General features: G+C 30.9%; 3 protein-coding genes across 4 annotated transcripts; 2 read left to right on the plus strand and 1 right to left on the minus strand.

Moving 5' to 3' along the window:
• Positions 1 to 32302: 32302 nt before the first annotated feature.
• On the minus strand, positions 32303 to 95004 carry LOC119610485 (cryptochrome-2). Of its 2 annotated transcripts, XR_005231994.1 has the most exons (5): positions 94243 to 95004; positions 93229 to 94185; positions 73284 to 73316; positions 35030 to 35085; positions 32303 to 32358 (listed from the first exon to the last, which is right to left on the minus strand). XR_005231994.1 is itself a non-coding variant. In XM_037965722.1 (2 exons), the coding sequence occupies exons 1-2, from the start codon at positions 94901 to 94903 to the stop codon at positions 93230 to 93232; spliced, it is 1617 nt and encodes a 538-aa protein (XP_037821650.1). In that variant the 5' UTR covers positions 94904 to 95004; the 3' UTR covers positions 92844 to 93229. The 2 variants fall into 2 exon arrangements, 1 of the variants encoding a protein (XP_037821650.1); XM_037965722.1 differs by lacking the exons at positions 32303 to 32358; positions 35030 to 35085; positions 73284 to 73316 and having other exon boundaries at positions 92844 to 94185.
• Positions 89172 to 91902, plus strand: LOC119610484. Its single transcript, XM_037965720.1, has 2 exons — positions 89172 to 91155; positions 91743 to 91902. The coding sequence occupies exons 1-2, from the start codon at positions 89500 to 89502 to the stop codon at positions 91782 to 91784; spliced, it is 1698 nt and encodes a 565-aa protein (XP_037821648.1). The 5' UTR covers positions 89172 to 89499; the 3' UTR covers positions 91785 to 91902.
• A 365-nt stretch (positions 95005 to 95369) lies between the features above and the next one.
• LOC119610486 (TNF receptor-associated factor family protein DDB_G0272098-like) lies at positions 95370 to 97545 on the plus strand. Its single transcript, XM_037965723.1, has 3 exons — positions 95370 to 95847; positions 96666 to 97346; positions 97413 to 97545. Exons 1-3 carry the CDS (start codon positions 95789 to 95791, stop codon positions 97528 to 97530), a joined length of 858 nt encoding a protein of 285 aa, XP_037821651.1. The 5' UTR covers positions 95370 to 95788; the 3' UTR covers positions 97531 to 97545.
• The last annotated feature ends 28488 nt before the right edge of the window (positions 97546 to 126033 follow it).

Genomic DNA, 126033 nt, shown 5'->3' on the forward strand with positions numbered 1-126033 from the left:
AAAACTTGTCTCTTATTGAGACACATTTTCTATAGAAAACTTGTCTCTTGTTGAGACACATTTTCTATAGAAAACTTGTCTCTTATAGAGATACATTTTCTATAGAAAACTTGTCTCTTATAGAGACACATTTTCTATAGAAAACTTGTCTCTTGTTTAGACACATTTTCTATAGAAAACTTGTTTCTTGTTGAGACACATTTTCTATAGAAAAATTGTCTCTTATTGAGACACATTTTCTATAGAAAACTTGTCTCTTATTGAGACAAATTTTCTATAGAAAACTTGTCTCTTATAGAGACACATTTTCTATAGCAAACTTGTCTCTTATAGAGACACATTTTCTATAGAAAACTTGTCTCTTATAGAGACACATTTTCTATAGAAAACTTGTCTCTTGTTGAGACACATTATCTACAGAAAACTTGTCTCTTGTTGAGACACATTATCTATAGAAAAATCGTCTCTTATTGAGATACATTTTCAATAGAAAACTTGACTCTTGTTGAGACACATTTTCTATAGAAAATTTGTCTCTTATTGAGACACATTTTTTTACAGAAAACTTGTCTCTTTTTGCAACACACTTTACATAGAAATATTATCTCTTATGGAAACAAAAGAGATAATATTTCTATGTAAAATAGAAAAATTATATTTTATAGAGATACACATTCTATAGAAAAATTGTATCTTATAGAGATTGAATTCTACTCTTTTAAATCCACTGTTGACTCAACTAAATCTAAAATGTATATAACAAACCAAACAATACACACCACTCATCTAATTGTCATTTAAAACAACAACTCAAATAAATAAATGACAATAGTTGCATACATGTATTTAACGTCATACATGAATGAGTGAATGGTTTATGTCACACCAACTAAATATTTGTCACAAGCAATCTACTGTAAAGATGAAAAAATTCTTTCTTTTTATCAAATAACAAATACCTTTTGTTTTTTTTTTTCACTTTAATTCCGGAAACTAAGAAAAAACAATAAAGTAAGAACAAAAGCGAAAAAACGATGTAAAGAATGTTAAAAATCACAACCTTCACTATAATGACATTTATTCGGAACATGAAGAAGCTTTCTTTCTTCCTGGTTTCATTATTGCTGTCGTTGTTGTTGTTGCAACAACATACAACTAACACGTTTATCAAAAAATATTTCTATATAATTCAGTTCTTTTAAAACAAAAAGAAAACGCCAAAAAAAGAGATAAAAAATAAACCAAAGTAGCACAACATCCTCCTAAAACTAAAGTAATAAATGTGTGTTGTTGCCACTTTGAACACAGTAGTTTTAATGCTCTATTACATTTTAAATGATACAAAAACAGCAAGAACAATAAAGTTTGTTGCAAGTAGTAGAAAAAAACACAAGAAAACGAAAAACTTTCGCGCACATGTTGAGTTGGAAGGTCAAAATGAGCAGAAGGTGTTTAAATATTAAATTTTTAATTTAGTGCAAACAATAGTTTGACACAGATACTATGTAATAAAAGACAGTTTAGTAACTGAAATAAATTACGACTTTAGCAAAAAAGGCTTTAAATTGAAATTACTGTTCACACAAAAAATTTATAATTTTAACTTGAAACTCGAAACAATAGGAAAAATGTCTCTTATAGAGACACGTTTTATATAGGAAAATAGTCTTTTATATTCCACAATATTGAGAGAAATTTTCTATAGAAAACTAGTATCTTATTGAGAGAAATTTTCTACAGAAAACTAGTCTCTAATTGAGAGAACTTTTCTATAGAAAATTTTTATAGAAAACTAGTCTCTTATTGAGAGAAATTTTCTATAGAAAACTAGTATCCTAATGAGACAAAACTTCTATAGAAAACTAGTCTCCCAATGAGACAAAACTTCTATAGAAAACGAGTCTCCTAATGAGACAAAACTTCTATAGAAAACGAGTCTCCTAATGAGACAAAACTTCTATAGAAAACGAGTCTCCTAATGAGACAAAACTTCTATAGAAAACGAGTCTCCTAATGAGACAAAACTTCTATAGAAAACGAGTCTCCTAATGAGACAAAACTTCTATAGAAAACGAGTCTCCTAATGAGACAAAACTTCTATAGAAAACGAATCTCCTAATGAGACAAAACTTCTATAGAAAACGAGTCTCCTAATGAGACAAAACTTCTATAGAAACGAGTCTCCTAATGAGACAAATTTTCTATAGAAAACGAGTCTTCTAATGAGACAAATTTTCTATAGAAAACGAGTCTTCTAATGAGACAAATTTTCTATAGAAAACGAGTCTTCTAATGAGACAAATTTTCTATAGAAAACGAGTCTTCTAATGAGACAAATTTTCTATAGAAAACGAGTCTCCTAATGAGACAAATTTTCTATAGAAAACTGGTCTCCTAATGAGACAAATTTTCTATAGAAAACTGGTCTCCTAATGAGACAAATTTTCTATAGAAAACTGGTCTCCTAATGAGACAAATTTTCTATAGAAAACTGGTCTCCTAATGAGACAAATTTTCTATAGAAAACTAGTCTCCTAATGAGACAAATTTTCTATAGAAAACTAGTCTCATATTGAAACAAATTTTCTATAGAAAACTAGTCTCATATTGAAACAAATTTTCTATAGAAAACTAGTCTCATATTGAAACAAATTTTCTATAGAAAACTAGTCTCATATTGAAACAAATTTTCTATAGAAAACTAGTCTCATATTGAAACAAATTTTCTATAGAAAACTAGTCTCATATTGAAACAAATTTTCTATAGAAAACTAGTCTCATATTGAAACAAATTTTCTATAGAAAACTAGTCTCATATTGAAACAAATTTTCTATAGAAAACTAGTCTGATATTGAGACAAATTTTCTATAGAAAACTAGTCTCATATTGAGACAAATTTTCTATAGAAAACTAGTCTCATATTGAGACAAATTTTCTATAGAAAACTAGTCTCATATTGAGACAAATTTTCTATAGAAAACTAGTCTCATATTGAGACAAATTTTCTATAGAAAACTAGTCTCCTAGTGAGACAAATTTTCTATAGAAAACTAGTCTCCTAGTGAGACAAATTTTCTATAGAAAACTAGTCTCCTAATGAGACAAATTTTCTATAGAAAACTAGTCTCCTAATGAGACAAATTTTCTATAGAAAACTAGTCTCCTAATGAGACAAACTTTCTATAGAAAACTAGTCTTCTAATGAGACAAATTTTCTATAGAAAACTAGTCTCCTAATGAGTCAAATTTTCTATAGAAAACTAGTCTCCTAATGAGTCAAATTTTCTATAGAAAACTAGTCTCCTAATGAGACAATTTTCTATAGAAAACTAGTCTCCTAATGAGACAAATTTTCTATAGAAAACTAGTCTCCTAATGAGACAAATTTTCTATAGAAAACTAGTCTCCTAATGAGACAAATTTTCTATAGAAAACTAGTCTCCTAATGAGACAAATTTTCTATAGAAAACTAGTCTCCTAATGAGACAAATTTTCTATAGAAAACTAGTCTCCTAATGAGACAAATTTTCTATAGAAAACTAGTCTCCTAATGAGACAAATTTTCTATAGAAAACTAGTCTCCTAATGAGACAAATTTTCTATAGAAAACTAGTCTCCTAATGAGACAAATTTTCTATAGAAAACTAGTCTCCTAATGAGACAAATTTTCTATAGAAAACTAGTCTCCTAATGAGACAAATTTTCTATAGAAAACTAGTCTCCTAATGAGACAAATTTTCTATAGAAAACTAGTCTCCTAATGAGACAAATTTTCTATAGAAAACTAGTCTCCTAATGAGACAAATTTTCTATAGAAAACTAGTCTCCTAATGAGACAAATTTTCTATAGAAAACTAGTCTCCTACTGAGAGAAATTTTCTATAGAAAACTAGTCTCCTAATGAGACAAATTTTCTGTAGAAAACTAGTCTCCTAATGAGACAAATTTTCTATAGAAAACGAGTCTCCTTATGAGACAAATTTTCTATAGAAAACGAGTCTCCTAATGAGACAAATTTTCTATAGAAAACTAGTCTCCTAATGAGACAAATTTTCTATAGAAAACGAGTCTCCTAATGAGACAAATTTTCTATAGAAAACTAATCTCCTAATGAGACAAATTTTCTATAGAAAACTAGTCTCCTAATGAGACAAATTTTCTATAGAAAATTAGTCTCCTAATGAGACAAATTTTCTATAGAAAACTAGTCTCCTAATGAGACAAATTTTCTATAGAAAACTAGTCTCCTAATGAGACAAATTTTCTATAGAAAACTAGTCTCCTAATGAGACAAATTTTCTATAGAAATCTAGTCTCGTAATGAGACAAATTTTCTATAGAAATCTGTTCTCGTAATGAGACAAATTTTCTATAGAAAACTAGTCTCCTAATGAGACAAATTTTCTATAGAAAACTAGTCTCCTAATAAGACAAATTTTCTATAGAAAACTAGTCTCCTAATAAGACAAATTTTCTATTGAAAACTAGTTTCCTAATGAGACAAATTTTCTATAGAAAACTAGTCTCCTAAAAAGACAAATTTTATATAGAAAACTAGTCTCCTAATGAGACAAATTTTCTATAGAAAACTAGTCTCCTAAAAAGACAAATTTTATATAGAAAACTAGTCTCCTAATGAGAAAAATTTTCTAAAGAAAACTAGTATGTTATTGATATACATTTTGTATAATATTTTTCTCCTTTATACATAAATAAGTTCTAATATACCACGGTTAATACTCATTTTAAGTAAATGAATTTGTGATGAATCCTTACTGAATGGAGGAATAAATGACAATCAGCTACTACGTATCATAATATGTATTACAATGACAACAAATGACTAACACTTCTGGATGGTTGAAAAAATCGCTGACTGGCTGGCTGGAAGTGTCTGGCTGGATGGCAGTATGACTGGATGAATGGGTGGCTGAATGAATATGACTATTATAAAATGTAAATCATTATAACAGGGATTCATGTCACACTTCGCGCTCTTTTGAGACAGACAAGGCAGAGACAAACATTTGTAGTAGGAAGAAATGTAAATGATGTGTGTTCCTTTTTGGCACAAGGAAAAGGGGGGAGGACGAGTAAAATGTCAACACATTTTTATCCATCTTGTTACGAGAAAAAAACCTAAGAAATAAGAGCAATAAAATGAACAGAGGAAGTAAACTTATATTGTTGGTGAAACATTCGGTTTCAAACGAAAATGAGGGAATGTGAGACAGAGAGAAAAATGTATTACTACGGTAGTAATGAATTTATGCATGCATGTAAAAGCATTAAGGTGGTTTTATATGTTACTGAATCGATATCTCTATTATCATGACAAATTTTCTTTAAGAACATTTTCCCCAATCGAGAATAATGTTCTACAAGCAACTCGTTTTTAAACAAAATAAATTTTCTAGAAGAAAATTTAGATCAGAAATGATGCGCTATCGTTGAATCTTCGTCGGGGCTAGTGGAAACAGCCCTTATAATGGACACCTTTCCAATTTTGAATGATACAGCTAATCCGCCTTCTTGGGAGTTAGTTATTTTGAAATTTTCTATAGAGAAATACTCTCTTATTGAGACAAATTTTCTATAGAAAACTGGCCTCCTAATGAGACAAATTTTCTATAGAAAACTAGTCTCCTAATGAGACAAATTTTCTATAGAAAACTAGTCTCCTAATGAGACAAATTTTCTATAGAAAACTAGTTTCATATTGAGACAAATTTTCTATAGAAAAGTAGTCTCATATTGAGACAAATTTTCTACAGAAAACTAGTCTGTTATTGAGACAAATTTTCTACAGAAAACTAGTCTCTTATTGAGACAAATTTTCTACAGAAAACTAGTCTCTTATTGAGACAAATTTTCTACAGAAAACTAGTCTCTTATTGAGACAAATTTTCTACAGAAAACTAGTCTCTTATTGAGACAAATTTTCTACAGAAAACTAGTCTCTTATTGAGACAAATTTTCTATAGAAAACTAGTCTCTTATTGAGACAAATTTTCTACCGAAAACTAGTCTCATATTGAGACAAATTTTCTATAGAAAACTAGTCTCATATTGAGACAAATTTTCTATAGAAAACTAGTCTCATATTGAGACAAATTTTCTATAGAAAACTAGTCTCATATTGAGACAAATTTTCTATAGAAAACTAGTCTCATATTGAGACAAATTTTCTATAGAAAATTAGTCTCATATTGAGACAAATTTTCTATAGAAAACTAGTCTCATATTGAGACAAATTTTCTATAGAAAACTAGTCTCATATTGAGACAAATTTTCTATAGAAAACTAGTCTCATATTGAGACAAATTTTCTATAGAAAACTAGTCTCATATTGAGACAAATTTTCTATAGAAAACTAGTCTCATATTGAGACAAATTTTCTATAGAAAACTAGTCTCATATTGAGACAAATTTTCTATAGAAAACTAGTCTCATATTGAGACAAATTTTCTATAGAAAACTAGTCTCATATTGAGACAAATTTTCTATAGAAAACTAGTCTCATATTGAGACAAATTTTCTATAGAAAACTAGTCTCATATTGAGACAAATTTTCTATAGAAAACTAGTCTCATATTGAGACAAATTTTCTATAGAAAACTAGCCTCATATTGAGACAAATTTTCTATAGAAAACTAGTCTCATATTGAGACAAATTTTCTATAGAAAACTAGCCTCATATTGAGACAAATTTTCTATAGAAAACTAGTCTCATATTGAGACAAATTTTCTATAGAAAACTAGTCTCATATTGAGACAAATTTTCTATAGAAAGCTAGTCTCATGTTGAGACAAATTTTCTATAGAAAACTAGTCTCATATTGAGAAAAATTTTCTATAGAAAACTAGTCTCATATTGAGACAAATTTTCTATAGAAAACTAGTCTCATATTGAGACAAATTTTCTATAGAAAACTAGTCTCATATTGAGACAAATTTTCTATAGAAAACTAGTCTCATATTGAAACAAATTTTCTATAGAAAACTAGTCTCATATTGAAACAAATTTTCTATAGAAAACTAGTCTCATATTGAAACAAATTTTTTATAGAAAACTAGTCTCATATTGAAACAAATTTTCTATAGAAAACTAGTCTCATATTGAAACAAATTTTCTATAGAAAACTAGTCTTATATTGAAACAAATTTTCTATAGAAAACAGTCTCTTATTGAGACAAATTTTCTATAGAAAACTAGTCTCTTATTGAGACAAATTTTCTATAGAAAACTAGTCTCTTATTGAGACAAATTTTCTATAGAAAACTAGTCTCTTATTGAGACAAATTTTCTATAGAAAACTAGTCTCTTATTGGGACAAATTTTCTATAGAAAACTAGTCTCTTATTGAGATAAATTTTCTATAGAAAACTAGTCTCTTATTGAGACAAATTTTCTATAGAAAACTAGTCTCTTATTGAGACAAATTTTCTATAGAAAAATAGTCTCTTATTGAGACAAATTTTCTATAGAAAACTAGTCTCTTATTGAGACAAATTTTCTATAGAAAACTGGTCTCTTATTGAGACAAATTTTCTATAGAAAACTAGTCTCTTATTGAGACAAATTTTCTATAGAAAACTGGTCTCTTATTGAGACAAATTTTCTATAGAAAACTGGTCTCTTATTGAGACAAATTTTCTATAGAAAACTAGTCTCTTATTGAGACAAATTTTCTATAGAAAACTAGTCTCTTATTGAGACAAATTTTCTATAGAAAACTAGTCTCTTATTGAGACAAATTTTCTATAGAAAACTAGTCTCTTATTGAGACAAATTTTCTATAGAAAACTAGTCTCTTATTGAGACAAATTTTTTATAGAAAAATAGTCTTTTATTGAGACACGTTTTCCATAGGAAAGTTGTCTCTTATTGAGACAATTTTTCTATAGGAAAATTGTCTCTAAAGAATGCAAATGTTCTATACAAAAATAGTTTCTAAATTGTTTTTAATCGAAATAAGTTTTCTATAGGAAAGTTGTCTCTTAAAAGCCCACCCTATTGTATATGTGTGTTACTATATACAATATGTCACTGTGTGTGTACATTTCCTTTATTTCACCGTTTATATTTTAACAATGTATATACATATGTGTGCACTTTTGTATATGTATTAGTTACCCTGTCATTTGCTTTAGTTGTACAGGGATTTTCTTATATGATTTACGAGTATCTGTGCATAAATCAATTTCATTTCACTTCTTTTTTTCCACTTTATTTCATTTTACTTTTTTCTTTGATACTTTTTCTTATTTGCTGCAATCTTTGTATGTTACTGCTATTATTTTCTTTTTTCATAATTTTTATTCAATTTAACTTTTTTTGCCATACATATATTAACAAATGACAAATATTTGTAAATTAGCATTGAAAATGTTCAGTAGTTAGATTTATTTTGTATATTTTCCTTTTACGTTAACAATTTTTTTGTGGTGGGGACGGGGTATCAGTTTGCTGCACATTAGTATTGTGTTCGAATTAAATTTTTACATGAAATCAATATTTTTCATATTTATTATAAGTTTTAAATGGTAGTAATATTTATTTCACAGAAAATAGGATTATTTGTCTAGTGGAGGAAAAAATTTGCTAAATGCGCTTAAAAAAGGGTCTTAATATAAATGGTTACATTTTCGTAGAGTTTTCTTTGTAATCGACGGTCATAAATAATTTTTCAGTAACAATAATGATGATGATGATAAAGTAAATATATCAAAATTAAGCTTTAATAGGGCAAATATAACCTTGGACTAAATAAAGTAAAAATTAATAAAAAAAATAGTACTTTTTTGCACATTACGCATTCCCTCCGATTACTTTCATTTATGGTACTCTACACAAAAACAAATTATATGTCAACTAAATCGGAGTTCTATTAGTTTGAAAAAACACAAAGATAACAAAATCAATGTTAAAAAGTTGTTGTATAAAATCTAAACTGATTGTTTTTCATCACGTTTCCATTTAAAATTATTACTCCAGTGAGAATTTGCATGATTTACAAATTGATTGACAAAGTAATTATGCCCTCGGGTACTACACGTAATATACTTATCAACTTATAGCTTATAAATACAGTTAACTTGTTAGAAATTCTCAAATATGAAGCTGATGGAAGTACTTAATGTTGAACCTTTTTATTCAATATTATTTCTTATTTTAAACATAAGTTTACTAAGACTTTAAATTTGTATAGGATCAAAACCTACGGCTTTTTCGACATTAACTTCAACTTACACCTCACTAGCGCCCTTTACACTGCAATCATAACAGAAGAATTAGAACTAGTAAAAAACTATAGTCGGGCATGGCGGACATAGCTAAATCGAATCAAAAGGTGATTCTATAGTTTAAGTTGGGTGTAGGAACACTTGCACAAGATTTACATGGACGAACAGACAGATAGACAGACAGACAGACAGACAGACAGACAGACAGACAGACAGATAGACAGACAGACAGACAGACAGACAGACAGACAGACACACAGACAGACAGATATGTAGATAGACAAACAGACAGACAGACAGACAGAAAGACAGACATAGCTTAATCGACTCAGAGAGTGATTCTGAGCCGATTGGTGGCTGTAGGAACAATATTTTTGGTGTTACAAACATCAGCACCAACGCATAATACCCTCGCCACTATAGTGGAGTGTAGGGTATAAAAATCTGCAGTTTGAAGACCTGTGATTAAAGCGATTTGGCAGTTTCATAGCTTTTTCAAATCCTGCAATATAGAACTCTTTCTCTCTATTTAGATGTTTGACTCCAATACCTTGAAGTTGCTTAGGCATCACACTCAGAGATATTTACTTTCAATATACCGCAAGTTGCTCACCAGCCAACATTTTCAACAAGAGAAGCTTTTTTTTAAACGTAAAAAAAGGTCGGTCCATCGTAAGTATTTCTCCCAATTTTTACAACCTTCCAGTCTTAAACATGTCACCAATATCAATAGGGTGTGAGTCTGGACAGAGCGAACATCATCAGTAAATCTACTTTAAAGGTTTACCAAGTCAATGTCCAGATTGTATTTAACCTTCGTACTCCCAAACATTATACATAGTTGCCGAAAAAAAGTAAAAAACTTAAAAATAAAATGGTGGATAGAGCAACTTTTTTAATTTTTTAAACTAAATGATGCTTATAAATCCCGCATATTTCGGCATTACGAGGGTTAAGCAAATCTCTAATAATTTCCATTTTGACTTTAAAATTCCAATAATTTTCATTGGTTTAACATGTTATAAAAAAATTATCGATATAACCATTTTAGGTTTTACACATTTATAAATATATTTAAAAAATTTTTAAATTTATAAATACTAACATTACAAGTTTTCTATTGAAAAGCATTTATTGAGTTCTAAATGTTGGTGTGTTGTACAGGATGTATGATTGAAAATATTTCAAAGTTTGTTCATTATTATATTCTTTATCGAAGGTTTAGTTACATACAGATGGAAATTTTCATAAATATTAAATAATATGATGAATTAGAAATCAATTGGAAAACTATAATCCGTTTAAAGGTAATGGATGTGAACAGTAAATGGAAGGGACAGTTGTAGTTGTTATAGATATTAGGCTGAATTAAAAAAATATAATAAATTTTGATTAGAATTGTTGCAACAATTACTATTAAAGTTTTTGATATGAGAAATAGTCCATAAGTGTGCTAATGGTTATCCCTTTATACTAGGAGGTCTCTAAGTTTAGGGGTTGCAGGTTCAAATCTTGTTGTAGGCTATTATGTGTAATTGTAGTTTTAGAAAGTCTCAGTAATTATATCAAAGATAAAAGATGTTTCTATCACAATTTGTTAAAAGTTATAAACATTTCAATTAAAGAAAGTGAATAACGAAACTACCCCAGTGGTCCATGGTCCCCCTTACAGACATATCTGCATCTAATACTAACAATTTCTTATGACAAAGAATAGCTATTCAATGACCTCAACATACCGTAAAAATTAATTTGCATTTATCATTTACAATAGCGCATTGTCTTAGAAAAAATCCATTCTCCATTCTTTATTTGTCTAACAACAAAATTCCATTTAAAGAAAATTTTGCAGGCAATACAAGTAATAAATTGAAATTACCTTTTTAAATTTCAGACAGATTTGATGAATGTTTATTTTCTCATTTCCTCGCTGTAACAACACGTACAAAGTATTAGCATTATAATTTATTAAATATTTTCCACCATGAATTCATCAGCATCAACTGAAAATATTCTATACAAAGAAAATATTTTTTTTTTAACATAAAAATATTTTTGAAGCCTTAATTAAATTACAGCAGATAGAAAAGCATACGATTTATATTATAATATTTACGCAGCCAGTAATGAATAGTGTAGTGTAGGACAACAAAATACTTTCTAAATAATTAATTTGTCAAACAGGCTAATTTTCCTTTAACACTTGTAGAGAATTCAAGGTTTTTAATAAATAAATGTGAACATTTTAACAAAAGTACACAAAGAACGAATACACTTCTCACATCCTCCTGCACACATTCTAGTCTTTTTGTGTCCTTTGGTTGCTTGGTGGTTTATACGTTTTAAATCACAATGTAGTATTTTTTGCTTTTTTATGTGTTTGTGGGTATTAAATTTTTGTCTGACATTAAGTGATCACAAAAAAATTACCACACACACTTTTACTCACTTCTGTTAAGATGCACTACACATAGCATACAAGGTCCTTTTGTATAAGACAAATTTTCAAGCACTTTAAGAGAACAAGTTTACACTAAGGTATAGTGGGAAACTGAGAAAATTGAGAAAATGGTTAGTTAGATAGATACTTTCGAAGGTGCAACACAAAAAAGGTCCCCTCCTTAGATTACTTAGGTCCAACAAAGTAACTTGCATTAGAAAAAGTACACTCTTGTCAAGTGATCCCCAGAAATAATTGTTTCTTATAATTATAAATATTCACAAAATACTATCTAAATAGGATACACTAACGCCCTGCAAAACTACTGGGATATACACCGCAACAACCACACTACTCAATTCAACTCAATAATCTGACGTATCCTTGACTTTACTTTTGTGTTAATGATTTTCACCACAAATTGTATGAACAACGTAAAACACACAGGCGACAATTTTTTTGTATCATTTTTTCAATGTAATACATTGAAAGAATGAAAAATTCACTGAAAAAAATGATACTGTGAAAAGTAGTAGTAATAGAAATAACAACAACAACAAAATGTGTGAAAAAATAAAGCTTAAAAAGAAATTGCAAGCACAACGTTGCCAGGAAACATACCGCAAATATAAAATGTTACCAAAAAATTATTGGATACAAAACTGTTGTCATACAATCAACCGAGCAAATACAAAAATCGTACGGCTTACTTACACTTTTAATACAAGTCGTAGTATGCCCCAAAAGAATGTAAAAATTCCAGGATTTTTTTATTTTTTAAGTTCAAGTGAAATCAAATGATTGTTCGAAGAATTTTCTCTTCCATTTACGTAGAAGAGTACAATAAAAGACAGCTGATAAAGTACCCTACAAAAGGCATAAAACTAACTAACTAACTAACTAACTAACTAACTAACTAACTAACTAACTAACTAACTAACTAACTAACTAACTAACTAACTAACTAACTAACTAACTAACTAACTAACTAACTAACTAACTAACTAACTAACTAACTACTAACTAACTAACTAACTAACTAACTAACTAACTAACTAACTAACTAACTAACTAACTAACTAACTAACTAACTAACTAACTAACTAACTAACTAACTAACTAACTAACTAACTACTAACTAACTAACTACTAACTAACTAACTAACTAACTACTAACTAACTAACTAACTAACTAAAGAAATTGCAAGCACAACGTTGCCAGGAAACATACCGCAAATATAAAATGTTACCAAAAAATTATTGGATACAAAACTGTTGTCATACAATCAACCGAGCAAATACAAAAATCGTACGGCTTACTTACACTTTTAATACAAGTCGTAGTATGCCCCAAAAGAATGTAAAAATTCCAGGATTTTTTTATTTTTTAAGTTCAAGTGAAATCAAATGATTGTTCGAAGAATTTTCTCTTCCATTTACGTAGAAGAGTACAATAAAAGACAGCTGATAAAGTACCCTACAAAAGGCATAAACTAACTAACTAACTAACTAACTAACTAACTAACTAACTAACTAACTAACTAATACTACTAACTAACGAACTAACTAACTACTAACTAACTAACTAACTAACTAACTACTAACTAACTAACTAACTAACTAACTAACTAACTAACTAACTAACTAACTAACTAACTAACTAACTAACTACGAACTAACTAACTAACTAACTAACTACTAACTAACTAACTAACTAACTAACTAACTACTAACTACGAACCTAACTAACTAACTAACTAACTAACTAACTAACTAACCTAACTAACTAACTAACTAACTAACTAACTAACTAACTAACTACTAACAACTAACTAACTAACTAACTAACTAACTAACTAACTAACTAACTACTAACTAACTAACTAACTAACTAACTAACTAACTACTAACTAACTAACTAACTAACTAACTAACTAACTAACTAACTAACTAACTAACTAACTACTAACTACTAACTAACTAACTAACTAACTAACTAACTAACTAACTAACTAACTACTAACTAACTACTAACTAACTAACTAACTAACTAACTAACTAACTAACTACTAACAACTACTAACTAACCTAACTAACTAACTAACTAACTAACTACACTAACTAACTAACTAACTAACTAACTAACTAACTAACTAACTAACTAACTAACTAACTAACTAACTAACTAACTAACTACTAACTAACTAACTAACTAACTACTAACTAACTAACTACAACTAACTAACTAGCTAGCTAACTAACTAACTACTAACTAACTAGCTACTAACTACTACTACTAACTATTACCTAACTAAATAAATAACTAACTAACTATTGACACAGACATTTTAGTTGCCATAAAACTTTATTATATCGAATATCGCTACTATACTGGTATTTTGCAGCGAGTAATGAACGTTAAAGTCATTTTCTGATAAACACTTTATATGGGGTATTCTGATCCTCACAAAATGTTATGAAATATTTTGGTAGTTATAAAACCTGTTTTTTCTCGAATTTTATCGCTATACTGGTATTCAGGTTCAATTACGGACCGATCCTCAAAAATATTAACAAACTCATTTTGGCTCCTATAAAACTTTGTTATGTCAAATTTCATCCTTATTATGTTATGAGCGTAGAAGTAATTTTCTTAAGTGCACCTTGTATGGGGACCAGGTGAAATCGTAGACCGATATTTCCAATTATCAATACCAAACATACTGCGTCAATAAAAAACATTTAGGCAAAATCGCAGTTCTCTAGTTCCTTTCTTGTGTTTTCAGCAGACAGACAGACATGACAAGATCGTCATAGAATCTAAAAACGACCCAGAAAATTTACATATATTTATTATTTTATGTGTCTTAGACGGATATTTTAATGTGTTACAAACGTAATGACAAAATCAATATACCACCCATCTTTTGTGATAGTGGGTATAAAAATACTCTTACTTTTTTAGGCTAATATAAAGGAAAGAGAGAAAGGAGGGTAAGAAAAAAACAAAATTTTAAATGTATACACTTAACAAAAATAATTTTAAGCTATAAATCACCATGAAGTTCGTAAAATAAAAGATTATAAATAAAGAAAAAATAAGTGTGATATATTATCGACTGTAACGAATCTTATTGACCCTACCTTCACCTAACTATGTATGTATATATTGATCAATTCATCATCGTTAAGGAAATTAGAAATTGGAAATACCTTTCAGTTGATGTGGATAATGTCAACATAAAGAACTTAATATTTGTGATATTGCAACATATTTTTAAAAATTGTACTTTAAATCGGCTCATTTAACATATCTGATACAAAAACTGAAATGATGATGGATCTTACAAAATCTAATAAAAAAAATTCAGAACATATATATATTTTAAGAGGAAAACTAATTGTTAAAATTGCAAATGGAATAAGAAACTACCTATAACCTTATCACTATATAGCAGACTCAGCAACAGCAGTGTCAGTGGCTGCGATTGTATAAACACAAAATCAAGGTCATTTTAGTCATCAAATTTTTCGAAAAATAAAAGCCAAATAAACAGCACCAAACAGTCAGCAATAGCAACAATATCAAGATGAAATCAAACAGCAACAAGAAATAGCAGCAAAGTAACAACATCATCACTCAAAAACACACACACACTCAATGTTATGGAGAGCACTATGGGGGTGAAATTGTGAATGCCATAGATATGGAAAATTAAACAACTAACGATACTTATTATGAAAACAGACTATATAGTCAGAACCCAATTCCAGAATTACCTTTTTTAGGACTAAACAGTTCGTTCCTGATAACAGCGAATCTTGCAAAAATTTACTTCAAAATATTTGTCTAATTCTCCATAAAATAAGGATCCAGATAATAAGTTCCAGATTTACTTCCTTCACGGGTTAGTAGTGAATGTAAACACTTTAATTTTTCCCTCTTCACAGGCCATTGTGCAATATATGTAGCAAATAATCGACAAAAAAAAGCTTTTACAGGCAGTCAGCAGAAAACACACACATCCATTCACAACACATCAAATGCAGAAAGCCAAAAATAATACAAATACAGTAGCAGTGGCAGTAATATGAAAATAATATCCTTTTAAAACTTAAAGAATTTTAATTTCCAGCTATATGATGTAAGTTGTTGTAAGCAGCTCATGCTGTTGGTTGGCAATGTCTGTGCAAGAATCTGCAACAGAAACTGAAGTACTGAAGTCAAGTTTGTATGATTATTACGTTTTGTTTTTTTTTTTTTAATAATTTTTTATGCCAACATTTTATGGTTTGTTAATTTAAGCGAAATAAATTACTATTTGTTGTTATACAACAAGGAGTATGTCAGTGGGTTGCTTTATAAGACTTTTATGTTTTATTTTCATTTCATTTTTATAATCATTTTTGTAATAATTTTTTGCGCTGCATTAGTTAGTGTAATTTTACTTATGAAATTTTTCTTTTCATTTCAATGTTTTGCTTAATGGGTTTGACTGTTTAAGGACTTTTCGTTTCTTCTTTGTTTTTCGTTGTAGAAAAATTGGCTATAATTGTAGAAACATATTTCAATTTCATTTCAATTTGTGCTTTTTTCAACAATTATTTCATTTTTCTATTTATTTTATTCCTTGTTGCAATGGCTTAAATAAATGAGCCATGAAAATAAAGGTTTTGTATTTTTTTCTTCTTGCGGTGAAGTTTAAAAATATAGCAAACTTGAGAAACAATTTTTGCTGCTTTAGGAAATAATGTTCTTTTTTTCTTTTAGATTTTAAACTGATAGGAATTAAATTCTTTTGATAGGAGCCACAACCACCCTGGTAAAAGGGAAAAATTTATGATTTTTATAAGATCTGTTTAAATTTACCACCTGGATAACAATCTTGTAGTAGAATAGTGATGGCTTTGACTCAATGTCATTTGTCAGACAGTGAAGCACAGACTCTGCAGGCTCACTCAGAGATCTGTTGTGCTGTTCAGAAGTCACTTGCAGTAATGGAACGATGGATAGGAACGAGAGCAGGATGAGAACTGAACTAGAAACTGAACTAGAACTGAACTAGAATGACTGAACTGAACTAGAACTGAACTAGAACTGAACTAGAACTGAACTAGAACTGAACTAGAACTGAACTAGAACTGAACTAGAACTGAACTAGAACTGAACTAGAACTGAACTAGAACTGAACTAGAACTGAACTAGAACTGAACTAGAACTGAACTAGAACTGAACTAGAACTGAACTAGAACTGAACTAGAAACGAACTAGAACTGAACTAGAACTGAACTAGAACTGAACTAGAACTGAACTAGAACTGAACTAGAACTGAACTAGAACTGAACTAGAACTGAACTAGAACTGAACTAGAACTGAACTAGAACTGAACTAGAACTGAACTAGAACTGAACTAGAACTGAACTAGAACTGAACTAGAACTGAACTAGAAACTGAACTAGAACTGAACTAGAACTGAACTAGAACTGAACTAGAACTGAACTAGAACTGAACTAGAACTGAACTAGAACTGAACTAGAACTGAACTAGAACTGAACTAGAATGAACTAGAACTGAACTAGAACTGAACTAGAACTGAACTAGAACTGACTAGACTGAACTAGAACTGAACTAGAACTGAACTAGAAACTGAACTAGAACTGAACTAGAACTGAACTAGAACTGAACTAGAACTGAACTAGAACTGAACTAGAACTGAACTAGAAACTGAACTAGAACTGAACTAGAACTGAACTAGAACTGAACTAGAACTGAACTAGAACTGAACTAGAAACTGAACTAGAACTGAACTAGAACTGAACTAGAACTGAACTAGAACTGAACTAGAAACTGACACTAGAACTGAACTAGAACTGAACTAGAACTGAACTAGAACTGAACTAGAACTGAACTAGAACTGAACTAGAACTGAACTAGAACTGAACTAGAACTGAACTAGAATGAACTAGAACTGAACTAGAACTGAACTAGAACTGAACTAGAAACTGAGCTAGAACTGAACTAGAACTGAACTAGAACTGAAACTAGAACTGAACTAGAACGGAACTAGAACTGAACTAGAACTGAACTGAACTGAACTAGAACTGAACTAGAACTGAACTAGAACTGAACTAGAAACTGAACTAGAACTGAACTAGAACTGAACTAGAACTGAACTAGAACTGAACTAGAAACTGAACTAGAACTGAACTAGAACTGAACTAGAACTGAACTAGAACTGAACTAGAACTGAACTAGAACTGAACTAGAACTGAACTAGAACTGAACTAGAACTGAACTAGAACTGAACTAGAACTGAACTAGAACTGAACTAGAACTCCTTAGAATGAATAAGATCGAGGTTTAAATGATGGTGCGTTTTCTTAGTGGACATACAGGTTTAGGGGTACAACTGTGAATGTCTCTGTCATTGCCAGGATTTGATTGGAAAATTCCAAAAAAAATACATCCATTAAACTACAGTTACAGGTTTTTCTACCAACTTTTTCCATGAAAAGAAGAATAAAGAATACAATAATAAAATGCAAAAATGTATCTTTAGTTTACCAATATTTATGTCAATCTAATATTTATTAAATTCCCAATTTAAAACTTTTCCTTCTCCCCCATAAACCAATCAATTAACACAGATTTTCCAAACAACAAAACCAAAACCCCACAGAAAAACGATACTTCCTCTACAGAAAAACGACAGATATTACCACAAACTATATAACCACAATATCATTTACCTTTATAACTACAATCTTAAAGGCTTCAGCAAAAAAAAAAGAACAAATAAACATAACATATTTCCATAAACATTCTTTTAACTACACAACCAAAGTATGTAAAATGTAACTTTTTAACTTCAACAAAAAGTCCGTAAAGACATAGTCAATTTTAAGTAATTTTAACTTTTCTTAAAGCGTAAAGTAGATTTTTAACTCATTTACCGCTGTTTTAATAAGCTTCTTAAAAATTAAAGGATATACAGAGGAGGTAAACAGGAACAAGAGTAATAAACACTCTTTTGTAGAAGTAGTAGTGGTAGTAGTGGCAGTGACGGAACACTTGTATGTTTGTATATTATGCATAAATTAGCGTCAAAAACATTGTTGACACAAAAAGTATTTAAATTATTTTCATTACAATAATTAAAAAAGAAAAAAATGTAAAACAAAAAATGACAACAGCAAGAAGAACGAAAGAAATCACATAAACAGGCACACATGTTGAAAAACTTTTTGACTCCACATGAGAATATACACGCTCGCATGAGGAAGTATATACATAAATTGTTGGGTGAGGTAAAAAGTTAATTCGTTTTGTATACTTATACAGTAAAACACGAAAAAATATAACCACATACGGACACTACTACGTGATAAAAGTCCATAATAAAAAGTATACCTCCTAGTTTTACCCAAATTCATGCTCTTTTTTTACGGACCTCTAAAGATTTTGGGCCTCGGTGTAATTTTTGCAAAAAAAAAAGGTGATCATTTTCACAGGCTCATACCTTGCAAACCGTTCGGAATTTTTATTTGCTCCCTCAGGTAAATTTGTAGCTCTTGTCATAAAGAACAACAATTATATTAAAATAAAATCAAAAAAGTTTATTATCAAGTTTGTAATCGCAAAAATCTAAAAAGTATAGATTTTTTACTTCAAGTGCTTCTCTAAGTTAAGCGTATACTTAATATTTATAATATCAATAAATCATTAACACGTATACGTACAGGTCCCTTAATAAAAGCTGTGCAATTTCACAATGTCAAATATTCCACTTGAGTTAGGTACATAGTTAGTTAGTTAGTTAGTTAGTTAGTTAGTTAGTTAGTTAGTTAGTTAGTTAGTTAGTTAGTTAGTTAGTTAGTTAGTTAGTTAGTTAGTTAGTTAGTTAGTTAGTTAGTTAGTTAGTTAGTTAGTTAGTTAGTTAGTTAGTTAGTTAGTTAGTTAGTTAGTTAGTTAGTTAGTTCGTTAGTTAGTTAGTTAGTTAGTTAGTTAGTAGTTAGTTAGTAGTTAGTTAGTTTAGGTTAGTTAGTTAGTTAGTTAGTAGTTAGTTAGTTAGTAGTAGTTAGTTGTTAGTAGTTAGTTAGTTAGTTAGTTACTTAGTTAGTTAGTTAGTTAGTTAGTTAGTTAGTTAGTTAGTTAGTTAGAGTTAGTTAGTTAGTATTAGTTAGTTAGTTAGTTAGTTAGTTAGTTAGTTAGTTAGTTAGTTAGTTAGTTAGTTAGTTAGTTAGTTAGTTAGTTAGTTAGTTAGTTAGTTAGTTAGTTAGTAGTTAGTTAGTAGTTAGTAGTTAGTTAGTTCGTAGTTAGTTAGGTTAGTTAGTTAGTTAGTTAGTTAGTTAGTTAGTTAGTTAGTTAGTTAGTTAGTTAGTTAGTTAGTTAGTTAGTTAGTTAGTTAGTTAGTTAGTTAGTGTTAGTTAGTTAGTTAGTTAGTTAGTTAGTTAGTTAGTTAGTTAGTTAGTTAGTTAGTTAGTAGTTAGTTAGTAGTTAGTTAGTTAGTTAGTTAGTTAGTAGTAGTTAGTTAGTTAGTTAGTTAGTTAGTTCGTTAGTTAGTTAGTTAGTTAGTTAGTTAGTTAGTTAGTTAGTTAGTTAGTTGTTAGTAGTAGTTAGTTAGTAGTAGTTAGTTAGTTAGTTAGTTAGTTAGGTAGTTAGTTAGTTAGTAGTAGTTAGTTAGAGTTAGTTAGTTAGTTAGTTAGTAGTTAGTTAGTTAGTTAGTAGTTAGTTAGTTAGTTAGTTAGTAGTTAGTTAGTTAGTTAGTTAGTTAGTTAGTTAGTTAGTTAGTTAGTAGTTAGTTAGTAGTTAGTTAGTTAGTTAGTTAGTTAGTAGTTAGTTAGTAGGTAGTTAGTTAGTTAGTAGTTAGTTTAGTTAGTAGTTAGTTAGTTAGTTAGTTAGTTAGTTAGTTAGTAGTAGTTAGTAGTTAGTTAGTTAGTTAGTTAGTTAGTAGTTAGTTAGTTAGTTAGTTAGTTAGTTAGTTAGTTAGTTAGTTAGTTAGTTAGTAGTAGTTAGTTGTTAGTTAGTTAGTTAGTTAGTAGTAGTTAGTAGTTAGTAGTAGTTAGTTAGTTAGTTAGTTTGACATTTTAGTTATTTAGTTAGACATTTAAACGTTTAGTTTCACGAAAAAAAAATCGGTTTTTAAAAAACAGTACCTGTATCTAATCTAACGGCCACCAAATATAAATACTTTTTCTTTGGTAAGTTATCACAAGAGTTTGCAAATCCCATATATTGTTCTTCACTTTTATGTGATGATCACCCCTGTGACAATATGATTTTCCTAGCTCAAAACTGCGGGCGAGACTTTGGCTTTTACCCCTACCCAACATCATGCAGAAGTTTCTTAGTTACATACATTCACAGAAACCTCAACAATCTCTAAAGAATATATTTTTGTGTTGATGACAAAAATTTCCGGTAAATTACAAGAAAAATAGAAAAAACTAAACATGACAACAAGAACAAAAATAAATAAATAAATTTATATGATAATAAAGCAGTGTGTGTATATAAAATATACAATATTATATTACCAACACACACATGCTCAAACATTTAGACTTCTTTAGCGTTACCTAAGTATAACCTGTATCCTTTTTCATCTACCATCAAGGTGGGTGTTTTACTCACTTTAAAGTAAGTTCTATTTCAGTAAGAAGATGTGTGAGGTTGTGTACTCATACGTACATTTTCATATGTGTATAAAAGCCGCATCAAAATGAGAAAACAAAAAACTGTGTATATAAAGAGAACAACAGTAAAGCCTTAAGGGAATATAAAGGATACTCACGTTACGACTACTCGAAATTATAATAACAAAAATAACAGAAGCAACAATATCTTGAAAATATTTCCAGAGAGTATAACACTATATGTAGAAACAACTAAAAACATCAGTTATATGTCTTGGTTAAAAAATATAAAAAAATAATAAAATGCCTTCTAGGATTATACTACAAATTGTAGCTATTTAGCTGCATATAGACATGTACTTGTACTACTTCTATTTATCCATCTGTCCTTTCATCGAAGCCAACGTCTGTTTACCTGTCTGGGGTTAAAAAGGTGTTATGGTGTTAAACTCGTAGTGAGTGTGTGTGTTCTACTTTCTTCCTGTTACAATTCATTGTGAAAATATTTACAAAAATTCATTAAGTCCTTAGAGATTTTACATTTTATTATTTTTTTTCATATGGAACAAGTACAATAACTATGGCAACAAAAACAACAAACAACAAGTAGGAACAAAAACTTTTAAAGTGGTATTATATAGATGGAATGTCATCATATGGTATTTAAACAACTGACATTAAAATTATACCACACTTACGTTCGGGACAGTTGGGGATGGAAATATAGTACAAGGTGGGGAAATGAACACGAATTTGATTTCGGAAAACTTATTTTAATAAGTCCCACACAATCAGTTAACATTAAAAATTTACAATACATTAAATTCAACTGATAATTATACAGGTCGACAATATTTGAAGAAAGTCAAGTTGGTATAAGTTATACTTTTCTAAAGAATTGAGCCTCCAAATCAGACGGATGGTCAGACACCGTTACATGGACTCAGATAATGATTTTGAGTCGATTTTAATATATTCTGGTAGGTGTGGATCCAATGTTTATGCTCATTATAAAAATCTTCATTTTATAATTTCAAGTGGAAAGTTTTACATTATGGAATTGCACTGCTTTTATTAACGACACCTGTACGTATACGTGTTAATGATTTATTGATATTACAAATATTAAGTATACGCCTAATTTAGAGCAACACAGATGCCTTCATAAAAAAGTGCATGACTTTGGGAAAAACCTGAACACACGGTACTTTTTTGGACTTTTATCTGTGTTATTAAAATTAGCTGAAATCTCCTAGAGAAGATATCAAAGGTCTCATTTTCTCTGGAGCTACCTTAAGCACAAGTGTCTGGATATTTACCCCAAGTTTGGTAATCATCACACTTTACTGTGTCTTTGGTTCAGTAAGCTGAAATCTCCTAGAGATGATATTAAAGTTCTCATTTTTCTGGAGCTACAGAAAGCATGAGTGTCTAGACATTTCCCCATGTTTGGTAATCATCACACTATTACTGTTGGCAAATTGACAAAACAATTCAGCTCACATTCATCCGATGACTCCTACTGCCATTTTCGTAAACCGTTAAGAAAACTACAGACAGTTTTGTAGGTATTTGAATTACAGAGACAGACCATAACATACAAAAGCTGAACACGATTTCTTCAATTTTTGTAGAAAAATATAGCGATTTCCAGATATTTCTTATAACTAAAATAAATAAGTGATTATTTTGTTGTTATACCTTCTCTTTTAATATTTCACTTAATTTAAAACTTTTTTTTTTCTCTTTATCAAATTTGTTTTTGGGCATAATAACTTTTTACCCCCTACTGTCAATATGAATAATTTTAATATATGTAGATGAAAAAGATTTACTGCCAGTACGTGTCTGTTGTACATAAACATCAATCTATTCTCAAAACTAAGTCTAATACAATGAAATGATGACGAAGACAACAACGACAGCGTCATCATCATCATTATCAACAGAAGCATCGTTATAATGAAGATTTTCCATTTAAGTAAAAATAAATGCCAACATAGGTGATTTTGCCTTATTTTCCCAGGCCATTTCTTTTTTTATTTTAATTTTAATATTTTCCATACATGCACAATAAACATAATTGTATGTCAGACATGTGTGCAAATATTTATCGAAATTATTTGGTATTTTGGTACAACTTTTCTACTTTTCCTACACATATTCTTACAACCAATATTTTTGGAAAATAATTTGCCTCCCAAAAGTAATTTGTTAGAAATTTTCCTGGTTCTTTTCTCTTTTCTTAGTATCATCGTGTCTGATAATGATTATTAGAGAAACTCAACAAAATAAGTAAAAAAAGATTTTTTATTGAGAAGAATAAATGTAAAAATATAAAAAGAAAGTAAAGTTGTCAAGAGACTAAAATTGAAATTGATGAATTTTCTTCCTTACTACTTAAGAATTTCATTCATTTTTTTCTTTTCAATTTCAAATAAATACTTTTATTTTTGTTTGATTTCAAGGTAACAATGGGGGTGGGAACTGACGGTTTTAGCAAGCGTTTCATGTAGAGTTAAAAATGTTAAATACTTAAAAAAAGTATTTATGGCAAATATTTAATTTATTTGGTAATTTGACTCTTGAAGAAAAGAATAAAAACTGTTGTTGAAAATCAAGAAATTTAACGAAATTAATCTGTTCTATTTTTGGTAGCAGCTTAGAATTTATTTTGTTGAATGTCAAAAAGCTCTTGGCTTAAATTGGTGTTTTTCCATAAAATTGTAAAGGGAAATTCATTATATTTAAAAAAGGGGAAATGAAGGATATTATGCACATTTAACCAACCAAACAACCAAACAACCAACAACCATCAACTAACTAACTAACTAACTAACTAACTAACTAACTAACTACTAACTAACTAACTAACTAACTAACTAACTAACTAACTAACTAACTAACTAACTAACTAACTAACTAACTAACTACTAACTACTAACTAACTAACTAACTAACTAACTAAACTAACTAACTAACTAACTAACTAACTAACTAACTAACTACTAACTAACTAACTAACTAACTAACTAACTAACTAACTAACTAACTAACTAACTAACTAACTACTAACTAACTAACTAACTAACTACTAACTAACTAACTAACTAACTAACTAACTAACTAACTAACTAACTAACTAACTAACTAACTAACTAACTAACTAACTAACTAACTAACTAACTAACTAACTAACTAACTAACTAACTAACTAACTAACTAACTAACTAACTAACTAACTAACTAACTACTAACTAACTAACTAACTAACTAACTAACTAACTAACTAACTAACTAACTACTACTAACTAACTAACTAACTAACTAACTAACTACTAACTACTAACTAACTAACTAACTAACTAACTAACTAACTAACTAACTAACTAACTAACTAACTAACTAACTAACTACTAACTAACTAACTAACTAACTAACTAACTACTAACTAACTAACTAACTACTACTAACTAACTAACTAACTAACTAACTAACTAACTAACTAACTAACTAACTAACTAACTAACTAACTAACTAACTAACTAACTAACTAACTAACTAACTAACTAACTAACTAACTAACTAACTAACTACTAACTAACTACTAACTAACTAACTAACTAACTAACTAACTAACTAACTAACTAACTAACGAACTAACTAACTAACTAACTAACTAACTAACTAACTAATAACTAACTAACTAACTAACTAACTAACTAACTAACTAACTAACTAACCTAACTAACTAACTAACTAACTAACTACTAACTAACTAACTAACTAACTAACTAACTAACTAACTAACTAACTAACTAACTAATACAACTAACTAACTAACTAACTAACTAACTAACTAACTAACTAACTAACTACTAACTAACTAACTAACTAACTAACTAACTAACTAACTACTAACTAACTAACTACTAACTAACTAACTAACTAACTAACTAACTAACTAACTACTACTAACTAACTAACTACTAACTAACTAACTAACTAACTAACTAACTAACTAACTAACTACTAACTAACTAACTAACTAACTAACTAACTAACTAACTAACTAACTAACTAACTAACTAACTAACTAACTAACTAACTAACTAACTACTAACTAACTAACTAACTAACTAACTAACTAACTAACTAACTAACTAACTACTAACTAACTAACTAACTAACTAACTAACTAACTAACTACTAACTAACTAACTAACTAACTAACTAACTAACTAACTAACTAACTAACTAACTAACTAACTAACTAACTAACTAACTAACTAACTAACTACTAACTAACTAACTAACTAACTAACTAACTAACTAACTAACTAACTAACTAACTAACTAACTAACTAACTAACTAACTAACTAACTAACTAACTAACTAACTAACTAACTACTAACTAACTAACTACTAACTAACTAACTAACTAACTAACTAACTAACTAACTAACTAACTAACTACTAACTACTAACTAACTAACTAACTAACTAACTAACTAACTAACTAACTGAACTAACTAACTAACTAACTAACGAACTAACTAACTAACTAACTATAACTAACTAACTAACATAACGAACTACTAACTAAACTCTAACTAACTAACTAACTACTAATACTAACTAACTAACTAACTAACTAACGAAACTAACTACTAACTCTAACTAACACAACTAAACCAACTAACTAACTAACTAACTAACTAACTACACTAACAACTAACTAACTAACTAACTAACTAACTAACCTACTAACTAACTAACTAACCAACTAACTAACTAACTAACTAACTAACGAACTACTAAAACTAACTAACTACTAACTAACTAACTAACTAACTAACTAACTAACTAACTAACTAACTAGAGCTAGATAGTTGCTAGAATTGTGTGAAAAAAAATGCTAGAAAAAGTGTTAACAAAAATAAGGTGTTTTTAATTTTAAAATATTAAAAATTTAAATTTTAAAATAAACTACATAAATACTTTTAGCTTAGTACGCAAATGGACCAACTCCACTTATTATAGGTTGATGTTTATAATAACTAGTTTTAGAGTTTGTCTATTCTTACTTTACCCCAAAAAGAGGATTTTTTATATGGCTCAATAATTATTCAATAATTTTTTTTTTTTTTTTTTTTTTTTTTTTGAATTTTTTAGATCGAAAGTAAACAACCAGATTCTGGAACTGCGACATTGCAACTAATAATATCGCCATTAATTCTCGAAACAGTTCTGTCGAAAAATGCTGTGATTAAAAAGTTCCGATGAAATCATTTCTTTCAATACTACCATTGTTACAAATATTTACATTGGGTTACTAGTCCACATTTTAAAAACAACTACTTCAAACCAGTAGAAAAGTATCTCGAATTTATTATAAGAAATTTTAGTTATAATTGACGGTTTCCAAAAATGTATCTCAATCTCAACAATCGCTGGAAAAATATCTAGTTCTAAAGAAGGTGTATATGTTCTTTAAAGCTTCTCTAGAACTATATCTGAGGATAGCAAACTCGAACTTAAATCATTAATTAAAGAAGTAGTTCCAGAAACGTTCCATTCAAATTGAGTTTACAATTATAATGATATTTTTAATTAAAAGTCTAAAGGGAAGACAAAAATAAAATCCTTTTTAAAGTAATTTTCTATGGGGGGTAGTGTGAGTTACCGACATATTCCACATGAAATTCGGTTGGAAGATTTACGTTCCTATAAAAGTTTCTTATGTCGAATTTAATAACTGTACAAGTTCTTTTTTAAGCCAGGAGGGTAGGGTCAATTACGGACCGATCATCATAAAATTTGGTTGAAGATTTTGACTCAAGTCGAATTTCATGAGTATACTCGTACTTTTAAAACAGGTATACCCATTAAATCTGTTTTTCGTTGTTCGTTTCTCAATAAAATTTCACTCACTAGCTCTTTCCGTTTGGATTCTATCGAGCTTTCATCAGACAAAAATATTCGATACCATTTATCGAAAAAATGGCGGGTGATATATACAAACAGATATCAGATACGGTAGCTAAAATACATTAAAATCAGTCGAATTAGTTTCAAAAGTTTTCACAAACATTTATTTCGTTGGCATGTGTATACCTTTTCACTCAAAATTTATCGGAAACTCTATGGACAACAAATATACCTAATTAATAAACAACTCAGGTGTTATTGCAAAATATGTTAATTAGCAATGACATCATATCATTATAAAGTTTTTTCACTCAGTACAATTAAAATTAACACACCACATGTAAAATTAACCTATTCAAATTAAAATTTCCACTGTATAATTTCGAAAGTTTATGAGAACGCATATAATTATTTACAAGCAAATTAATAATTAAATATTATAAATGCATTTTCACATCAACATTTCAATCATCAATATAAATGTTGAATTAGAAACGCAACAAAACATTCACAGCAGCTAAAACATTCACAGTTATTAAATCAATATTCCCTCGAGTCAATCATCAACTACAAAAACAATCGAATCTCTGCATGAGAAAACACCAACAACAACAATAATATGTTTAAATAATAAGTGTTTTTATTACGCACATTTTGGCTCAATAAAGTTATTATTAATTCATAAATTGTTGAGAAAATTAAAACATATTGTGTTGTTTGAAACACTACAAACAACAAAAATGTTGTTGATGAACAAATGAAATTTCAAATTATACTCTCAACAAGAGTGTCGAGGGAAAGAGTGGAACAGGAAATGAAAATCATATAGAAAATAACATCAAGTTGTTGCTGTTGCTTAATGATTCGAAATGGACAGTTAAATTAATGGTGTGAATGCAATAGACACATACATACACAAAAACTCACGGGCACAATTTATAAACTCAACAACAAAACCAAATCAAATACACAGTACTTATTTCGTATGAAGGTATATTTGGGGCCATTGCCCAATTTTTGGTCTAGTCTATAGTCCTAGCTCCTTAGATCTAGTCTATAGTCTAGTCTATAGTCTAGTCTATAGTCTAGTCTAGTCTAGTATAGTCTAGTCTATAGTCTAGTCTAGTCTATAGTCTAGTCTATAGTCTAGTCTATAGTCTAGTCTATAGTCTAGTCTATAGTCTAGTCTATAGTCTAGTCTATAGTCTAGTCTATAGTCTAGTCTAGTCTAGTCTATAGTCTAGTCTATAGTCTAGTCTATAGTCTAGTCTATAGTCTAGTCTATAGTCTAGTCTATAGTCTAGTCTATAGTCTAGTCTATAGTCTAGTCTATAGTCTAGTCTATAGTCTAGTCTATAGTCTAGTCTATAGTCTAGTCTATAGTCTAGTCTATAGTCTAGTCTATAGTCTAGTCTATAGTCTAGTCTATAGTCTAGTCTATAGTCTAGTCTATAGTCTAGTCTATAGCCTAGTCTATAGTCTAGTCTATAGTCTAGTCTATAGTCTAGTCTATAGTCTAGTCTATAGTCTAGTCTATAGCTAGTCTATAGTCTAGTCTATAGTCTAGTCTATAGTCTAGTCTATAGTCTAGTCTATAGTCTAGTCTATAGTCTAGTCTATAGTCTAGTCTATAGTCTAGTCTATAGTCTAGTCTATAGTCTAGTCTATAGTCTAGTCTATAGTCTAGTCTATTCAGTCTATAGTCTAGTCTATAGTCTAGTCTATAGTCTAGTCTATAGTCTAGTCTATAGTCTAGTCTATAGTCTAGTCTATAGTCTAGTCTATAGTCTAGTCTATAGTCTAGTCTATAGTCTAGTCTATAGTCTAGTCTATAGTCTAGTCTATAGTCTAGTCTATAGTCTAGTCTATAGTCTAGTCTATAGTCTAGTCTATAGTCTAGTCTATAGTCTAGTCTATAGTCTAGTCTATAGTCTAGTCTATAGTCTAGTCTATAGTCTAGTCTATAGTCTAGTCTATAGTCTAGTCTATAGTCTAGTCTATAGTCTAGTCTATAGTCTAGTCTATAGTCTAGTCTATAGTCTAGTCTATAGTCTAGTCTATAGTCTAGTCTATAGTCTAGTCTATAGTCTAATCTATAGTCTAGTCTATAGTCTAGTCTATAGTCTAGTCTATAGTCTATAGTCTAGTCTATAGTCTAGTCTATAGTCTAGTCTATAGTCTAGTCTATAGTCTAGTCTATAGTCTAGTCTATAGTCTAGTCTATAGTCTAGTCTATAGTCTAGTCTATAGTCTAGTCTATAGTCGTCTATAGTCTAGTCTATAGTCTAGTCTATAGTCTAGTCTATAGTCTAGTCTATAGTCTAGTCTATAGTCTAGTCTATAGTCTAGTCTATAGTCTAGTCTATAGTCTAGTCTATAGTCTAGTCTATAGTCTAGTCTATAGTCTAGTCTATAGTCTAGTCTATAGTCTAGTCTATAGTCTAGTCTAGTCTAGTCTATAGTCTAGTCTATAGTCTAGTCTATAGTCTAGTCTAGTCTATAGTCTAGTCTATAGTCTAGTCTATAGTCTAGTCTATAGTCTAGTCTATAGTCTAGTCTATAGTCTAGTCTATAGTCTAGTCTATAGTCTAGTCTATAGTCTAGTCTATAGTCTAGTCTATAGTCTAGTCTATAGTCTAGTCTATAGTCTAGTCTATAGTCTAGTCTATAGTCTAGTCTATAGTCTAGTCTATAGTCTAGTCTATAGTCTAGTCTATAGTCTAGTCTATAGTCTAGTCTATAGTCTAGTCTATAGTCTAGTCTATAGTCTAGTCTTAGTCTAGTCTATAGTCTAGTCATAGTCTAGTCTATAGTCTAGTCTATAGTCTAGTCTATAGTCTAGTCTATAGTCTAGTCTATAGTCTAGTCTATAGTCTAGTCTATAGTCTAGTCTATAGTCTAGTCTATAGTCTAGTCTATAGTCTAGTCTATAGTCTAGTCTATAGTCTAGTCTATAGTCTAGTCTATAGTCTAGTCTATAGTCTAGTCTATAGTCTAGTCTATAGTCTAGTCTATAGTCTAGTCTATAGTCTAGTCTATAGTCTAGTCTATAGTCTAGTCTATAGTCTAGTCTATAGTCTAGTCTATAGTCTAGTCTATAGTCTAGTCTATAGTCTAGTCTATAGTCTAGTCTATAGTCGTCTATAGTCTAGTCTATAGTCTAGTCTATAGTCTAGTCTATAGTCTAGTCTATAGTCTAGTCTATAGTCTAGTCTATAGTCTAGTCTATAGTCTAGTCTATAGTCTAGTCTATAGTCTAGTCTATAGTCTAGTCTATAGTCTAGTCTATAGTCTAGTCTATAGTCTAGTCTATAGTCTAGTCTATAGTCTAGTCTATAGTCTAGTCTATAGTCTAGTCTATAGTCTAGTCTATAGTCTAGTCTATAGTCTAGTCTATAGTCTAGTCTATAGTCTAGTCTATAGTCTAGTCTATGTCTAGTCTATAGTCTAGTCTATAGTCTAGTCTATAGTCTAGTCTATAGTCTAGTCTATAGTCTAGTCTATAGTCTAGTCTATAGTCTAGTCTATAGTCTAGTCTATAGTCTAGTCTATAGTCTAGTCTATAGTCTAGTCTATAGTCTAGTCTATAGTCTAGTCTATAGTCTAGTCTATAGTCTATCTATAGTCTAGTCTATAGTCTAGTCTATAGTCTAGTCTATAGTCTAGTCTATAGTCTATAGTCTATCTATAGTCTAGTCTATAGTCTAGTCTATAGTCTAGTCTATAGTCTAGTCTATAGTCTAGTCTATAGTCTAGTCTATAGTCTAGTCTATAGTCTAGTCTATAGTCTAGTCTATAGTCTAGTCTATAGTCTAGTCTATAGTCTAGTCTATAGTCTAGTCTATAGTCTAGTCTATAGTCTAGTCTATAGTCTAGTCTATAGTCTAGTCTATAGTCTAGTCTATAGTCTAGTCTATAGTCTAGTCTATAGTCTAGTCTATAGTCTAGTCTATAGTCTAGTCTATAGTCTAGTCTATAGTCTAGTCTATAGTCTAGTCTATAGTCTAGTCTATAGTCTAGTCTTTAGTCTAGTCTATAGCTTACTCTATGATCAGAATGGTACAGTTAATAACACATCAGTTCGGTAACGATATATTTTAAATGAATTACGCTATAATTCAATTTCAAGATGGCAATTTACTTTTTGGAGCCTCCCTATTACTCCTATTTTAATATATGTATGCGTGCGAATGACTGAACATTGAGCAATTATAGATATTATTGTAATTATTGTTGTTGCTGCTATAGTAGTTATTGTTTTAGTTGTTGTTCAATTAAAGGTTATCAATTACACTGCTTGGACAAGAACAATTGAAATGTGTAAAATAGTTATAAACGTTTTTCAGAGTGTATATATGTGAGTACAGTGTGTGGTCACATTAAGTGTGATGAAAAAAATACTATTTAATTAGTTTAAACTAGAAATGCTCTATAAACTAGTGAGAAGTGAAGGGGAATTGAAAGTTGTTGATACTAAAGGTTCCACAGAGATTTGTTGCAGATAATTCTTAGGCCATTTTTTTATCCAAATTGAAATGTGGACATCAGTCAGATCAGTAGTATACCTCTAGCGTAGGTATCACTAAGACCACCTGATTGGACTCAACTGTAGTCTTTCTAAAATGCTATCTAAATCAACATAATCTAGTCAATCTCATAATTTCATTCTTAATCAAATTTCAGCCTTAATCAAAAAAATTTCCTTGGCCATATACTTTATGCTTTTAACGTGTATTGTATTTAATTTAAACAAATATTAGATCAATCAATTGAATTTTAAGTGTGACACGTCGTACAGTAATTAATTATTAAAAGATAATAATAATGGACAAGTTCTGTTTTGTTTCGATTCACTTCTTATCCTGTTTAAACACATACACACACACACACTCACATACAAATAAAACCATTCAGGGAATTGTAAGGATTTCAATTCAATTGCCAGGCATTTGTTATTATAAGAATATTAAATAATAATTTACTTAAAATAGTTTAGAACGCGATATATTGGAAGATTAATTAAGTATTAATTTAATTAACGTGTTACCTTTAAGAAGGAATCCTTGAGGGTTAAATGAAGAATTAGTGGATTTGTTAGTTTATCTGAAAATAAGAAAATTTGTATGAGTTAAGTTTTTTTGCTTAATTATTGGAATAATTTAGAATTTCAGTAACTATTTTAACAAATAAATTGAAAAAGTACAAATAATGGAAAAACGGGAAATTTAGTTTGATTCAAAGTCATTTAAAACGAAAACGAAAACAACGAAATTTATTTACAGTTATCTTTCTCTCCAATATTACAGTAATATTTTTGCAAAATAAAAACCAATTTAAACCAATTTCCTTTTCCCATCGACCTAAACTAAACTCAAAAATTTAATCTCCTATAAATCTCCCAACATTTCTCCATTTACAAATGATAATCATTTGTCACCTGAACTAATTAAATATGGTAGCTAAAGCTTAACCCCTTTTACACTTTCGACATTAATTGCAGTCGACACTGTAGACACAATTTAATTAGAAAAAATAATTTTTAATCAAATAAACTTGATTTATGAAACACAGGCAAATTATAAAGTCATTTCAACAGTTAAGCTATGCTTTACATTTACAGTCAAATTTTTAAGTTTAAGAGGGGACTAAAAATAACATTATGACAAAATACAATTTACAGTTCATTTAATTTGAAAAATAAGCAGATTAGTTAATACAAATGACAAAATAGTTAAACATAGACAAACAAACAAGCACACAAACGGTCGTAAAATAATAAATTGTAACGCGTTTATAACGTTGGGGCATAACAAGCGCTTATAAGCATTAATACTCAAACCAATTATATCTAATAGATAACTATATAAATATATGTATATGCACAGTGGTATAATTTAGGGGAAAAAGTATTGAAGTATTTTAAGTGATTACTCTTCCTGCACTCACTTGAATAATTCTCGATTATACATATATTAAAATAGGAGTAACATATATTAAAATAGGAGTAATAGGGAGGCTCCAAAAAGTAAATTGCCATCTTGAAATTGAATTATAGCGTAATTCATTTAAAATATATCGTTACCGAACTGATGTGTTATTAACTGTACCATTCTGATCATAGAGTAAGCTATAGACTAGACTAAAGACTAGACTATAGACTAGACTATAGACTAGACTATAGACTAGACTATAGACTAGACTATAGACTAGACTATAGACTAGACTATAGACTAGACTATAGACTAGACTATAGACTAGACTATAGACTAGTCTATAGTCTAGTCTATAGTCTAGTCTATAGTCTAGTCTATAGTCTAGTCTATAGTCTAGTCTATAGTCTAGTCTATAGTCTAGTCTATAGTCTAGTCTATAGTCTAGTCTATAGTCTAGTCTATAGTCTAGTCTATAGTCTAGTCTATAGTCTAGTCTATAGTCTAGTCTATAGTCTAGTCCTATAGTCTAGTCTATAGTCTAGTCTATAGTCTAGTCTATAGTCTAGTCTATAGTCTAGTCTATAGTCTAGTCTATAGTCTAGTCTATAGTCTAGTCTATAGTCTAGTCTATAGTCTAGTCTATAGTCTAGTCTATAGTCTAGTCTATAGTCTAGTCTATAGTCTAGTCTATAGTCTAGTCTATAGTCTAGTCTATAGTCTAGTCTTAGTCTAGTCTATAGTCTAGTCTATAGTCTAGTCTATAGTCTAGTCTAGTCTATAGTCCTAGTCTATAGTCTAGTCTATAGTCTAGTCCTTTAGTCTAGTCTATAGCTTACTCTATGATCAGAATGGTACAGTTAATAACACATCAGTTCGGTAACGATATATTTTAAATGAATTACGCTATAATTCAATTTCAAGATGGCAATTTACTTTTTGGAGCCTCCCTATTACTCCTATTTTAATATATGTATGCGTGCGAATGACTGAACATTGAGCAATTATAGATATTATTGTAATTATTGTTGTTGCTGCTATAGTAGTTATTGTTTTAGTTTGTTGTTCAATTAAAGGTTATCAATTACACTGCTTGGACAAGAACAATTGAAATGTGTAAAATAGTTATAAACGTTTTTCAGAGTGTATATATGTGAGTACAGTGTGTGGTCACATTAAGTGTGATGAAAAAAATACTATTTAATTAGTTTAAACTAGAAAATGCTCTATAAACTAGTGAGAAGTGAAGGGGAATTGAAAGTTGTTGATACTAAAGGTTCCACAGAGATTTGTTGCAGATAATTCTTAGGCCATTTTTTTATCCAAATTGAAATGTGGACATCAGTCAGATCAGTAGTATACCTCTAGCGTAGGTATCACTAAGACCACCTGATTGGACTCAACTGTAGTCTTTCTAAAATGCTATCTAAATCAACATAATCTAGTCAATCTCATAATTTCATTCTTAATCAAATTTCAGCCTTAATCAAAAAAATTTCCTTGGCCATATACTTTATGCTTTTAACGTGTATTGTATTTAATTTAAACAAATATTAGATCAATCAATTGAATTTTAAGTGTGACACGTCGTACAGTAATTAATTATTAAAAGATAATAATAATGGACAAGTTCTGTTTTGTTTCGATTCACTTCTTATCCTGTTTAAACACATACACACACACACACTCACATACAAATAAAACCATTCAGGGAATTGTAAGGATTTCAATTCAATTGCCAGGCATTTGTTATTATAAGAATAATAAATAATAATTTACTTAAAATAGTTTAGAACGCGATATATTGGAAGATTAATTAAGTATTAATTTAATTAACGTGTTACCTTTAAGAAGGAATCCTTGAGGGTTAAATGAAGAATTAGTGGATTTGTTAGTTTATCTGAAAATAAGAAAATTTGTATGAGTTAAGTTTTTTTGCTTAATTATTGGAATAATTTAGAATTTCAGTAACTATTTTAACAAATAAATTGAAAAAGTACAAATAATGGAAAAACGGGAAATTTAGTTTGATTCAAAGTCATTTAAAACGAAAACGAAAACAACGAAATTTATTTACAGTTATCTTTCTCTCCAATATTACAGTAATATTTTTGCAAAATAAAAACCAATTTAAACCAATTTCCTTTTCCCATCGACCTAAACTAAACTCAAAAATTTAATCTCCTATAAATCTCCCAACATTTCTCCATTTACAAATGATAATCATTTGTCACCTGAACTAATTAAATATGGTAGCTAAAGCTTAACCCCTTTTACACTTTCGACATTAATTGCAGTCGACACTGTAGACACAATTTAATTAGAAAAAATAATTTTTAATCAAATAAACTTGATTTATGAAACACAGGCAAATTATAAAGTCATTTCAACAGTTAAGCTATGCTTTACATTTACAGTCAAATTTTTAAGTTTAAGAGGGGACTAAAAATAACATTATGACAAAATACAATTTACAGTTCATTTAATTTGAAAAATAAGCAGATTAGTTAATACAAATGACAAAATAGTTAAACATAGACAAACAAACAAGCACACAAACGGTCGTAAAATAATAAATTGTAACGCGTTTATAACGTTGGGGCATAACAAGCGCTTATAAGCATTAATACTCAAACCAATTATATCTAATAGATAACTATATAAATATATGTATATGCACAGTGGTATAATTTAGGGGAAAAAGTATTGAAGTATTTTAAGTGATTACTCTTCCTGCACTCACTTGAATAATTCTCGATTATTATTAATATTTATAAATACTGAAAATGCTTTATTATTTCCCAGGAATCGTACAGTAAGTCCATATTTTTGAACCGCCACTTTCGTTAGGCAAAGATCGAGCATTGATCCTATTTTCTATTCTTGTCATATATTGAAGTTCTAAACTATGGTCAATACGATTAAGTTGGAGTGCCCCATTGATTCTTAAGTTATATCGAATTTAAAAGGGCTGATTTTGGAAGTTATGCCTTTAAATGTACATATTTTGATTTCCATGCTAAACACGAAACAGTCTGCGTGGGTCTTCACTTTGGGGAGGTTTTTCGGATGTTATGTTTATGTATATATCCTACTTTCAAACTAACTAACTAACTACTAACTAACTAACTAACTAACTAACTACTACTAACTAACTAACTAACTAACTAACTAACTAACTAACTAACTAACTAACTAACTAACTAACTAACTAACTAACTAACTAACTAACTAACTAACTAACTAACTAACTAACTAACTAAACTAACTAACTAACTAACTAACTAACTAACTAACTAACTAACTAACTAACTAACTAACTAACTAACTACTAACTAACTAACTACTAACTAACTAACTACAACTAACTAACTAACTACTAACTAACTAACTAACTAACTAACTAACTAACTAACTAACTAACTAACTAACTAACTAACTAACTAACTAACTAACTAACTAACTAACTAACTAACTAACTAACTAACTAACTAACTAACTAACTAACTAACTAACTAACTACTAACTAACTAACTAACTAACTAACTAACTAACTAACTACTAACTAACTAACTAACTAACTAACTAACTAACTAACTAACTAACTAACTAACTAACCACTAACTACTAACTAACTAACTAACTAACTAACTAACTAACTAACTAACTAACTAACTAACTAACTAACTAACTAACTAACTAACTAACTACTAACTAACTAACTAACTAACTACTAACTAACTAACTAACTAACTAACTAACTAACTAACTAACTAACTAACTAACTAACTAACAACTAACTAACTAACTAACTAACTAACTACTAACTAACTAACTAACTAACTAACTAACTAAACTAACTAACTAACTAACTAACTAACTAACTCTACTAACTAAACTAACTAACTAACTAACTACTACTACTAACTACTAACTAACTAACTAACTACTACTAACTAACTAACTAACTAACTAACTAACTAACTAACTACTAACTAACTAACTAACTAACTAACTAACTAACTAACTAACTAACTAACTAACTACTAACTAACTAACTAACTAACTAACTACTAACTAACTAACTAACTAACTAACTAACTAACTAACTAACTAACTAACTAACTAACGAACACTAACTAACTAACTAACTAACTAACTAACTACTACTACTAACTAACTAACTAACTAACTAACTAACTAACTAACTTACTAACTAACAGGTGACAAGCTGTTGTCAACAGGTGCCTTAGACGTATTCTAAGAAGTTTTTTGGGACTGTCTCAAATCTGCATCTTTGGAAATGTACTGATCAAGCTCACACGATGGCGAAATTTGTTTGGTTAGGTCTGTCCCGACAAATTCAAATTCAATAGCTAAGCCTCTTGAAGGCCTGGAAGACCTGCAAATACTTGGAGACGTCAGATATAAAACGATTTTTAGAAGTTTGGAGTTTTATGAAGTGAGATTAAAATAATGTGTTGTGATATACGCATAGTATATGGTCATATACTAATATTGTGCTCCTTTACTGATATATATAGCATAGTAAAATTACTTTTATGCCATCAACTTTTCCAAAACCATACCACCGTGAAGCCACGCAAATATAACGATAAACAAGTAATACTCTCAAATACTTTTATTTATGTACTACAAGCTAACCATAACCTTACACTTATTCATAGGCTTCCCCCCAAACCAAAACCTATAAAATGATAAAAGAGATAAATGTTGGCTGACAGCAAGTTACAAGGACAAAAATTTCGAATATTTCACTACTTTCTCACATTGTTAAAGATGGCGAAAATAAAATCAAATCAAGCAAATTGATGACAATGCGATAAGGCAACAAAATACATATAAATAAATCCGCTTAAATATTATGCGTACAAAAGTATGCATGTAAGAAGTGTGTGTGTGTGTTTGGGTTTAAGTATATCTTTAGGATACAACATATATTTGTATAACAGCTTGTTTGTAATAACACAGAATGAGAGATTGTGTGCTTGTACTTTTTTGTTTAAGGATTAAATAGTTACTTTATTATCTCACATACCGAGTGGCCAAAGCCTCAAGGAACGAGTATTGTGTGGTCTAGTTTTAACTTAAGGTGATTTTCTACTTCTGGCCATAACATAATATAAAACCAATAAAAACAATTTCAATCTATTTCCCCAAACCACTTTCTATACCTTATTGCTCCACAGCTTCCCTTGCCACAATTCAAAATTAACTAATCTGCTGTTATTAGTGAATTTGTTTGTATGTAAGAATAAATGTGTATGAGAATTAATCTGTTCCTATTATCGTTTCATGATTGTTGTCAGCATTAAATTTATGGGTATTGGCTTGTTAATGTCAAGCGCAACATAAAGAAAACATCTTGAGGCTAGTTTCCCCAACCATCCTTTGAATAGTCATTAGCTCTACCTAATACTTACTTCGATTGTACAATATAGAAAGAAAAAATCAAGAAGAGATAGAAAGAACAAAGCAAGGGAAACGGAAACAGCTACAAAATTGTTTTGCTCTCTAAAACAAATCGCTTTTAATTTGAATGTCGTTATTGTGTTGTTCCCTTCCTGTTTTGTTTTGTTTGTAAGTCCCTTTTAAGAAAAGCTTTGCAAGTATTTTTCGAATACACACAGAATATGATATGAATGTTAAAGATATTTTATAATTTAAATATTCAATGAAAATAATTTAAACGGGATTTTGGCAGCAGAGTGTTAATAATAACTTATATCTAGATGATGGTCCTAAATTTAGTAAATAGCGAATGGTTTGGCCGGAGAGGACAAGGCCACTACTTTCCAAATAGTTTTTAACTTGAAACATACGGCTGAAATTGGCCATATGGAATACTACGTATTCATGTCTGGGCATTTTTCGGCCAATGCCTATTAGAATTGAATAAATTATATTGGGTACAGGTCTCCTGTAATCTTCTGGTCCACTTTCGTCAGATCACAATAGATGAGAATCTTCAAGCAAGATATCTAATCCTTCCAGTTGTAAGGGAAAAATTATTTAATGGCAAACAATTGATTACTGCTTCAGTGAATCCAAATGACTTTCTTCTTTAGTTTGTCAACAATATTCACGGAGTTATCCCTCCACTCCATTACCTTCCAACTTTCTTTGATAGACTAAAGCGGTCTCTGTCTGCGTTTCAAAATCATAACCTCTTGAATTATATGAATCATATTAATGATATGAAATGAAGTTTTAGCCAAACTGAAACACCAACACGATTCAGTTTGAGTAAAAAGTCCGTGAGATCGGCTTGGTAGTGGTCAGTATTACCAGATGTACATATATCTGGCAGTAGGCTTAAAATAAATTATATCATGATCACGATCTGAGTAACCTGTAAATGGCTTTATAATCGCCGGAAACCCAAGTGCTCTAGCGTTGGAATCAGGCTGCTACTGAAACCTCGACTAGTAGGAAAGAAGCGTCAGGCTCCTATAGTCGATTAGCCTCTAGTGCGCAAAAACCCAAACCGATCAAGCTGATAGACGATTGGAAACCGAACTTGGTACAACGTGGTTCTTCGAAACCAAAAACCTTAAAGGCTCCGCAGGACCTTACAAGATCAACTCATATAGAAGCCCTTGCTGTAGGTTTTGGTAAGGTGTTACAGATTCTGTCTATTACCAAAACTGTCTCTTCCGTGTCGACTATTATGCAAAAGGAGCATACGAAGAAAGATTCGGTGCCCATAGAACCATCTCCCAGGGAATCATAAGTTCAAAAGGGTATTTATCAGCAGGCCTTCCGCCTCATCGAGGGTCATGAATAATATAATAATAATATATTACCATTTGATGTAGCGCCTAAATGGAAAAAAACTTGCCTCCACTGCTCTTAACTAGATCATTCAAATAAGTGGCAAAATACCATATCATATGGGCGATAGTCAACAGTAACAAGGGCGATAGCGAGACATTCATCCGTGACCCTTACATGGGTTCCACGATACGGTGACACAAAAGGTAACAACCGTGCTGACGCACTAGCGAAAAACAGAAATACAGAACAAGTCAACGAGTTTGATATTAACATCAACCTTATGGAAAAGGAAAACAGCTACCTGAAGATGGGAATATGAACCCAGTTGCATGGATAGTATGCATAGTACGGACGAATTATAAACCTATCTGAATTCTATCTCAGAAGCCTTATTGCAATCATAGCAAAACACTGGTTATGCTCAGTGCTTTCACAGAAATCGTTATAAGAAAGTTGTAGACTCTGCCAATGGGTACCTACATTGGCAGAGTCTACAACTTTCTTATAACGATTTCTCTGAAAGCACTGAGCATATTCTATGTCATTGCCCCGCTTTTGCTGACTTAAGACAGGAATAGTTTATGAACGAACAATCGTGGACAAAAGCTGAAATAACATGTTGAAATAAGGTTGTATTAACATGTGAAACAACATGGTAACACAACGGGTCCAACTTGGACCCAAGTGAGCATTGGTTCAGGCTTCTGTCAATTCAATACCGATAGTATTCCCGTTTCATTTTATTGCTGCTTTTGATATGTTGAAATTCATGTAACTGGAAATGCAGGCATAACATGTCCAGTTGAAATTTTCCTCAATAATTTAACCAAAATATTCTTGCAATGTAAAAGAGAAGAAATTCGTATAGACAAACATCTTATCAGATTTATTTCTAAATCGATAAAAGGCATTTGAAAATGAAGAATAGTTGAATAAATTGAACTATGTAAATAGAGGCTTATAGACTAAAACAGTTGCAAACATAATAAGAGCAGTTTAAATTGATAAAATTATTGATTAAAATCGTAAAAAAAAAAACTCTTATTCTTGTTACTCCTCCAGTATAGCACAACCTTCTCAACAAATCAAATTTTCACTGTTCTGATTAAAATTCCATTTACATGTATTTAGTATAACTACTACTATATACTTCTCTACAACTACATATTTACTTATCGTAAAAAGAAATTGTAATTCATTTACTGAACATTGTGTAACAAACATAGAAGAAGATTGGCAGTAAAAATTATTACTCAAGTTTGTTTATGCACTCCAATCCGCCCCAAAGATTAAAAACAAAACATCAATAAAAACATTTTTACCTCGGTCACTACTAACTAACCAACAACCATCCATCTAACCAAACTTTAAGCCAAGCAAACCAAATCTAAAATACAAATACTAACCACCCATCTCGCCAACCGATAAACCTCACAGCTATTCAACCCACTAACCAAATCCAAGGTAAACAACAATAAATACAATTCCACTCGCAAAACCATATTCTGCAGTTCATAGGAATTTTATCATCTCATTCTCCTTCGTTTAAGGTCTTTGGGTGAAATTTGTCTTTTTTTTTTTTTTTTTTTTTTTTTGCTAAATTAAGTTCTGTTGTTCAACAATTGAAACGAATAAGCACGTTCATAATTCCTATTCCATCATTTTTGTCATCATAGTTATCGTCATCATCATGAACAGTATCATTTATGCGAAGTGAAGTAGAACCCTTTCTAGGAAATACACAGCAATAACAACAATAATAATTTCACCATTTCTCCCATCCTCATAATCATCCTGTTCATAAGCATCTTTATTTCTTTTCCTTAGTAGATTCATTCATACATTGATTTCTTTAGTTTCTTTTTTCTCTTTTCTAGTTTTCCGTAGAATTCTAATCTTCAATATTTTTACTTGTTCCATTGAAACTGCTGCTCCATTAAACGAACAGCCACTCCCCCCCAAAAAGGAATTATTAAAATTGATACTGAACATGTTTGAAATAGTACAATTGATTGAAGTACAAATTCATAATCGTAATAAAAATACGTACAATAAGTGGGTGGAGTGTCGGTTTATGACAATGACAGAAGGTTTGCGACAATTTATGTATGTCTTTGCGCCCTATAGAAAGGTCAAGTTTTCTAGAATATTTTATGGGTACTTGAATAGTTTATGTTAAGAAAATATTTGTCTATAATTTAAATAATAAGTGACCAAATGAATAAATAAGGAAAGGAAAGGATAATAATTGATCTCCCTTCAATATTGGAGGTTTAGTTAACCTTACGATTGATACCCTTCGAAGTTCTTCGAGAATTTGCTTGGAAGTAGCTTAGAAGTTCAGTTTCCTGGAAGTAGTTCATAGAACTTTAGAACTTTTCAATCAGTGTTCGTGAGGGATAAAATGTCAGGAATAACATCGTTGCCAAGATATATGCATCTAATTTCGATGAAATTACAGAGAAATTATCTGAATCCAGTCGTTCAATTTTTGTACAGTTGTGTCCGTAAACATGTGTGTACATCATACCAACTTCGGTCTTATTCATTCCAAAGAGAATTCTCATCTTCCTCTCTCTGAGGTTACCTATTATTATTTCAAGTAGTCATGTCGTTCGGAATTCTTCTGCTCTCGTTGCGTTGAACGGTTTCAAATTCATCAAGTTAACTTTCTCTACTTCCAACTTATTATCCCCAAATGGCCTGGTACTCATATGATGGAAATCTTACCACTAATCGCTTAAACTTGTCTTCTTACTGTCGGACAATATATTAAACTCTGTTGGTTCCATATTCTAGCCAATCCCTTTTTATACATTTTGTAATAGCAGGAAATACTGACTTGAAGCTAGAGTTGAGTGATTAGGAAGAGGTGTTGTGGTTAGAATTCGGATTCCAGGAAGTATAGATTGTGATAGACAACCCTCTATTATATCTCTACTATTCCGAAATCAGCTTAACTATAAATATGAAATTGAGGGCTGAATGTTTCTCTGAGTAGTTCCAAGTTTTAATTAAAAGGATTTTTAGAACTGGATAAACAAACACAAATTTTACATCTAGAGATAGACTTCTGACCAATTCTATTATGTATACTGATTACAAAAAATGCTAATAGTGACACGATGATATTACCAACGGTTCGATTTGGCTGCGCGACTATACCTGGGAATGTATCGAATCAGAAGGTTTATCGCATTGTCCAATATTTAGTTTACCTTTTCAGATGTCAGCTTAAAACTTGGGAGTTGTCTGCTGTACATGATATATCTAAGTACAAGTAGATGGAGCTGATATAACTTGATAAAGTTCGGCAAAATCCCTTCGATGATGTCCCAGTCGAGGAATATTAATACTGATTGATTATTGCCGACTATGGTTGAGTTTGGGCATACCTCTTCCTGTTATTGGATTGGGCCTAAAAGAGAAATCCTGAATAATATAAGCACATATTTCTGTCTCCAAAATAGTTTTCTAGTTGCTATTGCCGAATCAACAGAGCCATTTCTGTAGTATAGTTATGAGGACTTTGATAGGATGAGAAATGCATTTAAGTGGATCACTAGACTTGCACATGACAACGTTGAACTTGGTGGTCCATCTCTGCGGTTAGGCTGAGACATAGTGGCGAACCACGTGCGATTGTTGTGTTTTGAGAGAACCCCTCTCCATTGACTCAACTGGGTGATTGTATCCCCATTTACGGGGTATTAATTGGGATTTACTCTTAACGGCTGTCACTCCACAATAGGATACCTAAAACTAGAGATAAGATAGCTCGACTCCTTGAGCAAAGTGCTTGACCGACGTCAACCATGTACGGAAATTATCACCTGAGTTTTCTTCTTGAATTGGTGGACCGTCTCTAATCCACCCAGTGAGCAACATGAACATTTTCTGCATATGCCTATAGAACATACTGCCATAATATTGTCTATGGAGTACTAACTGACTATTGTAGTACACAGTACTTTTCTTTTAAAGTTAAAAGTTTCACCATTTGCGACATTGACTGACGATTTGTCCCGAAATATTGCTTATCGTGGTAGAAGTGGTATGTTCTATTGAAACAGACTCGATCGTGATGTCTACGACTCCATACTTTCCTTTACATTCTTAGTCTTCGAAGAGGATGAGATCTCGGCCATAAAAATAGCGGCAAACTGGATAAGGTACTATGGGACATACAGATACAAATCTGCTATTAAATCTGTATCTGCAGAAGTTGTAACAAAGGGTATGAGGGGAAACAGTCCAACAATAGACAGTCCTTTCTCTGTCTCTCGTTTCGATCGACAAATAAAATATACCCTTTAACCGAAATAGAGTGGCAGTGTTACACAACAAAGATCTATTAAATACCGATATATTTATGTATGCATAAGTATTTTCCTGTGTATGTGTATAATGAATATGTATTTCTTTATTTATATGTAGTATGTTTATCCTTTTGACGAGTAATTCTTATAAATTGTATTCCTTTCTTTTCCTCATTTGACTTTATATTTTTTTTGGTACTTCAATGAATGATTCCTCCTTGTAAACCCCTCATTCTCATTGCTGCAATTCAAGTTATAATTGGCAATTTTCATGATTAACTTGACTTCAAATGTTCAATGTTTTTTTCGTTTATTCGTACATTCATTTGTTCAACCATCCATCCATTTGTCCGTTTATTGAATGTTTGTGTAATAGTAGTAAGTGTTTGTAAATCTAAATGTAACGGAGTGTGTGTTTCTATATTTTCTTTTGATTTCGTCTGGTATGTGTGTTTCCGACTCAATGATTTTTACTCGATGTCGTTCGTTCTTTCAAGTATTGAATTGAAAGAATTTTTAGGGTTTTTTGTTCACAAATTCGGGAAAACAGTTTTATTTATTTTTACTTGCACGATTGTTGAGTGTATTGATTGATAAGATAGAATTTTTTTATATATTTTTGGATATTTATTTGTTTGTTTTTTATTTATTCGTAAAGTTATGTTTTTATCAACATTTTCCTCTTTTTCTTTTCATTATTAAAGATAAAATTACATTTATATGTTTGCTTGTTTGTTTGTTTTCTTTAAGGTAAACTATGATAAAAATAGAAATGTGCACTATGGGTTTAATGCAATATATTAAAATTATTAAAAAAAAATACAAATCAATTAATCTTTTAATTAAATGACAATCGAATCAATTTCTCTCACAATTTCGCTTCTATTTCATTCATATCCAACTTTTAAAATTTTTCATCATTATATCTCTTACTATTTTCCAAACAATACACACCATTGTATTTATTACAAATCCTGACAATGCCTCCACTTCTTTTTCTTAAAAACATCTTCTTTTTCTCTTTACTTTCTGTCGGTTAGTATATTTTTAAATCACTGGAAATTTAACCTCAATTGTTGACGACTATCAAACAATACAACTAAAATTAATTTTCTTTGTATCTTTTATGCAGGATTAAATAAAATATTTCACATTCATTTAATTGTTAACTATGTCATAAATATAAATATTTTTGTATAGAAAGTCAATGATATATAATAGAATGGAAGAAAAATTAGCTTATGTTTATTTTAAAATTAAATAATTCAATTACTGGTATTTAATTTGTCAAGCAAATATTTAAGAAATGTTTATTAATAAAATGAAAGTAATGTCGATTTAAAATATTATATATTTTAGGAACTGTAATAAAATATGCACGACTACTTATATGATATACCCTGTAGTGCCCTCAACAGATTTTGAACATACGAAAGTTATTAGTGTTAAATTTTTATCTCAGTATGTTAGTTCAGTTCTAGTTCAGTTCTAGTTCAGTTCTAGTTCAGTTCTAGTTCAGTTCTAGTTCAGTTCTAGTTCAGTTCTAGTTCAGTTCTAGTTCATTTCTAGTTCAGTTCTAGTTCAGTTCTAGTTCGTTCTAGTTCAGTTCTAGTTCAGTTCTAGTTCAGTTCTAGTTCAGTTCTAGTTCAGTTCTAGTTCAGTTCTAGTTCAGTTCTAGTTCAGTTCTAGTTCAGTTCTAGTTCAGTTCAGTTCTAGTTCAGTTCTAGTTCAGTTCTAGTTCAGTTCTAGTTCAGTTCTAGTTCAGTTCTAGTTCAGTTCTAGTTCAGTTCTAGTTCAGTTCTAGTTCAGTTCTAGTTCAGTTCTAGTTCAGTTCTAGTTCAGTTCTAGTTCAGTTCTAGTTCAGTTCTAGTTCAGTTCTAGTTCAGTTCTAGTTCAGTCTAGTTCAGTTCTAGTTCAGTTCTAGTTCAGTTCTAGTTCAGTTCTAGTTCAGTTCTAGTTCAGTTCTAGTTCAGTTCTAGTTCAGTTCTAGTTCAGTTCTAGTTCAGTTCTAGTTCAGTTCTAGTTCAGTTCTAGTTCAGTTCTAGTTCAGTTCTAGTTCAGTTCTAGTTCAGTTCTAGTTCAGTTTCTAGTTCAGTTCTATTCAGTTCTGTTCAGTTCTAGTTCAGTTCTAGTTCAGTTCTAGTTCAGTTCTAGTTTTTTTCAGTTCTAGTTCAGTTCTAGTTCAGTTCTAGTTCAGTTCTAGTTCAGTTCTAGTTCAGTTCTAGTTCAGTTCTAGTTCAGTTCAGTTCTAGTTCAGTTCAGTTCTAGTTCAGTTCAGTTCAGTTCAGTTCTAGTTCAGTTCAGTTCTAGTTCAGTTCAGTTCTAGTTCAGTTCAGTTCTAGTTCAGTTCTAGTTCAGTTCTAGTTCAGTTCTAGTTCAGTTCTAGTTCAGTTCTAGTTCAGTTCTAGTTCAGTTCTAGTTCAGTTCTAGTTCAGTTCTAGTTCAGTTCTAGTTCAGTTCTAGTTCAGTTCTAGTTCAGTTCTAGTTCAGTTCTAGTTCAGTTCTAGTTCAGTTCTAGTTCAGTTCTAGTTCAGTTCTAGTTCAGTTCTAGTTCAGTTCTAGTTCAGTTCTAGTTCAGTTCTAGTTCAGTTTTAGTTCAGTTCTAGTTCAGTTCTAGTTCAGTTCTAGTTCAGTTCTAGTTCAGTTCTAGTTCAGTTCTAGTTCAGTTCTAGTTCAGTTCTAGTTCAGTTCTAGTTCAGTTCTAGTTCAGTTCTAGTTCAGTTCTAGTTCAGTTCTAGTTCAGTTCTAGTTCATTTCTAGTTCAGTTCTAGTTCAGTTCTAGTTCAGTTCTAGTTCAGTTCTAGTTCAGTTCTAGTTCAGTTCTAGTTCAGTTCTAGTTCAGTTCTAGTTCAGTTCTAGTTCAGTTCTAGTTCAGTTCTAGTTCAGTTCTAGTTCAGTTCTAGTTCAGTTCTAGTTCAGTTCTAGTTCAGTTCTAGTTCAGTTCTAGTTCAGTTCTAGTTCAGTTCTAGTTCAGTTCTAGTTCAGTTCTAGTTCAGTTCTAGTTCAGTTCTAGTTCAGTTCTAGTTCAGTTCTAGTTCAGTTCTAGTTCAGTTCTAGTTCAGTTCTAGTTCAGTTCTAGTTCAGTTCTAGTTCAGTTCTAGTTCAGTTCTAGTTCAGTTCTAGTTCAGTTCTAGTTCAGTTCTAGTTCAGTTCTAGTTCAGTTCTAGTTCAGTTCTAGTTCAGTTCTAGTTCAGTTCTAGTTCAGTTCTAGTTCAGTTCTCGTTCAGTCTAGTTCAGTTCATAGTTCAGTTCTAGTTCAGTTCTAGTTCAGTTCTAGTTAGTTCTAGTTCAGTTCTAGTTCAGTTCTAGTTCAGTTCTAGTTCAGTTCTAGTTCAGTTCTAGTTCAGTTCTAGTTCAGTTCTAGTTCAGTTCTAGTCAGTTCTAGTTCAGTTCTAGTTCAGTTCTAGTTCAGTTCTAGTCAGTTCTAGTTCAGTTCTAGTTCAGTTCTAGTCAGTTCTGTTCAGTTCTAGTCAGTTCTAGTTCAGTTCTAGTTCGTTCTAGTTCAGTTCTAGTTTCAGTTCTAGTTCAGTTCTAGTTCAGTTCTAGTTCAGTTCTAGTTCAGTTCTAGTTCAGTTCTAGTTCAGTTCTAGTTCAGTTCTAGTTCAGTTCTAGTTCAGTTCTAGTTCAGTTCTAGTTCAGTTCTCGTTCAGTTCTAGTTCAGTTCTAGTTCAGTTCTAGTTCAGTTCTAGTTCAGTTCTAGTTCAGTTAGTTCAGTTCTAGTTCAGTTCTAGTTCAGTTCTAGTTCAGTTCTAGTTCAGTTCTAGTTCAGTTCTAGTTCAGTTCTAGTTCAGTTCTAGTTCAGTTCTAGTTCAGTAGTCAGTTCTAGTTCAGTTCTAGTTCAGTTCTAGTTCAGTTCTAGTTCAGTTCTAGTTCAGTTCTAGTTCAGTTCTAGTTCAGTTCTAGTTCAGTTCTAGTTCAGTTCTAGTTCAGTTCTAATTGAGTTCTAGTAATAATATACATGGATTTTTATATATTTATATTTTATTATAAATAGATTTTCCTTTAAATCCCACTGTACTTGCTTTAATAATAACGAATTTGTAACAACACAAAAAATTAAAACAAATTGCAAGTATTTCATACATATGTGAGTGTTTTATTATTTAACACGCCATTTTTTCCCACTACTGGCTTAATTTCAATTTCGTTTTTTCGGGTTAATCCTTTGCTATTTTTTCTTTGCTTTACTTTTGCAAACATGGGAAGCTCTTAAATGGTAACTAAACTCTAAGGTGTTTTTATTGTTGATTATTCACTGAGAAGTACTTGAAAATAAAGTGGGAGTTTAGAGAGGTATATGCACAATTTAATTTTTTCTCTGTTCACAGTGCTTTCATATTTTGCTGATACGTACTTAAGTTCACTGTTCACACAATAATCACAAGCTGTTTCATCGAAAGAAACTTCTGTTTACCAGGTGTAAGTATGAGAAGAACGTTTTTATGTATGAAGTTTTATTGAGGTGATTCTGTATGTCTAAATGTAAGTTTTAAGTACATTTGATTTCTTGTACATTTTAACACTTATTTTCATTCTCACAAAAAAGAACAAGTTTGTGCAAAAATTGTTTTGCTGGCTGGTTATTTGCTTGATGTCCTTACATAAAAAAACTCTATGCACAAGACAACACAAAAAGTTTAAAGTGTTTTCTTGATTTTTCTTGGTTCGAAAAAAGCTGAACTAAAACTGAAATTGAAAATGAAAAAGTTTTAGAAGAGCTAAATGTTAAACTTAAGCTAACTTGTCAGTTGAAGTTGAAAACTAAACTGAAAATGAAATTTTCTTATGTATTATATTCTCATATGTATGTGCATATGTATGCATATGGCATGTGTATTAAATTGTCATTAGAGTTTGGAAAGAAAGTCAAACAATTGTCATTTAGCATAATAATTTGTTGACGGTTTATGTAAATGACTAAAGAAATTTTTAAGAAAATTGTTTAAGAACTTCATATTTAAAAGTAAGAATATTTGCAAATAAACCGTCAAATAATATACAATGTTTCTTTCTTTACATTTTGAAGAACAAAATGGGGATAATTTGTCTATATGTATAATAAACATAAGTTAATCTTCATCATAAACTGAACTAGAACTGAACTAGAACTGAACTAGAACTGAACTAGAACTGAACTAGAACTGAACTAGAACTGAACTAGAACTGAACTAGAACTGAACTAGAACTGAACTAGAACTGAACTAGAACTGAACTAGAACTGAACTAGAACTGAACTAGAACTGAACTAGAACTGAACTAGAACTGAACTAGAACTGAACTAGAACTGAACTAGAACTGAACTAGAACTGAACTAGAATTGAACAAGAGCTGAACTAGAACTGAACTAGAACTGAACTAGAACTGAACTAGAACTGAACTAGAACTGAACTAGAAACTGAACTAGAACTGAACTAGAACTGAACTAGAACTGAACTAGAACTGAACTAGAACTGAACTAGAACTGAACTAGAACTAGAACTGAACAAGAACTGAACTAGAACTGAACTAGAACTGAACTAGAACTGAACTAGAACTGAACTAGAACTGAACTAGAACTGAACTAGAACTGAACTAGAACTGAACTAGAACTGAACTAGAACTGAACTAGAACTGACTGAACTAGAACTGAACTAGAACTGAACTAGAACTGAACTAGAACTGAACTAGAACTGAACTAGAACTGAACTAGAACTGAACTAGAACTGAACTAGAACTGAACTAGAACTGAACTAGAACTGAACTAGAACTGAACTAGAACTGAACTAGAACTGAACTAGAACTGACTAGAACTGAACTAGAACTGAACTAGAACTGAACTAAACTAGAACTGAACTAGAACTAAGAACTGAACTAGAACTGAACTAGAACTAAACTAGAACTGAACTAGAACTGAATTAAATCTGAACTAGAACTGAACTAGAACTGAACTAGAACTGAACTAGAACTGAACTAGAACTGAACTAGAACTGAACTAGTACTGAACTAGAACTGAACTAGGACTGAACTAGAACTGAACTAGAACTGAACTAGAACTAGAACTTTACCCCACTGTTGTTATTGTTGATTGCTGATGTCATTAAATAAGCGGAAATAAAGATGTTCTCGTCATCGTCTCTCATCATTCTTAAATTTTCTTCTGCTTTTGTTTTCAACAAATCGTCATAAAAATCGCAATATATACAAAGTAGCTTAAAGAGGAGAAAATTCAAAACAATGTTAGAGCGTAGGAGTTTTTTTTATACAATTTAAGCAGGAACTTTCACTTCCCCCTTTCGTTAAATAAATGGTCTTAATCGTATGCATACACTGAGCCGTAACACACACATATAATCCGTCGTACATATACGCAGGATGTGGCATAAAATTCTACACATTATGCTTAACTAATGGAGTGATAAAAGTAATATAAATAAAATAAAAAAAAAAAATATCTCAAAAACCAAAGAGCAACTGATTGAACACAGAGCCAAATCATAAAAGTAACGATAATGACGAAATTTGTTCTTTTTTCCTTTTCTCCATCATCATCATGTATTTATAGACAATTTAAAGATTATTTGCGGTAACAAACATAACAATTCTTTTGATGTCTTGCCCTGGCAGGCAATAGAGTAAACGTTCAGTATGCATATTTAAAGTTTATTATTGCCTTTCTGGCTCTTCTTATTATTGTTAGTGAATCTCGAATTTTTTTTTTTATTTTATGGAAATTGTTTTGCATATAAAAGGATTTCTGTTTCTTGTTTTGGATATTTGGTACTTTTTAAGGTAATTTTTATATAAAATTTTTTCTAACTACAATTTTTTTTCAGTTGCTATAACAAAGTGGTGTGTGGCTAGCAGCAGAAGAATGTTTGCAATTTGAAAGTTAGTTATTTGTTTGTGCTATGAATATGCTGTTTCAGCACCAGCAACAGTAGCACATCACTTCGAACAAAGTCTTTTCATACTAGAGCTATGTATGAACTACGTACACATGTGATGTGTGCACATTTGTTTACCTTTCTTCTAAACAAACTCTCTTCTCTATTCAGCACAATATTAGTTATTTAGATTTTTGTTTGTTCTGAAGTTGTGTAAATTTTTTTTATTGTTAAAAAAATTATTAAATTGCAACTAAAGCAAAAGAAACAGGAAACTTTTAAAGGAAATTTAATCATAAAATGGGTAATTGGAGGTTGAAAGAAACTCATGTTAGGAAATTTGAAGAATTTTGAGAAAAGGTTGTGAAATAAAAAACTGTGTAGATCGATACACAGTTTGGAACAAAATTCTAAAATTGGAAATTACTTTAGAAGAACAGCCCTGTTAATTCTATCGAACAAACACTGCACATTAAGGAATATGTAAAGACATCTTAGTAGAGGTTCTGAGAGATTGAGTGGACACTTTAAACATCGGAGGTGTCCGATCTCATATTAACGACAGAATTTGTAGGAAATTTAAGACTGTGATCACAGATGACTCTAAACTGGGAGTCAAAATGGACCTGAGGGTTTACATTAAAAGGTCAGAAACTGATATATACCATCATTTATCTACTCTGCACTCCTGCATGTGGATTCCAAGCCATTTGGAAATAATCACGAAATGATGGGTAGAAACACAAAGATTCTATGGAGTGATACAAACAAGAGGAGGATTGGAAGGATCACTCCCATGATATTTGGATCTAATTTTTACAAAAAACCTGACAATGTCAAACAAAGTGCTCCAGAGTTTCAAGGTCCTCTCTACATATTCTACATTCGTTTGAATCCACATATCCAATTTTGTATAGCTGTGCCCGTAATACTGTATGCCCACTCAGAATACGTAAAATCATACTAACCTCGACCTCAAACCAGTCACAAAACCAGCCGTAAAAATACCATTCGGTCCTGCAGTGTTATAGGCTGCAAAACTCTTGATTTCCTTCTTAGGAAATCAACCATGTCGGTTGTAATACCTGTCTCTGTGTTAGCCTCAACTTCCACCAATATCGGTTCGTCTATGGTACCCGATATTAGGTGAAGGGAGGTGGAAAATGAGAGTCCATTGATTATAAATTCCGATTCCCCTTAAATAATTTGCCAAGAGTCTTCTCTCTTGCAGAGGACAGCTGTCATCGAACGATTCAACCAAAGCCCTTGATATGTATGTATGTGTTCACGCCATTGATTATCACCACATTGATCTTCAGTCCCACTCTTTCGGACATTTCCTCGACTATTCTAATGTTGTCATGCATATCAGAGTATATGCAAGAAGAACAAGCATTTTATGGTTAAAACTTCAATAATCACACATCATTTTTTCAATTTCCATTGAACTTCAATTGCTTGTAAACAAATTACAATACAAATTTTTCAACAAAAAAAAAGCACTGACCACGTTAATGGGTTAAAAGGAAAATCATGTGTGAAATTTTTCAATTTAGTTTTCTTTTCGTTAACCATGCGTTTTCAAACAGTTGGTATAGACGCTAGTTTATGTTTGCAACACACAGAAAAGCCAAAAAGAGATCAAAGATGATAGTCAACGGTAATCAAACAGACACAGAAAGCTGATTTTTGGGAGAGGAAATACAATTTAGTAGGTTAGTTTAACACACAAACGACAAGTAGGCAACCACGATTTAAAATTTAACAAATGTGTGCATAGATAGATATAAAATATAGAAAACTGAGGTTTTTACATAAAAAATATTTTTTAATTTATTTTATTTCCTCTTATTTTTTCCATTTTTAAGCCAATTAACTTGATTTTTTTTACAACAGACAACACTTAAGCATTCATCAAACGGAAATAAGACGTATGCTCTAAAACACAAATACAATAAATGTAACAAATAATAAACAAACTCTCAGTCACACATCTATAAATTTTCACTTTTTTTTACAAAATGTTATTATTTTTAATAATAAAACACCTTTAACAATAGAATCTATGTTGAAAAAAAAAGATTCATCGAGGAACAAAAAAATAAACAAACTACACACTTTGAAGTCCTTATGTTGACAGTTTTCATTTTGTTACTCACACTCTACACTGTCGCTTGTAACAATCCCCAAGCGAGCACTCATACGATACTTGAACAGCGAAAAAAACATTAGACAAATATAGACATTTTTCACCAAAACTCATGACAGAACTAGTAACACACTTAACAGTTACAGTAAGTGAGTGAATGTGTGTGTGTATTTGCACCTTCACCCATACAAAAGTATCCCTGAAGTTTTCTATGACCATTTCACACAATTTCGGAAACGGGTATAGAATTATATACGTGATAAACACGGAAGTTTTTTTAAAGTACCGATGGTATGAAAATACCGAAACAAGAAAGAACAAAAACTATGAATATATAAAACAAAATAAAATCATCTTCAAGATTAAAATCTATGAAAACTTCGATTTTTTCGAGTTAGGCGTATACTTAATATTTGTAAAATCAATAAATCATTAACACGTATACGTACTGGTGTCGTTAATAAAGCAGTGCAATTTTACAATGTAAATAAAACTTTACACTTGAAATGACTACAACTGAACTAGAAGTGAACTAGAACTGAACTAGAACTGAACTAGAACTGAACTAGAAATGAACTAGAAATGAACTAGAACTGAACTAGAACTGAACTAGAACTAGAACTAAACTAGAACTGAACTGAACTGAACTGAACTAGAACTAGAACTAGAACTAGAATTAGAATTAGAATTAGAATTAGAATTAGAATTAGAATTAGAATTAGAATTAGAATTAGAATTAGAATTAGAATTAGAATTAGAATTAGAATTAGAATTAGAACTAGAACTAGAACTGAACTAGAACTGAACTAGAACTGAACTAGAACTGAACTAGAACTGAACTAGAACTGAACTAGAACTGAACTAGAACTGAACTAGAACTGAACTAGAACTGAACTAGAACTGAACTAGAACTGAACTAGAACTGAACTAGAACTGAACTAGAACTGAACTAGAACTGAACTAGAACTGAACTAGAACTGAACTAGAACTGAACTAGAACTGAACTAGAACTGAACTAGAACTGAACTAGAACTGAACTAGAACTGAACTAGAACTGAACTAGAACTGAACTAGAACTGAACTAGAAATGAACTAGAACTGAACTAGAACTGACTAGAACTAGAACTAGAACTAGAACTAGAACTGAACTGAACTGAACTGAACTGAACTAGAACTAGAACTGAACTGAACTGAACTGAACTGAACTAGAACTAGAACTAGAACTAGAACTAGAATTAGAATTAGAATTAGAATTAGAATTAGAATTAGAATTAGAATTAGAATTAGAATTAGAATTAGAATTAGAATTAGAATTAGAATTAGAATGATGAGAATTAGAATTAGAACTAGAATTGAACTAGAACTAGAACTGAACTAGAACTGAACTAGAACTGAACTAGAACTGAACTAGAACTGAACTAGAACTGAACTAGAACTGAACTAGAACTGAACTAGAACTGAACTAGAACTGAACTAGAACTGAACTAGAACTGAACTAGAACTGAACTAGAACTGAACTAGAACTGAACTAGAACTGAACTAGAACTGAACTAGAACTGAACTAGAACTGAACTAGAACTGAACTAGAACTGAACTAGAACTGAACTAGAACTGAACTAGAACTGAACTAGAACTGAACTAGAACTGAACTAGAACTGAACTAGAACTGAACTAGAACTGAACTAGAACTGAACTAGAACTGAACTAGAACTGAACTAGAACTGAACTAGAACTGAACTAGAACTGAACTAGAACTGAACTAGAACTGAACTAGAACTGAACTAGAACTGAACTAGAACTGAACTAGAACTGAACTAGAACTGAACTAGAACTGAACTAGAACTGAACTAGAACTGAACTAGAACTGAACTAGAACTGAACTAGAACTGAACTAGAACTGAACTAGAACTGAACTAGAACTGAACTAGAACTGAACTAGAACTGAACTAGAACTGAACTAGAACTGAACTAGAACTGAACTAGAACTGAAACTAGAACTGAACTAGAACTGAACTAGAACTGAACTAGAACTGAACTAGAACTGAACTAGAAACTGAACTAGAACTGAACTAGAACTGAACTAGAACTGAACTAGAACTGAACTAGAACTGAACTAGAACTGAACTAGAACTGAACTAGAACTGAACTAGAACTGAACTAGAACTGAACTAGAACTGAACTAGAACTGAACTAGAACTGAACTAGAACTGAACTAGACTGAACTGAACTAGAACTGAAACTAAACTGAACTAGAACTGAACTAGAACTGAACTAGAACTGAACTAGACTGAACTAGAACTGAATAGAACTGAACTAGAACTGAACTAGAACTGAACTAGAACTGAACTAGAACTGAACTAGAACTGAACTGAACTAGAACTGAACTAGAACTGAACTAGAACTGAACTAGAACTGAACTAGAACTGAACTAGAACTGAACTAGAACTGAACTAGAACTGAACTAGAACGAACTAGAACTGAACTAGACTGACTGAACTGAACTAGAACTGAACTAGAACTGAACTAGAACTGAACTAGAACTGACTAGAACTAGAACTGAACTAGAACTGAACTAGAACTGTACTAGAACTGAACTAGAAAGTATAATATGGCTATATTTCCATGACTTAAAAAATTGCACACAGTGTTATCAATAAATATGTATATTTTCGAAGTGGGGTTTTTATCGTCATTGATTATCTCCAATAGGCCTTCCGTTTTTGCCAAAATTATAGATACATATACAACCATTTCAAAAACTAAAGGGTAATTTGTACCCATATGGGATAAAATAATAAAAACGAAACAATGTATGTAGCTGTTAACGCAATTTATACAATAGATTTTTTAACTTAGCTACAATATTTTTTACCTCTAAAAGGTGTAACAACCACAAACTTAGAGACTGGCACTTATAGATATGTATGTATTGTCAATTTATTTTTTGATAGAGTGGCCAGTTTAAAGCAACTTTAAGCAAATTCAAAAAATTCCCACAATACCCAAATTTTGCAAAAATATTTAACTAATGATTTTTTGATAATTATTTTCAAACTTTAGACTTATTATGTCTTATTCATTCCAACAACTTTTTTAGGCTGGCAACTTAAATTGTCACTCAACTAAAGTATCAGTTTTTTTTTATGTTTTTGGTGTGGCTCCTCCAACTTTTTTGCTGTCGTATGTGAGTGTTTTTGTTTAGGTTGTTGGGAACAGTTACATATCACAGACACCTGTAGTTGTGTGCCCAACCATCCATTCATGTAGAATTTTTTCATTCATTCAAACACCTTTACACACACACACATATGTCATCTAAAATTCCAATTAAGTTACAATTTGTTGTCGTTGCAAAACATACTCAACATGATTTTTGCGTTTGAATGTTCGTTCAACTTTTTCATTTTTTATATATCTTTTGCAGTTCAGTCCAAATGTTATAAAACAATTTCATCTTCATGAAATACTATTATACACTTTAAACAATTAAATAATGTAGGTACAACTATAAAGACTAAAACTGAATTTCATTTAAACCAACTAAAAAATATCGTATTCCAAACAATTTCTATTCAAAATTATTTGCCAACATTCCCAAAGGGATTAAGTAGATGGGAAATTTATTGAGTAGAATTAGTAGAACAGCAGTGAAATGTTGAAGTTTTGGAGTGGAATTTTTGATATACAAGTGAACACGATGATAATCCCTTTATATGTACAATATTATAGGCTACAAAATACTTTCAGAAGTATTTTGAATTTAATTGTTCTATGCTTTCAATTAATTTGGCAAATATTTCCTATGACATTTATACAAGTCAAGCGAAACAAATAAATTCCAGATATTTTACACATATGATTAAATAACGCTGATATGCAGTGAAATCCTCCTTTAAGAAAAAATAGTATTAAAGATATAAATATATGTACAATTAATTGAATATATTAATGCACACGATCTATAAATGGTATATTGGTATTTCGCTTGTAAGACATCGGTATTTGTCGTAGATCTACAAAGTAAATATGTATGCATATTCTGGGTCCTTATTAAATTCTAAGGCAATCTAGCCATGCCCGTTCGTCTGTTTGTTGAAATCACAATCACAAATCAACTATTCTCAAGCGATTAGGTACCGAAAATGAATAGTAGTAGTAGTTAGTTATTAGTTAGTAGTTCGTTAGTTAGTTAGTAGTTAGTTAGTCGTTAGTAGTTAGTTAGTTAGTTAGTTCGTTAGTATAGTTTAGTTTAGTTAGTTAGTTAGTTAGTTAGTTAGTTAGTAGTTAGTTAGTTGTTAGTTAGTTAGTTTAGTTAGTTAGTTAGTTAGTAGTTAGTTTTTTTTAGTTTTTTAGTTAGTTAGTTAGTTGTAGTTAGTCGTTAGTTAGTAGTTAGTTAGTTAGTTAGTTAGTTAGATTCGTTAGGTTAGTTAGTTAGTTAGTTAGTTAGTTAGTTAGTTAGTTAGTTAGTTAGTTAGTTAGTTAGTTAGTTAGTTAGTTAGTTAGTTAGTTAGTTAGTTAGTAGTTAGTTAGTAGTTAGTTAGTTAGTTAGTATTTAGTTAGTAGTTAGTTAGTAGTTAGTTAGTTGTTAGTTAGTTCGTTAGTTAGTTAGTTAGTTAGTTAGTTAGTTAGTTAGTTAGTTAGTTAGTTAGTTAGTTAGTTAGTTAGTTAGTTAGTTAGTTAGTAGTTAGTTAGTTAGTTAGTTAGTTAGTTAGTTAGTAGTTAGTTAGTTAGTTAGTTAGTTAGTTAGTTAGTTAGTTAGTTAGTTAGTAGTTAGTTAGTTCGTTAGTTAGTTAGTCGTTAGTTAGTTAGTTTAGTTAGTAGTTAGTTAGTTAGTTGTTAGTTAGTTAGTAGTTTAGTTAGTTAGTAGTTAGTTAGTTATGTTAGTAGTTAGTTAGTAGTTAGTAGTATTGTTAGTAGTAGTTAGTTAGTTAGTTAGTTAGTTAGTTAGTTAGTAGTTAGTTAGTTAGTTAGTTAGTTAGTTAGTTAGTTAGTTAGTTAGTTAGTTAGTTAGTTAGTTAGTTAGTTAGTTAGTTAGTAGTTAGTTAGTTAGTTAGTTAGTTAGTTAGTTAGTTAGTTAGTTAGTTAGTTAGTTAGTAGTTAGTTAGTTAGTTAGTTAGTTAGTTAGTAGTTAGTTAGTTAGTTAGTTAGTTAGTTAGTTAGTTAGTTAGTTAGTTCGTAGTTAGTTAGTAGTTAGTTTAGTTAGTTAGTTAGTTAGTTAGTTAGTATTTAGTAGTTAGTTAGTTAGTAGTTAGTTAGTTAGTTAGTTAGTTAGTTAGTTAGGTTAGTTTAGGTAGTTAGTTAGTAGTAGTTAGTTAGTTAGTTAGTTAGTAGTTAGTTAGTAGTTAGTTAGTTAGTTAGTTAGTTAGTTAGTTAGTTAGTTAGTTAGTTAGTTAGTTAGTTAGTTAGTTAGTTAGTTAGTAGTTAGTTAGTTAGTTAGTTAGTTAGTTAGTTAGTTAGTTAGTTAGTTAGTAGTTAGTTAGTTAGTTAGTTAGTTAGTTAGTTAGTTAGTTAGTTAGTTAGTTAGTTAGTAGTTAGTTAGTTAGTAGTTAGTTAGTTAGTTAGTTAGTTAGTTAGTTAGTTAGTTAGTTAGTAGTTAGTTAGTTAGTTAGTTAGTTAGTTAGTTAGTAGTTAGTTAGTTAGTTTAGTTAGTTCGTTAGTTAGTTAGTTAGTTAGTTAGTTAGTTAGTTAGTTAGTAGTTAGTTAGTAGTTAGTTAGTTAGTTAGTTAGTTAGTTAGTTAGTTAGTTAGTTAGTTAGTAGTAGTTAGTTAGTTAGTTAGTTAGTAGTTAGTTAGTTAGTTAGTAGTAGTTAGTTAGTTAGTAGTAGTTAGTTAGTAGTTAGTTAGTTAGTTAGTTAGTTAGTTAGTTAGTTAGTTAGTTAGTTAGTTAGTTAGTTAGTTAGTAGTTAGTTAGTTAGTTAGTTAGTTAGTTAGTTAGTTAGTTAGTTAGTAGTAGTTAGTTAGTTAGTTAGTTAGTTAGTTAGTTAGTTAGTTAGTTAGTTAGTTAGTAGTTAGTTAGTTAGTTAGTTAGTTAGTTAGTTAGTTAGTAGTTAGTTAGTTAGTTAGTTAGTTAGTTAGTTAGTTAGTTAGTTAGTTAGTTAGTTAGTTAGTTAGTTAGTTAGTTAGTTAGTTAGTTAGTTAGTTAGTTAGTTAGTTAGTTAGTAGTTAGTTAGTTAGTTAGTTAGTTAGTTAGTTAGTTAGTTAGTTAGTTAGTTAGTTAGTTAGTTAGTTAGTTAGTTAGTAGTAGTTAGTTAGTTAGTTAGTTAGTAGTTAGTTAGTTAGTTAGTTAGTTAGTAGTTAGTTAGTTAGTTAGTTAGTTAGTTAGTTAGTTAGTTAGTTAGTTAGTTAGTAGTTAGTTAGTTAGTTAGTTAGTTAGTAGTTAGTTAGTTAGTTAGTTAGTTAGTTAGTTAGCTAGTTAGTTAGTTAGTTAGTTAGTTAGTTACTTAGTTGGTCGTGAATTATTATAATTAAAAACATATTTTCAAACTATTTCCTCCCTGGCCACAAACTTCCTTGTACATAAAAAATCAATACCTTTGAAAAATATTAAAGACCGAAGAGATTATGAAAGACGCCAATATCAACAACTTAAATAGAACTACTACTGAGATTTTATAGACAAAATAAAACCAGAGTAACATAAAAATACAAATATCTCACCCGCAAATATTCCCTTTGAAATTCAGGTAATTTTAAATGGAATTTGAAGTTAAACGTCAATAATTGTTTTCCGAGCAAACAAACAAGCACAATCTAAGATAGAGTACATTGTAAAAGAAAGGTAATAAATACTCCAAAACTAAAGAGGAATAGATAAAATATGAAGTACATATACCGTTTAGGAAGTTCTAGTTGATACTTTAAGTTGTTGTTCACTATATATTATACTTGAAATGTTCAAGAATTTTGTAGAAATTAAGCCATTAAGTACTTTGTACTAAACATAGTTAACTTGTTAAGAACTTCATAATATATATTATGTAGAATTTAGTTATAGTTATAGTTCTGTACTAGTTCTGTTCGAGTTCTGTTCTTGTTCTGTTCTAGTTCTGTTCTAGTTCTGTTCTAGTTCTGTTCTAGTTCTGTTCTAGTTCTGTTCTAGTTCTGTTCTAGTTCTGTTCTAGTTCTGTTCTAGTTCTGTTCTAGTTCTGTTCTAGTTCTGTTCTAGTTCTGTTCTAGTTCTGTTCTAGTTCTGTTCTAGTTCTGTTCTAGTTCTGTTCTAGTTCTGTTCTAGTTCTGTTCTAGTTCTGTTCTAGTTCTGTTCTAGTTCTGTTCTAGTTCTGTTCTAGTTCTGTTCTAGTTCTGTTCTAGTTCTGTTCTAGTTCTGTTCTAGTTCTGTTCTAGTTCTGTTCTAGTTCTGTTCTAGTTCCTGTTCTAGTTCTGTTCTAGTTCTGTTCTAGTTCTGTTCTAGTTCTGTTCTAGTTCTGTTCTAGTTCTGTTCTAGTTTTGTTCTAGTTCTGTTCTAGTTCCTTCTAGTTATGTTCTAGTTATGTTCTAGTTCTGTTCTAGTTCTGTTCTAGTTCTGTTCTAGTTCTGTTCTAGTTCTGTTCTAGTTCTGTTCTAGTTCTTGTTCTAGTTCTGTTTCTAGTTCGGTTCTAGTCTGTTCTAGTTCTGTTCTAGTTCTGGTTCTAGTTCTGTTCTAGTTCTGTTCTAGTTTCTGTTCTAGTTCTCTTCTAGTTCTGTTCTAGTTCTGTTTTAGTTCTGTTTTAGTTCTGTTCTAGTTCTGTTCTAGTTCTGTTCTAGTTCTGTTCTAGTTCTGTTCTAGTTCTGTTCTAGTTCTAGTTCTGTTCAAGTTCTGTTTTCTGAGTTCTGTTCTAGTTCTGTTCTAGTTCTGTTCTAGTTCTGTTCTAGTTTCTGTTCTAGTTCTGTTCTAGTTCTGTTCTAGTTTCTGTTCTAGTTCTGTTCTAGTTTCTAGTTCTGTTCTAGTTCTGTTCTAGTTCTGTTCTAGTTCTGTTCTAGTTCTGTTTAGTTCTCTTCTAGTTCTGTTCTAGTTCTGTTTTAGTTCTGTTTTAGTTCTGTTCTAGTTCTGTTCTAGTTCTGTTCTAGTTCTGTTCTAGTTCTGTTCTAGTTCTAGTTCTGTTCAAGTTCTGTTCTAGTTCTGTTCTAGTTCTGTTCTAGTTCTGTTCTAGTTCTGTTCTAGTTCTGTTCTGTTCTAGTTCTGTTCTAGTTCTGTTCTAGTTCTGTTCTAGTTCTGTTCTAGTTCTGTTCTAGTTCTGTTCTAGTTTTGTTCTAGTTTTGTTCTAGTTCTGTTCTAGTTCCGTTCTAGTTATGTTCTAGTTCTATTCTAGTTGTATTTCAAGTTCTGTTGTAGTTCTGTTTTAGTTCTGTTCTAAGTAGTTAGATTAGTAAACTGTAGGGTATATTCAATTGGCTTCTAAAGATATATATTGATTGCTATTGTTGTTGTACTGCAATTGATTTTGATATCTAGAGTTTTAAAATAGAAAAATATATTTTACTTTCTTTCTTTATATTTTGGCCTTTATATTGGGTATTCTTATTGCTTTTTAACTCATACGCAATCAATGCGGAATTTTTGCTCTCTATAAAAAAAGTTAGGAACAATAAATTGCACAATATTTCCTAGTTTCTTGAATTAAATTCAAAAGGCAAAAAATGAGTTGAAAACATTTTTCAGGTTTGTAATATTTTTTTAGATTTTGTTTTATTTTTTTGCTTACATAGTCTACAGACTGAACTTTAGTGTTTATGGCGTTAGTAGTTTTTAAAAAAATTGCGAAATATTTTAGAAAGGAAAAAATATTCAACCTTGAAACATCTTTGGCAGTTTTAGTCAGAGAGGTTGGTAATAGAGTCTATTGTAGTCATTATTATATTAAAAATATTATGAATATTTTTTTGACAAAAATCTAACAATAGATAAACTTATTTTTTAAATACTTGTCAACTAAAAAAAAGCATGAAAAAATTGCTTGCAAACAGAGAAGAAAAAACTGCAAATATTTAGTTTTTCTTGATAGCGATAGTAATAAGTTTTAGGTTGTTGGTATTCATGATGAAACTTTAACAGGATGACAATCATAACTTGAGGTTTCATTTTAAATTGTGCAAATATGACAATAACAAAAACTTTATTTAGAAAAATGTGACAATGACATTCATTGTTATGGTGTCAGGTAGCGAAGTTTAGGCAATAAACTTTATTGAAAACAGAAAGTAAACATTGTATATTTGAAAAAAACTGCTGCATAAAATTATTAGATCATGACACTATTATTAAAGGAGTATTGAAATGGTTGAATATATTTATAACTTTCTAAACATATTCAAAGTTTTAATGTAATTACGATAAATATCTTAATTAAAGGAAAATAAGTGTTTATTATTCAAAAACAGTAAACTCCATGTGTTATCTTTACACACTCCTTAGGGCGGAGAAAACATGATATTATGCTTTGTTTCTGAATTCTTAAAATCACAATTTCTATTTAATATTAACGCCTGAAAACACTAATTTACTAACGGACATAATGGACAATAATATACGTGTATTAATGTATGTTAATATTGGTATAAGAATGTACCTACTAATGTATTTGACTTTTGTTAGATGTGTTGAATAGAAATTGCTTAATTTAGCAAATAATTTGCAACAAATTGTTTTTTCTTCGATTTTCTAAAAAAAACTGAACGTAAATAAGATATAGAAAACCACAGGCTGAAAGTAAAACAGACTTATTGAACAATAGAAAACAGGGACAAACAATAAACGACAATGACCAAATTTGAGATATACAAAGTGAAATGCAAACAGTATTGGAATTATAATAAAGTTCGCCTCTCATTTAAATTCATTATATTTGGAAAAACTTAAAAATGCTAATAACTACTTAATATTCTAGTTTTAACAAAAATAATAACCCAACATTTCTCCACATTTCAAAACATCAAACATCTTGCACTTCTTGCCTTCACCACCACTGTCATCATATCAAACATCAGTAAATGGCTAAAAACTCGTCTATACCAACCTTTCAAAAACACACATGCTTAAACACTTGCCGAGAATGTAATTAACTGTCTTGATTGTTCTGTACATTTCAAACAAAACTCTTTCACAAAAGACAAGTATGCTTCCACTTTAGTGGTACTAGAACATATCTATACAAGAAAAGTGTTTCAGGGAGAAAATAGAAAAATAACAATTCCCTTTAGGACAATGTGGACGATAATGTAGTCATAATGTCTAATAGTTAGTGTGAAGTATATGCAAAATCCTGTGTGTCACAAAATTCAATTTTCTTTTGAAGTGACACAAAAGGCTAAACAATTTCCTATTTTACATTTTTTTTAGGTTGATTGCTGATTTTTAAAGTGAACAATTTTGTGGTTGTTTTGTATTATGTCAGACAGCAGCAAACTTAAAATGTTTTCATTTCAAACTAAATATGGACTATAACTAAAGGTCAGAACTAAAACATAACTAGGACAGAACTAGAGCCAAGCTAGTACTTAACTGGGACATAATTAGAATAGAACTAGATCAGAACTAAAATATATATAGAACAAAACTAACACAACTAGAACAGGACTATAGCAGCACCAGAACTAGAACGGTACTTAAACGGAACTAGAACAGATCTAGAACAGAACTAGAACAGAACTAGAACAGAACTAGAACAGAACTAGAACAGAACTAGAACAGAACTAGAACAGAACTAGAACAGAACTAGAACAGAACTAGAACAGAACTAGAACAGAACTAGAACAGAACTAGAACAGAACTAGAACTAGAACAGAACTAGAACAGAACTAGAACAGAACTAGAACAGAACTAGAACAGACTAAACAGAACTAGAACAGAACTAGAACAGAACTAGAACAGAACTAGAACAGAACTAGAACAGACTAGAACAGAACTAGAACAGAACTAGAACAGAACTAGAACAGAACTAGAACAGAACTAGAACAGAACTAGAACAGAACTAGAACAGAACTAGAACAGAACTAGAACAGAACTAGAACAGAACTAGAACAGAACTAGAACAGAACTAGAACAGAACTAGAACAGAACTAGAACAGAACTAGAACAGAACTAGAACAGAACTAGAATAGAACTAGAACAGAACTAGAAAGAACTAGAACAGAACTAGAACAGAACTAGAACAGAACTAGAACAGAACTAGAACAGAACTAGAACAGAACTAGAACAGAACTAGAACAGAACTAGAACAGAACTAGAACAGAACTAGAACAGAACTAGAACAGAACTAGAACAGAACTAGAACAGACTAGAACAGAACTAGAACAGAACTAGAACAGAACTAGAACAGAACTAGAACAGAACTAGAACAGAACTAGAACAGAACTAGAACAGAACTAGAACAGAACTAGAACAGAACTAGAACAGAACTAGAACAGAACTAGAACAGAACTAGAACAGAACTAGAACAGAACTAGAACAGAACTAGAACAGAACTAGAACAGAACTAGAACAGAACTAGAACAGAACTAGAACAGAACTAGAACAGAACTAGAACAGAACTAGAACAGACTAGAATAGAACGAACGGAACGAAAATAGAACTGTCTTAATTTTGTAACTTTTAAGCTTGACCGCATATACCCTTTACTACCAGATAACATTTTATATTTTAATTTTCTTTTTTCACTCACTTTCTACTTAGTACTCTCGGTAGCCTGTCTGTGTCTTGTATCGTTTCATTTTGTCTTTATTGGCCAACAAAATTGTAATACTACTTTAAGCCTTTTGTTAATGGGGCTTAAATACTTGTCATTGTTGCTGATGCTGCTCTTTTTTTCAGACTTTTTTATCGATCTGATTGAGACTACACAGTTTACACTTGTATGTATTATGTTGAAGTGTAAGTATTGTATTGTAACAGTATTTGCAGTTGTATACAAAGTACTTTAAGATACTTATTTGTAATGACATTGTCGGTGGGTTTAATCCAACTATGCAGTGAGAATTGAAAATAAATATGTACTATGCACATTTTTCAGCTGTTCTACTTAAGTAAATCGATATGTATGGAAATAGTATTAAGAGAAAATAGGTAAATGGAAACAATTAGAGCTCAGTGAGAGAAATGTACAAAAACAGATTTGAATCATTAATTTGTATTCGAATGTTTGACTTACTTCAGCTAAAAGATTTAGTTTACATTGTTTTTCAACCAATAGATCCTTAAATATTTCTTATATCAATGCTGTTGCAATTTACTACTTTTTGGCTTTTGTGAAACAAAATACAAAGGAATATATTGAAATGTATATTTATAAAAAGCGCATAACTACCACACATTTATACCTTTGTTGAAATAAATTCGAGTTCCCTAGAGGTAAATTTACATGAAGAGTTGTTCTCATTTACATACGATTGTTATAGGATTTTTTTAACATAAATTTTTTTAAAGATATCCAAAGAAACTGCAGCGGAAAGAATTAAAAGCAACCTTTTATGTTTGCCTCGAAGTATCCTCAAATGATATATTATAAAATGTTTCTGAAAAAAAATAAATTTTTAAATTTTCATATTATTTTTAAAAGTTGAAATTCGCGACTATAGATTTTTTATTCTCAAACACCTGCCGACAGGATATTGAATTTCAATTGCTGTATTTGTTGTTTGTTTAAACTATTCCTTTAGTGTTTCGGAAGGATAAGTTAAATGTTTTAAACTTGTATGGCAAAACTACATTAGGAGAGTTTTATAGAAAATAGTTCCAGAATAATATACATACATATATCCCTGCATTTCAAATCTAAAGAAAGATATCCTGTTCAGTTCTAGTTCAGTTCTAGTTCAGTTCTAGTTCAGTTCTAGTTCAGTTCTAGTTCTAGTTCAGTTCTAGTTCAGTTCTAGTTCAGTTCTAGTTCAGTTCTAGTTCAGTTCTAGTTCAGTTCTAGTTCAGTTCTAGTTCAGTTCTAGTTCAGTTCTAGTTCTAGTTCAGTTCTAGTTCAGTTCTAGTTCAGTTCTAGTTCAGTTCTAGTTCAGTTCTAGTTCAGTTCTAGTTCAGTTCTAGTTCAGTTCTAGTTCAGTTCTAGTTCAGTTCTAGTTCAGTTCTAGTTCAGTTCTAGTTCAGTTCTAGTTCAGTTCTAGTTCAGTTCTAGTCAGTTTCTAGTTCAGTTAGTTCAGTTCTAGTTCAGTTCTAGTTCAGTTCTAGTTCAGTTCTAGTTCAGTTCTAGTTCAGTTCTAGTTCAGTTCTAGTTCAGTTCTAGTTCAGTTCTAGTTCAGTTCTAGTTCAGTTCTAGTTCAGTTCTAGTTCAGTTCTAGTTCAGTCAGTTCAGTTCTAGTTCAGTTCTAGTTCAGTTCTAGTTCAGTTCTAGTTCAGTTCTAGTTCAGTTCTAGTTCAGTTCTAGTTCAGTTCTAGTCAGACCTGGGCGATTTCCATTAATTTTGCATTAACATTAAATAAAAAAAAATTAATTTAATGTAAAAAATATTGCATTAACATTAAATTTGTAAAATTTAATGCATTAAATTTCCATTAACATTAAATATTTTTGAATTTAATGCATTAATTTTACATTAACATTAAATATTTTTGAAATTAATGCATTAATTTTGCATTAACATTAAATATATCTGAATTTAGTACATTAATTTTACATTAACATTAAATAAGCAATAAAATTAATGCATTAATATTCCATTAACATTAATATATATAAAAATTGATAAACATAAATAAAAATACAAATAAATACAACTAAAATTAGATAGGTTAAAATCCTTTCTAATAACTCCTATATTCCATTCAAACTTGTGTGTTTTAAATATGATATTTATATAAGATTCCACAGACAAAATAAACTAAAAAAGGAATATCTGGGAAGTGATACTATTCTTCTAATATGTATTATCGAGTATAGGACTTATTAGAAAGGACTTTAACAAAATAAACTAAAAATGGAATATCAGGGAAGTTATACTATTCTTCTAATATGTATTATCGAGTATAGGTCTTATTAGAAAGGACTTTAACACATTCAATTTTACTTGAATTTAGTTAGACCGAGGTCTTTAGCGCTGTATTCTTATTTTTATAAATTATTTTATACATTAATGTTAATTGAAAATTAATGCATTAATTATTTATTTATTATTAATTATTTATTAATGGTAAATTAATGCATTAAATTCAAAAATATTTAATGTTAATGCAAAATTAATGCATTAATTTCACAAATATTTAATGTTAATGTATAATTAATGCATTAAATTTAAAAATATTTAATGTTAATGCAAATTTAATGCATTAAATGTACCCATGTTAATGTTAATGCAATAAACTTGCATTAACATTAATTTTTTTAATGTAGATAAAATTGTTAATGCATTAACACATTTAATGCATTTATCCCAGGTCTGGTTCTAGTTCAGTTCTAGTTCAGTTCTAGTTCAGTTCTAGTTCAGTTCTAGTTCAGTTCTAGTTCAGTTCTAGTTCGGTTCTAGTTCAGTTCTAGTTCAGTAATAGTTCAGTTCTAGTTCAGTAATAGTTCAGTTCTAGTTCTAGTACAGCACATACTAGCATCTACCTGGCGTATGAGTGATATTTAATGCGAATATCTGCTAAATCAGCGTGTTTTTTGTTTGTACGCAAATATAACGTAGGAGGTAATAAGCTCACTATCATATTTCTTAAAATAGCTAGCGTATGATTAATATTTAATTATATATGTATATTAGGTAATATTACTTATCCGTTGGTAAATAATCTAAAATTTTTGAAAATTATTTCAAATATGTATCAAGAAATTTTAATTTTTGCTACTATTACTTTTTCTGCTCATTAACTGATATAGATAATTGCGTATGAGTAATATTAAATTTAAATGCTAATAAATATTTCTTATCCGTTATATAAAACCCACAAACTAAACATGTTAAATATGAAACACCCCCTACATATCACATAAAAATGCAGCAACAAAAACAGCAACAGACTCATTTTTAAATAGACACATGCTGCACCACCAAGAGATAGAACAAAAAATTACGCTCATACATGCATACATGTGAAATGATTTTCAATTTCGATAAAAATGCAAAGAAATCGAAATTAATAGAGAAAAGAATCTTAAGAGAAAATGAAGTAAATCGAAGAACTTTACCGAAATGAAAAGAAAAAACTTTGCAAATAATAAAAAGAAAACAAATCGTTGCATTATTTTCAATACTTTTACTTCCTACATGAACAGTTTCGTTTCCTATTTTCTTTTTTTTTTTCTTAAGAACAAAATGAAAACAGCCAGACCACCAGTTAAGAAAAACGGTAAAAAACGATTTTGAGTGTTTGAATTGCTGCAGATGATATAGGAATAATCACACATACAACCAAATAAAAAAATATTATTTGTTTTTCTAAGTTCATTTTTTCATTTTATAAAAACAAGAAAAACAACTAATAAAAATGTCTGTGTATGAGAGTTTAGCAAGTTTGATTTTGACTGAGTGTGTGTGTAAATGAAATGAGTTTGCCAAATGTGTTTGTCAATATTTCAATTTTCAATTGTTATCAATTTGTATGCGATTTTTAAGCAATATAGTGAAGGTGGGTATAATACACTTGTTCTGAAGTTTCTACCGCATATAACTACTAGTATAGTCTAGTCTATAGTCTAGTCTATAGTCTAGTCTATAGTCTAGTCTATAGTCTAGTCTATAGTCTAGTCTATAGTCTAGTCTATAGTCTAGTCTATAGTCTAGTCTATAGTCTAGTCTATAGACTAGTCTATAGTCTAGTCTATAGTCTAGTCTAGTCTAGTCTATAGTCTAGTCTATAGTCTAGTCTATAGTCTAGTCTATAGTCTAGTCTATAGTCCAGTCTATAGTCTAGTCTATAGTCTAGTCTATAGTCTAGTCTATAGTCTAGTATAGTCTAGTCTATAGTCTAGTCTATAGTCTAGTCTATAGACTAGTCTATAGTCTAGTCTATAGTCTAGTCTATAGTCTAGTCTATAGTCTAGTCTATAGTCTAGTCTATAGTCTAGTCTATAGTCTAGTCTATAGTCTAGTCTATAGTCTAGTCTATAGTCTAGTCTATAGTCTAGTCTATAGTCTAGTCTATAGTCTAGTCTATAGTCTAGTCTATAGTCTAGTCTATAGTCTAGTCTATAGTCTAGTCTATAGTCTAGTCTATAGTCTAGTCTATAGTCTAGTCTATAGTCTAGTCTATAGTCTAGTCTATAGTCTAGTCTATAGTCTAGTCTATAGTCTAGTCTATAGTCTAGTCTATAGTCTAGTCTATAGTCTAGTCTATAGTCCTAGTCTATAGTCTAGTCTATAGTCTAGTCTATAGTCTAGTCTATAGTCTAGTCTATAGTCTAGTCTATAGTCTAGTCTATAGTCTAGTCTATAGTCTAGTCTATAGTCTAGTCTATAGTCTAGTCTATAGTCTAGTCTATAGTCTAGTCTATAGTCTAGTCTATAGTCTAGTCTATAGTCTAGTCTATAGTCTAGTCTATAGTCTAGTCTATAGTCTAGTCTATAGTCTAGTCTATAGTCTAGTCTATAGTCTAGTCTATAGTCTAGTCTATAGTCTAGTCTATAGTCTAGTCTATAGTCTATAGTCTAGTCTATAGTCTAGTCTATAGTCTAGTCTATAGTCTAGTCTATAGTCTAGTCTATAGTCTAGTCTATAGTCTAGTCTATAGTCTAGTCTATAGTCTAGTCTATAGTCTAGTCTATAGTCTAGTCTATAGTCTAGTCTATAGTCTAGTCTATAGTCTAGTCTATAGTCTAGTCTATAGTCTGTCTATAGTCTAGTCTATAGTCTAGTCTATAGTCTAGTCTATAGTCTAGTCTATAGTCTAGTCTATAGTCTAGTCTATAGTCTAGTCTATAGTCTAGTCTATAGTCTAGTCTATAGTCTAGTCTATAGTCTAGTCTATAGTCTAGTCTATAGTCTAGTCTATAGTCTAGTCTAGTCTAGTCTATAGTCTAGTCTAGTCTAGTCTATAGTCTAGTCTATAGTCTAGTCTATAGTCTAGTCTATAGTCTAGTCTATAGTCTAGTCTATAGTCTAGTCTATAGTCTAGTCTATAGTCTAGTCTATAGTCTAGTCTATAGTCTAGTCTATATTGACGCATATAAAGGTCCTCTTCAGAAAATTACTCATACGCTCACGGTTTAAAAATTTAAATAAAATATTTGGTTTTTAAAATTAATATTTTGTTAGTTCAAAAGAGCTCGGTCCATAATTGACTTAAGCCATATTCCAAATATCACCCCGATGTTTATAGGGGAGCATTCCTTTTACGGCATACGGTTTGATGGTGGGTATATGAGATTCGACACAGCCGAATATAACACTCTTACTTGTTTTTATTTTCAATTTATTTTTTCCTCCCTTTTCTTTATAGTTGTTTTTCATAAACATTTTTATCATCTTCTATTATTATAGAGGTGGTCTTTTATTTCAATTTAACGAGTTGGAGGCAAAGAACTTTATGAATTGTATGTATTTTTTCAGTTTTTCTAAACTTAAAAAATTCTTTGTGGCATTTAGTTGCAATTTGCCTGATAAATTGTATTGGAATAATTGAATGCCAATAAAATTGAAAAATGGAACTTATGATTTAACACTTTGCGATGTATTCGTACATTGGAAATGTTAAAATTGAAATGATTTTTATACCGTCCACCACCATCAGTGGTGATAGAGAGTATATATAACTTTGTCATTCCGTGTGTAACACCAAGAAATATTCATCTGAGATCCAACAAAGTATATATATTCTGGGTCCTTATCAAATTCTGAGTCGATTTAGCTTTGTCTGTCTGTCTGTGTAAAACACGCTCGCGATAAAACGAAGCAATAGAATTTAACCAAATTCACCCAAAATGTTCTTCATTTTCCTAAGTTGTTTGGTATTGAAAATCGGTTCACACCGGGAAAAGTTATGAATCAAAATTTAAAACAACCTTGAAAAAAATAAGCATTTTTTACACATTCTGATGTAATTTTCTCGAAATTATGCAAGATAATTCCATGAAAATCACCATACATTTGTTTCTGCACAAGATCTTGATCCCTGCTGAAAATTACTACAATCGGTCCACAATTTCATGTACCTCCCATACAAAAGTACATATTCCCGGAAAATGGGTTTTTTGTTCATAACTTCCGCCACAATGTCGATATCTTCACAAAATTTTGCAAATTAAAGTCTTATGTCAATAGAATTCTCCCATACAAGGTCCCCTCCTTCACTTAAACGCGCATAACTCATTACCAATTTCAGATATCCATATAAAATTTGGTACGAGTATTGTCCATATGCATAGAAATATTACTGCGAAAGTTTTTTCCGATCGGTCCATAATTGGTCATAGCTCCCATACAACGTCTCCTCCCGAAAATCACTTAAACTCGCATAACTCATTACTAAATTAAGATATCAATATCAAATTTGGTACAAGTATTACTTATATGCATAGAAATATTACTGTGAAATTTTTTTTTTGATCGGTCTATAATTGGTCATAGCTCCCATACAAGGTCCCCTCCCGAAAATCACTTAAACGCGCATAACTCATTACCAAATTAAAATAACCATATAAAATTTGGTACAAGTATTGCTCATATGCATAGATATATTACCGTGAACATTTTTTATAATCGGTCCATAATTGGTCAAGGTCCCATCCCGAAAATCACTTAAAAGCACATAACTCATTACAAAATTAAGAAATCCATATAAAAATTGGTACAAGTATTGCTCATATACACAAAAATATTACTGTGAAATTTTTTTCCGATCGGTTCATAATTGGTCATAGCTCCCATACAAGGTCCCCTCCCAAAAATCACTTAAAAGCGCATAACTCATTACCAAATTAAGATAACCATATAAAATTTGGTACAAGTATTGCTCATATGCATAGAAATATTACTGTGAATATTTTTTACGATCGGTCCATAATTGGTCATAGCTCCCATACAAGGTCTCCTCCCGAAGATCACTTAAACTCATTACTAAATTAGGATATCCATATAAAATTTGATGCAAGTATTGCTTATATGCACTTAAATATTACTGAGAAATATGCACAGAAATATCACTATAAAATGGTTTCACGATCGGTCCATAACTGGTCATAGCTCCCATACAAGGTCCTCTCCCGAAAATCACTTAAACGCACATAACTTTATATACATAATTGGTCATAGCTCCCATACAAGGTCCTTTTACACAAATCTCTTAAACGCACATTACTCATTACCAAGTAAAGCTATTGATACAAAATTTGGCACAAATATTAGTTTTGTGTACAAAAATTCTATTTCAAGATTTTTTTCACGATCGGTTCATAACATACGCTCGGTCCCATACAAGGTTCCCTTCAGAAAATCACTTAAACACACATTACTTATTACTAAATTACGATATACATATATACAAAATTTTTTTACAGAATTTTTTACGATCGGTCTACTTGGTCATATCTCCCATACTATGTCCTTCCCCTAAAAGCGCTTTAACCGTATTTAACTAGTTGCATTATCAATTTGTGTAGAACACAATTTTGAAGATGCTTAAATCTTTCACACACATGCATACATGCAAATTACTAAATATTACTAAGCCCTATAAAAATATAAAGAAAATGGCGTTTGTAATGTTCAATATATCTTGGAATTGTAATAGATGTAAGTTGTTTAGATCTTGGGATTTTTCTATTTAAGACATGAGAAAATTTATTTTTACAAATATTTAATGAATTAGAAAAGTATTAATATAAAAGTAGCTGGTGGAGGGTATTTAAGATTCGGCTCAGCCGAATATAGCACTCTAACTTGTTTTTAGATATTTTTACATTAGGAGACTAAACTATTTGTTAGTTTTAGTAGAGTGATAAATAAGAAATAGTTTAAAAATATTGACTTTAATGTGAAATATCATTTAAAAAATTGTTGATTAAAAAATTATGTATTCAGGTTTCAAGATTTCTCTAAATATATAATTATTATTATGTATACTTACCTTGAATTAGATTAATTATCCTATTGACATCACCTGCAAAATTAATATTAATTAATATTAAATTTGTTTTTTTAATTCATTAAATTAATTTTTAAGCTGAAACTAAACAATAATGTATGTTTAAGTATATATGGCGTATGAGTAATTCTTAATTCAAAAGCTTATTAAATATCGCTTATCCGTTAATTTCACTTTACGATTTTGGATAATATCCAAAATTGTCAACATTGTTTCGTTTGAATATAATTTATAATGAGTAATATAAGATAAAAGATGACGTTTCGAATAAAACAGGAAAACTTACAACTCAACAGTCATATATTTACACTCTTCTATATCACTCGATTCCTTGGCAACTTGAGTTTTATTAATTTTTTTCGTGCCTTTTTCCTTAAATATTTTTAAAATTTATAAATTTTCTTAATACTTGATTAGTTGCCAATAAAAAAAATTATTTTTTGTTTACATTAGTATAATATTAGATTATTTCTTTTACAAGTGTTCTATTGTTAAAAGTTTTTCTTCGAAAACTTCACTAGATTTTTAAAACCTTATTATGTTTTTCTTTACAATAACATCAAAAATAGTTTATATCATTTATCATTTCCTAAAAAAAGAACACTACACTAAAAACATATTTACTTTCAATGAAGGTAATAAAATCATAAAATTTTAGTCTTTTCAAAAACTAAACAGAAAAGAACCAATAGTCTTAAGTACTCCAACAAGTCATTATTTACTCAATATTTAGACATCATTTGTCATGGTTGTAAAGTAAATACAGTGGGGTATAAAAGCCAACTAACATAAACAAACTTTTTTTTTAATATTTGGAATAATTGATCCAAAGTAATGAATTATACATTGCAAATAAATGGAATCACTTAAAATACCTGGCAAGACTGATTTCGAAATCAAAGATACTTTTTTACTGCACTATATACGTTCAAGGTATAACAACTCAACAGAACATAAGATGAACAAGACAAATATGAAGAAAGAAAGCACAACTCCTTTTTGCAGAAAATCCTTTCACTCTAGAGAAAAATTATTTTATGGTACATATTATATACACAATCTAACAGATCGAGTCTCTACTCTGTATTTAAGTACATTAAGGAAATGAAACAATTTAAAAAAAATATTGCCAGGGGAGTTTACAAAGAAAAAAAGTTATTAGATATAGAAGGAAACTAAGTTCTTAAGAAAAGATAAAATAAGTAGAAAGAAAAATAAAACACAAAAGCCAAAGAAAATCAGTTGATTTATAACCTTATGAACAGACGATAATCATCTCACTGACAAGCGAAACGTACAAAAAGAAAAACCTTGTAAAAACAAGCTAAATAAAATTTTGGGGAAATGCAATAAATTGTAGTAAATTTATTTGTGTAAAAAGAAACGATTATAGTACAATTTTGTAATACTTACCTACATACATATGTATATATGTATGTATGTAAGTGTGTGGGTACTTGTACATTTAAATTTAAAATGTTTGAAGAGAATTTGTCATAACGATTGCTTAAAGTGGGTCAATTATAAAAAAAGGAAACCTACTTCTAAAATTTAAAAAAATCTTAAAGATGTAATTATTTTATTGGCTTGGTTTTTCTTCACAACCCAGCAAATAATTTGTTTCAATTAGTTAGTTAGTTAGTTAGTTAGTTAGTTAGTTAGTTTAGTTAGTTAGTTAGTTAGTAGTAGTAGTTAGTTAGTTAGTTAGTTAGTTAGTTAGTTAGTTAGTTAGTTAGTTAGTTAGTTAGTTAGTTAGTTAGTTAGTTAGTTAGTTAGTTAGTTAGTTAGTTAGTTAGTAGTTAGGTTAGTTAGTTAGTTAGTTAGTTAGTTAGTTAGTTAGTAGTTAGTTAGTTAGTTAGTTAGTAGTTAGTTAGTTAGTTAGTTAGTTAGTAGTTAGTTAGTTAGTTCTTTAGTTAGTTAGTTAGTTAGTTAGTTAGTTAGTTAGTTAGTTAGTTAGTTAGTTAGTTAGTTAGTTAGTTAGTTAGTTAGTTAGTTAGTTAGTAGTTAGTTAGTTAGTTAGTTAGTAGTTAGTTAGTTAGTTAGTTAGTTAGTTAGTTAGTTAGTAGTTAGTTAGTTAGTTAGTTAGTTAGTAGTTAGTAGTTAGTTATTAGTTAGTTAGTTAGTTAGTTAGTTAGTTAGTAGTTAGTTAGTTAGTTAGTTAGTTAGTTAGTTAGTTAGTTAGTTAGTAGTAGTTAGTTAGTTAGTAGTTAGTTAGTTAGTTAGTGTTAGTTAGTTAGTTAGTTAGTTAGTTAGTTAGTAGTAGTTAGTTAGTTAGTTAGTAGTTAGTTAGTTAGTTAGTTAGTTAGTTAGTTAGGTAGTTAGTTAGTTAGTTAGTTAGTTAGTTAGTTAGTAGTTAGTTAGTTAGTTAGTTAGTTAGTTAGTTAGTTAGTTAGTTAGTTAGTTAGTTAGTTAGTTAGTTAGTTAGTAGTTAGTAGTTAGTTAGTTAGTAGTTAGTTAGTTAGTTAGTTAGTTAGTTAGTTAGTAGTTAGTTAGTTAGTTAGTTAGTTAGTTAGTTAGTTAGTTAGTTAGTTAGTTAGTTAGTTAGTTAGTTAGTTAGTTAGTTAGTTAGTTAGTTAGTTAGTTAGTTAGTTAGTAGTTAGTTAGTTAGTAGTTAGTTAGTTAGTAGTTAGTTAGTTAGTTAGTTAGTTGTTAGTTAGTTAGTTAGTTAGTTAGTTAGTTAGTTAGTTAGTTAGTTAGTTAGTTAGTTAGTTAGTTAGTTAGTTAGTTAGTTAGTTAGTTAGTTAGTTAAATACAGGTACAGCTTACTTGACAAGAGACAAAGAGACTGGCTAAAGACTACACGTATACACCACCTGAACTTTTTTACGGTAACAGTTTATATCTTATACATACTTTCAACAATAATACACTAACGAAGTTCATTTGACTAAACTTACAGGATAACCAACACAGTTTACCTTTTGGACGTCAAATTTGGTACACTTACATATAAGTTATGTAAATACCAAGCATCTTTCACAATAGTTTTTAAAAAGAATACAATTTCATTTAGTTTAAAATAAATATTTATAACAACTTATTATATCGATTTATTTCTTTTAATTATATTTAATATACGTAATTGTGTCATTGTATACAAATATTAAGTGTATTTATTTATTTATTATTGTTTAAATACCGTAATATGTAAATTACTTATTTTTAAATAATAAAATGCATTGCTTAAATATTCTTAAATACATATTTATGTATGTATGTACGTATGTATGTATGTATGTATGTATAATCATGTGATTGCTTTTCAACACTGCCTCAATCAATCGTTTATTTTAATTAATCCAATGTTATTCTGCTAATATTTATACCCAAGTGACCAAAACTTTGGAAATATTCATATGTGTGATTTAGCAAAAACGAGGCTTTAGTTTCCAAGAAATTGTGCATTTTAGGAATGTGTGAGATGTTGATCTTCCAACTCATTTACTTTTCCTTTTAAATAATTTTGTTTTCTCCAATATTTGGTTATACGGGAATTATTAATAGAAATATATTCTAAAGTCAATTCTCTGTTAGCATGTTCCATGTATTTAGTATAGTAAGAATACACTTTACGAGTAGTACAGGATGCAGGTTGTCATGTTTTAGTACATATTTGGTTATATTTTTAACAAAATACCAAGTAACTTGTACGTGGATAAGTTATTGGCATTCTGTGTGTGTGTTGGTAAATCCTTTTGGTTATTTACTTGCTTACATACACCCTGACTGTGGCATAAACAGGGCATTGGGTAATTATAATATTAATACACTTAAATAAATTGTAGAAATGATCATTCCAGCACTAACTAACTAACTAACTAACTACTAACTAACTAACTAACTAACTAACTACTAACTAACTAACTACTACTAACTAACTAACTAACTAACTAACTAACTACTAACTAACTAACTACTAACTAACTAACTAACTAACTAACTAACTACTAACTAACTAACTAACTAACTAACTAACTAACTAACTAACTAACTAACTAACTAACTAACTAACTAACTAACTAACTAACTAACTAACTAACTAACTAACTAACTAACTAACTAACTAACTAACTAACTAACTACTAACTAACTACTAACTAACTAACTAACTACTAACTAACTAACTAACTACTACTAACTAACTAACTAACTAACTAACTAACTAACTACTAACTAACTAACTAACTAACTACTAACTAACTAACTAACTAACTACTAACTAACTAACTAACTAACTAACTAACTAACTAACTACTAACTAACTAACTAACTAACTACTAACTAACTAACTACTAACTACTAACTAACTAACTAACTAACTAACTACTAACTAACTAACTAACTAACTAACTAACTAACTAACTAACTAACTAACTAACTAACTAACTAACTAACTAACTAACTAACTAACTAACTAACTAACTAACTAACTAACTAACTAACTAACTAACTAACTAACTAACTAACTAACTAACTAACTACTAACTAACTAACTAACTAACTAACTAACTAACTAACTAACTAACTAACTAACTACTAACTTAACTAACTAACTAACTAACTAACTAACTAACTAACTAACTAACGAACTAACTAACTAACTAACTAACTAACTAACTAACTAACTAACTACTAACTAACTAACTAACTAACTAACTAACTACTAACTAACTAACTAACTAACTAACTAACTAACTAACTAACTAACTAACTAACTAACTAACTAACTAACTACTAAACTAACTAACTAACTACACTAACTAACTAACTAACTAACTAACTAACTAACTAACTACTAACTAACTAACTAACTAACTAACTAACGAACTAACTAACTAACTAACTAACTAACTAACTACTAACTAACTAACTAACTAACTAACTAACTACTAACTAACTAACTAACTACTAACTACTAACTAACTAACTAACTAACTAACTAACTAACTAACTAACTAACTAACTAACTAACTAACTACTAACTAACTAACTAACTAACTAACTAACTAACTAACTAACTACTAACTAACTAACTAACTAACTAACTAACTAACTAACTAACTAACTAACTAACTAACTAACTAACTAACTAACTACTAACTAACTAACTAACTACTAACTAACTAACTAACTAACTAACTAACTAACTAACTAACTAACTAACTAACTAACTAACTAACTAACTAACTAACTAACTACTAACTAACTAACTAACTAACTAACTAACTAACTAACTAACTAACTAACTAACTAACTACTAACTACTAACTAACTAACTAACTAACTAACTAACTAACTAACTAACTAACTAACTAACTAACTAACTAACTAACTAACTAACTAACTAACTAACTAACTAACTAACTAACTAACTAACTAACTAACTAACTACTAACTAACTAACTAACTAACTAACTAACTAACTAACTAACTACTAACTAACTACTAACTACTAACTAACTAACTAACTAACTAACTAACTACTAACTAACTAACTAACTAACTAACTAACTAACTAACTAACTAACTAACTAACTAACTAACTAACTAACTAACTAACTAACTAACTAACTAACTAACTAACTACTAACTAACTAACTAACTAACTAACTAACTAACTAACTAACTAACTAACTAACTAACTAACTAACTAACTACTACTAACTAACTAACTAACTAACTAACTAACTAACTAACTACTAACTAACTAACTAACTAACTAACTAACTAACTAACTAACTAACTACTAACTAACTAACTAACTAACTAACTAACTAACTAACTAACTAACTAACTAACTAACTAACTACTAACTAACTAACTAACTACTAACTAACTAACTAACTAACTAACTAACTAACTAACTAACTAACTAACTAACTAACTAACTAACTAACTAACTAACTAATAACTAACTAACTAACTAACTACTAACTAACTAACTAACTAACTAACTAACTAACTACTAACTAACTACTAACTAACTAACTAACTAACTAACTAACTAACTAACTAACTAACTAACTAACTAACTAACTAACTAACTAACTAACTAACTAACTAACTAACTCTAACTAACTAACTACTAACTAATAACTAACTAACTAACTACTAACTAACTAACTAACTAACTAACTAACTACAACAACTAACTAACTACAACTACTACTAACTAAAACTAACTATACTAACACCTAACTAACTACAACTAACTACAACTAACTAACAACTAACTAACTAACTAACTACCTAACTAACTAACTAACTAACTAACCTAACTACTAACTAATAACTACCTTAACTAACTAACTACGTGGAATAATTTTGTTGTTGAACCATCGATCGTATTAATTGAATATGTAATACGTGCATATAAAAATCTGATAACCATAGAACAATCATATTTGTTACACATATTTATATAATTTAAATATTAAAAATATTCCAATTTATTTCATTAAAATAAAACTGCAGATACTGATGAAACTTTAAAATATTTTCTTACAGTTCATTTCCTTCATGAATGAATTTGCAAATCAACACTGTAAAATTTTCCTTACATATTCATATACATACATACATATGTATATGAATATGTATTTTGTTGCCCCAAATAAAAATATTTAATATTAATATAAAGCAAATTTACTAAAGCATTTAGTTCAAAAGTGTTCCTTATGTTTGTTCATGTTGCAAGACTATGAAATATAGCTTGCAGATGCATAGATGGACATCCATATACAATACGATTACATAAGGATAACTGTTTGTATTTACGCATATGTGTGTTTGTATGTGCAAATATTCTACAGCATATGATTTCCATCATCACATATAAAGTAAAATAAAGATGTAAATCTTCCAAGAAACATACTGCACGAGAGTAGTAAAGTAAACCAATCTATACTACCACTAACTAGTAAGCCAAAACTATTACAACTACTGTAATGTGTGTGTGTTTAGTTAGTACATGTGTGAGAATTTGTAGCAGACCTAACCGATGCAATAGATAATGTGGCGTTTTAACAACAGAGTTGCATGCCACATAAAACTGTTGTAAGAGTATTCAGAATATCATAAATAGGATGAACTTGTAGGCGAAGGAATTACTAAGAATTGCATAAGATAGATAATAACAATTATTTGGGGAAGAGAGTTTACGGTCAAGTAGAATTAAAGAAATACTATATGAAGACACAGGACGCAGGACTAAGTATAGGGTTGCAAGTTATATCGTAAAGCCCAACATAAGAGAAGCTTCATTTAAAAGTGTTTTAATAAACAATTGTAGTTTTCTTAGTTGTTTTTGGAGTTAAGATTTTAGTTATACCCAAAGTCTAGAAAAATGGTAGAGACCCCGAATCTTAAACCAGGCAATAACATTACTGAAGGAAAGTAACTTCAACTAGAAGAGATTCTGGAATAGTCACAGCATCATCACAACATTAACTGTAATTGCTACGCAATTCTCACAGAACTTATGCAGTAGACGTTTTGTGAAAAGAACCCATTTGTCCTGGACTTGTCGAAAATTTTCGATTCTGTCTGCCATACCACTCTCCTTCATAATACCGAAAAAGATGGAAGTTAAACTACATGTAAGGACGTTAATCGTTTAAAGTTTAGAGACAAATGATCAAACACTTCGTAGGCTTATGCCAGATGTCCATTAGAACGCTGATCCGTCCATCTAGACTTTCCGCTCCCCTTCAAAGATTGGAATTGATTCCTTATTCGGTCTTGAGAAATCGGAATCTCAGCGATTTATATTGTAATTTTCAATTTTGACCGCTCCCCCTCAGAGTGGAATTGATTCCTTAATCGATCTTGCAAATCGTAATCTCAGCGATTCATAACATAATTCGCAATTTTAACCTGCACGAAGGAGACAAATCTTATTTTGATAAAGAGCCCTAGAAGTATTAGACAAAACACTGCGATATACAGGGAAACGAGATCGCAGAGGAATTGGGCAGGAATTGGGTTTATATGTGGACCTTAATAGTAGAGGGCGGTAAAACCTCTGTTACTACTATTGATCAATCTCCGAAAAATTCAAAGAATCAATCAACCGTTCCTAGCACATTAAGTTTTCCTCTATTTTATTTGTCCTTTATTTAAGAGAATCATAATGAACCCTTTGGACCTCATGGTATTCTAATACATTACATCAGTGCAAATAGTTTAAAGCCTGACCTGACATCTAAGAGATAACGTCAATGCTGCGCGAGTTGCTCTTAATGTTAGGCCTGAATAGCGAAAGCTTTAAACTGGTTATTCGACGATAACATGTAACTGTTCATGAAACTCAAATCACGAATGAAGAATGTAAGTTAAATACCTGATATATGGACTTGTGGCATATATTCGGCTAACAAATATGTCTCTAGAAGATGGTCCCAAATCAAGAAGGAACGGTTAGGATAGTTCTGTTTTGGTTTCAGTTTGGAATCTTTTACTTCATATTAAATCCGATTTATTATTTAGTAAGTTTCTAGATCGTTTACTTTCAGACTTTAACAAACTGAACAAAATAATAAATTTAACTTTATACTCCAGTGTAGCGGTATGATTTCCCTATAAAAAGGAAATCTGAAAACACATAATCTTACATTGTATAGCAAATATAAAAGAACACACACTTCAAGAATGATGCACATACGAATGGATGAATAACTAGATATCTACATACACATATGTATGTATATGTAGAAAATGTTGCATAAATGTTTATTAGTTCCTAAATATAAACTCATACAACTTGCATACATTAATTCAAACACATGACTCCAATTCCTCTCTATGGTTTGTTTTCCTTGTCCTTGTCCAGTGGCAGTCAGAAATGATAGATTTTGTACTGTATGTTAAACATGTCTTTCCTCTTTACCTTAAATAAATACAGGAATTTTGTGCATTTTAAGTTATGTCATAGACATTCTTCCAAAAATATCCTTAAGATATTTATAATCTATTTTAAGGTATTTTATAGGCTTAACTTATTTAGATAGCAACCAGAGTAAATACTGCTGGTATTTAGGATTAACTGATTTTATGTGGATCAACTTATAAAATGTTAATTGGGTTTTTTTTTTTTGTTTTTGCTTGATTATGTATTGTTAAAGATGATTTAAATACGTCCAATACTAAGACTGACCAAAGGAATTGTTATGTGTTAAGGACAATTTTTTGATGAGTAACTAAGTTGGTAGGTGCTGAGCAACATGTGGTATGATTAGTTGGTATTTAAAGTCATGTTGAAGAAATTATAAAATCTAAATTGATAGATTACTTGAAATTAAGGATTTTCGTTTAATAAAAGAACATTACTTTTACATTCACATTATGATTGATGGAAATAATAAAAAAGCTTTCTGTAAGCGATTTTGACACGGAAGTCAAAGATCGCCTAAGCCAACCAAAAAAAGGTTTTAATACCAAAAATTCTAGGCAATACTTCATGAAGATTATTGTCAAACTTCTAAAATCATTAAGAACTGCTGAAGCTATGATTTTAAAACGTTTGCGAGCAGTATCATTCACTCGATAGCAGGGAAATTTGATACCATACGAATCGAAGCAGAGAGACCTTAAAAGCCCAGCTAACCAGCCAAACTGACACCAAAGTCTAATATCAATGATGCTAAGGTACTGCTCTGTATTTGGTGGGACTCATTCCGTTATAGTTTTCCAGATCAACACAGGGAAGTGAGCATCGCCCGAAAAACGCCAAGACTGAAGCGGTCAGAACAACTTAAACTATTTAGACTGAAGTAAATGGGAAGTTTTGCCTTTTGTTTCATGAAAATTGATATCTAGTAAATAGATAAAGAGATCATTATGAATCTGTCAAATTCTGGATTATTGTAAAGTTTTCAAAAAGTAAAAAGTAAAAATCCTAATTCAAAATTGAAGTACTACTCAAGCTTATGTTAGTTACGTTATGGATTCTCTTCCTAAATTAGATATTAATTGAGATTTGATTTAAATTAAAAAGGGGAAATTTTTCAAATACATTAATTAAACAAATGGGATACTAAATGTGGACTATTATAGCTATTTGCCTATTATATGGACAGCCAACGGGACGGATAGGCATGTCTTAATCGATTCAAAAACTGATTCTGTGTCGGTCGATATATATGTATATAGTTGGTCGCCCTATAATGAACACACGCAAACATGCATTATTTTCTGGGAGAGTAAATAAAGTTGTTGCGTTATTAAAAGGATCCCAAAGATCCACTCCTACTGAGGCAATATGTACTATTCTGGGAATAGATCTACTTCACCTACACAATAGGGAATACGCCTTAAGAACTCAAAGCATACTTGACCTGAATGGACAGCTATGAATTAATAATACAGGACAATCTACAATTGTCAAGCATAAACCAGTATGGTATTGAGATGTATACAGATGGTTCTAGGAGGGAAAATGGAACAGGTAGTGGTAGTTTTTGTGAAAAATTACGTGGTCATGAAGTCTTCGCTGTGACCGAACCAGGAAGGCTTATATCTACGATCAATATGATCAATATTTATTAACGATTACAAGAGTAGATCTAAGGTACTTAGACGTTTTCGCAGAGAGCTACAAGTTCCCAACGAACAACACGCTGTGAAGCTGTACTGGGTACCGGGTCAATAAAAATACTGAAGTATATTACAAAACTGCAAGAAGGGTAAACTACGGATCTGTCTAGAAACTAATGAATCTATACGATACACATACTTGTGTAGTTCTCCATTGAACCTAACCTAAAATTACCTAAACTAGTCTCATGGTCACCCTTAAATCATTAAATTAACATAAAGATTTTCCTAATATTATCTCTTAACTTTCAAATGTTTAATTAAGCAAATAATTTGAATTAAATCAATCAAAGAATAAAACAATAAATTTGTAAATATTTTATAATATTTAAACATTCTTTTAAATACATCTTAAAAGAAAACACAACTCAACAAAAGCCAAATGACAAAATTAAAACATTTACAAAATTTGTCAAAAATATTTGTGTTATAAAAATATTTGTTGTGGTTGTTCTACTGACAAAATATTATTGTTGAATATAAATTTAAATTAAATTAAAAGAAAGCAAAAACAAATGTTGACCCATTTGCATTATTTAGTAAAATCTCTGCAACCTCTAAATCAAACCATAAAATATGCAATACTCCCTAATCAAATAACTAGTCGTTCACATAGCAATAAAACTTCATCATCTAATGATTTTGAAATTGTAGATGTTAATGCGGATAAAATGATGAGTGAAGATGATGAATTTGCCTCGAATTACAATTATGAACCAGCAGAAACACAAGCAATAATATCTGGTGAGAAAACTGTTCTAGCTCCATTGGATATTGATCCTTGGTCAGATGAGGAATTGCAAAAGGGTGGTACTGTTGATATGGAATATGTAGAGAAATTGAGGGAAGAAATACATTATCCTGAACCTCCAAAAGAACGTTCAGGTTATTATGAATTTGAGGGTATTAAGATATGGTTACCCAAGAAAATGTTAACTCCCGCTACTTATCGTTATCGTTTGGAGGAGGGTGAGGAGGAAACCTTAGCTGATGATATACGTATTTGTAAATTTGAAAAATTTAAACCATCATCTTAATTATTGTTTTGGGAACATAATATTTCAAGTAGCTGAAGAGATTTTTGGAATTTTAGATTTTTACTATAAAAACTGTTAATTCGTGTTAATTGTAAATAAACTTCACATTTGATTGGAAACAGTTTTTGAACAGTAATCACTTATATCCAGTTTTTACAAGATCATGGAAAATCCGGCTATTACGATACAAATGGCATAGAAAACTTATCATAGATAATAAATACGTGATAAGTGAAAACTGTATTCAGTAGTTCTTATAAGGATATGGGAACACATATGTACGTAATTGAGTAGAATTGATCGAAGAACAAGGACCCATGATATTGTTTATTTTTTTTTATGTAGTTTAGCTAATTGTTATAATTTGCGATCGCGATTAAGAACTGACGAATTCTTCTGACGTCCTGTTGTCTATCCGAACGTTTTGTATTTCAGTCTAGAATACTTCTTGACTTCGGGCAGTCTAGCCGATTCGTACATTCGTATTCTTAGTAGAGATCCCGAATTCTTTATGATTTCGTATAATATTTCTGATTACTATATATTTGTCGAGATTAAGTGTGCCGAATTTGTCTAAACTTTGTTTTATATAGTTTTGCATTCGTATTTAAGTGGCGATCAAGAGCTCCCGAATTCTTCTTGAATTCTTGTAGTCTAACCTATGTATTAAATTTGTACTCAAGTCAAGAATACTTCTTGACTTCCTCGTAGTTAATTATATTACATTTGTATTCTTGTGTCTTTCAAACGATTAAATTATATTTAGTATATTCTACCTCTCGAATCCTTCCTGACTTCATTAGCCGATTCAGAAGTCACAGTTTTATGAAAAGCTGATATTGGCGCTCGATCAGCATAATAACGAAGTTACGGTCGAATATAATTCAATACCTGTTCTGTAGATTGCCGACTGTACGAAACCTTGAATACTTCTTAGTCGAAATAAGTTACTTCCGAGTTCTTGTTGACTTCTTACATATATTTCATAATGAATACGAATGAAATTTTCATTCGTATTCTTAGTCGAAATCAAGAACTTTCGAATTCTTCTTGACATCGTGTAGTAACCCCATTATTTAATTCGTATTCTTATTAGAAATCAAGAAACACTTCCATTTCAAACGTTGTAGTGTTCGGTTGTGTTTTTACATTAATAACTTTATAAATCTGTTGCTAAGCGTAAAAATTGTATGGAATTTTTCCATGTGAAATACCGTTAATTTTTATAGAATATAAAGTTATAGAAAATTAAAGTAATTGAAAATCTTGCCTTTTGAATAATTGTATAGAGTTTCTACTTAATTTTTTGCTTTGAAAATGGGTGATAAAGCACACTCGTCGTCTGATGATCTGAGATCAACATTTGACGAATTTGTAAAGGCGAATAAGCTGGAATCAACCCTTCAGCCTTCCTCATTAAAGAGGAAGAGTGATGACGTGAGTGAGGATACGAATATTAAGAAGGCATCTTCGGCTTGTGATCTTCTGGATTCAGGTGAGTCCTCTCAGGAATCTATGTCTTCTGAGGATGAAGATTCATCCTTGACTATTGTTGGTGATCTTGGTATGGAGGGTAGGACGGTTTCGCTGCCCAACATTTCAAGCGAGACTATTACGTCGGGTAATCCACCTGCAGTTGAGTCCTCTTCGGAACTCCCTGGTACTTCTGTAGCGTCGTCTGACAAAGCTCCACCAATGTTATATTCTGATGGTCATTTTGGTGAGTTTCTTGTCTTATGTGACACGTCGGGGTCCAAAGGCAAGAAGGATAATTTGCGTAACTCACTTTTCTTCTATGAGAGTATAAAGGATTTGAAATTTGAGGGCATTTCCTTAATATCTCATATTGGGAAAACTCTGTTTAGAGTTAAGTTTGACTCGGCTGCTGCAGCCAACTTTTTTGTTTTATATGATTTTTCGTCCATTGGATATAGGGCATTTATTCCTAACTCCTTTGTTTATTCATATGGGGTTATAAGGGGCATTCCCTTTTTTTACACTGATGAATTTATGAAGGAGAATATTATTTCTTCAGTTCCTATTATATCTGTTGAACGTTTTCGTGGTAGAGATCCCTCTGGAGGAGGATCTGGTTTACCGATGTTTTCGGTGAAGGTTGATTTCAATTCCAGTGAGATTCCTACTAGTGTAATTTTGGACCATGCTTTTGTTGAGGTTTCTGTTTACTATCCTCCGCTGCGCCAATGCAGGAAATGTGGTAGACTTGGGCACACCGAAAGGGGCTGTCATTCCAAGCAACGTTGTCTTAAATGTGGTAGAACAGGACCATGTGATGGACCATGTTCTGACCCAAAGTGCATTTTATGTGGTGCTAGGGATCATACTTCTGGTGAGAAATCTAAATGTCCAAAATGGACTCAGGAAATAGATATTCTGAAGGTGATGACGCTTAAGAGACTATCGAGAAAGGAGGTTCTAAATTCCTTTCCGGTGAATGGATATGATGTTTTTAAGGAATATGAAGAAAATTTCCCACCTTTGGCTAGTAACAATGTTACGAAACCCTTGGTTGGAAATATTTTGGATAGGGATGGTGAGGTGAATAGGATAATGTCGAGAAGAAAATTCAATCGTGGTGTTAAGATTAGGCCTCCTCCTAAACTGAATAAACCCATTCCACAACTACAACCGGTCAACACGGATCCGACTATACCGGTAATTAACCGGAAGTTGGATAAAGTTTCCCAGTTTGAAAGGCTGATTTCTAAAATGACGAGAGTCATGAAGGTTTATTTTTCTGAGAAATGCGAGAGTTCGTATGTTAGAGTTTTGGATGATTTTATGGTGAAGGTAGATAGTGCACTTTTGGATATTGATCGGGATCTCAATGCTCGATCTCAGACTACGTTGACCAGTTTAACGCAATGAAATTATTGCAGTACAATGTGCAAAGTTTAGTTTCTAACAAAAACTCAATTGAGTTTTACATTAATAATAATTCTATTGATATATGCTTTTTCTCTGAAATTTTTAATTTTGATGATACCAGCTCCTCGGGAAGACTTTTGAATTTTGATACTTTTTGTAAACTCAGGGATGATGGTTATGGTGGATGTGCTATAGCTGTCAGAAAAGGTATACGAGTTTCTAGGGTATCCTTTAGGACTAACCTGGATATTTTGATACTGAGAACCTTGAATCTTAGAACCAATCTGGTATTGGTATCTGTCTATCTCCCCCCAAATCGTTCCAACAGTCTTCCTCTGAATGTCTGTTTTACAGAACTTCAGAGACTACTTGATTTTGTTGGCTTATTTTCGAATGTCATCATTGCTGGTGACTTCAATGCACGCTCCACTCATTGGGGAGATTACTCCGATTCTCCTAGAGGTAACCTTGTTCATAGGTTAATTTCTGACTCTGTTTTCACGTGTCTAAATGATGGTTCATCTACATTTCTTCGTCAGCTTGATAATCCAAATGGAACGGTCCTAGATTTGAGCTTTTCAAATTGTGAATTTGATATTTCCTGGAAAACCACCCCAATGTGGCTGAATGGCAGTCATCATTTTCCTATTATAATGGAAATTGACATGTCTAGCTCTAACTCTACTTCCTTTCTGTCAAAGCGCAAATTATTGTCGGACTTATCTGGGATTGATCTTTCTTCTGATTTTGATGTGATTGAGGAGACTTTTTCGTCCAGTATTGCTTCTGCTACTCATAGGGTTTCCGGTAATCATACTCCTAAGTACTGGTGGAATGCGGAATTATCTACTCTTTTTCGGTTGCAAGTAGCGGCTAGAAAGAAGGCATCTAAATACCCCACACCGGAGACCCTGGATATAGCCTCTACGGCTTTCCGGAATTGGAAGGATGCAGTGAGGAAGGCTAAATCGGACTCCTTTCATCGTAGGTTGGATGAGCTGAACTCTCAGCCGAATACACGTGGTGCTTGGAGATTTGTAAATAGTGTCAAGAATGCGACAAATTCTCGACGGTATTTATGGGATGAAGGTGATAACTTACCATATCTTGAGCATCTGAGGGCACAGGTTCCGGATAACACACTGGTTGAGTTTTCTAGGATGCAGATTGGTCCCTCTTCTCCTCTAACTAGATTCGAATTGGATAATGTTTTGGACAGCAGAAGGTCAAGATCGGCTGGCGGATGTGATCGTGTTACTTATGATATCTTGAAATCGCTATCGACACAATCCAGAGATGCCCTGGTGCATGCTTTTAATGCCTATTTTTGCAATTGTGAGATCAGGTCCTCATGGAGGAGTATAAAGATTGTACCTATTCCTAAAAAGAATAGGGACTTGGAGAACTGTGTAAATTTTCGCCCGATTGCCTTAATATCAGTCTTTCTTAAGACAATTAATCTGATAGTTAAAAATCGTCTTACATCTTTTATAGAAGAAAATGGTTTGCTCCCGATTAGATCTTTCGCTTATAGGAAAAATTTATCTGCACCCATCTGTATTAATGAGCTGCTCTTCAGAGTTACTCTTTTGAAATCCCAGGGTTTCAAGGTTGTTGCCTGTGTGGTAGATGTAACGAGTGCTTACGATTGTGTTAATGTTGGCACCCTATGTGGTATCATGGTGGCGAATGGTATTCCACTTGATATTGTTGACTGGGTTGTTAATTTCTTATCGGACAGAAATCTTTGCTTGGGTAAAAGTTCTATTAGAGTATTTAATGGGCTTCCACAGGGTAGTTGTTTGTCTCCTATTCTATTCAATCTTTATTCTGCCTCACTCCATCGAATTGAGGATGACAATACCCTAGTATTTCAGTTTGCTGGCGACTTTATGATACTGTCTTTTGACCGTGACTTTGAAATCGCGGTTGAGAACTTGTCTAGGAAGATTTTGGAATTTGGGAATGATTGTCACTCTCTCAATCTATCTTTTAATATTCGTAAGACAAAGGTAGCATACTTTGCAAAAGGAGGTCGCCGCTCGGTGCAGATCTCTGTCAATGGATGTACAATTGAACAAGTGTCTTCTTTGACTTTTTTAGGAAGGAAGATAAAGAATAGTTTATCAGTTAAAGAGCATTATGATTTTGCCTTGGGGAATTGTAACTCTGCTGTGAATCTGCTTAAATGTCTGACAAGTATTAAGGGTGGTCTTATGCCTGAAGTGTCATTGAAATTTTACAGGAGTTTTATTAGGAGCAAAATTGAATATGCCAGGACTACCACGGCTCATTCTCCAACTTATATTGATAATAGGATTCGATCTTTTCAGAATTCGACTCTTAGAAGATGTCTTGGTCTTACACCATCAACACCGGTTCATATAATCTATGCTATGGCATGTGAACTCCCTCCGGACTTGAGGGCTATATATTTAACGGCCAAGGAGCTGTTTCGAGTTTTCGTATACAATCCGCCCCTTTTTAGATTGATTGCGACGAACCGTGGTCTGAATAACAGTTATTCATTTGTCTTCTCTAAATTTAGTCATATTTTTGACAGGCTAGGTAAATGTGTTAGATCCAGTATATCTGTAAAGGTTACTTTTAAGCTTGACAACCCTTTTGGTTGTAAGCACAATGCTCCTAGGGAATGCACTAGGGCGTATTATGGTCATCTTCTTAGGGAGTACAAGGAGAATGGCTTTAGGATTATGGCCACGGATGGCTCCCTCTCTGATTCGTCAGTAGGATGTGCTATTGTTCTGGAACACAGTGATCGTTTTTTCTTGTTTAGGTGTAATATGAGGTTGTCGTCTCTGACTGCTGAACTGATTGCAATTCGTGAGGCTTTAGTTGCTGCGGCTACAGATGGGTTTGAACGGGTTGCTATTTTAACGGACAGTAGGAATGCGATTATTTCTCTAAGGGATAGTAAATGGGAGGACTATATTGTTTCGGAGATTATACAGATTATTGCGGATTCTAGTATGAGGGCTATTCATTTTATTTGGGTGCCGAGTCATATGGGTATTCCCATTAACGAAAGGGCTGATGAACTAGCGAGGATGGCTCTTGATTGTGGGGCTCCTCTTCAGGTGGATTACTCGGTGAAGTGGGCATTGAAATTGATTCGTGATGAATTGCAGGATGAGTGGAATCACTCTTATTCTGAAATTTCTCAGAGCAAGGGTAATTTTTACTTTTCCTTTAACCGGACAATCTCCTTGAAGCCATGGTATAGAGGATTTGCATTGGATCCTGGTGAAGTTAAGATTATTAATCGTCTTCTAACTGGTCATGCGTATGACAAGAAATTTTTGAATCTTATAAGGGTAAGTGACTCCAGCTTATGCGGCACATGTAACGTTGTCGAGAATGCTAATCATCTCATTTTCTACTGCGCAAGATTTTATGACATTCGTAGAAAGCATAAGGTTTTTGACAAGTATATATGTCTTTCTGATTTGCTCAAAAATTATCAAAAGGAGGATTTTCATGATTTAATTAATTTTATTAAAGAGTGTAACATTGATACACTACTTTAATTTAGATTGTAGTTTTGTGTTTGAATTAAATTGAATTTGATCTTAATTTTGTTTCTACTTTTGTTTTTTTTTTTTTATTTTTATTACTTTATTTTGATATTAATTTTTGATTTAAATTTTGATTTTAATTTTGATTTTAATTTTGATTTTAATTTTGATTCTTATTTTGAACTTTGAATTTTTATTTTAAATAAAAGAAAAAATCTTTCTTTTTTTTGTTTGTTTTCAATTTTGATTTTAAATCAGATTACATTCTTGTTTTTTACATTTTTGTAGTCGTAAACCTCATAGTTTTTTAATTTTAAGTTAGATTTAAGTACGCTTAAGTTTAATCATATAATGAAATTATCATAAATTCTTTCCAAATTATTTAGAACACAACCCCTCACTTTTGCAGAAGTACTCTGTGGAAGTAGGTGTTTATTAACACCCAACGGTTTCTACAAAATCTCATAAATTTCTGGGATTGTTAATTTCGCGTTTTTGAACTACGCTAGTGGGATAACCTGGCAAATTGTGTGTTGTGTACACCGCCATATAATCTTCTAGTCAAAAAAAAAAAAAAAAAGAAATCAAGAAATCAAGAAATAACCAGGTAACCGGGAGCGACTTTCATTCGGTATCCTGCGACCGCGTAATAGTAGTAATTTCTATGAATACTGTTCGAATCTGCTGTATTCGAGGACTGATCTATGGGATCCTGCACAGAACTATGTTTTCCTTTCCGATGTGTGATGATAAAGTTGCGATAGCTCTTCCGGTGACATACCAGTAGAAACTGTTTAGTCAACATGTTATGTTTCTTGACTATCCTTAGGAAAGTGTTTTGGCGGCTTTGAATGTTTCTCCACTGAATATTACTGAGCGAAGATTACCACCTTGGAGCATTATAATTAATCACTGACCGGCGAATAGTTTTATGTGTAGCCAACACGGTTTCTCCATCTTTATTCAAATTGCTGCCGGCTAGGGACCCAATTGCTGCTTTGAGGACCTTACTTCGCAATTTGTGGCTTTAGCTGAGGATATAAATAGACTCTCAAATCTGATCCAAAGATTTTTCCTTCGTCCAGGTGGTAATGTTGTTGACGACTTCGCTGGTATTAGTTGCAGGTTTTGCACAGTCTAGAATTGATGTATTTCCTTGAGATTACCATTCACGCATAGTTCATCAACGTTGTGGTCGTACGAATATATTCCTAGAACAACTTTCAAGTATAACATTATGAACAAAAACCATTGGTTTCAGCGTCAAATCCATGTGTCTTAAAATCACTTGTGGAAATAAAACAACTTTTCTTAGGTTTATATACATATTTTTATTGATAACAAAAATGAATTGATGTTTTAAAATATGTGGATGCTGGATGAACTAAACAGCTCAATAGTATTTCTTTTTCACTAAAAACACTTTAAAATTTAAACATAAAAAATCGAGTTTTAATAAAACTCTATAAAAATTAAAAACAATTAAAATAAATGGTCTGCATTGCAAGTTTTTATAATAAGTCGTTCCCGTACTAAAATATCAATGTTTTGCAGGTGTTAGTAATCAAAATAACACCAAAATGCATTGAAATTTTAGTTCGGGAACGACTTATTGTAAAAACTTGCAACACGGACGAGCACGGGAATAAAATAACGTATAATTAAATATTTGATGTGAAATTTTAACATCTTTAAAAATACTAGCGTCTCGAAATTATTATTATTCAATTAATAATATAAATATAAAAAATACTCAAAAAGAACAAGAAAAATACTTTAAAAAATTTGAAAAAAAACGTTGTTAACTATATATGACCCATTAGCCCTGATATATAAAAAAAATATGTAATATTCGAAATATAAAATATTTACCTTAATTTTTCTTTCTTTTCTTAGCCGCCGATGAACTTGAGCTTGTTTTATTAGATTTTCTTTTACCCACTAGCTCCTCACTATTTTCATCATCTTCCTGTTTGCCCGTTTTAACTTCTCGATTCACTTTGTAGGCTGCAGTCATACGTTTGATATTTTCTTTGTGTACAATATCATGATTAACAATACGATGTGGATAGTCAGTACCTAAAACACAACCATATTTACGCTGATCCGCCAGGGAAACCTTCCAAGGTTCATAAATTGCCCCGGCTGGATATTTAGCCAACTCAGGTACATATTTACGTATGTATGAACCGGTGGGATCAGTTTTCTTGCCAAATGCCACGGGGCTATAAACTCGAAAATATTGATGAAAGAAAGCAGAAGCTGAAAGCCACATCCAATTGCCGGCATTAAGAGCCCAATCTTGATCGAGTAAAAGTTCTTCGAATACCTTTTGGCCCTCTTCCCAAGAGATCCAAAGATCACCGCGTGTCAGAAAACAGGCCACAGCATGTCGGGCTAAATGATGAATCCAACCTTCTTGCCTCAATTGACGCATAATGGCATCTATGAAGGGATAACCAGTGCGCGCATAAGACCAAGCCTCCAAATGTTTATCATTAGTTTGCCAGGGTATTTGTAGACAAAAGGAATTGCCCATCATACGATCAAAATTTGGCTCATACGCGGCAGCAGTGTAGTAAAATTCACGCCACATTAACTGGCCCATTAGAGAAACGGGTGGTTTGGAATGTTTAGGTTGACGTTTTAGAATTTCCTTTAATTGCTGATAGAATAGTCTAGAACTTAAACAGCCAAATTTTAAATAAGGACTTAATACCGTAGTGCTGGGCTCTAAGGAATTTGGGTGAGTTTTAGGTTTCTCAAATGCAGCCACCCAGGATTCATCAGCCAAAGAGGCGGTTAAACGTTTTAAGGCCTCAGTTTCGCCTGTAAATGAAAAGCAGATTTAATAAAATTATTATTTAGAAGTTTAAAATACCAAACCTCCAGGAAACTTTAAAGGACCTAAATCTTCAGGCTTCTTTACTAAATCCTTTAAAGTAGGCACCTCATAACAATTTTCATCTTCAAGCTCCCAGGAATCCTTTGCAGGCAAGGAACATTTTAATTTTATTGGCTTATCCTCTGGTAAAGGCACTTTTATTTTTTCCACCAGGGACAAAAATTTCTGATATGTTAAGGGAGCTTTGCCCTGATTCTTTTGTATGACTACGTGAGGATTGTACACGGTATGGGAACAGTAGGTAGACACTTTTACCTTAAGTTTTATAGCCAATTCTTGAATTTCTTTATCGCGTTTAAGACTATAAGGTTCTATATCTTCCTCAAATGTCAAAAGCTCTGTCTGCCATTCGTCAAAAAGGCGAGGAAAGACATTCTTAGGATTTCCTCTAACAACATAAAGTCGGGAGTTTAAAGCCGTTAGCTGTTGATGTAAATCTTCCAGAGATTGTTGCAGGAAACGCCAGCGATTGGCTCCTACCCTTAACCACTCTATTATACCAGGATCTAGTATAAATATTGGACGCACACAATATTTTTCCGGCTGCTGTTGAGCCTTGTCAAAAACTGTCTTTAAAGCGGGATTATCATGCACCCGCAAGCCTTTGCGAAACCAATGTATCAAGCTACGTTTCTCGGACATAACTTATATAGCGTTAACGTTACTTTTAAACGTATTTTTAAAAAATTTGTGAAAATTTGCGAAATTACTCCGAAAAAAAACTAAGCAAAACAACTGTTTTGTTTAAGGGAATGTGTTTAGTGAGCAGTATAGCGCCAATTGTATACTTATGAAACACAACTCATAGTGCTGGAAAGTGAAAAAAATATACGGCACTTTGACAAATATTTTTTTTAAATAAAATTAAACATTATTTCTTATGTAACTAAATATTTTAAAAATTTGTATCTTAATTGTTTATATGAAAAAAAATTTATTATTTACATAAAAAATAGATTTTTTCCGTTTTCTTTTCACTTATTTTCCACCATTCAAGACATACGCTTATCAACACTGTTTGCTTTCTTGTATTTTTGTTTACCATTTAAAATACACGTCAGTTTACTCTCTGTAATTGTCAGAATTTTTGACATTTATATTTTTTTAGAGAATTTTTTTTCTTTCATTTAGTTGTTTTTGCGCGACCGAGGAAATCTAACACGTTCATATTACTCCACACATAAATTGCTACAAAAAAAAATCGAAAATAATATAAAAAATCTTAAGAAATAGTATTTAAAATATTTTGCTTTAACCAAATCAATTAATGTGCCTAAAGAAATGTAAAAAATAACAAAGAAAATAAGTGATTTTTCCATTCGTAATACAAGAAAAGAAATATGAAGTGAAAGCAGAAATGCCAACAAGAGTGAGAGAGTAAAAAAAAGTGCCAAAAAGTGTATGAGAAAAAAATTTGCAATGAGCTGAAAGAAAAAAAAAATAATTGCAAAAATAAAAATATTTAATTAGTAAATGTTGTCGGTTTAATAGAGTGTGCAAAGTTTATAGTTTTTTTCTTGAAATAAAATGCGTTTAAATTTACATTTGACTCATTGGAGTTTGCTGTTTATAACATTAATTTCGAGGTAATTGTCTACGATGATGATAATGAAGAAAATTTGGAAGAAAAAGAACAACAACAAAAAAGCAGACTATGCAAAAATAATGTTGTTGGTGCACAGGGATGGAATTGTGTTAGTTATGTACTTTTTTCGAATTTTTACTAGTATTGTATGGTTGAAAGAATAGGTCAACTTTTCTACTTTGTGATTTTTGAAAATTCGATTTTTCTTCCATTCTCTTCGAAATTTAGACGATTTTTTCGATTCGATAAGATTTTTATTTGCTGTTTTATTTTTTCGACTTTTTATAATTTTTTAAACTTTTTTTGTCCTTTCCGACTTTTTTAAATTTATTTCGGTTTTTTTCCGACTTTTGGAACTTTTTTCCGGTTTTTCTAATGTTGACTTTTTTCTTCTAAATATTGCAAAAGACAACATATAAAACTCTATGTTAACTAAGTTGAAACAAAAAGTCGACATTCTGACTTTAGCAATTTATGAAAAGGATATTTATCGACTTATTTCGATTACTGAATTTTTTCTAACAGGAAAAGCAGCAGACTTTGACTTTTGAGCAAAAAATCGCTTAATAGAACCAAAGCTTGCTATATTTATTACCAAACCAAAAATTCATTTTGTAAAAATTTTGACTTTTTAGGACTAGCCGACAGAATAGCAAAAAGTCGGTTCATTTGCTATATTTGTCACAATATAAAAATGTAATTTTCCATCTCTGTGTTTTTTAGTCTATTTCTCTCTTTCTCTTCATTAAACTCTTTCATTAATTGCCAATATATTCTGTTGTTGTTGGTATATTTTACTATGTATTTCTTGTTTTGCAGTTGCTTCCTGTTTTATGTTGTTGCCTCCGAGAATGCAAAATATGTAACAAAACACCTAAATGACGCCTCCGGGCCGTCCAATATCCACAATCCTACCCCTCTAAATTTGGAAACGTCATCAGCAGAAGCCTCTGCAAAAACGTCAATATATGAAGAAACCGGCCAGCAAAATGCAGCAGGTGTTGAAATAAAACATGATAAAAATTCTCTAAATGTGGACAAAAATGATAAAATTTTACCCAATTATAAAAAGGTGAAAAAATTAATATTAGAACAACAAACCACCACATTAAAACGTGATAACATTGATATCCCTATAACTTCTGAACCCTCACCGGTAGAAGTAAACATAGTATCTTCACCAGCTGAAGAAAATAGTTTTAAACATTCGGAAACAAATGATGATGAAATAAACAAAAAGTCTAGTGATAGTGTTTTAAATGATGATGACGATGTTAATAATAATAATGATAATAGTAATAGTGTAGAAAATAAAAATCTATTCAATACAATTGATATAGATTCCGTAAATGTTAAAGCAAATAATGAAATTCATTCATCAATTGAGGAGCCAATTGAACAAAATTCACCACAACAAGTGCCTGACGTGGAAGAGACAGCTGAAAGGGGTACAATAATACAGCAACACGTACAAGATGACAATGCTGATATGGCAAATGGGTAAGTTTATGACCAACTGTGAGATAGATTAGTTGTTTAAGCATGATGATAGTCATTTCATTTTAGCGATAACATGCTGACGATTGCTATACTAAGCTGTGATACTATAAAAATAACATTTTTTAATTACTTGGCAAATTATAATAGCAGTGATTTTATAGTTAAATATTTGTTATTTGTTTAGAAATTAAACAGAAATTCTTTAAAATATTTCTTAGGATTTTAATGTGTTAAGTATTTTTATAAATTTTAATCATTTCTAGTTATCGTGACGAAATAACTTGCATTCAGCGTGATTATCACGCATATGATAATATACTATAATATCCAACATTTCAAATTCAAATTTTCATTTGAATTTTGAATGATTTAAGAGGTTAAATACCTGTTATTAAAAATTTTTAAATAATATTTTATTATTCACAATTTAATGCTACAAAAATACATAAAATGCGATGTACTGAACAAATAGTATAAAGTTCATTAACAAAAGTGCGATTTTAGAAAAATTTTTATCAACAAAATAAATTTTATCATTATGCACCCGATTAATATTGTGAACTTGGTCACCATTAGGCATTTGTTAATCAAGTCCAAAAGTTTAACGATTCTTTTTTTCAATATTTCATCATTTTAATAATTAGTCATCTATTGTTTCGCATTGCTTGTAGCAGGCACTCTAACATCAGCTATAGTCTGACTAGAGCACAGACTATAATCTGACCAAAGTAGAGAGTATAGTCTAGCCATATTAGAAAGTACAGTTTGATTAGAGTCGAGAATATAGTCCGGTTAGAGGGTAGCCTATAACTTTGCCATAGTGAAGAATATAGTCTGGTAATGTAAAGATTATAGTCTAGCCGTAGTAATGACAATGGTCCCTACAAAGTAAGGACTATATTCTGGTCAATGAAATGACTATTTTTGTAAAGTGTAAAAACTATAATCTGGCTACAGTAAAAACAATATATAGTCTGATCATGGTAAAGAAAATAGTCACCACAAAGTTAAGGGTATTTTCTGGTCGATGTAAATATTATAGTCTAGACATGGTAAAGACTATAGCCTAGACGGCGTAATGACTATAATCTGGCCAGAGAGTAGAGACTATTGTCTGATTAGAGCAGAGGCTATGGTCTCTCCAAAGTAAAGGCTATAATCAGGCCAGATAATAGTTTGTAATCCACTCTGCATAAAGAGACTATAGTCATGCCAGAGTGAACAGACAGACTATAGGCTTTACTCTTGCTATACTATAGTCCTTCCAGTATAAAGACTATATCCTCTTTCTATTAAGGACTATTATTAGGCCAAAATAAAGTCTCTCCAAAGTAAAGACTTTAGTCAGGCCAGAGTAAAGACTATAGTCTAGCTAGAGTAAAGACTATAGTCTGGCCATAGTAAATGCAATAGTCTCCCCAAAGGAAAGACTACAGTCTGAGCAAAGTAAAGGCTCTAGTCTTGCCAGAGTTAAAACTGTAGTCATCCCAGTATGAAGACTATAATTTGGGCACAATATAGACTGCAATCTAGCGAAAGTAAAGACTATAGTATGACCAGAGTAGAGAATAAAGTCTAATCATATAAAAGACTAGAGTCTTGCCAGAGTATGGATCTAACTAGAGTATATAGCCTAGCTAGACTAAGGATTATAATATCATCAGGACAACGCGCCTACAGTCTGGTGAGTGATAATCTGATTATTTCTAAGAATAATATATTATTTACTGACATAGACGCCATCCACACAGTCAATTAGAAGGCGTTTTTTTCTTTGTATAGCATCAAAATAATCCCAAAATTTCATAAAATTCTTATCAAACCAAATAAAAACGTTATAAAAATTTTTATTAAATCAACTAAATCCCTCCCAACTTTTAGGTTTATTTCACATTTCACAAATCTTCTAACAACTAGTTCATATTTCTATTAAAAAAAAAACATATAATTTATAACTAGATTTTCCTTTCTCCTTTTGAAAAATCATTGATGCTTAAGTTTGCGACAAAATAATTGATTTTTATATTCAATGGATATGTTTAGTTTTTTTTGTATTTTTTCTTGAATATATGTATTTTGTATTTATTTGCGAGCAATATTGTTAAACATTGTTTGCATAATTTTGCCAACTAATAAATTATTGGATAAATACGTTGGAGTTTGTTGGAGAGCGAATCAACTATTATTAGTTGGCAGTTGTTGTAAGTTGGGAGATTTAACCAGAAGGCATAATTGTCATAAACAATCCTACAGCGCCAGTCCGTGCGCTAGTGTCAGTCGTCATCAGTGTAGTTGTTGTATTTATTTTCAACCTACATAAAGGCCATGTCAAAACACAACATAATTATTTTCAATACAATTTCACTCAATGAAAAATGTTTTTCCAAGGATCTGCCTTTAAGAAAAGTGCGTTGGTGTGTCAGCAGCAACAGCGGCGGCGGCGGTTTCGCTTTTTAAACAACAAAATTTTTATATTCATTGTGTTCAAGCCAGCGACAACAGCAACAACAACAACTGTCTAACTATTTTCTTTTTAACAATGAATTTTAAAACGAAAAACTAAATATCAAAAAAAAATTGAGAAAAAAAAAGAAATATTTATATTATAAACCGCGCCACCTTGCCAGCATAGAAAATTGGAAAGTAAAAAAGTCTAATAAAAATCACACGCTTTAGTAAAGGTGGCGTAGGTTGATCTCATATAATCATAACACTATATACTGCTTTAGTGATCCCCGTGGTAGTATCTAAACATAAACCTGACCCACACCAATGATGTGCTAATATTGTTGCAGTTTGTTAGTTTTTTTTTTTTTTTTTTTTTTTTGAACATTTCTTGGCTCATTTTGCATTTGCTTTGGGTTATTGCGCAAAATGGCAACAACTACAAAATAACAGCTACAAAATTATACAAATTTAACATAAATTTCAATTATTTATTGAATTTAAATCTTAAAGAGATTTTACAAAACAACAAAAAAATATGAAAAACATGCAATTTTTCTTTGTATCAACAGATATATTTTTTATTTTGGGTTTTACCGATTTTTTTTGGATTCGGTACGAATTATTACTGACGAATTCGGTTAAACATATATGTATATCTATAATCCAGATTATAGATTTCTATATAGTCAAGACCATAGATTATTCTAAAGTCCAGATTTTTCTGTATTCCTATAGACTATTCTATAGTCCAGACTATAGTCTATTGTATAGTCCAGACTATATTATATTCTAAAGTCCAGACTATAGTCTATTCTATAGTCGAAACTATAGTCTATTCTATAGTCCAGACTATAGTCTATTCTATAGTCCAGGCTATAGTCTATTCTGTAGTCCAGATTATAGTCTATTCTGTAGTCCAGACTATAGTCTATTCTATAGTCCAGACTATAGTCTATTCTATAGTCCAGGCTATAGTCTATTCTACAGTCCAGACTATAGTCAATTCTATTGTCCAGACCATAGTCTATTCTATAGTCTATTCTATAGTCCAGACTATAGTCTATTCTATAGTCCGGACTATAGTCTATTCTATAGTCCAGACTATAGTCTATTCTATAGTCCAGACTATAGTCTATTCCATAGTCCAGACTATAGTATATTCTATAGTCCAGACTATAGTCTATTCTATAGTCCAGACTATAGTCTATTCTATAGTCCAGACTATAGTCTATTCTATAGTCCAGACAATAGTCTATTCTATAGTCCAGACAATAGTCTATTCTATAGTCCAGACTATAGTCTATTCTATAGTGCAGACTGTAATCTATTCTATAGTCCAGACTATAGTCTATTCTATAGTCCAGACTATAGTCTATTCTATAGTCCAGACTATAGTCTATTCTATAGTCCAGACTATAGTCTATTCTATAGTCCAGACTATAGTCTATTCTATAGTCCAGACTATAGTATATTCTATAGTCCAGACTATAGTATATTCTATAGTCCAGACTATAGTCTATTCTATAGTCCAGACTATAGTATATTCTATAGTCCAGACTATAGTATATTCTATAGTCCAGACTATAGTCTATTCTATAGTCCAGGCTGTAGTCTATTCTATAGTCCAGACTGTAGTCTATTCTATAGAATAGACTATAATCTATTCTATAGTGCAGACTATAGTCTATTCTATAGTGCAGACTATAGTCTATTCTATAGTGCAGACTATAGTCTATTCTATAGTGCAGACTATAGTCTATTCTATAGTGCAGACTATAGTCTATTCTATAGTCCAGACTATAGTCTATTCTATAGTCCAGACTATAGCATATTCTATAATCCAGACTATAGACTATTCTATAGTCCACACTATAGACTATACTATAGTCCACACTATAGTCTATTCTATAGTCCAGACTATAGTCTATTCTATAGTCCAGACTATAGTCTATTCTATAGTCCAGACTATAGTCTATTCTATAGTCCAGACTATAGTCTATTCTATAGTCCAGACTATAGTATATTCTATAGTCCAGACTATAGTATATTCTATAGTCCAGACTATAGTCTATTCTATAGTCCAGACTATAGTATATTCTATAGTCCAGACTATAGTATATTCTATAGTCCAGACTATAGTCTATTCTATAGTCCAGGCTGTAGTCTATTCTATAGTCCAGACTGTAGTCTATTCTATAGAATAGACTATAATCTATTCTATAGTGCAGACTATAGTCTATTCTATAGTGCAGACTATAGTCTATTCTATAGTGCAGACTATAGTCTATTCTATAGTGCAGACTATAGTCTATTCTATAGTGCAGACTATAGTCTATTCTATAGTCCAGACTATAGTGTATTTTATAGTCCAGACTATAGTATATTCTATAATCCAGACTATAGACTATTCTATAGTCCACACTATAGACTATACTATAGTCCAGACTATTTTCTATATGTAGTCCAGACTTTAGACTATTCTATAGTCCAGACTTTAGACTATTCTATAGTCCAGGCTATAGACTATTCTATAGTCCAGAATATGGATTATTCTGAAGTCCAGACTATAGACTATTCTATAGTCCAGGCTATAGACAATTCTATAGTCCAGTCTATATTCTACAGTCCAGACTTTAGATTATTCTATAGACCAGACTGTGGATTATTCTCTAGACCAGACTGTAGAGTTTTCATAGTTCAGATTAATCTAAAGACTAATCTACCGACTTATCTATAGTCCAGTCTCTGAAGGTTTCAAAAGACCTCTCACTGCCGCTTGAAGAGGAACTTGATGTAGAAACATAATTTTTAAATCTTCCGTTTGCAAACCACATTATTCGGTCGTCTTTTTCTTCCAATATTGCATTTGTTGTTTTCTTTTGTTTTTATTTTATCTTTGTAATATTACGTTTTATTCATTTATTAAACCCTTAAGCCACCCATAAAGTGTTATTTGTACGTCTCTCTGTCCGTATGTCTGTCTGCCAATCTATTGGTTTCGTCTGTCTGATTATTTGAAAATATACAGTGTTTTTTATCTAATATTTTCTTCTCTCTTTCAATTAAATAAACGTACATATTTATAAAAATGTATTTTAAGGAGGGAAAAATCACTTTTGATCTCATTGTCATGGGAAATGTCATGATCCAAAGACATTATTTAATGTGTGGCATTACTTTAGCAAAAAAAAAAAAGTGATGTAAATACGAAAAACGTAAAAAATGAATATTTATTATAAAATTAATTCATTTTTGGCATGACGCAAAACAAAAATAGATATTGATACAAATTAGGAAAGCAAGCTGATGAAAAATTAAAATGCAAAACCGGTAGTCTAATAGGAAAATGTTGAAAATTTTAAGAGTTTTAAAGGTAATAAAACTAATTTGTATTGTAAAAGGGGAGGGACATTTAAAGAGAAAAGTTGAAGGACTTGTTAATGTCAATTGAAGGATATAAAGGAAATTGTGACCTGGGAACTCTTTAAAAGTAAAATGTCCTTTACTTTACTCTAACATTCTGTGTAAGCTTAAAGCTGCTTCAAGCTTTTAACAAACTTTATTTGTTATATATCTTAAGACCACAATAAATTGATTTTTTCAATTCGTTTTAATAAAATGACCTTTAATTTTACGATAACACCTGTGTGACATTTTCATATTAAACAATTATTTGTATAACATTAAAATTTTATTGGAAAATCGAACAAAATAGTGTGACAAAAGGAATTCTTACTCTTCTACTGCAATATAATATTTACTCAATACTATTTTTCGTGATCTTTAACATTTATTTACTACAATTCTATCAAAGTCATGAACACAACAAATTTATAAAATTATTTAGGCTTTTGTTTATATTTTCTTCTTTTGCTCCATAGTCTGTTATTGTTTAGAATTTAGTTTTTGACAAAACCACACGTGCCTTTAATTACCAAATTGTTATTGTTGTAAGAAATTCTATTTTTGTGAAATAAAATTTATAACTACGAATATTTTAGTTTGTGTTTTTGTTGTTTAACTCAAGTATTTGAAATATATAAATATTTTGTATCTTTTTTTTCGCGCTGAACCAACTACAACTACATCCGCTGATTTTGTTTAAGAAAAAAATAAAGATTTGTTTTAAACTATTTTATTATATTATTGTTGCTATTGTTATTTTCATAACAGGGATGGACAATTTAGTGGTTTTAAAGTACTTTTTCTAAATTTGTAACCCAGCCTATTACAAGACTTATCATTCTTAAGGTATTATTCATGTTTTTAACTAATTCCGATTTCACTTTTTTCATAATATCGGGTCAATTATAGAACTAACTCTATGGACTAATTTATAGTCGAGACTATGGACTTATTTATAGTCCAGACTTTAGACTAATCTATAAGCAGACTATAGTCTAACCTATAGTCCATACTAGAGACTAATATATAGTCCAGAGTAAGAAGTAATCTATAGTTCAAACTATAGACTAATCTATAGTCCAGACAATAGACTAATCTAAAGCCCAGACTATAGATTAATCCATAGTTCAAAGTATAGACTAATTAATAGTTCAGACTACGGACTAATATATAGCCCAGAATATAGACTATTCTATAGTCCAGAGTATAGACTAAGCTATAGTCCAGACTATAGAATAATCTATAGTACAAACTATAGACTAATCTTTAGTCCAAACTATAGACTAATTTATATTCTAGACAATAGACTAATCTATGGTCCAAACTATAGACTAATCTATAGTCCAGACTATAGATTAGTCTATAGTCTGGACTATAGATTAGTCTATAGTCAGGACTATAGATTAGTCTTTAGTCAGGACTATAGATTAGTCTATAGTCAGGACAATATCTAACTCTATAGTCCAAACTATAGACTAATCTAGAGTAAAAGAGTAATCTATAGTCCGGATTATAAACTAATCTATAGTCCAAACTATAGACTAATCTATAGTCCAGACTATAGACTAATCTATAGTCTAGACTGTAGACTAATCTATAGACCAGACTATAGACTAATATATATTCCAGGCTATAGACTAATCTATAGAGCAGACTATATACTAATCTAAAGTCCAGACTATAGACTAATCTATAGTCCAGACTATAGACTAATCTATAGTCCAGACTATAGACTAATCTATAGTCCAGACTATAGACTAATCTATAGTCCAGACTGTCTATAGTCTGGACTATAGATTAGTCTACAGTCTGGATCCAGACTATACTATAGTCCAGACTATACTATAGTCCAGAGTATAGACTAATTAATTGTCCAAATTAAATTCTAATCTATAGTCCAGACTATAGATTAATCTACAATCCAGACCAGCAGACTAATTTATAATCCAGATACATATGTATATTATATGACATGGGTCAAGTACAAGTTTCAAGTACCCTTCAGATTACTTTAGGACACTTAAGTAACGATTATCTTTTCTCTACATTAGAACGATTGTAGAGTAGCAAAGGAGCCATATCATATGAATGAGAGACAACCAAGTGATTACTTATTAAATAAAATTACTGTATTTTACTGATGCAATATCTCGAGCTATTGTAATTATATTTTAGTACTTTTCTCTCCTAAAAAAGTACTCTCTAACTTTAGTTTCAATACTATTTCATAACTTTCAAACTTCCACGCCTGATACTAGAAATTCCTCTTATCAGTACAACGCACTTGAACTGCGTTGTATATACAACTTTAATCTATTGTTTATTTAACTCTTGAGAATAAGAAATTTACGAAATACAGACTATTTAAGAAAACAAATTTCGATGATTTAAGATTTTCAAAGTCAATGTCGTATCTGTTTTCTAAAGAGTTATTAATTGAGGTTTAATGAACACGCTCCAGTTTTAATTTATTTTAATGAATTTGTTGATTTGATAATATTTTTGTTGACACAATAAACTAATTGCAGCACATATGAATCTAACGGGGGATTTTTATTACAATTCTTAAATAGATTATAAGTTGTTTTAAATTATGATTGATTGAAAAAAAAATATTTTCTTTAAAACAAAAATGACTAATGTTTTATTTCTTGGTTTAAATCATATAATTTTAGTTTGAAGATCGTCTTCGATCGTAATTTCGTATGTTAAATATTTTCTTAATTATCTCTTTAAATCAAATACATAATTTATAAATATGCATAATTAAAAACATATTATAATTTCCTTTACAATTTCCAAACAAAGTTTAATCTTTAAAAATATATATAAATATTTTTTTTACAACACTAATAAATGAAAAACAACCTTCCTAATTATAAAGATTTACCCAAGACATTATTTACAAAAAGAAAGGAAGATCTCTGAAAAACTCATACATAATTTTCATTTTATAGGAAAAAACGTAAAATATTTCAAAATTAATGTTATGTTTATAATTGCAATTATACCATCAATCATGTAGATTTTTGTATGACTTTAAATAAAACAAAACAAAAAAATCAGGTAAATTGCCAATAATTTTTTTATAGCACAAGTAAAAAATTAAACATTAAAAACTAACAATCTCCAAGAGTATTTTTTTTTTTTCTTCTGACGCATGCATATTAAATTACCTAGTCTCTACTAATAGAGTCTTAAGTGGAAGTTAAATAAATTTATATAGTTGTTGACGGTCTATTTTTAAGGTAAATTGAAAGTAAATATTGAATAATATTTATTATAGTTAAACATTAAATGACCTTGAACTTAATAAAATCCGAATGTCTAGAATAAAATCTAATAAAAACCACCGCGAGGTTGTAGTGAAATACTTATTGGGAATCAAATAACGGTAATCTTTTTAGGTTAAGAAGGTTGTAATGTATAGGAACGGAGTTGAATAAATTCTCACTCATAGAATCTAATGATCAAGATAGATAGATAGATAGATAGATAGATAGATAGATAGATAAGATAGATAGATAGATAGATAGATAGATAGATAGATAGATAGATAGATAGATAGATAGATAGATAGATAGATAGATAGATAGATAGATAGATAGATAGATAGATAGATAGATAGATAGATAGATAGATAGATAGATAGATAGATAGATAGATAGATAGATAGATAGATAGATAATAGATAGATACATAGATAGATAGATAGATAGATAGATAGATAGATAGATAGATAGATAGATAGATAGATAGATAGATAGATAGATAGATAGATAGATAGATAGATAGATAGATAGATAGATAGATAGATAGATAGATAGATAGATAGATAGATAGATAGATAGATAGATAGATAGATAGATAGATAGATAGATAGATAGATAGATAGATAGATAGATACATAGATAGATAGATAGATAGATAGATAGATAGATAGATAGATAGATAGATAGATAGATAGATAGATAGATAGATAGATAGATAGATAGATATATATATATATAATTAGTAGCGTACTCGTGCTAAAGTTCTTACTTCTCCCCAGGTCAGTTAAACCGTTCGGTCATTCGTCAAAAGGCTAAAGGATAATGCTAGTTCTGTAATTCCGGCTCTTTTTAGGAATGACCAAACATTCACGTTGATAAAGCTGGCCTTTTAGATGGACTATTTGCAAGTATTTTACGAATCAACCACTTCCCGGTCTTGAAGTCGACGCTACCTCGTCCATTAGCTAATATCTTTTAAGTATTCTGTACCATGCCGGAAAATTTCCTGCATTCTAAAATATTTCTAAAGTAACGCCAATCCCAAAAAAGGGGGAGGCTAGAAACCCTGAAAATAATCGCCCAATAGCAATCTGTGCAATCCAGAGTTAACGAAAGTATGGTTAACCTCAATACTTTGAAGTCTTGTAGGAAAAATGATGTCATTCCATTTACCAATTCGGCGTAAGTAACCTCTACTATTCCTATTCATTCAATCATAGACCAAGACGTTTTGAGAAAAGGGCAATGAGGCAAAATATGAATGTTTCGCTTAATTGAGACCTAATAACAATCTCAGAATGGGGTCGTGCGAACAGAGTTCATTTCAATGCTCGTTAGACTCAATGTTAAATTTTTAACGTATAAGCGCCAGAAAGATCATATTGCTTCATCTTTATTTAAGGAAGATGTAAATATTGAGATGTAAATATACAGGAATTGAAGTATTTCCTTAATCGGTGTAAAAAAAATACAACAACCCATCTGACCTTCTTATACTATTTAAATCACTTATATCCTAACAAAAATGGAATACAACTCTTATGTATGGGCCGGTGCTTTAAGGTCTATTTATTGACTACTCGAAAAGAGGTCGAAGGTACTTATCGGAGACAATAGATTGTCCAACTCTGTTGATTCTTTGGAGTACCGTCACTGTTTCAGTGTTCTGTCGATATTACAACGGAATGTGTTCCTCTGAAATTAGGAACTCGATCCCGATACAGTTTTAGAACACATCTATTTATGATCGATTGGCCAGAGCATTTCACAATGCATTTCAGAGAAACATTTTAGCCATAAATATACATGTCTAAATCGAATTTCCACAAACATTAATCCCTATATGATCCCTCCCTCCCTATATTTCCAACACAAAACACTGCATGAGTAGAGATCATCCCTTGAATATTATTTTATTTCCTTTACTTCGAAGAAACAACTTCCTCAATATAACAAAGATGTTATCTAAATCAACCATATTTATATCTTTCTTTCTGCCTTCAATCTTCTAAATCATTTTTTATTGTATTGTCATGGATTTTAACTACAAAGCAGCACAACAACATAATTAATGAATTAAAATTACACCTCAACACTTTCAATACTAACGATAAGTGCCAGTTTTATTGATTGGCATATATGCGCTTACATCTACTTAACAAATCTGCTTTAAAGAAAAAAAAAACATGTATGAATTAGCTTACAACTAGTCTAATTTGTTTTTCTATTTCACCTATCTTATATGTTTGCACCAGGGGTGGTTCCAGTTCATCCTCATTTACTTTACATATTTCCAATTTATTAAACACCCACATTAGTTGTAAAGAAAATCAATCAATAATGCTAAAATTTGTATACAACTTATAAACTGCAAAAAAAAATACGAGGTATAAGGCGCGAAAAAAAAGCCAACAACTAAATAAAAATGTTATAATATAAATTGTTCATGTTACAGTAATGACTCAACTTATTATGGGGACATCATTTTTAACACTCAACTTTAATGTACTACACACTGCTACTACAACGTTTCGTTTGAATTTGCCATTTATAAACTATATTCAATCACTGGCTATAGATAGATAACTTATAAGCAAATGTGACAGGGAATAAGTGAAACGAACGAAGACTAATGGGGATTTAAAATTAGGATCTAACATTGTATAGTTGGTGCCTTGTTAAGGATCCGATTCACAGATTGAACTAAAGGCTTCTGTCAAGTCAACTTAAACTAAAATCGGCGGTTGAGAAATGTTTTGGTTCCGATTTTAAAAGCTGCTCTACAGTTTGAACAGAGACTCTAAAAAGATGTATTCTGTGCCTTCAGAGGGAAGTACTACTGTGATCTGTAGGCCTTCTTCGCATGTAGAGACTTTCGTCTCTGTGGTACAACCTCTTACACGATCGATCACAAGTTATTCAAACTAACACACAAAGATATGTCTTATTGGAACCTGTGACTTAATAATGTTTGTCTAGTACTTGATGGGAAACGGGAGGTAGTGAGAAAAATATGCTCCAAACATAACAGGATGCTGTAATTTGTGAAGGGCTAATATTATATCACCGGTCGATAAGGCCTAAATTTGTAAGAGAACTAATAATCTGCAATTAGAAAGATATTTGAACAGATCAGGTTTAATAAAATGAAAAGTAGTTCACATGGTCATGATGTACTTTGTGGAATGACAATAAGTTCCGACACTAACCAAAATGAAGGAGACGATGGTGAGACTTCTGAGTACTCACTACTATGAAGTTAAATGTCCTCAATTGTTTATATCTGGATCAAGAATGATCTTAATGTGGGGCATCAGAAACTTTACATATAGTTTTGGCAATGATCCACTTTCAGATAAGGACCACAATGAGTTATTCTGTAAATGAGGATCTAGATTTTTGCAGGATCATAAAAACACTCTGAATAAATTAGATTTAATGAAATGGAACCTAAGTATTGCTGTACAAGAACATGTTAAGTAGCCATTACTTGGATATAATAAGCTAACGACACAAATGAAACCCCGATTCTTGTATGATTAAACCTACATGTATTCTCATAATGCCACGTAACAAGCTTCAACTAAACCTATCCCATTAATTTCTTTGTCAAATGGTTAGTGGTTTGTATTCTTCTTAGTGCCATATGCAAGATGTCATACATGATATCTGATCTACCTTATTTCCACATAATTCTAGGTCATTGGCAATGTTGCATGCATGCAAACAATGTCCGCAATTGCTATCTACAATAGCAATTTTCGTTTCCTAAATAAATAGGATTATTTGAATACTTTCATACCACTTTAACTTGTTCCAACGATTATTTATCACTCTGTACATAAATGCATACATGTGGCATAATGTCCAGACATCCATCTTTTCAATTCATAGAAATATACAAATGTTAAATCGTTAACTAAATGAATATACATAATATATGCTCATTCATATGTAAGTATATAGATATGTATATTAATGTCTCCACAAAAGCATGAGTTCCCAATGTATTTATTTTGCCTTATGCACCCTTATGCTAAGTTTATATTTTAAAAAAATGTACAATATTTGATATCAACAGGTTATATTTTTCATGTCAGATAAGAATTTCCCAAAAACGATCCATGCATAATTCAGAAGATCAGCTTCTCTTTTCCAAGTCTGGGGATTGTTCCTCCAAAACCGTAATCATACAAGTTAATGCCGAGTGCTTTATGTGAACACCTGCCGTGTTGGCCTATTTCACGGTGGTCTTTTTCAACCACTGGGTGAGCTTTTGTATCGACTTACCACTGCCCCATTGTGCTTCTTACACGCAGGTGGCAATTTACGTATATGGAATGTCCGGTCCAGTATACGTGCACTTTGTTCAAGTACTTGAGCTATCTAATCTCTGACCATTGCTGCTCCGTTGCTTACCATCCGAGTTGCATAAACATCACTTCCGTTTACAACCACGCACATAGAATGTGCTCTGTAGAGTCGGCAACAGCACCTAGATACGTAACCGGTAGACCGAAGTACCAATTTATCAAATAAGGCGAGACTTCGTTCTTATTCACGGTGTGGTAATTCTGGTATGAACTGGGATTACTCTGAACATATCTGGGCAAGGAAGGAAAATTCAATGGTATCACTTGTATAAGATACATTTTATCGATCACCATTCAAACCTGCACACTTCTCATTTATCCGACACACTCTTAAGAAAACAACATACGACAGACTCACTCTAGGTATACGGGCGAGTAAGTTCCGTATACCCCTACATTCATCCGGTATTATATACAATTAACAGCAACTCATTTCCAACGCTTAGTCCCACAGAGGAGTGTTATCTGTTGTCAATCGGCAACAGCACCAAACTTATCCCGAAATATAGTTTTCATTATAGTCTTTTAAACGCAACTTGCTCTTTCCGCGAATTTGTGTTTAAACCACAGCCACTACGTGAGTCCCGAAGGAACCTCAACCAACTGCCGGCAACTGGCCACCCGTAGTACCAGATTATGTGGTTCTCTGGTTAGACCTCATGTCAAATCATTCCAAGGACTAGCCGAGGAGTGAAATGACATCACCAGTTTATAGTCCCAGCAGACTAGAGGTACTGGTAGCAACTCATTACCCCGACATTGCAATACAGCAAGATGAGGGTCTTTCATCAAGAAAACATACAGCATCCTGTGATCGCAGAATTCAGAAGACTTATGCAAAAGGACTGTTTTTTGACATAATGTTTTATTCTATCGCCGGGAGGATCTTCGTTTCTAAGTCCAGATCGTTTATTTACTAGGAGTTAAGCAGGATTTTATACTGTAGACATTGAATTTATTGCTCTATTACAATCTCAATAATTACTCTGCTTTTCCAAAACATGAAATCGTCCCCCATCTCAATAGAACTTGATAGTATTCCATCGCCGTAATGATCTTCGTTTCTTAGTTCAGATTATTTTCTTGCTAGAAATTAAGCAAGAGTAGTGATAAATCCCGGTACTTGAGAATATCTATTTTAACTGTACAACGTTTTGGTGGTTTAGTTCTAAAGTACGAGTATTACTAAGATTCGGAATAGTATATTCGCGAATCCTTTAGAATATTTCTACGAACCATAGAAGTTAAGCAGGAGTGGCGACACGTCCTGTTAGTTGAAAATATATTTCTAAATTCACGAGATTTTCAGCGATTTGTTCTAAAGTAGAAGTAAGAGGAAGTTCCTCTATTAGTACGAATATATTCGCGAACCCTTTAGAATACTACTAGAGCTATAAAACTTTAAAACTTATAGTTACTAGAAGTTTAAATAGTTTGAATAGAAGTTAAGCTGGATATTGAATTATTGATCTATTACGATCTCAGTTTTCAAAACAGTTAATCGTCCCCCACCAAACTATAATTATACGATCGCAGAAGTTATAAGACTTCTGCAAAGGCATCTCTTATAGATATATTTCGTCAACACTAATTTGAATTCCATAATCTGCAGAAACTTCGTTTCTCAGAGCAGATCGTTATCTTTGAAGTTATTTAAGAATCAAGATTAGTACCGGTACTTGAGAATTTCTATTTTAACTGTACAATATTTTGGAGCCTTAAGGTATGAGCTAATCACTAAAAATGATCAAAGAGATTCGAAGTAATGGAAAGTTCTTCTATTATTACGAATATATTCACGAATCTTTTAGAATATTACTGCGAACTATTTTTGCTTGAAGTTAAGCATTAGTGGCGAAAAGTCCTGGTACTTGAGAATCTTTCTCTAACTAAACGAGGTTTTGAGCGATTTGTTTTAAAGTAGGAGTAGGAGGAAGTTCCTCTATTACTACGAATATATTCGCGAATCCTTTAGAATATTTCAACGAACCATAGAAGTTAAGCAAGAGTGGCGAGAGGTCCTAGTACTTGAGAATCTTTCTCTAACCAAACGAAGTTTTGAGCGATTTGTTTTAAAGTAGGAGTAGGAGGAATATATTCGCGAACCCTTTAGAATATTTCTACGAATACCTTTTCACCACTTGGGAACCATTATACTAGAGGTATAAAATTGTATGTAAAAGTATTAATAAATGTGTTCATGTATATTTTAACTTTCAATTGTAAGTGATGTTAACGATTTTTTTTTCTATTTTCTGTTTTTTTTTTTTTTTTTTTTTATTTGTGTGCAAAAGAGTTGCGCTTGATTTGAAATTGAAAGATGATTTTGACAGTCAAATTTATCACTACACTTTTAAATACATACATGGCATTTTCCTATATAAATTTTCTTTTAGTTTTTGTTGCTTGTATTTTATCAAATGAAAATTGAAGTCTATAACTTTAACTACCATGTTAATTAAGAAATTTTAATAAGTAAAATAAAAAATCGTCATGTTACACATGTCTGGATAAGAGTATTACACTTTCGCGTTTTGTAGTTTTTGTTTATGTTATTTGTATGTATGTATTTTCGGAGGATATTCGTAATTTAATTTGATGGACAAAGAGAGTTTAAAAAAAATTATTTAAAGCTTTTATTTCTTTGTAGTTAATTTACACTTGTACATTTATGAATATTTTTTGTTTGTTTGTGTCAAAACTTTCACTTTTTTTCGCTGTTTTTTTTTTTTTCTTAGAAACTTACAAAAAATCCTTAAAGTTTTGATACACACAATTTAACACTTTCCATCTGGAGAAGATGAAGAAATAAATAATAAAAATTTTTACAAAACAGAAATTATTACACAAAAATTACTTTCATGTGATATTTATTTATTTATTTCTTTGTTGGTTTATTTTGTCTATTTGTATTGTATCTCTCACTCTTTTATAACTACAACTATCCTTCACTGTGATCTTGTTTTAACGATTTGTTTCTTATTATCACCAAATTAAATGATTATGATCTTAACTTGGTTAAATGATGATTAGTTTAATGTACATGTTGTTGTTGTTGTTACTTTTTAAATTGTATTGCATTTACAGCTGCTACAGTGTGGAGTTAAAATGTGAACATTTTTGATATTTGGAGAAAATGGACAAGATTAAGGATTTCTTTAGAATTTTGTATGCATATGTCATGATTGATCCTTCTCTCAAACTTTTCTGTCATCTCAGTACTATGGTAGTGACTTTCTATGATATTTTAACTAGATGGACTTGATCGGCAAATAATTACAGGATCAGTTATAAGTAGGATAACATTATTAATTATATCCTTGGTAAATAAAATCCAATCTAGTATTTTATTGTTTATTCTTCCACGATCAGTTAATAGTACTGATATCTTAGTACTTTTAAGGAGGCTTTCTAGGAGATTCAAACAAGATAGACGCAATCAGTAGTTACAGGATCGAGAATAAATAGGATTACATTACAAAATATCTCAGTGGTTCTAAATGTAATAGAATCAAATCTGATATCCCTATCTTCGTGTTCTAACAGTAATCATGTTAATATACGACAAAACATCGATTTAGCACCAGAAACAGCTGATCCATATATTAAACTATTGGAGCACTTTATTCGGTTGTGTATTCGTTTAATTCGTAGATATTATAGTCGCAAATTGAGATCATAGTATTTGTATTGATGTCCATCGATCGCAACAAATAAGTGATTTTCTCGATCAATATATTCTCTGTAAGGCACCAAAGCAGATAGAATCTTTCACCCCTAGAGTTATAAGACCGATCTGGTCCTAAGTATTTCCTAGTTAGTTAGTTAGTTAGTTAGTTTGAAAGGAGGATGAATATACATCAAATCCGAAGAAATACACCTAGGCCTCTATCGGGCCTGTTGTGCGCTCCTTAACCAGTGCCTCAGATGGGAATCGAACCCACCACCTCCGGTCTACCAGACTAGAACACTAACCACTAACCTACCGGAGGCCACAAGTATTTCCTATATTCCGTTAAACTTTAAGCTACCTAGAAAAGATCATGACAATACATTTTCTAAGAAAATCTTTTGAAAATTCGTCTTAAAGCTCCGATATATTTTACCAGAAGACTTTTGCATTCTTAAGATTGAAAAACACCTTTTATTGATTGACCTTACGCGAGCTGGTAATCATAAATGTATTGTTCAGTTGATCGTTCTTTGGGACATCATGTTTGGTACCATTTCAAACTGTTCTGCGACAATAGTTCAACTGTCTAAGCAAACTAGTATTGACGTCCATCGATCTCAACAAATAAACAATTTTTTCTACCAATAAAATCTCAGAAAACCGCCAAAGCTTTCTTTACAAGTAGAGGCCTTAAATCCTTGAGTTATACGATCGATCCAGTCCAAAGTGCTTGAATATTCCGTTAAACTTGAAGCCACCTAATAAAAAAACAATGGTATTGGAAAATGACAATAGATTTGTTAAGAAAATCTTTTGAGATTTCGTCCTGTGAATCAAACATGTATGATTCGCATGATCGTTTATTGGAACATCATGTTTGGGGCTTCCGATGGAATGCAAATCCTAAGAAAATACTTTCAGAATACTTTGAAGCATTTGATCGCCCTGCTGCCTCAATATAGTGTTTAACTAGGCACGAAACAAATCCACAACAACTCTTATATAAATATATCGTCTCAAGCACTATTTCCAAAAAAATCTGATAATTACGAAATACAACCAGTGATCGTAGTTTGAGATCAGTAAGTGATCCTAATTCTCCCCCTTTCTTTCGGCCAACACTGTATATCCTTCCTGTTGATTTGTAATCACCTCTCTTTGTTTCAGTGTGTTTGTTAATCCACACAAAAATACGATTAATTCAGTATATCTATTTTTTTTTTGGTTTCTTTGTCTACTTTACACTGGCATTAACTATTTTACGTTGAATGTTGTTAATATTTCTTGATATTGTTGTTGTCGCCGTCATTTGTGTGTTTATTTTTTTTCACTGTTTCGTTAAGTGGCAATTTTTCTCCTCTATATGATGTTTAATCGATTGTGACTGCATTTATTTGTAAAGTCACAAATGCAAATGATCGGCAAAATGAAAAAAAGTTCCGAAAAAAAATATATACAATTTTATGATCAAATGTTTGATTGAAATGCCATTTTGCTTTCAAAAAAAGGCGCTTAAAGTAGGGTGAACCATGAAATTATTGATTTATGGTTTTGTTTTAAAATCTAAGTTAAAAAAAAACATTTCCCTTAATGCTTTTATATTTATTATTGATCATATATAGAGAGTTCGGTGACAAATGCTTGTTAATGTTAAATATCCTTTTCATTATTCATTACAACTTGAACTACACCATGAAATTACAAAAAACATTTTAAATTATTAACTAATAATACCATAAAGTATTATCATAATCATAGTATTAATAAGTGGGACACCCTAATAGATGTATGTCTTTGCGTCCACTGTGTTTTATAATTGAACATACTTTTGTAAAGCATCACTTAATTTACAAAATGTTAACTTTTTGCAATCAAATCATGTTATTTAATTTATATTTATTAAGAGACCTGCGTATATATCATTCTTTATAATCAGACAACTTAATTACTTCATAGACAATATTGCTGCAGTTGATACCTTAGCAACTGAACCTAGAAAAGTAAATATAAAGTTTGAAAACGAAAAATCATTTATGATTTAAAATATTTGACAACGATATCGGTAAAAAAGTTTTTAGAGATTTTCCGGGCCTTTTTTACAGGCCTTTAACATTTTGGAACGTTATGTCTTTATCCTTGAAGTCCTTGATTGAACTCGATATGATGAGACCTCGCATGGGAATTTCTGTAGCTCCGATCAATTTAAAGCTTTTTATATCCAATCTGGTGCTAATCTTAGCGGTACATTTTACGACACGCTAAAAACGTGTCCTACCATTTAATACACATGCATTTCCGGGTTCTAAACAATCTCTATATTTGCATTTCCAACAGCTTTCGTGCTCGACTATAACCGAATATATTATCTCACTAAATCAAAGTACCGAACAGTACTGTTCCACAGGAGTAATGGAAACTTAACGTTTCGTTTTAAAAAGACATTTTGAATTCCTTAACCGTCAATATATTAAACGAAGATTTACTCCACCTTAATTTGAGGAGAAAATCGACTACAGATCGAACTAAATGATCATCCAAAATCACTAACAAGCTCGACATGTTGCCATAAGAGCGTCGATCTTTTTGGGAACTTACTTAATGTTTGGTGCAGATATGGAACAATTTAACAGATAACAGCTCTGTACCTTGATTCAACAAATGCTTTGTGGCCTTAAATGCAGACAATTACGGGGAAGATCGTTTCTAGATCCTCACTAATGAGATCATCGATCTTTTCGGCAACTCTTTAGTTGTTTAGTTGGATATGTCTTAGGCCGTGCTAGATATTGAGCAACAGATAAGAACTCCGTCCCGGGATAGTTCTTGCAACATATGCTGTATAGTCTTAAACACCGACAATTATGAAGAAGATCGATTCTAGATCGAACTCCGTGGTTATCACTCGCCCTCACTAACGAAAGTGAAATGTTGACATGAGATCCTCACTAACTTACTAAATGTTTGATCAGATTTGTCTTAGGCCGTGATATATAACAACTATTATTAGCATTTAATACTTATATTAAAAAGAAGTGCAACGTAAAAGATTTTTCGTTTACCATCTTTATCATAATAAAGTCAATTAAAGAATTATTAAAGGGCAACCCACACTGGAGCCCAACAAACAATCTAATTGATTGTCAAACCGATGCTTGTTTTAATAACATAATTAACTGATATTAAAGTTCAAAGCTTAGCATGCGGAATGATCTAAAAAAACTGAAATCAAAAGAATATCTTAATTTTCTCAAGACATGTTCACATTGATCAAATATTCCAAAATTTGCAAACTTTTATTTTAAAATTACTAAAATTATGTAGTATTAGATATTAAATACTGAATACAGTTATATAGACCTCAATGATGGAAAGGTCCGAACTTTAGTGTCGCATAAGTTCGACGCTACATGGTCCTTCGAACCTTACATTTATGGCGGATGATTTAGACGAAGGAGAAGAAAGAAAATACACAATTTATTTAAGATCGAATGTTGAAGTATGTTAGAACATTATCGAACAAAATCTTAAAGATTTAAAAGACAATAAAAAGCTGAAATTTGGTGTAATTTGTTTTGGTCCTACGAACCGTATTTTTACGGCGAATGATTTGAAAGTATTTATTATATTCTTTAAGGAGCTTATAAAAGTTATGAAAGATTAAATTATAACACTTTTGAGAAGATTCAATAAGATCGTCTTGGGGATCGGTGAAATTGCCTTTGATGATGCCTGATCTAATTACAACAACATAACATTGTATAATTCAGATGGTTTTTTTCATTCATTCAATATTTCAGATGGTTCATTCATTACTATCTTCAGTTAGTATAAGTAGTAGTCGTAATATTTAAGTGACTAGCACCGATAATATAATTAAGTTTATTTATTTTGTCGATTATTTAATGTCTTTTTTCTTTTCACTATCGCTCGCTCTCAGCGGGCATAATTTTGATCAATGTCTAAGTTATGTGTCTATTTTGACACATGATTTGATATATTATTAGTTTTTTTGTTTTTATTGTAGTATGTATTTTGACTTTACTTTGAAATAAAATCAACTGTGCGACGATGACTACAACAACAAACGACAACTACCATTAAAAATATTTTTCTACCATAAATATTTTAACGAAGAAAATAAACGAAAATTACTTGAAATTACAGACTCACTCACTCACTTAACTTACTTTTCCTCCTATTAATGGTTTTTCGCATAAAAACTATTTCAGTTTAGTTTAAGTTGTTTTTGTTGTTCATCTTTGTAGTTGTCTTCTCTCGGTTTTGTTTATAAATCACATCATTATTTCATACATTTTCATACAAAAGATCACCATTTGTTCATTCATCTATCAAATCCTTTCATTTTCCTAATGACTACTACTACTATTTTCTTTACTCTACTACAAATACTACTACTTTAGCCGCTGGTATACTAGACAGACAGACTTTAAGTCTCATGAAGTTAAGAGTTTGTCCACCACCAACACCAACCCACAACTACCAAATCGCAACTATTCAATTTTAACTACATATCATTAGACAGTGAATGCAAAGAGTTGATTATTTGAACGCAGAATTTTGCCTCTAATCGAGCAAAATTTTCTATAGGAAAGTTTTCACAAATTTTTTATAACAAAATCTCTCACTTTGTAGATATTTTCTATAGTAAAATTGTGTATAATTAAAAAGAATTCTCTATAAGAAATTTTCTATAAGCAAAATTGTCTCTAATTAAGACAAATTTTCTATAGGAAAAGTGTCTCTAGTTGAAACAATTTGCTATAGGAGAATTGTCTCCAATTGAGACAAATTTTCTATAGGAGGATTGTCTCTAATTGAGACAAATTTTCTATAGGAGGATTGTCTCTAGATGAGACAATTTCCTATAAGAGAATTGTATCTAATTGAGACAAATTTCTATAGGAGAATTGTCTCTAATTGAGACAATTTTCTATAGCAGAATTGTCTCTAATTGAGACATACTTTCTATAGGAGGATTGTCTCTAATTGAGTAAAATTTCTATAGGAAATATGTGTCTAATTGAGACAAATTTCTATAAGAAAATTGTCTCTTATTGAAACAAATTTTATATAGGAGAATTATCTCTAATTGAGATAATTTTCTATATAATTGAGCCAAATTTTCTATAGGAAATGTGTGTCTAATTGAGACAAATTTTCTATAAGAAAATTGTCTCTCATTGAAACAAATTTTATATAGGAGAATTATCTCTAATTGAGATAATTTTCTATATAATTGAGCCAAATTTTCTATAGGAAATTATCTCTAATTGAGACAAATTTTCTATAGGAAAATTGTCTCTAATTGAAACAAATTTCTATAGGAAAATTGTCTCTAATTTAGACAAATTTTCTATAGGAAAATTGTCTCTACTTGAGACAAATTTTCTATAGAAAAATTGTCCTCTAATTTAGACAATTTTCTATAGGAAAATTGTCTCTAATTGAGACAAATTATCTATTGGAAAAGTGTTTCTAATAGAGACAAATTTTCTATAGGAAAAGTGTCTCTACTTGAGGCAAATTTTCTGAAGAAAAAGTGTTTCTAATTGAGACAAATTTTCTATAGGAAAAGTGTCTCTAATAGAGACAAATTTTCTATAGGAAAAGTGTCTCTAATAGAGACAAATTTTCTATAGTAAAAGTGTCTCTAATAGAGACAAATTTTCTATAGGAAAAGTGTCTCTAATAGAGACAAATTTTCTATAGGAAAGTGTCTCTAATAGAGACAAATTTTCTATAGGAAAAGTGTCTCTAATAGAGACAAATTTTCTATAGGAAAAGTGTCTCTAATTGAGACAAATTTTCTCTTAGAAAAGTTTCTCTAATTGAAACAAATTTTCTATAGAAAATATTTCTTTATTTGAGACAAACTTTCTCTAGTAAAAATGTTTCTAATTGCGACAATTTTTCCCTAGGAAAATCATCTCTAATTGAGGCAAGTGTTCTTAAGGAAATTTATCTCAAATCGATTAATGAATTAATTCCTTCAAACTCACTCATTACAGTATGTTTAGTATCTTAAAAATTTTCTTGACCATGTAGTTTTTTTTTGCCACATTTTGTATTTAATTTTTCTTCCCAAAAAAACAGAAATTCCCGCAATGTTTGTTTATTATTATTTTGTTGATTCAGACCGGTTCGATACAAACTTTACTCCACAACAATCTAGCAACAAACGGCAATAGTGTATGAAGATATTAACTGAACTCAACGATTGTTTATAAATGACTATCATGCCGGCATTTTTTAATATACAAATATATGTATATAACGTTTTTTTTTTATTTTTTTCTGCTTTCATTCATTCAATACATATTTTATTTTAAGCCGGCATCTCTGATTAGCTTTTATTTTACCTCTAGACACTTACATAGACAGTCAGCCAAATCCAGACGGACAGAGAGACAGTCGGACAGACAACAAACAAAGTTGAGATTTGAATGAAACGAAACGAGTGAGCGAATTGTATGCGAACGAAAGATTGAACAAACTAGCGAAGGAACCTACAATTCCGTTCAAAATGCAAAAATGCAGATATTGTTAAAAGTCTGTAGGTGGATAAGAAAAATGAAATACACCAAAAATATACATATAGTTGAAGTATGTTAAATGTACGTATACGTAGTTACGATTGTTTTCCTTTAAGATTATAAAGGGTTTGTGGGTTGTAGAAAAGTCTGAGGGTATTTCAAGTGGTTTTTAAGGATCGTATTCTGAACCTTAATCTATTTTTGTTCTCCAATTGTTTTCTTTTGTGATTAAGAGGATTTTCAAATCTGTAAGTGAAGTTTTCTCAACGAACTCAAGAGTATTGATTGATTGCGATTCCCTTGACTACTCTGAATCCTTGATAACTGAATACTTATAACATCCTGTGGTTAATCCTCGATCTAGCAAATCATCTATACTTTTTCGTAGTCTGATTCATTGAACGATTACACTATGAAAGTGACATTGGTCAATGTAACAGTTTATTGTAAATACATGAATTTTAATTTATACTTTTAAGGAATTAGCTGGATAAATACCATATTGGTTAGGAACTGTTGGTGCCCCAAATACTCAATCTGTCAATTGAGCAATGCTATCGTTTTTGACAAACTATTCGATTACACGATTGCAAAGAATAGATCCAAGTCTTCAAGGGTTATAAGAGGTGAGTGTATTGTAGTTTACACAATCAATCGAGCAATGCTCTAATTTCTGACAAACGATCGAGAGTACAGATAACAAACTATACTCTTTAGATTACGCGCTCGAGATCTATACTAATGAATCCATGTCTTAAGAGGTGAATGTGTTACAATTTACTCGATCACTGAGATTTCAATGGTAATACCTAAAACTATGTTGGCAGCAAGCCTGTTATAACGAACCTATAGCTGATCTGGTAGGCAAGGCATTCTAACATAGCTGGAAAAAACACTGACACTATTTGCGATCCCTCTTTCATTCTGTTAGATGTCGAAGTGCTTTATTTCAGGGTGGTCTTTATCATCCACACGTTGATCTTCTTTGATGACTCACCACCGCCCCTTTGTGTTTCTTACATGCAGGTGGCAATTTTTGTACATGGTTCTGATAGCAAGAGCTTTCTAATCTCTTGCCATAGTAGCCCCGTTAATGAATGACAGGCATCATGAGTCGAACTCAATCGAACCCCGACAAGGAAAAGGGAATTATTAGTTTAGAGCCTATAGAAGGGGCGTTCCCAATATCAAACCATATTGATGTTATGAGGAATGCTCGATTCTATCTAATATCGATATTCATATAATATACCAGTTGTACCAGCTTATCGACCCAAGCGCGTCGGTCTACAAGACGACTGCTTCTATAACCTTGCTATCTTGGGGAACAGCAATCAACTATCACAAAATCTTTGATTTATCAGAAATTGACTAGACTTGCTCACTGACTCTTTGGTTTAATAGAAACACTTGATCGACCTAGCCCCCCTTGATGACTATGTAACCTCTTCCTATTAGCTAACACAAAGCGATCAGTTGTGCTTAGTGATACGGCACCTGACAATTGTTGGGTATAGAACTAAGTTAGTACTGTCAAGGCACGGAATCTGACAATTATGGGAAATTTTTGTTAAGGTAGAACTATAAACGCAGGGGACAATAGTCCATTTCTTTGACAATCTGGATCTAGTGTCAATGTTTTCATTAAAAACTCCTTAAGTGTCCCCTAAGTATCGTTTCAACATTAACTAATCTTCAAAATCAGACTCATTGAGTGTTCAAACTTTAGTATAGAATCCCCAAAGTAACTGTTTGTCAATCGTTTCAACATTAACTGATCTTCGATCTCAAACTCACTCAGTGTTTAAACTTGATTGATCTCAGATACAAATGTTATCTGATATAATCGTGTAAAGTCGCCCTTTGATAGTCTGGATCTGGAGTCAATGTTTTCATCGGAGTACAGAAAGTAACTGTCTGGATATACCGATCATTTCAACATTATGATCGGTATATCCCTTTGATAGTCTAGATCTAGAGTCAGTGTTTTCATCGGAGTACAGAAAGTAACTGTTTGGATATACCGATCATTTCAACATTAAATGATCTTCTAGCTCAAACTCATTAGGTGCTCAAACTTGATTAATTTCAAATACCATTTTATTCTGATCATATTTATTTCAAATTTATCCCCATTTTTCCTAAAAACAGAAACCCTACATTTACTGCAACAGAATATTTGCCTGAAATATTTAATTTTTATTACTACGATTGAATAATTAAAACTGAAAGAAAAAAAACTTTTTTTTTCCAATAAAAATGTAAATCATCTTATGGAAATAGTTCAAATGCTTTCTCCACTTCTTAAACAAAATATTGACCTTGATCACAGTACAAAAATAAATTCCCACTCAATCGATTTTTTTGTTTTTTTGGTCTTTCTTTCAATTTGCCATATTTAATATCTTAGAAATAAAATTATATAATTTATTTTTTATTTCACTTATTTTGTTTATCTTGAAAACTTTTACTAGCAAAATATGTACGGCGCGCGTACTACCCATGAATACTTTGAACTCATTGAACATTTGTTGCAAGCCATTCAACAAATAAATAAAACACTAAGAAAACATTAAGTATGTGCTCATGCAATACTTCATTTTGTCAAGATATACATATTCGAACATTTTATTTGGTTACTTGGTTTTAATGTTTTTAATTTTTTTCGTTTTTTTTTCTATCGGCATCAAGTGTTTCATTTTCACTTTTAAAAATACTTATTTGTATGCCTAAGTTTTTTTCCTATTTTTGTACAAGGTATTACAGTTATTCGATAACGTTTGTAACGGTCAAACGGAAGTTGTAACAGCGTCCAAACTGTGCTGAGACATTTGAAGTACAAAACCTTTAGTTAGTGATGTGACTAGTGCAGCCAGGGGCATTCCCTTTTTGTAAAATATACTCTTCGGAAAGTATATTTTAAAAAAATATTAAATTAACTTCCTAAAACATTAGATTTCAATAATTTAGAATATTATAAACGATTGATTATCACTAATGTCTGGAACTGCAGCACTAAACGGGACTAAATTTCAAATATATTCAAAGCTTCATTAGAAGTGTTCCTATTAAGTTTTATATTCATCTAATAGGTGGCGTCTTAGTTGAAAATTTTAGTCAATTACATCCCTAAAGCTGTGAAAGAAAAACTTCAACAATTTAACGGTACTTAGATCTTCAAGTGAGGAGAAATATTGGTCAAAACTAGGGCTTTCTGACTTTAGAGGATGAGCGAGTCTTAATTAATTCAAAAATATGTTAATTTCAAGAAGTGTGTTCTTGATTTAAGCACCAATTCGTAAAAAAACTTTGTCTATGACGAATCGTATTACTCTCTACTTATTTATTACATTTATGCAGAATTGTATTATAATACATATATGGATTTAGTCTTGGGTCAATTATAGGCGGGACTTAATAAATCAATTTTGTAGAATTTTATCTTAATTTCATAACTTTTTAATTTTTTTTTTTACAATGAACTTATATTCTTTAAATTGGGTTATATTATGAAGGATGACCCATAATGGACTCATTTGTGAAGCTTTATTATGTTAATCGACATTTGGACCTCAAGATTCTCCATAAGATAGATATCTTTGTATTCCTGTGGTCCTAGAAAGAACCATCAGATATTTTAATACATTTTGTTCGATTTATCTTGAGATAACCTAAAAGACTTGATCTGATCTGACATGCGTCCAATCAAACAATGCCTATAAGAAGTCTTAAGGTGTTTTTTAAAAGAACAATAGTGTCAGGTGGATTTTCACTTGAATTCCGATTCCGTCGTCCATTCGTCTACCGCAGCATCCAAGAAAATATGAATATCCCTTTGTGGAACAAATTGCTCTTTTTTTCATTTCCTCGAAAGGCTTCATCTCTTCGAAACCAAATAAATTCGACAGAATTTCATCTAACTTGAGGCAGGGAGTTAATTCAAATGAATATACATCCCGACCATATCACGTTCAAGGTGAGAGCCCTAATAGATGCCCCCAACTCAATGTTAGTTTATGATTCTTGAGATTTATTGTTCGGATGTTTCTTGCGGCCGTATTTATGGCTTGAATTTCAGTCTGAAAATCATTATAGACATTAGGTAATCTAATGAAGACGAAGGGAATAAGCTCATCGAAGAATATTCCAGAGGCAGTACCCTAACAGTTTTTAAACCGTCAGTATAGACTGAGATCGTGTACTTCCGAAAGACGATACTTGCAGTCCAGTCTTCTCTTGTTGGTATTCTCAAGATCCTGTTAGGTTAGGTTGATAGGAGGATGTAACTACATCAAATCCGAAGAAATACACCTAGGCCACTATCAGGCCTGTTGTGCGCTCTTTTTCATGGAAAATGTTTGTTGGTAAAAACAAAAACCCTATATAGTATTTACTAAATGTATTATCGTCCGATGTTCAGAAACTGAGTTTCCTGGGCGTAATTCCTAAAAATTTTCCAATCAGTGTTCGTGGGAGATGTTACATCCGGAATAATATCACTTCCAAGATATTTGGATGTAATTTCAGCGAAAACCTGACAATGTCAAAGAAGGTGCTCTATATGCTCTACATTCGTCAGAATCTACACTCCAATTTTGTATAGGTGTGCCCGTAATCCTGTGTGTCCACTCAGAATACGTACCATCATACTAACCTCAGACTTGTTCATTTTAAGGAGGCTTCTCATCCTGCTCTCGTTAAGATCTTTGTGGTTCCACCCACGGTTTCATTATTCCAAGATGCCTTATGGGTTTTTCTCATTCATAATTTTAATTCTGCCCTCGTTGCCTCAAATGGTTTTGCATTCGTCAGGTTAACTACCTCGAGTTTCCTTCCCTTTAAAGCTATTACATTCGCTCTTTCATTGCTGACTACTCCCGAGTGGCCTGGTACCCATATGATGTGACCCTTACCTCTGAGAGAGTATTCGGTTACAGCTTTTTTACAATCCAATACGGTTTT

This window comes from Lucilia sericata, unplaced genomic scaffold, assembly GCF_015586225.1.
Source record: "Lucilia sericata isolate MDLA Ls3-8-SP2 unplaced genomic scaffold, ASM1558622v1 Contig001209F_arrow, whole genome shotgun sequence".
Lineage (NCBI taxonomy): Eukaryota > Metazoa > Arthropoda > Insecta > Diptera > Calliphoridae > Lucilia > Lucilia sericata.

Bases quoted from the DNA above. Each gene is read 5' to 3' on its own strand.
- LOC119610485 (XM_037965722.1), bottom strand. From the start codon at position 94,903: ATGTCCGAGAAACGTAGCTTGATACATTGGTTTCGCAAAGGCTTGCGG. The intron at 94,186-94,242 runs GTTTGGTATTTT...TTTCATTTACAG, and splicing joins TCCTTTAAAGTTTCCTGGAG to GCGAAACTGAGGCCTTAAAA.
- LOC119610486 (XM_037965723.1), top strand. From the start codon at position 95,789: ATGCGTTTAAATTTACATTTGACTCATTGGAGTTTGCTGTTTATAACA. The intron at 95,848-96,665 runs GTAATTGTCTAC...CTTGTTTTGCAG, and splicing joins TTTATAACATTAATTTCGAG to TTGCTTCCTGTTTTATGTTG. The intron at 97,347-97,412 runs GTAAGTTTATGA...ATTTCATTTTAG, and splicing joins AATGCTGATATGGCAAATGG to CGATAACATGCTGACGATTG.
- LOC119610484 (XM_037965720.1), top strand. From the start codon at position 89,500: ATGGTGGCGAATGGTATTCCACTTGATATTGTTGACTGGGTTGTTAAT. The intron at 91,156-91,742 runs GTAAGTGACTCC...CAAATTATTTAG, and splicing joins AATTTTTGAATCTTATAAGG to AACACAACCCCTCACTTTTG.